Raw genomic sequence first — 132,183 nt, 5'->3', positions numbered from 1 at the left:
TGCAGGGCTGAAAATCAATGTTCCTTCACCGCGAGCCAAGCGGCAGCTCACGCTCGAGCAGAGCAGCAACGTCTGCAGCATGTAAAACGCGCCGGGTGGTGGGGTCCGCGCGTGTTAGCACAGCAGCCGGGCCTCTTCCCTGAGAGAGGAGCTCACATCTGAGACACGCACAGCACATGGGGCCTCCCTGAGCCCAAAACCTCCAGGGGAGCAAGAGAAGTTGTGCCTGACTGAAGGCTGAGCGGAGGAGCAGGTTTGAACTCCTTCATCCCACGCTCCTTCGTAGGCCAGTTCCAAATCCTTTGCAGATTCTGGTGCAAAGCTCCTAGGAAGCTCTTCCTGTCCCCATTTGCAACACAGAAACTTCCCCTATAGGAAGCTCACAGCTCTCTCATGCCCATTTATCTACATGACAGCCTCAATGGGAGGTGTCACATCAGTCTGAAGCTCCTGTACTAACACACGTCCTGAATGAAGTGCAGAAGGGGTTTGAAATCACTGCTCCTCCACGAAGCTCTCTGTGGACGAGTCCACAGTCTATGGTCTTCTCCATTTGAAGGACTTTCCGCCATAGCCATGCTCCTAAGCATGGTGCAGCTTTACAAAGTGCTGGTTGGGACACTTATTTAAGCTTTAAAACACTCAGAGGTTTTGGTTCCAGAGCTTGGCTAGATGGTGGCTATAGCCAGTGCAGAAACCACTTTGGAAACTGGTATTAAACAAGTGACTGAGCTGAATGTAGTTTACACACCTCTTGCTCTTCTGTTACCATTCAAATCCACTAAAAGCCACTGGAACTAAATAATAAGATATATTATGTACAGAACGTCCCTCCGGAGTTAGTAAAGGCTCAGGGCAAAACCGTAGTACAGGAGGAGTACTTTGTGGTGAGTCTGGCCAAACCAAGCAAACACCACTTGCGGTCATGGGGATGATTCCTTCTCACATCCAAACATGAGGCTTTTCCTGCTGGAGAGCAAGAATGAGTTGTCCCAAACCCCATACAGCAGAACCACCAATAGGGATCTAGGGCCAGCTGCAGGTTCAACCCCAAATAAGCCCTCTGGTGAACATTGCATCACTTGAAGATGTAGGACAAATGTTTCCAAAGCCTGGATTTACTGCCTGGATTAGGCAGGAGTGCCTGAGCCAGTATGTCAACTAACACAACTAATTAAGCATTTTAAGGAGATGCAAATGAAGGCACAGATAAACAGCAGGAGGTTTTCCCCTTGCTTCACTGTGCTGGGTGCAGGAGCTCCTTCCCATCTGCACACCCCAAATGTGCTGCGGCCCCTTAGCGGGCTGCACACACCTCTGCTCTGCCCAATGGCCTGTGCTAAGGGGAAATCCAGACTGTGCTGGCCCCTTGGGAATGGGTTCTCTATGGATCTACACAATGTGGGCAGCTTCTGCCTGCAGAGATGTGCCCCCTAAAGCCTCCTCAGTGGCTCTTTAGTGGCTCCATCATGGTGCAGCACCCTGCCGAGTGCTTGCTGGTGGCAGAGGGGCATGGGAGGGCAGCCTGGATACCACATCACCCATGGAGACCTGCGAGCTGTCCCAGTGTGCCGGCACTCCCATCACAGGTATGAGAGCCCTGGAAGGGAGCCTGGGCTCCTCACGGTGCCCTGGTGCACCCAGATTCACTCTTGGTGCTCTGCTATCAACCACCTTGTTGTGATGGGGCAGAAAGTGTGCACACACACACACACACACACACAGAGGTATGGAGAAACCTGACTTATTCAGCCTGATTATACAGTGAAATACACTATTTCACATGTGATTTGCTGCAGCAGCAAAATGGGGTGAACAGTGAATCAAAAAGCAGCACTTCTCCGTGCCAGCAGCGTTGATCAGGCAGCATCCTTACCTGGGGGAGGCAATTACTGGAACAATCTCCTTGCACGTTCCTCCTTTGTTCCTGTTCTTGCAGGGGCTGTAACTGTCTTTTATACCTTCTGGTTTTCCCTGCTGCAGTTTCACTGTGCATGGGATGTTTCGCATACACTGCGCAGATATTCTGACTTCATTTCCCTGTGCCCTGTGTGCTGCTGCTCCTTGTGCACCAGCAGGAAAGTCCCCAGAGGGGGATAATGCCCTTTGGCCAAGGTGCTGCTAAGCAGAGGTGCTGGCACCACTCAGCACGTACAGCCTTTGCCTTGATGTGAGATACCTGCCATGGGTTTGTGGCCACCCGAAGGCCACCTCTCTGGGGAGGACAGAAGATTGCAAATGGTTATGGGGCTGGAGCACCCAACGTGTTGGCATGGAGCCGCCTCACTCTCTGCAGCCCTGTACTAGGATGAGCACACAGGCTAACACCACCTATAAGTGCTTCAGGAGCCATTTGACAAGCAAATTTCAGTCAAGCATAATATCAGAACAGGTAATGAGCAGAAGAAGATGTCTCATTGTCCCTTAATAGGGAAACTGGTGATTCACATCACTGCCTGCATCACTCGTGGATGGTAACGTGAGTGCCCTGCAATGGCGTATCTGCGAGAGAGGAATGCAGATGTTCACCCCTGGGATCTCTGGGGACAAATTCCATCCTGCCAAGGAGTAAGGATCATAGTGTTTGGATATATTGTCAGGGACTGCTGCATGCCAGCCCACTGGGGTGAAGCCATGCTGGGGCTGAGTGGGGTGAGGGTAGCCCTGGGGACCCCTACCCCATGCTCTCTGTGATGGAGACTCAAACTTGCTGCATGCAAACCAGCCCTCTTCATGCCTCAGTTTCCCACTTGTAAATCTCCACAGTGTCTGCGGGTAGAAGGCGCTGCCCCTCAGCTGTGCTGGGTGGCTGCTGAGCGCACCTGAAGCATGAATTCCATGGTGAGGCTTTGCATCAGTCCCTGCAAGCCTGTGCAGATAAACCCCGAGCTGTTTTGGAGCCAGCGAGGTGAGGAGCTGCAAGCAGCGCAGGAGGAGCAGCCCAGCGCTCAGCTGCTTTGTCTGTGATGCTCAGCTGTAGGTCGAGGGCACTGCCCAGAGCCGTGAGGGTGCACAGCAGTAGCACGGCGTGGCGTGACTGTTGATCAAACAGGTCTGTGATGAGGAAGTGCGCCTGAATGCAGATGCCGGTCACACGAACCACCCTGAACCGCAGATCAGAGCGTTCTCAGGTTGGTTGATATCCAGGTACTCTCATAAGTGCTGCAGGGTGAAAAGATCCAGCTGGAACAGGGAAAGGAGCAATACTGGTGTTTGACAGAGAGGTGAGGAGAACTGAAGTGGTCACAAAGCAAGTGTGTGGCAGAGATCATAGAACCACAGACCTGTTTGTGTTGGAAGGGACCTTAAAGCTCACCCAGTTCCAACCCCCCTGCCACGGGCAGGGACCCCTTCCACTAGAGCAGCTTGCTCCAAGCCCCTGTGTCCAACCTGGCCTTGAGCACTGCCGGGGATGGGGCAGCCACAGCTTCTCTGGGCACCCTGTGCCAGCGCCTCAGCACCCTCACACGGAAGAGTTTCACCGTAAAGAATTCCTTCCCCCTGTGCTGCAGCATGGGCACAGAGCAGCGGTGTCCCACCCATGGGGTAGTGATGACCACAGGGCAGTGGTGGTGACATCCGCCATATACAAGTGTCCCACGCATGGGGTACCTCTCGTGGGCTCTGAACCTGATGGTCTCCCCAGGTCCCTTGTCCCCTGGGCCCCGGGTGACCTGGCTCTGGGCTGCCCGACCCTGCGGAGCCCGCACCTGAGTCCCCCCAGCCGGGGCACGGCCGAGCTCACAGACCCGCTCCCGGCGCTCGCACCGGGAAGCCGGCTCCGGCACAAGCCGCCGGCAGCCGCACGCTGCCCTCGGGGCCGGGGGGGAGCTGCCTTTGACTTCTTCTTCCTCTCTATTCACTGCCTCTGTTCTCCCCCAGGACCGGGCCGGGGCCGGGACCGCGCTCCGAGGAGCCGGGAGCATCGCGGGGCCGCCGCCCCGACGGGACCGATGGGCGCATCCTCCCTCCCGCCCCGCACCGCCTCCGGCCCCGCCCGCCCCGCGGGCCGGGCTCCCCGGGAGCCGCCGCTCGGCCGGAGCGGGGCTGGCGGCGGCGGGTGAGTACGGCGGCGGGTCCGCGGGTAGCGGGACACGGGCACGGGCACCCCGCGATGGCCTCGCCCGACGGGAGGGAGGCGGCGGGGGCAGCGCAGCCCCCGGCCCGGGGGTGCCTCCGGGTGATGGGCACGGCCCGAGAGGGGCCGCGGGGGTCACATCGCCGCCGTCGGGGTTGGAGAGGCGGGGGCTGGTCCTGATGGAGCACGGCGGGGATGCATGTGCTTTGTCCTGCCAGGGGTCCCCTCCATCAGAGCCTGCCCTTGGGAGGTGGTGGCACAGTGCGTCCCGGATGCTCCTCTGGAAGCATCGTTATTACTGTGGTCTGGATGGGTACCAATCCCCTAATTGGTATTAGTAATATAGTAGTAGTAGAAGTAATAATAGTAGTAATAATAATAGTAATAGTAACAATAATAACAATAATAATAATAATAATAATACCACCAAATTCAGGTAGAGGCAGGAAGGAATCTCCTTAATGACACCCTCATGCTTCTCTGTGTCCCTCCCTGGTGTTCCTTTCGGCACATTTAATGTCTTCGCCCACACGGCATGCAGCAGGACAGGCTGTCAGCGCCGTGGAGGGACATGGGCTATGGAAGGTGGGTTTTGTCTTGGTGGCACTGGGGGAGATTCAAAACTCTTTTCGTTTCCTCTTGTAGCTGGAGAAGAGTGTTTTTCTGAGTAATGCTTAGTGGACCCTATGAATCACCATCTGCATAACTTTATATGGGGGATGCTATTCTCAGCATCTTAGTAGAACTATGTAAACTATTAACATTGGTAGTTGTTTGTACATGCAACACACAAGTCTATTTCCTTGGAAAGGCTATTCCAAAGCAGGTCAAAGGAGGAGACAGGAGAGAGCAAAACGCTGGAGTGGCTCGGTTGGTAGAGACGGGTGTTTGGGAGCTGTCTTTGGAGGGGCAGCCGCTCCTTGGAAACCTCACTGGGATGCTGAGTGTCCCAGAGTGGAGCCAGGGGCAGGCTCAGGGAGCAGGAACTCAGGTCCTGTCCTGGTCTCACATCTCGCTCCCTGCTCTTTTGCCCTGCTCTCCCAAAGGTTGCTGTGCTAAGGAAAAGGTGGTGGCTCTTGGAAAGAGGCTCGGGAGAGCTGTGCCAGCCCTGGCAAGGGGCAATGTCACCCTGCACGGAGGAGCCACCTCTGCACCCGCGTGGTGGGAACACGAGTAGGCTGCGGGAGCGTTCAGCGCTGCTCCCCGCGGCGCTGGGCTTGTCAAGAGAGAGGAGTTTATTCTCTGGAGCTGTCAATCCGTCACTCCCAGAGCTCCCCGCCTCCCCTCCACATCCGCCTCCCCCTCACTGCCACCGCTCCCAGATGTGCGCAGCGCCGGGGATGCAGAATTCCCTGCGCTCGGGCGGCAGCTCCCAGAGCTCACACGCAGGATCGCAGCGTCCCCCAGAGCTCGCCAGGCTGACCCCAACACATTCCAGCTCTTGGTGCTGCTCCAGTCCTGGCTTTCAGTTCGGATTGACCTGTCGTTTCCGTGCAGCTGCAGCGAGAGATGCGCCGTAGGGGTGTTTGGGATTGTGGCTTACAGGGCCTTGAGCAAGCTGCTCTAGTGGAAGATGTCCCTGCTCATGGCAGGGGTTTGAACTGGGTGGGCTTTAAGGTCCCTTCCAACCCAAACCAGCCTGGGATTCTATGAACATTGGCTGAACACCTGCCAGGAAGATGCGATGCTCTCAAAAGGAGTGGGATTCATGGGTCAGTTGAGCCCTTGCGCTCTCCTGAGCACCTACTGCTGCAAGGCAGTGTAAGCCCAGCTTGTCTGCTGAGTCCTGCCCACATCAGGAGGTGAGTTGAAGGCCGCTGATCCCTGACAGCACCTAGCAGCATCTCCGATAGTCTCTTCTCTATCTCAGCTCAGCCAAGCCCCAGCCATTCAGGAGAGAGCATCTAAACATGCCCCCTCCTCATGGGGGGAAGCTCTGCCTCCTCCCAGCCCAGGAACACCACCTCCTTCCCTGTGGGTCCCTGTGGATGTTGCTGGGGACCACTGGCTGGGCATCAATTTGGGATCATGACCACAGGACGAGAGCATTCCAGAGGACTGGGAGGACACAGGGCTCCCAGTCCTGCAGCCTTCCTGCAGGTTTCCTAAATCCCACTTCTCATGGGATTCCTTCATTACAGGTAGATTAGATCAGCTGGCGTGTCTTTCACTACAAAGTAATTTGTCCTTTCCATTTCGTGGGCCCATCTGATAAATAATGGCTTGAAATAATGTAATTCCACATGCCCTTGATCACAGCGTGTGTGTGCGGGGCTCTGCTCCCTGCCTGCTCCAGCTGGGTGCTTCTAGATCTCAGGGTGCAGTTTAAGTCCCTGCTGCAGGAGGAGAGCCCTGCCTGGAGGAACGGAGACCGAAGCCACCAGGTTATCCTCAGTTCACTGACATACAGGCAAAGTGATGAAGGCAGAGGAGGGGATGGAGCACGGATCCAGCCTTCCACCCACCTTTGTGCTTGAACCTCATCTCCACCCTGGCTGTGCCCTGGTGCGCAGCCTCTCCACTGGCACTGCCATAGCTATGAGACCTCACAGAGGAGTCACTCAGGACTGGATCTCTAAGGGGATGCTGGTGCTTGATTCCCACATCATCCAAAGCTTTTTGTCTATCAAGAGGTGGGAGCTGAACCTGCGCCTTCCCGCTGGGCAGTGAGCAGGGCCAGAGGGGATGTGGTGGGTCCTGTTTTCTGTCTGGTTAGCCGGGAGCTGGGGATCCCCAAGCCCGGATGCTTGATGTTTGCTGGTGAAGGCAAAGGGGAGCGAGAGCCTCACAGAGGTCAGCTCCTCCTCCCCACATCTCCCTGCTCCTCCACTGAGCTGAGCAGTGCCAACCAGCAGGAACATGTGGCACTGCCTCATCCCTTCGCTTGTCAAACCGACTCCAAACCACCCTGATAGGGATAACGGAGGTGGTGATGACACCTATGGGACCGATCGTGCCGGGGAGCTGAGAAGGTGTGTGCTGGAGCTGACCCGCAGGAGCGAGACTTTGTGTACGAAGGCAAATTTGGATGAAGATTGAGCAGCCTTGGCAGCATCAGGGTGTTTATCCCACCTGCAGAATCAGCCTCCCTGCTTCCGGGGTGTCTCAAAGTGGGTTACTAAGAGCCTCGGTGCTCTGCTGCCTCAGCCACCCCAACCAGCACAGCACAAACACCTACTTCGGTGGTCAGTCATACCCTCTCCAAGGGTTTAGCTTGCATCCAGCACATTCCTGACTTCTAACGGAGGTATGGATGGATTCCTGCTCCCATCCTTGCCCTGAGCTTGGCTGTGGCAGGGAGTGCAGCTATAGCAGGCCCCATCAGTGATGGGAATGCTCACCGGGGTCCCTGGCCGCTGGATGTCTCGGGAGCCATCCCTAAGTGAGGTCCCTCTGCCTTGTCAGCACGTGAGGGGGTTTCTCCCTCCTGAGATAGCAGCTCTGGGGCTTTCAGAGATGTGCTTGGCTCTTTTCCCTGAGAAAGCCCCAAGTCCCCTGGGCTGTGGGCTTTGGAGCAGGGATGCCAGACACCTCCTGTCACCGCAGCACTGATTTACCTCCAGTTTCAGAGGAGAAGCCATGTGCGTGGATAATGCAGGAGCGATCACATCTTAAATTCATGTCCCTCTCCTTAACCTCTTCCGTAAGCCTTGCTTTGATCCGAAACCCTGCTGGCGTTCCTCCAAGCTCCGGAGGAAGTCTGGAATAGAACCCAAAGACAAGTGCTACGCAAGTCCCCGGAGCTGCCTCCATAGCTCCCCTGGCTGGGGCTTCCATCCTGCCTCCGTGGAGCATTGCCTTGTTATTGAAAATGAGGGTGTCGGGAAGTTGATGCATCCAGACTGGCCTCTGACTTTGCTCCGCACACGGGCTTCCCATTGAGATGTGGAAATGCCTTTTCTGACGGTCAATAAGTAGCTAAAGCGTCTGCAATGTGTAGAGAGGTCCTAACTCAGCCGTTTTCTCCTCTAGCAGCTCTTCCACGACCTTATCCCGCTCAACCCCTTTCTTGTCTTGCAGGACTTGGGCTCTCTCATGCCTTGCCTCCCTCTTCCCCCCTGCTAAACCCTCCTTCCCAAGGATGGCAGCCGCCTCATTCCGCTATGGCATGACCATCACCGGGGCCGTGCTGCTGGTGACGGGGACGCTGTGCTTTGCCTGGTGGAGCGACGGGGAGGTGGGATCATCAGCCAGCACCGGCGCTCACCTCCTGCCCCCCCGGGAGGCCGAGGCGGTGCCCAGCTCCTCCTCCAATGCCCTGCTCCGCTCCATCAGCTTCTTCTGCTGTGGCATCGGCGGCATCCTGCTCCTCTTCGGGCTCCTCTGGTCCGTGAAAGCCAACGCCAGGGTGGTGTCCCGGCGCTACCAGTACCATTTCCCCAGGGACCTGCAGTACTTCACCGCCGAGCCTCCGGAGAAGTGGAACTGCAGGTGGGTCCCGGCATAGTGGTGGTGGTGGGAAGGAGGTGAGGGTGGGTTTGACCCAGCACTGCCGTGTACCAAAGCCTGCTCATGAGCAGTAACGCCACTGTGCTGCTGGCTGTTGCTCAGACCCCGTTCTGGGCTCTCCTCCCGCTCCATGAGCAGATGCTCTTGGGGTGATGGTTTTAAGCTGAAAGAGGAGAGATTTAGGCTGGATGTTCTTTACAATGAGGGTGATGAAGCATCCGCACTGGTTGCCCGGAGAGGCAGTGGATGCCCCATCCCTGGCAGTGCTCAAGGCCAGGCTGGATGCAGTTCTTCATCCGTTTGAAGACATCCCTGCTCGTTGCAGGGGGCTGGAACAGATGAGCTTTGAAGGTCCCTTCCAACCCCAACTATTCTATGGGTCTATGATCCTCCCCTCCCTGCAGGCACTCTCCATGCCCACACTGGCTGCTCCCGCATCCAGCTCAGCTGCAGATGGCTCTCCTTGCCCTGCAGGGCCATCACCAGCCGAGGCAGCATCTCCTTAGCAGAGCCACCAAGCAGAAAACTACATTGGTTTCCTGGCGGAAGGTCTGGATTTCGGGGTGGTTGGGGGGGGGGGGGCGTTATCCAGACCTCCAGCTTTGAAACCTTCCCCTGCACCACAGTTCTGCAGTGCTCTGTGAGGACGAGGGGGTTTATGGCACCTTTAATGGAAGCAAAGCCTATGTTAAAAGGGGGGTTAAAGGCAAAAGAGCAGGACAATTCTCCTTGGATTGGCATTAAACCGGGAGCACAGGCAAAGAGTCCTTCTACAAAGCCTCTTTTGGGGTGTGGAAAGACCCCTCACTGCTTGTTGTGTCCCCAGACTCTCCCTACGTGAGCCTGAGCTTTATTCCCACTTCTCCATGTAAAAGCTTTCTGATCGGAAGGGTTTCTTTTCCAGAGGCTGCTGTGGAAGCGGAGCCAGCCGGCCCTTCCCAGTGCTGCCCTATGGGGTCACAGCAGAGGTCTTGGCTCCGGCCTGAATCAGGCTCTGGGGAAAAGCAGCACGAAAAGAAGCTCTTAAGGACACGAATCCATAAAAATTCATCGGGAGCGGGGAGCACGTTCCTGGTTCTCCAGGGGTTTCAGTGCCCATCGGAGCAGCCGGGGCTGAGAGCCTGAGCCGGGCTGACAGCCCGGGGAGGTTTCCTCCTCCCATGGTGGGCTTTGCCGTGCCTCCCATGAGGAATGTCCCCTTCCCGGAGCTCCCAGCTCCTGCGCCAGTGGGAAGGCAGCTTCCTGGCACTGCTGGCGCTGTGGCAGCTCCTCCAGCCCCAGCTGTGCTGGCACTCACTCAGCAAAGCATCCTGTGCTGGGAGAAACCCTCCTCTCCGCATTGCCGAGGCAGCATTCCTCTGTGAGCTGAGCCTGTTTGGCAAAGGCCACGGTGCGGATGCTTGGAGCGGTAGGTGTGGGGTATGGGTCTGCCAGTTCGGGATGGAGGCATCCCAGTGGAGCATCACAGCTTTCCCTTTGGACCAGCTGTGCCTCTCCAATACTCGCAGCCTCCCTGAGCACACAGCACTGGGTTTCCATGTGTGAAAGCAAGAGGGTGCTGGGTTGCTTTCAGAGCCTCCCTGTCTTTGGGGCTGCACCCAGGGTGCTGAGCAGGACCTGGCACAGGGCAAAGGTTGGTGGAGGTTTTCCCTGTACACAAGCTGTGTTTGCTCATCAAAGCGCTGTTGAAGTGGCTCCAGGCTGTGCATGGAGGGCTCTGGTGAGTGGGACCACATTGAAGTGGGATGCCGGGTGCCAAAGTGCTCCTTTGGCAGCCTCTGTGCTATGGGGGTGGCTCTGGGGTTAGGCAGGTGATGAGGATGCTCTCCTGCCCAGTGCAGTGCACAATGTGGGGGGGCAGATGTCTCAAAGCCTTCATCTCTGCTGTTTTGTAGCCATCACACCTGCAGCTGTAGCCCTTAATGCCAGAGGAGGCAGCTCTTCAAGGCTGCCTTGCCAGGCTGCCCTTCCTTGTGTTGGGTTGGGGGTTATAAACACAGTGGGAACAGGGTGACACTGCCTTGTCACAAGGTCTGATGGATGGTCCCTTCCTCCTGTGTGGTTCCCTACCCTTCTGCTGCTGGCAAGTGGCTGACATGGGCTTGCCTTGACCCTGGGCATGCAAAACCTGCCCGTGTGCCATCCCCAAAACACATATGCCTATCATGCTCAGGGATGCTCCAGGTGGTGGGGGGATGATGGCTAGGAGGCTCCAGTTGATGGGACACAGGGATGCTCTGATTGATAGTGTTCTGGTATACTCCGGTCAATGAGCACCAGGATGCTCCAGCTGATAGGACATGGGGATGTTCTTGTTGACAGGGCTCTGAATTACTCCAGTTTATGGGTGCTGGGATGCTCCAGCTGATGGGTGCTGGGATGCTCCAGCTGATGGGTGCTAAGGTGCTCCAGCTGATGGGGCACTGGGCTGTCTCTGCTTGATGAGGCACAAGGATGCTCTGCTTGACAAGCCCTGGGATGCTCCAACTGACGTGGGGCACTGCTGTGTTTTGCCTTCCCTTGCAGCTCCTGGGACGCCAGCGCCATCCCCACCTACGAGGAGGCTCTGACCTGCAGACCTGCCCCCGACACCGCAGCCTACATCCACCCGCCGGGGAGGAAGGAGGAGGAGCTCACTCCGCCGCTGTACCGGTACCTGGAGGAGGACGAGGGCTGGCAGTGCGGCCGCCGGCGCAGCTCCTCCGACAGCGCCTTGTTCCGCCCCAGCCCGTCCTGGCTGGAGACCCAGGACCGGGGGGAGCCGCAAGCAACGCCTCCCCCCAGCTACGAAAACATCAGCGTCCGGGGGGTCTGAGCTGGCGGCTTTCAACCCAGCCCCTTCCTTTGCTTGGGGGTCAGGAGGGGAAAGGGTCTGCGGCTTCCCGGGCCGTCGGGATTGCGGGTCCCTTGGGAATGCGTTCGGAGCGGGGAGGTCACGGGCATGTTTGAAAGCCTTGGTGTTTGTAATAAAACCACTGCCGGTTGCACATGCTTCGCACCCCGCGCTCTGAGCCCGGAGCAAGAGCAAGACCTGCAGCAAAACACAAGGAGCCTGGCAGAGAAGATCAGCCCCGTGCTGCCCTGTTTGCTCCTGCGCCTTCGCCATGCCCCTTCCAGCCGCATCCATCCTTTCCACCTCGCCTTCCCTGCACGCTGCCTTCCCACGCATCGCTTCATTTGGTTTGGAGATGTTCAGTGGCTCGCGTGCCTGTTCAGAGCATCCAAGTGCACTTGGTGTTCCAGGCAGCATCCCATGCGCCTGAGCACATGAACACAGGGCACAGCCCCCTCCCTGCTCGCCACGGCCGGGTGTGTGGCATTGCCCGGAGGAAACGTTATTTCTCCTTATTTTGGTGATTAAAATACAAATAACAGGGATAGGACAAGGGGAATGGGCTCAGAGTTAAATGGGAGACTGAGCTGAGCTCTTAGGCAGAAGCTCTTCCCTGTGAGGGTGCTGAGGCGCTGGCACAGGGTGCCCAGAGAAGCTGTGGCTGCCCCATCCCTGGCAGTGCTCAAGGCCAGGTTGGACACAGGGGCTTGGAGCAAGCTGCTCCAGTGGAAGGGGTCCCTGCCCGTGGCAGGAGATTGGAGCTGGGTGAGCTTTAAGGTCCCTTCCAACCCAAACCAGTCTGGGGTTCTGTGAATGGACAACTGCACCGGGGCTGCTGCTGGTTGCTCCATCCCACCAGAGTAATGAGCTGCCACAGCCAACACAAAACATTCTTTAGGATACAATAGATGGCTTTTCACAAGCCAGGTACCTGTGCTCCCATGTGGGCAGCAAGCAAGGGATCAAAATGAAGGGGAATTAAAGCCGCCACCGCCGCTGTCGGCTGTTGGATGTGTGACGTGAAGGGGACACTTTTTAATGCTCCAGCTCCATCTTAGGCAAACGCAGGGCACGTGGACCCTCTGTTCTCACAGAGCAGGTGGACCAACCCCATTCCATCCTTCCCCTGGCCTTAGCCTCCCCTTCACAGCCCCACTGCTGGCTCCCCAGCACCCACCAGCCTCCACAGGGACCCCGGCGCACTCCCTCCTCCCCTGCTGCAGCCCCGCAGCCCTGGAATGCGTGCTGCACCCCTGTATTTGGGGCCCTGCCAGCTCCCATTACCTGCGGCTCTGCCAGCTCTGATTCAGAGCCCAGCTCCAGCCCGCAGAGCTGGGAAAGTCCCATTGGGCCCAGCCGCCCTCCGTGCCCCCCTCTCCCTCGCCATCCCCTCCGAGGCGCGGGGTCCATCCACGTGTGCCCGCAGGGAAGGTTACCCGGACACGTGCCGGGCGGCTCCACTGGAGTGTGAACGGCGGCTCCGTGTTTGCATTCATTACAAACCCGTTACGAACTGGCTGGCTCAGCCCTGGGCAGGACCGGGCTCAGCCCACAGCAGATCCGCAGCCTCCGGAGCAGGAAACCTCTCCTTGCCTTCTTCCCTCCGGAGGTGCGCTCAGCGCCCGCAGCTGAACGGGCTTCCCGGCATCTCCCCTCGCCTGCTTCTGCCACCCGGAGCCCATGGCCGAGGAGAAGACCTTTCGCTACGGGTTCATCATCCTGGGATTCTTCCTGGTGATGACGGGGATGTTCATCATGAGCGTGGAGAAGCCCCAGGTCTACATCACCTTCTGCGCCCTGGGCGTGCTGCTCGTGGCTGTGGGCATCACCTGGAGCATGTGCCAGTGCTACCCGAAGGTAGGCTCCATCCTGTCTCCATGTGCATCGGGGCGGGGGGGGGCTCGGGGGCTCGCCTGGCTTTGGGTTTGTAGCCTTGGGCTGTGCTTTGCTTTTTTCATCCCTTGGCTGGGATAGAGGCAGATCCCAGGGGAAACCTGAGTGATCCAGAAGGGAAAGGGTTGGTGTTGGAGGCTTGTGCCCTGTACCCCTGTACCCCCTGTACCCCTGCACCTCCCCAAGCCTGGGGCTTCACTACCAAGCAGGCAGTGGGGAATAAGCCCAAGGAAATCATCTCGTGTTCACCTCTCCCATGCAACCCCCAAAATGCTGCTCCCCCCATGGGGATCATGGCCTTGGTGGGCTCCCCAAGAAGGGGCTGTGGTGGCCATGGATGCCAGAGGGTCCCGGCCCCCGAGCGCAGCCCTCACCTGTGGGTCTCCTTGGCAGAAGGCCCAGCAGAGCAGCCAGGCATCCCTGCCCTGGGACACGGGGCTGGCAGGAAAGGCCAAAGGAGAGGCTGCGCCACTCACCCGGGAGCTGCCGGGCGGCCCATGGCTGTACCCCACAGTGTGGGGTGGCACAGGGGAGCCCAGGACCAAATGGGACCCCTGAGACCGGCTGGGTCCCCATGGACCAGGGTGAAGCTGACCCCAGCTCCCCCCCAAAGCCAGGCTCAGCCCCAGTGAGGAGGCAGACGTGGCTTTGTCACCGTGCTCAGGGCTCAAGGACAGGGCACCCTTGGTGCTGTCGCCTATGGGCCCCAGGACCCCCCCATGGCTCAGGGACACACATGACCCCGTGCTGAGAGCGGGGCTGTGCTGGGTTCATTCAATCCTCATGGATTTCCTGCAAAAAATCCATTTCCAAGGAAGTGTGTTGGGCAAAGAGCAAATTCCAGCGGAAGGGACACTGTCCGGAAGGGGCATGGTCCCTTTTAGTGCTAACAAGGGCCAAGGGTCCCCATGATGCCCACCGCAGCCCCCTGGGCAATGCGTTTCTTTCCCCCCCAGATAACATTCATCCCTGTGGACCTCGAGGCTGAGCGGTTCCTGGAGCACAAACCCATCGTGCTGCTGGACAAGGACACCCAGTAGGTCCCAGCACCCTGCCCCGGCTTTCCTTCTGGAGGGGGTTTCCATCGGTACACACCGCTATCTGTGCGCCCTCGGGGACAAGGGCAGTGTCCGAGCTCACTGGCGCTGGGGACAACTACACCTATTGCAGCAAAGGACGACAAGCAGGGGCCCGGGGCAGGGGGGAGGCAAGGGATGGATGAACCCCCCCGGGGCTGGAGCGTGAGTGATGCTGAGGGGTTCAAAGCATCCGGATGTGCTCTTGTGGGTACCACCTGCAAGGACTCACTGGCTCTGCTGCTGTGATGTGGCCTCGGTGGCCCCTAAAGCACTTGATGGTGTCCGGTGTTCATGCCCCGGAGCATCTCCATAGGGGTCCATGCCCTGCTCATCACCCCCTGTCCCTCCTTCACCCGCAGCTTGCTCGCACCCTGCGCCAAGCAAGAGCCCAGCAGCGCCTATGAGAAAAGCCTGCCCTCCTATGAGCAGGTCCAGAGGCAGGGGGTGGGCTTGGCCCTGCTCCCCCCTGCCCAGCACGGAGCCCACGCCTGCTCCCAACCGGCCCTGCAGGCCAGAGCAGAGGTGCACCAGGAGCTGGGGGGCACTGGGGACCCCCCCAAAGAGCTGGAAGCAGCATCCAGCAGCTGGTACGTGATGCTCATGGGATCGGGATGTGGGGTGAAACTGGGGGGGTTGGACCTCTGGTATGGAGGGAGGGAGAGCAAGAAGAGGGGTCTTTGCTGCTTGCACAGCGCTGACACCCTTGGAATTCCAGCCCTGCCTGGATGGTGCCTCGGGCCATGGGGAGCCTCAGCACCAGGTTATTTACTGGGAGGAAATCTGGGTTGCTTTCGGTTGTAGATTGCATTTTGCTTTTATTTCAGTTTATAAATCTAAACACAAACAACGGCCCTCGCTGGCCTGAATCCCACGCTCGTGGTCAGGCATGGACAGAAATGGGATGCTCAGTACATGCCCTTCAGATCAGATGCCCCATACGATGCTCATGCATTGGGTTGGGAAGTCCCAGAAGTGCTTTGCAGGCCACGGGGGCCACCATTCAGCATTGGGATCTAAGACCTGGGCACCTCCTCTAACAACGTGCAGCCACAGCTGGGATGGGAGGCTCTGCTTTCTCCCTGGCACAGCACGCGACGGGCGTCACTGCTTCATGCCGTGGGGAGAAGGGGGAACCTGCAGGCAGGCTATCCCCAGAAAGGCAGGCACTGGGGGCTGAGATAGGGCCCCAGCCACCCATTAACGGGACTGGTGATGCTGGGACCATGCTGCTGGTCCAGCAGCCCCCGTCTCCAGCTGTGTTTAATGCAACCCCTCATCCCCCTGCTGCCGCAGCCCGTCCCGGCCAGCGCTGGGGGCCGCGCCGCTGGCATCGCTCCTGGAGGACATGGACACGCCATCGCTGGAGGGCTCCGTGCCCAGCAGCCCCGTGCCACGGGGCCGGACCCCGCCGTCCACCCGCTCCGGCTGCACCCCGGTGGGGGAACAGCATCCCCATAAAGGCACCGCAGAGGAGGATGACCTCTATTACGGGCTCCAGGAGGGGCCGGATGCTCTGCTCAAGGATAACGACTGCCTTTTTGAGCCTGAAAACTGATTTCCTGGAGGGAACGGATGCTTGGCATGGACTCGGCTCATGGAGGGGACGCAAATGTCACAGCCCGCAAGAAAGGGGCTTGCGTTTGCCCCCCAAAAGAGCAGTACCTGCAGTGCGGAGGAGCCCACAGACTCCTGGGCCGTGCTGCACCCCTTGTGCGCACCCAGATGCTTGGGAGGATGCCATCGATCAGAGCCCAAGGGGAGCATGGCCACATCCTTCTGGAACCCACTGGGTGGATAGGCGAACGCTGGGCTGGGCAGGATGTGGGCTGAATAACGCACTTGGGAAGGGGAAAGATCAGCTTTGCTGTTTGAAGCGGGATCGCTGTGCAGGTGGGTAAAGGTGTGCTCGCCCCGGGCAGGCTTTACGAGGCAGAGATGTCCAAAAAGACTTTTTCCTACCCATTAAAGCCTCTTGGAATTAAAATCAGATCCTGAGACCCCTGCAGCAGCAGCCTCCGTGCTGGGAGAGGGTGATGGGGGGGCAGGCTGCTGGCAGCACGCAGTCGGCAGCGGGAGCTGTGCCCTCTGCCTGCCCTTCTGCAGCTGGGGGCCGCGGGGATCTGCCTGGCTGAGCCTCTGCAGGGCGGCTGCGCTCGGATCAAAGCATCAGCGGATCCAACAGTGCGGGGATGCTGAGTCCCTCGCCCTGTTCTGGCAGAGCTGGGGTGGATGCTGCAGCCCCAGGAGGTTTGGGAGCGCGCATCCGCTGGTAGAGCAGCGCTTCAGTGCCTCGGGTCCTGTGTTCGGTTCTGGACCCCTCACTACAAGAGAGACATTGAGCGGGGCCAGAGAAGGGCTGTGGAGCTGGTGCAGGGCCTGGAGCTCAAGTGTGATGGGGAATGGCTGAGGGACCTGGGGAGGGCTTAGTCTGGAGAAGAGAAGGCTCAGGGGGGACCTGATGGCTCCCTACAACTGCCTGACAGGAGGATGGAGCCAGGAGGGGCTGGGCTCTGCTCCCAAGGAACAAGGGATGGGACAAGAGCAAACGGCCTCAAGCTGCACCAGGGCAGGTTTAGATGGAGCTGAGGAACAATTCCTGCCCCAGAGGGTGCCCAGGGCAGGGCTGCAGGCACCGTCCCTGCAGGTGCTCACACACTGTGTAGACGAGGCCCTCAGTGCCATGGGTTAGTGGTGGCTGTGGCCCTGCTGGGGTAATGGTTGGACCGGGTGAGCTTAAAGGCCTTTTCCAACCTCACCAATTCTATGATTCAGCAGCTGTACGCGGGTTGATGAGCCCCAAGGCAGGGACAAAGCTGTCCCCTGGCCCCTGAGGGGAACGGAGGATGGGAGCTGCGCAAACAATGCTCCCTGCAAGACACAGCTCTGCCTGGAGCCTCGCTCCTTCCTGGTGCTCCTGCGGCTCCCCTGCACGTCGTCACCCTACCAAGGGGAAAAGGACAGGCAGCACCCCACGCTCTCAGGTGTTTATGGGCAACAGGAGGGTGGGGAGCGAAGGTGTTTGCTAAACACTGGATTGGGAGCAGCTGCCCCAGAGAAAGCGTTACCCAACTGTTTACTCTTGCTCGACTCCTGCCTGTCCTTCCCGGCATGGGGGGGGAGCATGATGGCTGCAGGGATGCTCATGGAGGTCTGGAGGGTGCCTGGGGCAGGATGGTGCTGTGGCTCGTGTTAAGGGTGGGAGCTGTGTATAGAGCGTCTGCCCATCTCCTGTCCTGGGGCTCTACCACTTATGGCCAAAGGAACTTCATTTTCCAAAGCTTTTAACTGGGGAGGAGCAGGGGAGAGGGCTGGGATGGGGACCGGAGCGTCTCCAGCCCCCTGGAGTTGGGTCCCCGCATCCGCCGTGAAGCATCCCTAAGGGTGGGATGACCCCAGTGCGGAGGTTGCCGGAGCCAAAGTGCTGAGCCCGGATGGAGGTTAAACATTGTGAGAAGCGGGACATTCCTGCATGGCATTAGAGCGCCGAGAAGCGCAGGGCCCCGCCGCCCGCCCGCTGCAGCCCTATGAGGGTCACGGTCACCACACGGGCAGGGGCGGCGGGCCAGGCGACCCCCAGGACTGCTGCTGTCGCGGGGACCTCACTGGGGGCTGGACGGGAACGGGGTTGGGACGGGATGGGGACGGGACGGGAACGGGATGGGGACAGGATGGGGACGGGACGGGGACGGGAAGGGGACGGGACGGGAACGGGATGGGGACGGGACGGGAACGGGACGGGAACGGGATGGGGACGGGATGGGGACGGGATGGGGACGGGACGGGGACGGCATGGGAACGGGATGGGGACTGGACGGGAACGGGACGGGGACGGGACTAGGACAGGGTGGGGACAGGAAAGGAAAGGGGTCCCGCTGCTGCTGCCGCTGCTGCTGATTGCTGCTGCCGCTGTTGGTGCTGGTCTCCCGAGACCAGGACGTCGCCGTCGCAGCGCACCAGTGGTGTAGTGGTATCATGCAAGATTCCCATTCTTGCGACCTGGGTTCGATTCCCGGCTGGTGCAAAGCTACCCGAGTTACCTCTCTGAGCAGCGCCTAAGTGATCAAATTGCACTGAATTGTCCCAAGCGTGGGCAAGCACCGTCCTTTTTGCCTCGAGGGCTGTCCCCATCCCAGCTGGGGATGTGCCCACCCTGTCCTCTGCAAGGAGCCCTCTGATGTTCTCCCCGGTGTTGGAGGGCAGCGGAGAATTTAGGGGCCTTTTTGCCCTTGTTGGGATCTCCTCTGTTGCCTTTTCTGTTCTCTTCTTCCTCCCCCTTCAACAGGACACAGGCACAGCCGGAGGGTACCGCTGCTCTCTGCAGCAGCAGGAATTGCCTCGGGTAGCGGCCCTGTGTGCCAGGATGGCAATCAGTCAGATCTCTTCCCTACAACGGGCAAGTTTGGGGCTACTTCTCTATATATTCATTAAAAACATAGTATTTGTTCAGATATCCCCTCCTTCCAAAGGGCTGCGGGGCTGGACATCCCTCACACCCCCTGCACAGGCATCGGGCTGGGTATTCCTGCCAAGACCTCCCCGGGTTGCTCAGCATGTGAGGGTATGTGCAGGGCTGGGGAGGGCTTTGCCACCTTCACCCCCCTCCTGGGCTCTCTCCATCCATCCCTTGGAAATGACTTGTTCCCTGTGCAAAGTGAGCAACTCCAGAGGGAGCAGGGGACTGCCCCCCTTGAGATGGGCTCCCCAGTGTGCAGCTGCCTGGAAGGTGTCATAGAATCATTGAAGGGTTTGGGTTGGAAGGGACCTTAAAGCTCACCCAGCTCCAACCCCTGCCACGGGCAGGGACCCCTTCCACTGGAGCAGCTTGCTCCAAGCCGCTGTGTCCAACCTGGCCTTGAGCACTGCCAGGGATGGGGCAGCCACAGCTTCTCTGGGCACCCTGTGCCAGCGCCTCAGCACCCTCACAGGGAAGAGCTTCTGCCTAAGGTCTAACCTAAATCTGTCCTCCATGATCAGTTTAAAGCCATACACATCCATACAAAACATATAAATCCATATAAACCACTCACATCGTTGTAAAACATATACACCCATGTAAAGTGTATACATGCATACAAAACATTTACATTTATATACATCCATATAAAACACGTACATCCATACAAAGCACATACATCCATATAAAAGGAGCCTATGAACAGCTAAATCCCCGTTTCCCTCGAAAGCAGGGAAGGGGAAAGGGCTTTGCTGAAGGTCACCAGGGATAGCGGGGCCCCACGGGAGCCGTGCGCTGCGGGAGGGGAGAGGTGGAAGGCGGTGGTGAAGAGCCACGGGAAAGCACCAACCTCACCCCCAGCGCTTGCTCTGCGTGACGGGGGTGTAAAAAATGCCCAAACGGGATTAGAGGCTTCCATGGCAATGTACCTCTGAAGTAACCCAGCGGGAGCCACATCAAAGTCCCTGGGTGCCTGCGCTGAGCTCCCTTCGGGGCACCGCGGCCCGGGGGGAACCCTCACCCCCGGCTAAAGAGCCCCCCCCTTCCCGTTAATGGTTAACCCGCCCGGGTGGGCCGATGGGGCCGGCGGCGGTGGCGTGATCCCCGCCCCGCCGCGCCGAGCCGAGCCGAGCCGAGCCGAGCCGCGCTGGGACCGCGGCGCTCCGCGGCTCTGCGGGCGTCGGGCCGGGCTGCGGGCATGGCCCCGCGGGCGCTGGCGCTGCTGCTGGCGCTGCTGCTGGTGCGGGCGGCGGCGGAGCTGGCGGAGGAGCTGGTGCGGGCGCTGGGGGAGGCCGAGGAGGAGGCAGCGGCCGTCGGGGCCGCCCCGCCGGCACCCGCCGCTTTCCACCGCGCCGCTAAGGTGAAGCGACAGCGGCGGAACGGGGAAGGGGTGGTGGTGGTGGTGGTGTGTGGGGGGGGAAGCGGCTGCGCTGGTGTGTGTGAGCCCAGACCGGAGCGCGGCGTCCCCGCAGGCGGCGTGGCGGCTGCCCGGGCGCTACGTGGTGGTGCTGCGGGCCGGCAGCGGCGGGGCCGAGGTGCGGGGCACGGCGAGGAGGCTGCAGGCGAGGGCGGCTCGGCGAGGGTACCTGAGCGAGCTGCTGCACGTCTTCCACCTCCTGCCCGCCTTCCTGGTGAAGATGAGCAGCGATGTGCTGGACATGGTGCGTGGGGCGGCGGGGCGGGTGGAAGCTCCGGTATAGGGGGGGGTACGGGAGTGTGGTCACCACGCCGGGCGCTGGGTCTCCTCCCGCAGGCGCTGAAGCTGCCGCATGTGGAGTACGTCGAGGAGGATGCGTACGTCTTTGCACAGAGCATCCCCTGGAACCTGGGCAGGATCGTGCCACCGCAGCCCGGCTCCAGTGCCTACAGCCCTCCCAGTAAGCGCCGGGGCATGGGGAGGAGAACCATGGCGATATCCCCCTGCGGGTCTGGAGCTGGGTTTTGGGAGCATCCCAACTGGACCGGGCTGACCGTGGTGGTGGTTTCCTTCCTCTCCCCCCCACCCCGCCCCGGGCTGTGTCCCTGGTAGATAAAGGTGACCTGGTGGAGATTTACCTGCTGGACACCAGTGTGCAGAGCAGCCACCGGGAGATCGAGGGCAGGGTGCTGGTGACTGACTTCGAGAACGTCCCCGAGGAGGACGGCACCCGCTTCCATAGGCAGGTGAGCACCGAGGTGCCACAGCCCGGTTAAGAGCATTCCCCTGCACCCACTAAATCCTGATTGGGCTTATGGGGCTTCCCCGGACGAGAGAGACACTTGGCTTGTGGCAAAATGCGGGGCAGGACGTGCAGGAGCGGGAGCTGTGGTCCTGGGGGATGTTGGGACCTCAGTTTGGAGCTGCGGCTGAGCCTGGGGAAAGCAGTTCTGGGGGGCATGGGTGCACGTCAGGGTGTTTTTGCAAGAAGGATCTGAGTTCCACCCCACACCCAGGGCCAGGGCCTGTGCCCTGCAGTGGATGCTAGTGCTGCGCTGCATGGCTTTATCACTGCTTGCATTAAGGAGCACAGCCCTGGGGAAGGCTCCCTGCATCCCCGTCCATAAGGGTTTATTCTACAGCAGGAGTTAGCTGGTGCAAAGCGCAAGGGGTGGGATGGGGTTGGGGAGGACGCTGCGGGGTTGCAAACCTGCTTTGATGCAATGAGCTGAGGTGTTAAACCCGTGTTGCCTACCCCAGGCCGGCAAGTGTGACAGCCATGGGACACACATGGCCGGGGTGCTGGGCGGGCGCGACGCCGGCGTGGCCACGGGTGCCAACATCCGCAGCCTCCGTGTGCTGAACTGCCAGGGGAAGGGCACGGTCAGCGGGACCCTCACCGGTGAGTCACGGGCGCGCTCCCCCCTCCTCATCCCCGTCCTGTGATGGTCCCTGTCCCTCCTCTCGTCCCTCCCAGGCCTGGAGTTCATCAAGGCAGCGATGGAGGCCCAGCCCTACGCACCGCTGGTGGTGGTGCTGCCCTTCGCCGGTGCCTACAGCCGCGTGCTCAATGCCGGCTGCCGGCGGATGGCGCGGATCGGGGTGGTGCTGATTGCGGCTGCCGGTAACTACAAGGATGATGCCTGCCTGTACTCACCAGCATCCGAGCCAGAGGTACGGGCTGTGGGTGTCCCCGGGCTTGTCCAAGTTGGAGGTTGGAAGGGACCTTAAAGCTTATCCAGCTCCAACCCCCTGCCATAGGCAGGGACACCTTCCACTAGAGCAGCTTGCTCCAAGCCGCATCCTGTCCTCATCTCCCTCTGTCACTGCCCTCGCAGGTCATCACAGTCGGTGCCACCAACAGCGAGGACCAACCCGCCTCCATCGGCACCCTGGGCACCAACTTTGGCCGCTGCGTGGACGTGTTCGCACCGGGGGACGACATCATCGGTGCCTCCAGCGACTGCAGCACGTGCTTCACGGCGCAGAGCGGGACGTCACAGGCGGCTGCGCACGTGGCGGGTGAGCTGGGCTGCAGGGTGGCAGCAGGGCTGGCACTGCAATCGCTGGTCCTGGGCACGTGCCCCTGCCTGTGCTGGGGATGCCTTTGAGTGTTACAGTGCCTTGGGTTTGGCACGATGGGTGCTACAGCCTGCACAGAGCTCCCACAACCCGTGTGCTGGTGATGGGTTGCAGTGATTCCTTCTCCTGTCCCTTTTGAGTTGTGTTGCTCAGGGGTATCGTGACCCCTTGTGCTCACTGTGACCCCCGGGCTCTCTGCAGGCATCGCTGCCATGCTGCTCAGCGCCGAGCCCCAGCTGAGCCTCGCCGAGCTCCGGCAGCGCCTCCTGCACTTTGCCACCAAGAACGTCATGGATGTGGCCTGGTTCCCTGAGGAGCAGCAGCTCCAGACGCCCAACAGCGTGGCCGGGCTGCCCACCCGTCTGGGCGCAGGTAAAGGCCTCACTGCCCGCTGGGTGCTCGGCAGGAAAAGAAGCACCTGGGTGGAAGCAGGGCAATGTGGTTTAATGCAGGGTGTCCCTGCCCATGGCAGGGCGTTGGAACTGGATGACCTTAAGGCCCTTTCCAGCCCAAACCATTCTGTGATTCTATGGCAAGGCACATTCCTCGCTGAGCTGTGCTGGGGATGGCTGAGCCCAAGCGCAGCTCCATGCAGAGGGCAGGGGTAGACCTGGCAGCCCGGCTGGGTGCTGGGTGCACTGCCCCCATGATCCCATTGCAGAGGAGCAGCTGTACTGCCGCTCGGTGTGGTCGGCGCGCTCGGGGCTCACCCGGCACGCCACGGCCGTGGCTCGCTGCACCGGCACCGAGGAGATGCTCAGCTGCTCCAGCTTCTCCCGCAGCGGCAGGAGGCTGGGCGAGCACATGGAGGTGAGCACAGCGTGTGGGGACTCGGCATGGCCCTGGGGTGCCTGCTGGCCTCCAGGCCAGGAGCACCCCGGTGATGCTGTGCTGCCCCTGCCATAGGAGAAGGACGGGCAGAAGCAGTGCGTGGCACACAATGCATTCCGGGGCCAGGGTGTCTACGCCATCGCCCGGTGCTGCACATGGCCTAGGGACAAGTGCCAAATCAACGCCAGCTCCATGGTGGCTGAAGGGGCCGGCTGCTCCCCGAGGGACCACGTGCTGACCGGTAACACAGCGCGCTGCAGACCCTCGAGCCTACAGCCTGATGGGCAAGGGGGCTCTTCCTGAAGAGCTTTGGGACCTGGGTGGGTCTGGGTGCTGGGATGATGGGGAAGGGGGATGCGTGCTGCGTGCATGGAGGTGTGGAAGGCTCAGGGGTCAGTGAGAGCATCCTTCGGTGATGCAGCACTAGGATGCTGGCACGGCCACCCTGTGCTGACAGCCCCTCTCCTCTCACAGGGTGCAGTTTCCACTCGCCCATCGCAGCACTGGGCGACAGTGGCAGACCCGTTGCAGGGCTGGAGAGCGAGCCCAGGCACTGCACCAGCAGGATGGAGGTGATGGCGCATGCCTTGTGCTGCCCTGCTGCCAGCCTTGAGTGCCAGGTGAAGGAGCACACATCGCTGGATGCTGTGGAGAAGGTAGGGATGGAATCATGGAACCTTGGAATGGTTTGGGTTGGAAGGGACCTTAAAGCTCCTCCAGCTCCAACCCCTGCCACAGGCAGGGACACCTTCCACTGGAGCAGCTTGCTCCAAGCCCCTGTGTCCAACCTGGCCTTGAGCACTGCCAGGGATGGGGCAGCCACAGCTTTTCTGGGCACCCTGTGCCAGCGCCTCAGCACCCTCACAGGGAAGAACTTCCTTATATCTAACCTCTATCTCCCCTGTTTAAGGATGGTGGATGCTCCTCTCTAATGGTGTTCCCATCTCTGCTTGTCCTTCTGCTGCCCTAAGGGGGGTTTGGGTTGTCTTTGGCATCTTACTGCGGCCACCCCAATCAGTGTCCCCAGTTGCTGATCTGTACTGGGACAACCCCAGCTGGGATTGCTCCGTGTGACACTGGCTACATCACGCTGAAGACCACGAGGGACGGGCAGACCCTGCCCCTTTGCTGACCATGGAGATGACCTCTTCTCCCCCATTAGGTGACTGTGTCCTGTGATGCCGGCTGGACGCTGACAGGCTGCAATGCCCATTCCCAGAGCCCGGGCACCATGGGAGCCTATGCCGTGGATGATGCCTGCGTGGCAGCCAGTGTCCCTGGCAGCAGCACTGCTGTGGTCGTTGCCATTTGCTGCCGCAGCCGGCAGTAGGATGGGCTGAGCCGGAGACACGTGCCCGGCCGGGTAGGGCTGGACCATCAGCGCCCAGCTCAGAGCCTTCCCAGGGCTGAGCTGCTGCCAACCTCCGTGCTTGGGCTGCTGTGATGGTGGGGTACAAGCTCATCACCCTCTTGCATAGCAGGGCTGAGGCCCGGGGTGGCTTTGTAAGAGGTCTCCGAGCAGCCCCTTTGCAGCCCTGCTGCATCCCAGGAGTGATCCCAGCATCCTTCCCAGGTCTTTCTATGAACACCCCAACTGTATGAGCCATCTCAAAGCTGTTTGCATTATCACCCAGCATGACAAACCCCTCTAGCTTTAAAACAACAATCCCGTGGTGAGGATTGCTCCTGTCTTTCCTCCTTAGTTGCTCATTACATGTCAGTCAACGCCACTTTGCCCCTCGACAATCATAGTTTAGCTATTTTGGGACAGTTTTGTAATTGCTCACCCATCTACCTAGGAGAATGGATTGCTTTTTAGTCAAGTGCAAGGGCTCTAGTTTAACCAGTCTGCTTGTTTGATTAGATTTTAATCTGCATCGCTACAGTCAGCTACTGCTTTGGTAGTGGGGTCTTCTGTTCTTAAGGCAATGATCTGTTGGTGTTCTGCTTTGCTGCAACAGTTTCCCTTTCAGGTCTTCCCGAGCCACCCAGAAGTGGCTGTAATCCCTTTAAAAGACAAGCAAGAACAAAAAGCTCCCATTGTAGCGCGGTTTTTACGTTTGTACCTTCAATATTTATTTGGAATTTTATAAATAAGCATTTTATAAAGGTCTTTTTAAAATAAAATTCACAGACCAGTGCTCAGTAGGCCCAATCCGTTGTGCGGCTTCATGTACACCCCATGGGGAAGCAGTGTGCGAGGGGGGGATGACGCCACCAGGCAGGGATGCTGCTCCCCCAAACGAGCCCTGATCCCTGCCTGGGGTATAAAGTGCCCCTGGGTGAGCAGTGGTCACCTCAGGGGTCAGTGCAGACAGCATGGGCAACCTCCTGACGGCTCTAGGACCGGTGCAGAGCCCAGGGGCTGAGCCGTGTTGCCCCATGCACATGCAAGAAGTTTGCTTTTAAAACAGTGGGAATAGCTTCCAGTTACGGAAACAAAACCACGACCCAGCTTTCGGGAACGTGCCCTTGTGCTTCTTGTTGCTGTTGCTTAACACTGGGCTTCACTCAACAAGCATCAAAACCCCATGAAGAAGATACCGCACAGAAGCTCTGAGAGATGCACAGCAGCAGAGACAGGCTCAGAAGCAGCAGAAACCACCAAAGCTGGGCTCACTCTGTTTGCAGTGATTAGCAGCCTCCTGGTACTGCAATATATAATTAGTGTGGTGTTACCTAAGGAGAGATGTAAAACTAAAGCACCAGGTTAACCTGCCAAACTGTGGCTATTCGGGGGTGGGCATTCTTCCCCCATCAAAAACACCCTTACAGATCATTACTCCAGCTTCAGCTGGCAGGAGGAGACAGAGACCCAGGAGGAAGCACTGCTCTTTGAAAGGTTGCAATGATTTCTAACTTGTTACCTCACGATGCAAGAGCCCGGCCCTAATCTAATCATGTAATTATATAATATGCATATGATTACAGCCCATAATTTCATCAGCTATAACCTGAATTCTGCACAAAGAGGTGGAAAAGAATAAGGGATGTTACAAGAGCTCCTGAGGAGCATTGACGCAGCTGGTAATTTCTCAGCAGACTTACTAGTGCTTAAACCTCTCAAAACACACATCAGGTATTTCACCTCTGCTGACGTCCCTGCCAGAGGGGAGGATGCTGCTGCCTGCTCCCAACACAAGCCGCGAGTACGTTCCACATACAATAAGCCAGGCAGAGCTTTTGCAGCTTAGCTCAAGCATGCATAAGCCTGATGGAAGAAAACACTATTAGATCAGCCCTTATCGTGTATGTGGGTAGGCAGAAAAGCCTCTCCAGTCAGGAGAGGGCAGCCCTAAGCCCAGGGATGCTGCAGATAGTCCTGTCAGCACAGTCTGCAATACCCAGTCCATGCTCCCGTGACTGGAGAGCACAGGCTGGGCTGTGCTTGAAACACAGAAGTCTTTGTCCTTAGGGTGGAAGACAAAGGCAGAGCCTTGATGTCAGCCCTGTCTGAGCTCCTAGTTCTGCTTATGAAGGCAGCATAGGTGAGCAGGACACTGTAGCACTGCTGCGTGTCCAGCGTTCTGCACCTCATAACAAGAGGCAGCATTAACTTGAGCCCAGCTCACCTGCAAATCTTAGTATCTGACACATAAAAGCCAGTCTAATCCATGACAGCAAGTGTGGGTAAATCACTCTGCTAAGAAGGTCAGGAGAAGAAACTGCACACAGATACAAATCTGACAGGGCACCTGAACATGCCATGGCATAAGGATATACAGCTCCGGGGGCCGCTCAGCTGCTTTGATTTACTCTGGACAGGAACCAAAATGGGAATCACAGCAACCTCTCAGAGCTTATCATCTGCAGGACTGGCTTAAGAGGTTTCAAGATAAGAGGATCACCAAGACAACAGCGTAGCAGTGTGTGCGCAGTGTAAAGATTACACTAGTTTTCTGTGAAAGGAATAACTTTATTCCATTGACCAGGAATCCCAAGACTGTTCATCAAGACTGCCTATTTTTTCCAGTGCCAAATGTCTGTATGTATGAATTGGACAGTATCTCCCAATTGCTCACAGGCAGGCTGTGGCTGCTCTTCACTGAACATTGTGTAAGCTGTATAAAAACATTTTCATCCAAAAAGATTGGCAGTAAAAATTACAACATAGAAATGCATCACGATTTACACAAAAACTAGTTTTGTCGAACTCTTATTTTCCAAAAAATAATCTTCAGCAGGTTCAAATGACAGCAGCTGGAAACAAAAATAATGGACCAAGTATCATCTTATTGCAAATTATAACCATTGACTTTGTACAAGCGTGAGCACAACCATGAAAAAGTTTGTATTGGTTTCAAGTATACAGTGGTGATGAGCCATCCCGATGCAATTCTCTTAGCAATGCTTCTCTGGGGCCCGTGGTGAATCGAGGACGTTGTTTCCATAGGAAATAACAGGAACCTGAAGTGACAAGTGGTGCCAACCCTTAGGAACGTGACCAGCTTCTTCCATCACCGCTGTGTACTCACTTCTCATGATGACCCATTAACACAGTATTAGGGGTAGGGAGGGAAGGAAGAAGGGGTTATCTGTTGAGAAAGGAGTTATCCAAAATTAACTGAAAACATCACATTTAAAATGTCCCAGCACATGATCAGAAACATTTATAAAACGCTAACTCTGCCACGTGTCTATGAAGACATGGTTTGGAAAAAGAAAGCGAGAGGCTCACTACAATGCCACCCTTCCTTCTTTTGCACGTGCAATTGATGACAATGGCTCCCTTGACCCGCAATAAGTTATAAAGCTGTACAGCTGGAATCAGATCCAATGGTTACTTCCAACAGTGAAATGACTGGTTAATTTCAATATTAGTGCACAGGAGTGAAAAGCTGTCTGCTGCTGCTGGTTTCAGCAGCAGTATGTAAAAAGGAAAAGAAAAAGGCACTTTTTGGCTGGTTGTGCCTTTAACTTGGCAAATTTCTCTCTTCTGGAGGTACCCAGGCACTCCTTAAGATGTCCCCCATTTCTGTGCATGTTTGTTCCTAGAATTTTTCTTTTAAAGTAAGGCAGAATCCATAAATAAAGGCAAAAAGCAGTGCAGAAAATGCGACAAACGCAAAATGTACAACAGATGAAGAGCTATATGGCACAAAAAGAAGCTTATATCCAGAGCCAGAAATCACTGAACTGCACTTGACATGGAAAACAAAACTGCGCTCAAATCATCCCAACTGGTTTCCAGTTGTTTCTGAGCAAACAAAAAGAGCTGTGGTATTTTAAACGTTGCCTGGTCAAGTGAAAAATATACAAAGAAAGCCAAATCATTCTTTCCCCGTGTTAAAATTGCTATGAAACCTGCACAACAGTGTCTCCAACTCACTCAAGGAATTATTCATCATATACAACCAATACCAACTTTCTCAGTAATTTCAAAGCACAAGCAAGTGATTGCAGATCCATGACCCAGACTGTGTTTTATTCAATATGTCTCCAAAGGGTAAAAATATTTCATGAGTAAAACTGCAACAGAATTCCATCTTAAAGTGCTTTTTTTCTTTTGAAGTACTCATTAACTTTTTTCTTCTTCTTTAAATTGATCTTTAATAATAAAGACTTGTGTACCTACAGCACAAAGCTTTGCTTTTATGGCCCTTCCCAATTGCCTGTGGTTTTGGAAGGGTACCAGAAAACACGACCCATTCCAGAGCTCCTTGACCAAGCCATTCTGTTCGGATCACTCTCTTTACAGAGCCATCTTGCTGAGCCTTCTCATCACGAGCTTTACAAATTAGCAGGGAGACATATTAAATAGAGAAGTCCTTATGTAAACCCATTCTTCAGCTAATATTTTACAATGAAATGTAAGTCATCACACATCTTTACAGAAATTGGAATATTCCTATTCAATATCATCAGAAAGATTAAAAATTTGCCCTCCATACGTAAGGGCAACCTGTTTGTTTTTGTTCTTTTTCTTGTTTTCCTGTATAAAAACCAAAAGAAGGATTTTGTTTTGCAGCATCACAGAAAAGCAACAGTTTTACATTCACTCATTTAATGTTCACATAAAAATTCAACCACTAGCGTTTGTGTATTTGAGAAAATCTTCTTGACAAACTGTTTTCGGTGTCTGGACTGTCATAAAGCTACTGCAGGCGAAGATGCAGTTTTCTAGAGCATTTATTGATCTGAAGCCTTCGTGGCTAAAGAATGCTTTTAGCTTTCAGGGAAACCACCTCCTCCAGCATTGCCTCCGATCCTACAAAGCCACATCTCTTCCAGACTGTTCTAATGGCATAAGCAACGGGACTCCAGTTTCAGTAGGTACCAGGCATTAAATGTTTTGAGTGGAGCTGTTCTTGTGTTCATAGGTATCCTCTATGGGTCAACATCATCAAGGTCACTTTTAGGCTCACCAATCATCATAGGAGACTCTGAGCCCTTTCAATAGACACAAGGGATGGGGAGAGAAAGATATGGCATGTTACTTTTGTAAAGGTTCATGATTACTGTGTCTACATTCAGTGATGGTTCTGACCCAATCCCCCAAGCTGTCTAACAAAGCAATGCAACAGAAGATAAACATGCCCTCATTTGATTGTTACCTGCTGCAGATGCCTCTCCCCGTTCTCATTGGCTGGACTACTTTCTGACCCATTACTGCTTCCAGACTGATCTTTCTCGTTTAGCAAGGCTGTGGCATAGGCCAGGGTGTCCTGCGTTGGAAAAAGTCCAAAAGAATGTAATGAGCCATGGTCACACCTTCATTTCATAATGTATTTTGTTCTTAAAGTTGATTCTGAAACAATATAGCTGCTGTATGAGATGGCTGAGTCACCACAGGTAATTAAGAGGTATTGACTAACATCATTCAGCAGTTAGTTTTTCCAGGAATAAGCCCAGGGTCTGGCCTTCTAAAGGAAGAATGGTCTTAAGTGTGCTCGAATATGCTAAAGTTACCAAAACCAAAGATGCTGACCGAAAAGCAAAAAAGGAAATAAACCAAGTTTAACATCATCTCCTCAGAGTGACACATACCTGTGCTGAAATAGTGCGCTGGAAGGTTTTTGCAGTTGATGTTTCATTGGATACATTACTCTGTGGAGCCCAATAATGTTCAGACATCTGCATAAAAAGGCAAGAAAACCACAAAATTGTTGTATGAGTTCTACATGTATAAAGTCTCATCCACTTGTGATGACAGGAGAACTAAAAAGTCTGGAGCAAGCTTTCTGAATCCATTAGCAATGAGCTGGAGATCTGGGGCAAGAAGAAGCATGCACTTTTAATGCATGCCAGAATGGTCAGAGAGGCTATTGCCCCTCAGCTGAACACTAGCAACCAACTCCTTTATTTGGCGAATGTACATGCGTGCAAGTTACTGGGTGTCAGCTGAGAACTGGTGGATTCAGGGTTTATATGGGTCAGTACGAAGGAAAAATGGGTACAGCAGGACTATCCAGCCACTGTGTTTCAAGAGAGGCAACAGGTTGTGGCAGCTGCACTGCAAGCATCCCACTAATTCTGCTTCCCGTGTTCAGTACAGTAGGTGTTCATATACCCAACATCTGCCTGCTGGCAGCTGTCAGGACAGAAATCAGCCTGGAGCTGGGATGTTATCGTGTTGTACATGCAGTGCTGTGAGACCAAGCATGGCCCTGTTTGACTGCAGACACATCTGAGCTTTATGTTTCCAAAGCGTGCTTGGGTACTTATTAGAGATGTGTTGGCCAAGAACAAAAACTACACGTGTGGGAGGAAAAAGCTCTATGTGTCAACAGCTGTTTTGTGCAAAGCTGCAATGATTCCGTAAGGAATCCACTCATTTACGCATTCTCTTGCATCAACACACAGGCAAAGGAAAACTGCTTTTTGAAGCGAAACCTTCCAGCATGAATACAGTGGCACTGAAAGCTTCCCCACATGGTAAGGACTAATCATTACAACCATTCACGCTTGGTTTTATTCACGATACATGCATTTATGCCTGAAACACGTGGGGGCTTACTGACGTTCTTACATGCCATCAGATTTAATTGCATCCAAACTGTCCTTGTAAATAATGAAGGGGCTTGTACTTTGTCTTTAGAGTCATCTCAGAATCATACAGAGGATGGAGATTTCCTAATTCTCATTGCAAACAAGTGACAGTTTCTCTGTAAAGTTACAGCCAAATTACCTTCTTCTGTAGCCACTGCACAGCCCAACTCCAATGGTGGGAATTCTCCTTGAAGTAATCTTTTGCTGTAGGGCACCTTGGAAATGGAAATGGTATTCATTAGTCATGAACAAGGCATTCTGGCAAACCAAAAAAGAAATGCAAAGACTTCTTTGTCTTTGTGCTGCTGCCCTCTGGATGCACTGATATCACTGCAAATTCTGTCTTGAACTGCACAGCCCTGTTACTAACTGAGTTAGCAACAGCAATAATGCCCAGTAACGTTTACAGTAAGTAGTATGCTACAAAGATTCACATATTTCAGAACTATGCATTACTGGGGCATAAGCCAAGTTCTAAACAGAGAATTTAGGAATCTTGATATTTCAAAGCATGGGACAGTTACCTTACATTTATCCTGGCCTTAATGCTAGGCTCCTACTCTACAGAACGTAGCTGACCTTTGCCTTTATGAACAGCAATTATCACTTGTTATATGAGAAATCCATCTCAGGTATTAAGCAGTACAGATTCCACTTCATACTGACACATGTACTATCAAGACCTTTGAGCACCACTTATATCACAGTAACACAAGATAAAGCTGATAAAAAGCAGAAAGAGTAGCAGCCTAAATAGTCACAGAGGGGGCTAAGGTAGGGATGAGGTTAAATTCCAAAACTCGTATTACTCACTTCTGAGCCAAAGTAACAAGGAACTTGACACACTGGTAACAACGGCTGCTGTCTATGTGGTTGCTGTGGTGCATCAAGGCTGTGGGGGGGGAAGAAACACAAAGATTAGAAACCACAATTCAGATTCCTGTGTACCAGCCAGGCTGAAACCATGACAAAGATGAAGCCAGAATTTTAACTTGGGTGGCAGAAGTTACTTTACAGATGCTAGCATGAGCATCTGTGTTAAACACTGCTGTACTGCTGCCAGTTGTGAGTACTTCCACAACTCTATTGGATTAAAAATAGATCAAAGTGAAAATGCAGTAATTCTTTCAAATGCAGTACCTGAATTTTAAACAGTTCTCTCCTAATGCAGTTCTTCCCCTATAATCCATTCTATATTAGATAATCACTATGGTTACACCTATCTGAGGAAAAAAATACTGTCTGAAACCCACATAAATGGACCAGATCACCAGCTTCCACCTGGATCAGAATTTGCATAGCTAGAAGAATGTTTACAGCTTCCTCACACAAACAAGGATAGCAGCATTCAAAAGCCATGAAACTCTTCTATGGAGACTCTGGCAAAACCACTGGCCATTCCTTCCAGGAAGTTTTCTATACCATGAGTTCCCACATCTTTTAACAGAATTGAGTGAGGAGAAGCACAAAGGTTTCCACACAGTTGTCACAATCAGATTTGCCATGCAAATGCTGCTCTGTCCATAGCACTCAGGCAAGAACACTGTAGTGAAACCTCTAAAGTGGGCAAATAATTGCTAGGGAACTGCCAATTAGTTTTATTACTGCTGAAGCACAGCAGACAGTTAAAATGACAGCAATGGTTTATTGCAAATTATGCACAAATACCCTGTTGAGGACCACAGAAAACTATTATTTGCTGATTTCCTTTCTGGAAGTAAAACTAGCCAATGTGATGGATAGGTTACAGTCCACTGTTGAGTGCAGGGAGACTGGATGCTGTTCACTGCTGTTGCAAGGAAACTGCTAGGTAAAAGTGCAACTTCCACACTCAAAACTCATGTCAGTTCTTGAAGCTTTCAGCATAAAACCCCAACTGAATAATTGCATTTCCTCTGCAGAGGGAAAAATAGTCACACATTGCCCAAGTTACAGAATAGAACTGGTCCAAGTGGGACCAACTTACCCAGAAATAAAACAACCACTCAGCTATTCTCTCACATTGTTACATACTGCCTTCTATCAGTCATACCTGGAAACTACTAAACAGAAGATTATAGGAGTATAAGAAAGAAATAAAGAACAAAGCTAAATATTCCTTCTCAGTGAAACAGAATCCAAAAATCAGGTGAAAGCCACAATCTGAAGCAGCTCCTCATCCAAACAGCTCTGAGAAAGGTGCTCACGCTGCACTACTTCATCAGAGGGGCTCTCTGAGCACCATGTGGCCACCCCACCTTTCTCTTGCACACAAAAGCCTTCTCTCCAGATTCACATGAAGTAAGATCTCATCATTTCTGGGACTTTTCTGTTGCCTTTGAAGGCTTTAGTAACTTCAGTAAAGTTGCAGTATCAAATAGGGAGACAGTACTTTGTATGAACAGCAACAAATGGGAGCCACTTGTTATGAGTCTGTCCTGCATTTAATAGTATTGTCATCCTTCCACGCTGAACTAGTTTCTTTTTATAGTAATGAGGATGCTGACAAAACAAAATAGATTGGTAATTTCTTGAGATATGTAGAAAATAAAAACTATATTTTAAGGGTCAGAGGATTCATAAAGCTACTCTGTTATATCAATTCCAAGGTACTTCCCCCCAGCCGTAATGTATACACCCTGACCTGCTTCTTACTCAGAATAGTTCTGTTGCTAACCTCTTTTAAGTACATAAGTACCACTCCTCGCTGGGTTCACTGACTGCTGTTGCTGGAGAGAATTCATTTTTCCTAGTTAAATTCCTTTCCACTTTGCCATTATTACAATATTCTAATGCTTATTTTGGAATTTTTTTGGAGCAGTGGCGGCTAACTCAAACGTGTCGAGTTGTTTTCTCTGAGAAGTAAAACAGTTCAGAAGGATTAGAAACTAGGAGACGGTATGAACCATCATCACCCCAAGGTCAGTAGGAGACAGGAGGGTTCACCCACTGGCTTACTTGCCTATTAATCCATTTTCAGTTTCAAAGGCAAATTTGATGCGTTCTACTTGTAATGGGTCTTCAATAACCTGTTAGGAAAGAAAAGATCAAAGTAAGTTGTGTGCGATCCCTGTATTTATTCTATGGAATGGTTTTAATAACCTCAGTATGAAAAATCAAGACACACTTGTGAACTTTCACTTATCACTGAATTCTCAAGACATTAATTTAAAAGTACTAAAAACTCCAAGGGGAAGGATTAAGAGATATGTGGATGCTGAAATAACCAAGGCAGTCCTGACTCTTTTCATTATGTACTGATACAATATCTATTCTGTACAAGACTTTCCCCTTCACCTACCAGTATTTCATGGAGTAACTGGAATATGTTTTTCAGTTCATGAGGTGGAGCAGTTTCTAGCTGAGTCTGTATGTAAAATATATAAAGTTACTTGGATTGTAAAGTATGTTGATGACACAAAGAATTACAAGACAGCTTTACAGATTTTAAAGAAATCTGTTGTTTTAAGCAGCAAAAACCTAAAAATCCTCAAATCCACCAACACCCTCCCCTCAGTCCAACAAACTGTACTGATTCCAGTGTCATTATAACCCACAAGACACAGTATGATGAAAGCCTAGAAGAAATACTTGGAATGTGCCAAGCAAAAATGGATAAGCAAAAAGCTTATCTTGATTATTTCCCTACCTTGATGAAGTGTAGCACAGTAAAGGAAAAGTGCTCATTACAGAAGCAGCAATATACCACCATCTCAATGAGAACTGACAGAGATCCAGTTAGCTCTCGTAATGCATACATCACCTAAGGGAAAAGTGCAAACAATTTCAGACACAGCCATATAATCATTTTTAAGTAAGTCTGTAGCAGAATGTTAGTCTTTTCCAGGAAGGATGCAGCTTCTTCTCCTAGTGTCACATGGGGCAGTGAGCTGAAGCTCTGCCCTCAGAACACTCTATTCAGCTCCTGCTGCTCACCTCCAAGGGCTGGGTCAAGCATGATCCAGTAAGTCAGAGCAATTAAGTTAGTTCCTCAGGCTGAGATGGTAACTGAGGGCATGGGCACTTCCAAAATGTGTTCAGCTGCCTTTGCTGTCGTTGTAAACTCTCAAACCAGACCCCTAAGCTTAGGGATATATTAGAATAAGAAGGGGTCAAGAAGAAACCAGAAGTGCCTTCTTGTTTAGGCTCAAAATAATAACTACACACTCTCCAGCTGGCTGCTTTTTAATACTCAGTGTTTTCATGAAAGCATACTTCAAACAAATCACATCAGACCAACTTTTAGGTTCGAGCTCGGCAGAATTTAGAACAGATACCTCCATTAAGTAGGGTTTTCCCTCAGACAGGAATAACAAGGCTTCCACTTCTTCATGGAGAGTCAAAAGCGGACCTGAAGCTGTGATGCTTAGAGATGGACGCTGCTTAAAGAGACCAGGAGCTATAATAGCAAATACAAAAACAATCCACTAATAAATTAGTTTGTTCTGCACACCTTAAAGACATTGCTGCTCATTTGGCATCATTACGGTCTCTAGTAACATTCACCTCAACCACCTTACAGCTCGTACGATACTGTTCCAAGTAATCTCTAACACACCTGAAGTGTCATTTACTTCAGTGACATCAGCAAATGAACTGCAAGAAGGTCAAAGCAAACCGTTCCTATTTACTATCAGTACTTTGAGCTTTAGTTTCACTCCCTATCACTGTTGCACAACCAGATTCAGAGTGTTTTATCATTCTTCTTTTACTTTATGATATTTGACTGCCTCCAACTATAGAAACTTTTAACCCTAGAGAGAAATTAACTTATTCTTTTACAAAGTCAACTTGAAATTCCTCCTTCAGGAAACTGAAGATCTCAACTTATTCCATCATTATCTTTATCCGTGAATTTCTGCCTCTGGAGAAATATCTAGGGGAGTATTTCATGTCTTGCTATTCATCAGCTCAGACTTAGGAAAGAGCTTTTAGGCATACATGGGGAGGGGAGAAGGCACAATAATGTCATTATCAGGATTTCCACAAGCCCCCCTCCCTGAGTGCTTGTAATACTATCTGTTTGCCACAGCCTCTTGGTACATTTACAGCAAAATGAATAGTAATTAAACACATGCTAACCATTACTGCCTTATGTTAAAGGTTATTCTGGTTTCTTCACTAAGTTATTCCCAGTCAAAGGAACTGAAATGCAAAGCCACCAGAAGGCAAAACCATAGTTCTTACCAATATTTCTTTGTGAGGAGACGTCAGAGTGCAAAACAAGAAGTGCTACAGTATTGTGAAGGTATCCAAACTCACGTGCTTGTGCTGAACTCCACCTGCGATTCTGTTTAAGACAAAAGAGATGTTTCATTAACTGTTTATCGGCTGGCTTAGTCATCTTCTGCTAAGCTAAAGCAAAGCAACGTCCTTAACAGACCATCACCATGTTCTAATACTTGGAAGCTGGTGAAAATTTTGTTATTATCAGAAACATGATGCTCACTTCTGCCAAAATGGCTGTTTCCATGCTAACTACACATAGGCAGACTAACACTTGCATGAAGTTTACAGAATAATCTAAGGATTAGTCTATCCTACCACGTGAAAAGCATTTATCCCTAATTCAAGCATCATAAAAACATGGAAATGACAAACCACAACACATGCTACATAAACTTTACCTGATTACTCTGCCGGTTGGGGCCAAGGAGGAAGTTGATCATGTGCCTCAGAGCAGAGTGTCTGAGAAGAAGACTGCTAGCCCTTATACCCTGCTGTATAGACAATAAAAAGAAGTTACATTCCTGTGTAGCTCGAGAATTAGTGCTCTGGGAAACAGGAGTAAATTGCATGAGCTAACCACTGCATTTTCCACTCTAAGAAATGGATCATCATACAGATCAATAAGTCACACCTTTGAAAAGCTGTCTCATTATACAGAGCTCATTGCATAAACTGCACAGAGTATAAATTGCATAAGAATCAGTATATGCAAAATAAATGTTACATTAAAAAGGAAGAAGAACAGGGGAATAGAGAGAAGCCATACTGGGGTAAACAGTCCTGTGTACTCAGTTGTTCTGCCTCCTGTAGGACAAACCCATGAACACTAGATTTCCGTTTCTATTCAGGTTCTGGAAATGGCATCTTGAATTGGTATACTCCGCTGGTATATTTTTGTGTGATTTTATTCTAATCTAGTGTTTAAAGCCATTTCTTTTTCAAAAAAAGGAATAAAAAGAGAATACTCTGCTAAAGTTCTGGAAGAATTTCACTGGTCTGCTTAAGCCTTCTACGAATATGGATGATTAACTGCTTTGCTCTTGTCCTTTAAAATTAAAACAGCATGAAAAAGCAATGGTTTCTTACCTTCTGTACAAAGTTATTGAATAGCAAAAAGTACTGAGCACAGTTTTTACAGTTTTCAGGTACATCTTTATCCAGCAGAGCAAGTAGCACCTCCAGTAACTGATGTAGAGTTTTTAACTGTGGAAAAAAAATGATTAATTCAAATGTAAAGAGTTGTCCAAGCCCTCACTGACAACCTATAGGCACACACCAGAACACAGGTAACACTTGAGCTCTCTTCATACAAATTATTTGGTTCAGGAATCCCAAGGGAAATAGGTAAATCTCTAACATTCTACAAAGGACATCTACAAATGATGGCTTCCCTAGAATATTAAGATCAGCAAAATGGAACAAAACTGCACTTCCCAAACTTACTTGCCAAGATTTTCTAATAGAAAATTAAACCTTTAAAAACAATCCTACTTATGAGATAAATCAGTTTCTGCTGCTATAGGCTTCTAAGCGAGGAAGGAGAACTAGTTAAAAATCAAGCTGATTTCTGGAATCAGAAAGATAATAAATCTTGAGAAAACACCATTTCCAAACTATTAGAATATGTGATACCAGTTTATAAGACAAGCTGAAACCAGGCAGAATTGTTTAAGTAACACTTTGAACTTGAATTCTGAGAATGACAGCAGCATGTTACCACCTAGGACAGGAATAGACAAGGATCAACCTATTCAAGAAATGAAGATCAAGAAAGCATGGTCAAGACAGGAGCCTTTCACCATGCCATTAACAAATCACGCAGCACTGTCTGCAAACACAACAAGAGCCATGAGGTATAGACAACCAGGATCACTGGTGATGAGGCGACACTGACCTTCTCCTGATAAAGCAAGGCACTGTCGAGGGTTTTTTCAAGGATAGTGGCTACAGCAACTCGCACCTCTCTCACACTGCATTCCAGGAGGAAAGTTCTGGAAGATAAAAGGCGAAGCTGCAAAGAGAACTGGAATCAACGTGTACACAGGATTACTATGATTAAATGCCCTGTTTGTCATTTTAAAAAGGGTAACAGCCCACATATGTGTTGTATTGTACTTCTGTGGCTAAACCTTAAGGTATTTTTCTGCCCTCCTGCTTGTCACTAGTGAGGTCTGTAATATTCCTTTATATTTATTCATTCCAGTAACAAAAAGGCTATCACAGGACCCTGTCTTTCAGTGCAACTTCTAAGATAGAATTTTCTTTACAATGGCACACCTCTAAGTATATCAGATCTTCAACAATTTGGTGTTTTCAAGACACCTATTAGCTGATCTTGGGCTTGGCGAGACAAAACTGCTTCTAGTTTATCTGATCTTTGTCAGGTAAGTATTTAACTTACCCCGAACACTTTCACCATGTTCTCCTTTCCTACCGCTTCCAGGAGTGACTAGACATAAACTATACTAGGCATAAACACACTCCAAGACACTCCACTGAATACAACATCTGCATCCTCCTCCACGTAATGCTGCACTATTTTATTAGGTTTTCAGTTACTCAGAAAGCTGCAGAATCAGAGAAAACAGTAGAAATAACCCCCTAAGTAATTATCTAGAGTGATGTTTAAAGAATGCACACAGACGACTCTGTGGGAATATGTCAGTATAGGCCAGATCATGTTATAAGGAAGCTTTATCCATATACGAGACACAAACCACCTAAGACAGAATTAACAGTACTTACTTTACAAGCTCCCGGCCCTCTGGCCCGACGAAATATTCAACTAACCACTGACAAGCATCAATGCTTTTGGAGAGCAGCGCATCTATGGTGGCAATCCATTCTTCTGTATCAGCCCTTGAACAAAAGAGGGATAACTGTCAGAAATGAAAGAGAAAAAAAGCCCTCCAAAACTGAAGCCATGTTTCTTGATTGCCAGATAGAAAGAATCTTTACGTTACTTGAATGCACATTTGATGGCTTAAGACAAAAACACTTAGGAAAGTATTTGGGAACAACTTGCTTTAATGGATTTAAAGGCAGCCTTTCCATGCCCAATCCACTACCACCAAAATAACAGACAGCTGGGAGAGTGAGCAAACTGTCAGGTTATACATGACCCTCTTTCCTCTCTCAGACTTCTTTGCATTGGAATCCCATCACAAAGCAGAAATCACAGAATCATAGAATGGTTTGAAGAGGACCTTAAGCTCATCCAGTTCCAACCCCCTGCCATAGGCAGGGACGCCTCCCACTAGACCAGGCTGCTCAAGGCTCTGTCCAGCCTGACCTTGAACACTGCCATGGATGGAGCTTTCACAACTTCCCTGAGCAAATGTATTGCTACTTCTGTAAATGCCTATGCTACCCTCAGTATTTCAAGATGCTGCAGGTACAACAAGCATGTAAACCTCAATAGTCTGCTTTTATAGTACAAGAGCTTACCTGAGTTTCTTCTTGGTTCGGAGATAGGTTTGGAAGAGGAATTGGACTGCCAGCTGTAAGCTCACCTTTGCCATGCATGGATAATAAGGATGCTTTACCTTAGTCTGAAAGAAATGTCAAGTTGACTTTAGCAGAAGTATGCCTGCAGCACAAACACTGTCTCTTAAACACATCAACGTGTTCTATTCAAGTAATTGACTTCATTTGGAAAAACAAACCAAAGCATTTTCTGTGCTAAAAACAGTCTCCAGTGCTGACTATGCTAGTTAACAAATATGCTAAAACAGGAAAAAACTTGCTGTAAGACCCACTAGATCTGTGGATTCAATGAAGTTAATAAATGCGGGTTTATTTATTACTCCATTTAGAAGAACTTAATTAGCAAATGGTATTTCCTATGTAAGTCTATCAACTTTGAGGTGACCAACACCAACTTTTGGATTTTCCATACAGAGAGGAATTTCTGTCTCTGGGGCTCATTTTGCATCATCAGAAAAGGTGCATGTTATTCCATAAATTTTACTATGGCACAATGTTTCTCCCACTACTAGAACAGGAGGCCAGAGTCTGCTTTGAGACAGATGTTGTTATCAGCATGAAGAATTACTGGAGATAATGAATTGTTCAGCTGAAAAAGCAAAACCACATCAATCTTTCTCTTCCAGTTTTTCTGGTTGTGACCCAGATAGCTGCTGTGGCCCTTTTACCCAACATATTCTGAATACTCTTAAGATGAAAATCTTAAGTACTTACAGCATTCAGTGAAGCTAATGACAGCACAAAACTGAAGTAGTCACTACTGTATACATCTCTATTTTTCATAAATTTCAAGTTTTCATCTCTCACCATCTGTAAAGGAAGACAAAAAAGCCTAAAATGCTGTCAAAGTACATTTCTCTAACTAAAATTGCGTATTTTATGTAAATACATGTGGTGTTTAAAAACCAGTGTCAGACCTATCCTTTTCATGCTGTGAATCACTGCTTTGGTGGAGGGGAAAATACATATAGGAGACTTACAAGATTTGTACATCCAAGGATATTACAAAACACAAGAGAACAGATGAATGCCTTAATAAGCATTTGGCCATTAAGGGAAAAGAAAAAGCAAGAAGTTGCTGATAAGTTCCATTTTTTGCTGGCTTTTAATGAAAGAGCTGAGAACATCCTTCAAACCTGAAAGGCTTGCTTAGCAAATTTACATAGGCAGAGCAAGGAGCCATGGTGTAATTATAAGCTGCATCCACAATAATATATTTAAATGATATTAATATTTGTCATTTTTCAGAAGAGACTGCTGAAAGACTCTCAATAAATCTGAGCCAAGTTCTGTTTACTGTAATAATACAACGCTGGATACAAGAATACCTCAAGTAGTTGTTAATGCCTGATACAGCCCTACTGGAGGGCCATACACAGCCAGCAGTTCATTGTGACTGTGTATGTGATGTAGGCTCTCTTGTATGTGCAGATCAGCAGGATTGTGTGTGGTTCAGAAAGCCAAGTATATGCAAGACTGTCCTCTCTCCTGTATGGACCAGAGCTGCAGGCCCGCTGACTGAGATGCTCCTCTTATGACAGAGGATACTCAGGCTCTACTATTCTCTCACTGCTCTGCCAATGCCATCACACCTCTATTTTCAGTCCTGACTTGCAAAGTTGCCTTCAATATCTGTGTTTTCCCCTTTGAGATCATATTCAGTATTACATAAACTAACACATGAACAGAATTGAAGCTGGTTTTTGTTTCTCTTACTTCTCCTCCACTTTCTACACTCTCGTTAACTCAAGAACTTACGGATGACTGTAATCTGCCATCAACTCCATTACTGCTCAAGTGTACTTCAAATGAAGCATCTTCTCTGCTCTTATCTCTCCCTGCTTGCACGCTGACTGCTGCCATATCTCATGTTTGAATAATTTGCCTGCAGTTTCTTCAAAGCAAAGAATGATGGCTCAGTTTTATAAGAAGGGACTGCAAAACTTAACAATAACGTACCACTGAGCAGCTTATTAACAACTATGTGAAAACCTGAATTCTTTCCTAGCTTTGCTTGCAATGGAATTACTTCAAGGCCACCTTTAAAGTTCCTGTGTTCCTCTTACTATGTACTTAAATTTCCTAGCAGCAGGATTCAGCTGTCACTTGCAAATGATATATCTACCTGATATATCCGCACAGGCATTTTCTCTACAAAAAGCCCTTTTTTCTCTCCTTTTCGAACCAGCTTGGTCAAGATGGAGAGGCGGTCACTGTTGGGCCTATGGGGTCGAGGTGATGACTGGGGTGAGATTTCTGGTGAAGATGGAGCAGATCTGAAATATACACAAGCTCAGAGTGAATAACAAAATCCTATGACAAATCTACAGTTCAAGTTTAAAGTGCCAGTACAGCCAGTGTCATCTTACAGCAAATATAGGTGAGTTTAAAGACTTCTCGAGGCTGTCAGCTTGAATGTCTTAACTGCAATAGCGACAGCAGCATGGAAAAGGAAATTATAAAGGCAAAAAAAGGCTATTCATTAAGCAGCTTAAAGACCAAAACAACAGAAGGGTCAGTATACTCCTTTGTCGAACAGGAACTCTCAATTTCTTAGACTAGATATAAGAGAAACCTTTACAGACACAGGAAGAACTTACAGTGAGAGGTCCTCAGCTTCCTGACGCACGACACTCACTCGACTTTTCTTTGGTAAGACTGGAGAGTTCTGGTCAGACACTCTCTGGTAAAACAGCATATAGGCATTCCAGTAGCGCCGACGCACATCAGGGTATGGGTTAGCTGGGGGGAGAAAAGGCATTCAGTGAAGGCCTTTGAAGGCTTGGTACCTTTTTCATTCCTAAGGGGAAGTGAAAATGGGTGGGCAAGTAGTGTATACTGTGGCACTATAAGGCTGTTTGTCAGATCAAAACATCAGTCTATGTTAGCAAATAACAAAAACCTGAATTAAAAAGTATTTTTGCAAAACGCAGACGTATTTTTAAAAGATAATTGTCAGAATTATGAAACAAATACTGGTGGAGAAATATTTGGAATTAATTCCTTAAAGCGCTGAGAAGTTTAACTATATGATGCCACACCATGTTCTATGCACCATCATGTTCACTAATCTAAAAGAAGGCCTTTTTGGGGTTTTTTAGACTATTTCAACAAGGTGCCATTTTACTTCTGAACCTCCTCTGTTACCAAGTCTACAAAGTGCTGAACAACAGTGAATATGGTTCAACCAATACTAAGCTGTATACAAGCTGTTATGCCCTTCAGTAAAGAGAAGATTTAGGGGAAAAAAACCCTGCTTCATAAAGATTATTAGACCAAGCAGCTCAAAGTTGATACAATGAACTGAGCTCTACCTCTATTGAGAGTCAGTATGAAACATAAAGCTACTGTAAATCAATCTGTAGTACTGCTTACATTGATCATAGACTTTAGGTCTATACTCGCCACCAAAACATTCATACTCCAGGGTTTCATCAGTTAAATCAAATTCTTCAACAACGGTGTCATTAAATTTATACCACTTTCCTTTTCCACAGCCCCTGTGATCCAAACAGAACAGAGACACAGAAACAAAGTCACTTGATTGTCTAGTAAAAAACCAAACCACCTTGGATACCCTAGAAATGACAAACCTGAACCCACGTTTGATTTAACAGTTAATAGAAAGCTTAGTTCAATCAATATCAAAGTTGCATTAAAAAAATTAGTGTGATTAAAAATAAAAGCACATCACCTGCAACTATGCGTCACAGGAAGCCCTCAAACTGCAATACAAGGTAACGTGAGAATTGCTGAGACTTTTATAATATGGTGTCCCATATCATCGTGCTATTAACACTCACAATACTGGGTATTAAGAAAGGGAAGAGTGATTGCCATACAGCTCTGAATGGCTCACTACACCTTCCCAAAACAAGCAGTCTTTGGACCACTTTCAACACCCCCAGGCAAATCTTCTTGTTCATTACCTCCTGTCCTTTATAAAGGAGTAGTAGTGCCCTGCATGTGCCTGGCCACTGTGAACAATCACACCAACAAGCTCATAGTTTTCTGTAGGGGCAACTTTCTTCCTTGGGGAACCTCCACCTCCTTGATCTGCGTTTCTACCATTGTCTCCCACTTCCGAGGATGAGTCCTGGCGAGCCATCCCTGACACAGTGTAAGGTTCCATGTTCAGCATCCAGGGAAACTGTCGAAAGAGATTATTTCAGATTAACTCAGAGATCATATCATGTACATGCTTAGTGTAACCTCATGAGAACTGTATTAACACTTCCCACACTGGGAATGCCAAAGAAAAACACGGTATGTCAACTTTTCATCCTTATGACACAGAAATTAGAGGTGTTTATGGAGGTTTTTGATCTTGCTTTTTGAAAGGACCCCAAGAATGTCGCAGACAAGGAAAGCTCTAAGAAAAACTACTTGTTTTCTGCAGCATGATCATGTTTTAAGTGTACTCAAAATCCCTGTATCAAAATGTGGGCAAAAGAAAGAAGAATGAACAGGAAGAGTGAGAGTCCACTCCACAAAGCAGCAGGGGTGTGCCATAAGAAATGTTTTCTTACCCTTATTTGCTCATCATATTTAATAGACCGTCCACTCTCCCAGTCAAAGCCAAATCTCATCAGGTGAATCACCAACAGGCTAGGTAAGACCTTAATGCATGTGCGCTTCACTGTAGTTCTCTTAAAAAGAAAACAAGATATCACCTCTATCTATATACTTCAAACATTCTGAAGAGATCTTTTACAGATGCACAATTCCAGCCATCTGGAATGAATGTACAACACAGCCATCGGAGGCAGGCTGACTATAGGATGACTGTAATACGTACAGACAAAATACGAGTACAGGTATTACACAGTTCGTGCAGTGGACTGGTATGTTACAGAACATTTACCACCATGCCATCCCCCTCAGTGTTCAGTCCACAGTATAAGTTACAGGGAAGAAAGAACGCTGTCTGCATGCATTTATGCAGTTAATGTTCTGGTTATGTCTTCAATATGAAAGAGTAAGCAGGGCCTAAGCATGGCTTCTGTGCTGAAGAAAATACCATGCTACAGCCGAATCTTCTTTCACATACACAAAGAACTAATACCTTTTCTTTGCACTTTTCACAGTAGTATGCATTGCTTCCTTCCAGAACCTCTCCTCTAACAAACTGATCCAATGATATTTCCAGACTTTGACATGAAGTGACACCTAGGTTGAGAGCCATGAAGGCTTCCTCGCGCTCATACCTAAATCCAAGAAGAAAAACAGTCAAGGCGCTGACAGAGTAGAACTCGAATTAACAAGACTTATGTTTAGGAAAGAATACTGCATTTGCCCCCTAGCTATCAACAGCTGTGATGCTATTTTGGCCTACTTATTTTAACAGTTATAGGAGCACATTACTTTGTAACTAATGCACTGAATTTAACGTTACCTGTGAGGACAGTCCTTGCAGATCTTCTGATCAGAGAAGATCCCTTGAAAAGTATTCTTAAATATTTGGTCTCTTCCTATTTTCTGTTGGAGATGTAAAGTTAGATATCAGTTGGATGTATTGCAGGGAAGGACGAAGAAAGCAATAGGAATTTTACACTTCTGAATACTAGAGCTGAATGGCTCTCTCCCTTCTTTTCTGAAGAACAATGGAGAAAGAGGGGAAAAGTACTAAGGAGATGCATATAAACAAGGAAAGAAATCCCTGAGGATTTTACCTTGAGGTACTCATCCATTTGATCTATAAGACTGGTGAAGAACTCATAAGCATCCTGTTGCTCTCTAACGTATAGTTCCTTATTCCACATCTTGAAAATCTATATAAAGTATAAATATATATATGAAAAGGTGATTCCTCTATATACATATCACTGAAAAAAGTGATTTTTTTTGAAGAAAGTTATTATTAAATGTTTTGACTTTTTGAAGTAGAACTGACCATATACCTAGATATTCTACAACGAGAAAAGGCTGAATAATTAACTCATGTGGAATGCTACATAACCTAAACAAGAAGACATAATACCTTCCAGAAGTTCTCAGGTACATAATACTGTAGCTTGCTTTCCATCAAATGACCAAAAAGAGATTGAACTTGATAGAACACATTGTCATCTGGATTGTCTGTATCATCATCTATGGAAAGGAAAGCCTGAGAGGAAATAAATAATCTTATGAAGTTGGTTCTTGGGAAAACTATTACTTTAAGTTATGACACAGAACAACAACTTGTAATTTATGTATTTATCATGTGTATGTATTTATGCACACATACATACACAGCCTGGGGTTTATTTAAACAATTAACTTATAAATGGTGCTAAATTCAACTTGCAGTTCAGGTGACACCCATTCCAAAACAAGGACTTTAATGGATGTTAAACCAATTACCTCTGGAAGACCTGGCTGCATATATAGCTGCTGGAAGACGGCATTCATGTAACAAGTAGCACCACCGTTCTTCAGGCCCACAAATCCTGAAATGGAACGACTATCCACCGGTGGAAGATACTAGAATGACAGTTTTTGTTCCAGTAAGTTATAAAAAGCATGAGACTCCAACAACATACTATAGCTTTTATAATCACCATCATATAAGCTGTTAAGAGCAGTTTGATGGAAAACCAGGAATATAAATTCTGAAAGACTGCAAGAGCACTATATTTGGTGTTTCAATTATTTAACACTTTGCACAAAACTCTCAAAAATAGCTTAAAACAGACTCACTGGAGCATTTGCTTCAGGGGAAGATCACATGGGTCTGCATTTAATCGAATCTGTGTTTTGTCATTTTAAACTGAAGACCATGGAAATGTCATGAATGCACTAGTTAAGTGGACCATACACAGTACTCCAACCCACGCTAACACACATCAAAAAAAGGCTTCTTGCTTACATCAAACTCCTTGGTAAGTGCAGGGTCACACTGGTGATGCATAGAAAGCAGCTCTTTTGTAATAAGCTGGAGATTGGAAGGTGAGCTATCAGCCAGCATTACTAACACTTCATAAGCAGCTAATCGGCTATCTGCTGTGCTGCACCTAAAAAGAAAACCACATTTGAGATCTATTTTGTAGATGACTCAATTATTTCTAATTCCAGAAAGCCACATTACTCAGAACAAGTGACAATTAATGTTCAAAAGGAACACTTTGAATGATAGAACACTCCTGAAAGACTGCAGAGTGCTATTTTTTCTTTCTTGGGGAAGGGGAATAGGGAAGAACCAAATCACAAGAGCAGCACTAGGAACATTCCTTTAACTAAGCCTCCCTTATTGACATGGAGACACTTGTTAACATTCAGTAGCAAGGAAGAGTAGATGCCCTAAAGACACAGAACTGGTTGTACGCTGAAGGAGACAGATACTCTCTATCACTGTAACACTGATACAGACATAATGACTCATTTACAGGGATATAAGCTTTGAAAGAGACAACTTGCTACAAGAGATGACCTTAGACCTAACCTGAGCTTAGAGCAGTACAAAGCACTTCTACTTAGCTCTTTTCTGTGCATCAAACATTCTAGCCCTTTCTTCTAAGAGCCAAAGAAAAGGCTTCATTTACTCTAAGCAAACAGAGCATGCTTGAGATTAACTGCAATGGAGCAAAGCTGGAGCAAAACACTAAGGTGCAGCAAGTCCCATTCAGTTCAGGGGTTGCTAAATGCTCCACTGGAACCTTCTTTAGGGTATGTGGAAAGGCAGCGTGAATATGCCTGATCTAACTCGAACACCAACTAGTCAGTGTAATGCAAGCAATCCAGCTGCAGCAGCACAAACGGCACATGAGCTAATTTACCCACCCCTTCAGATACTGTATGGCAATAACAGAAGGCAAGTGTGACAGGAAAGAGAAAGCCCACTCTTCTTCCCACCCCCATTTGATTTATTCTGGACTATTATCAGCTATGTCAGGTGCAAGGAGACTTGCTTGGCATTAGCTTTTTGCAGAACACATTTCTTTTGAAGGGAAAAAGAAAACAGTGGAACTTCCGAGATTCTCATTTACAAGGGGCTTGGACAGCTAATTTCCTGCTCATGCTTCAATTTAGCCAACTTCCCAAGTGAGGATGAGCTAAAGGAGTACTCTTTGGAGTTACTGCTCAGTTGTGCTTGCAGTTCATCACTGATGCCTTAACAGTACACAGACTCTGGTAGTACAGAAAAGCAAAGATTTTGGGTCACACAAAACTTATTAAAATGCTATTTGGACACTTATGTAGGAAATGTAGAGAACTAGAGAAACACTCCAAGAATGGTATTAAATCCTAGGATCTGCAGCCCCAGTGCAACATTTGTATTTGTGAGGACAAAACTAAACATAAAGAAAAACCAAACAGTTTATACTTTGGATGGAAGTCTTGCTGGCTGATTGCAGCACTGCCTGCTGGAGAATGGCTATTCAGAATGATCCTGGATGCTCGGAAGAGGAAATCATCCAACAATGGCTTAATCAAAGATGAACCTGTAACACAGTAACCCACACATACTCTTAAATACTTGTATTATCACTGCAAATGTCAAAAGGTGTTCTGTAACAGCAAAATCACTTAATAGCACCGTATCAACAACAAAAAGATCCAAATATTTAATCAGATGTCAAAGGTACAACAAAGGTACTGCCAAAACTACTTAAAGCTCTGCATCACTTCTACTGATGTGTTACATCTTCACACACACTGTCTACTACAGTCACCAGTTAGTGCTGATGCAGAATTCACACTAGTCACTTTGGATTAAAAAAGAATACTTACCAACCATTTCCTTTTCTGCCCCACAGAGTGAAAGAAGAGTCTTGATGAGCCTCAAGTGTCCTGCCAACAGGATGTTATCAGCTTCACTGGTCTCACACTCAGCTGTGCGGTTGGGTTCAAAGTTGTCTAGCCAGGTGATCTCATCTTCTAACATGGCAGCTGGGCTTATCTTTAGCTGTTCCATTTCTGATGCTGCAAGAGGAAGAGAAAAGAAAAATCAACAGCTCTTTAAATGCAGAATACAAAGAATTTGAAGCAGTTTGGTAATGGTTTAATTTGCCCCACAATGCGTACAGAGAGTAACTTCCACAAAGGAACTCATCTCACTTTCCAAAAGGACTGAGCTAGCTGCTTTGCTGTAACTCAATGCAAGAACAGTCCATGACAGGCATTAACACAGGACAGCCAGCACACTGGCAGGACACACTGAGTTCGGGGTGTAGTTATCCCTCTGGAAAGGCAATTCTACATCTTGTCTCCAGAAAGAAGACATGTTTGGAAGCTGCCATTAGAATGACACGTGTGCCTGTACATACTTACATGTGAGGTCATCCAGTAACTGACATCTCAGGTCAAAATATTCTGTACACTGGGACAAAAGTCTGAAACGGGTACAAACAGAAGAAAGGCTTAATTTAAAAGCAGAAACTTCTTTCTAAGCAGTTGCCTTTAAGGCCTGTGTGCTCCATCCATCTAATCCAGAATCGCACAGCTATCTAGGTATGCTTCTGCATACGCTTTATGCTGCAGCTTTAAAACAAATTCCTCCCCAACAGCTACTTCTGAATGTTAAGAATAACATTTAATACTGATTTCTTCCTTTACCTCTTAACAATTTTAGTTAATTATCATAGGATGATAAAACAAGTTTTAACTTCTCAGTTACTCCTCCATTCAGATTCCTTCAGAAACTGCTGTTTAAAATTAGTGTTAAGTTCCACAACCTTCGGCTGGTCAGGGACAAGTTAACAGGACGGATACCTACAGGCTTTAAAGGTGCAATGGGTAACATAAAGAAGAAGAAGATGGGTGAAGTCATGAGTCCAGACACCACTGAAAAGACCAGATCCTTTAGGACTGGTTTCTGATCTGGACCTATGCAATACTATCAAATAAATTCAATGTTACTGTCATACGTCCCATAACCACTATGCCTCAGGAAGGATTTAAGGGTGCTAGGGAGGGACTCTATTAGGGGACTGTAGTGATAGGACAAGGGGTAATGGGTTAAAACTTAAACAGGGAAAGTTAAGACTGGATAAAAGGAAGAAGTTCTTTACTGCGAGGGTGGTGAGGCACTGAAATGGGTTGCCCAGGGAAGCTGTGAATGCTCCATCCCTGGCAGTGTTCAAGGCCAGGTTGGACAGAGCCTCAGGTGAGATGGTTTAGTGTGAGGTGTTCCTGCCCATGGCAGAGGGATTGGAACTGGATGATCTTAAGGTCCCTTCCAACCCAAACCATTCTATGATGCTGATTCTATTCCAGCCAGGTTCTGACTGCCATGACCACACCTGAGAAAGAGCAGGCCAGTTTAATTTGGTAAGTCAAATAAGCTGAACTGTAAGAGTTCATCGAGGAAGAGTTGTACCTTGAGAATTCAGCTTCATTTCCCTTCAATTTACATTCTTCCAAAACCATGTGGGGTGTGAAGGGATGTCTACTTCAGCAGACTTGCAAAACCTTAATCCCTTGTGCCTCACAGCTCCCAAAGCATTCTTTACTTGAAAAGGTGACAGATTTGCTTCCTCAATAAACAAGCATTTGACTTACCTCTGGTTGATTCCTCTCATGATGCTGGTTGGTGACCAAAGAGGCAGCTGGGCACCAAGAACAACACTCAGGAGAAACTGGTTTGGCTTTTGTACATCTGGGTGAGCTGATGTATCCGTCTGACTAAGGGTGTACAACTGGTCACAGGCAACACGACGAATCTGAAGCAGTGTAAAACATTAGCAGTTGCTCAAAGGTTGCAAAAAATACACTTATGTTTTGGTAGGGACATTGAAAAGCTTGTGTAAACCAGACTATGAGCTTTGCAGCCAGGGCTTCTCTATAGGGATTTAGGAATCCGCTTTCATCCCTGAGCTAAAAGCTGTGATGCTTTATTAAACAGAGATTATAAATTCGGATAAGGACAAAAAGATGCAAAGACTTCATGTAAAATATATGAGATGCAATGAAATAAAGTAAGCATGACTTGAAATCTCTAGATTTTAAAATATTCAGAATAATCTTAAATCAGAAAGAATGGATTTTAGGAGGGATCCAGCATTTGGAAGAACTTCTCAGAAGTTTAGAGAAGTCCATTAAAACTTACCCAAATCTTTTTGGGATGAAAAGTTACTTGGAACTTTTCCTAAAGTTTTACAGAATTTGCCTTACTAAATTGAGAGTATTTTTAAGACAGCAAAGTCCTGGGTACCCGATGGATTAAACAAGCCTAAGGAATGCAAATGGGTGGGATGGTTTAGTGTGAGGTGTCCCTGACCATGGCAGGGGGGGTTGGAACTAGATGATCTTGAGGTCCTTTCCAACCCTAACTATTCTATGATTCTGTGATTTTCTACCAACACATCACTAGATCCTGGAATTACTAACAGTTATACAAAGCTTATTCATTCAAATACAAAAATCCTCAGCAGTGCCTGTTATGAACAATTTCATCTTCAGGCCATAATGAATGATCAAAGTTTAGACATTTCATAAGTATAACAAGAAGCTTTTCAGAACCTCACCTCAGCACTTGGTGATCCCAGCAGTATGTCAATGATGAAATCAGCAACACAAGGCAAATTGTAAAAAGATCCTGGAACAGGAATAATTTAAATAACTTAAAATATTTAAATAATTAAAAATAAGCCAGTTACAGTCTTACATCAATACACTACAGCACCCAAAGGACATCACCCCATCAACACTGAAAAGCAGTAATGGCTATTTGGGTATTTCCCCACCTCTTCCCTCTGGCACCATAACAGAACAGCATTTTTCTTCACCTTTCACCACCACCAGTATCTACAATTCCTGTACACAAAGGCTGAAGTACTAAGCACTAGCTATGCAAACAGCAGCAATTACATACTTCAAAGCCAGTGCAAATATTTGCATACTGGCAGTAAGTCAGCTTTCCCAAAACATGCCTTGCTCCATGCCACCTATTCTTAAGTCCTGTAAAGAAATCCCTGTATTTTTTAATGAGGTTTTGCGTTTTTAACCTGAGCTGTCTCAGCTTACAAAGCCAGAAGTTTCTCATGATTTTTTTGTACTAGTCTGTCTTCAAAAGCCTCCCCCCTTTACTTATATTCCAGATAGTGAGTAATCCAAGTCTATTTCATACCTAGCTGCTGACTGCGTAGCTGAAGGCAGGTTACTAAGAGGGACAAGGCTTCTCCAGCAATCAGAGCATCTTTGGTGGATACAGACTGCTGTCGCACACAGATACCAGCGTGCAGTGCAGTCGGCTCTCCTTCGCTTCCTGAACTGCAATTACTTCCTGCATTAAGAGATGAACAAGTGCTGTATTCTATTACATTCTTCAGATGTTTTCAGCTTCTGGTCAGTTCTCTGCAATTTCAAAAACTTCTCCAAATGCCATATGAATGTACAGCATTTTGTTCAGATTTGTGTCATTCAATCATATGATACACCAAACTAGAAGGGACCCAAGAGGATCACTGAGTCCAACTCCAACAAATTCAGCTTCAATTAAACATAAGCCAAATGCTCTCTTTAGGTTGGTTTAGAGACACGGTTAACTTACCTGAGCTGCTAAGTCTATTTCGAATCCCAGCAGGAAATAAACTGTTGCTCTCTTTTATTGGCTGACTACTTCCCACAAGATCCAGTCGTCCTGCAGCAGCAGCCCAAGAGAGCCTCATGAAGCAAGCCACTGTGGAAGTGAAATCATTCACCTCCATAGTCTGAAGGAACAAGAAACAGCAGTTATGTCTACAGTCAATATTCAATAGCCTTTATTAATCACAAGGATAAGAGGAATGTATCTCCTGAATCATGTCAAATTGACATTTGGATTTGTTTTCCCCTCTCTTTTTCTAAGCAGGCTCAAGGATACAAGAGTCTTTTTGTTTGCAAGGAGAGATACGTATTGCTGCCTTAATAGGAAGTGGTTAAAGTTCTTCACTAGGGTAGGTATCCTTTTCACCTATCTGGAGTTAGGCATGCTGATTCCAATCACATAGATCCATCTGGGAACAATCACATAGATTCATCTGGGAAGCGCTGCCTAAGAACCTAACATAGCATGCTCTTTACATGAACTATGAAGTTTCTATACATGCCTATAAAGGGCAAAATAGCATTTTCCTAAGGTATTGAAAACAAGAATTTCATTTCTCCCCCGGGGTACCATCAAGCTCATTAAAAATTAACTTTGTCATCTGAAACAAAAAATTTGCCTGAAATTCGGAATTCAAAGAAACATGGACTATAAACCACAAGTTCAAACAGGAACCTTCTTCCTATTCATAGAAAATTACTAAGATCTTAGAGTTAAGCATAACTAAAAATAAATTACAGTAAGATTTACGTATAGATCCCTTTCTGGGGTATTGCTTCCCTCTGTACTGCCAAAATGATTCCTGAGGCTATGTTAAAATCTGGATCCAAGACTGGGGTAAGAGACTGATGGGTCAGGATTTTCAGAGGCTTTTAAATGGAGCCTGGGAAAGAACCTGTGTAAAAGGTGGAGTTTTGATTAAAAATCCAAGAGTTAGAGAGCTGTCACTGGAGATGACACTGCTACATGACCATAAATCATCAAACACTTCCTTACTTGTATGGCAACTCTTGCTGCTGGTATGATTTCTTCTACCCTAATGGAGGATCTATCAGACACAGAGAGCTGTCGGTAGGATGACTTCTCAGGTGTTCCACAAATGGACATCTGCCTACTTGCTTGTCGGCTGACATTACGGAAGGGGCGTGAGGACAATGCTTCTACCCCATCTTTAATGAAATCCTCATCCAGTAAGGTAGGCATTGTCTGGCCAACAAGCAAGAACCTACATTCACAGAGCAAAAACGTCAGGCTTGTTTTGGAATGTCCACAGCAAGTGAATGAAACAGAATTCAAAGCACCAATTCATCTTTAATATTACAAGGTGCACTCTAAAATCCAAGCAAGCAGCACTTTTGTTAATGAAAGGCAATGACATACCTGGCAAGCTGCAGGCAGATGGAATAGACTCCCTGTCTTGTTTCATAGTCTACTTCTGATGGGATGGAATCTCTCTGCATCACATTCACCACCAAACTTAAAAACAAATCAATAAAACAGACCCCATTTAGAAGTGTTTTACGTTAGGAGAAAGCTGCGATTAATTTCTCTCTGTCCTCCCCTCCCCCTACTCAGTCAGCTGAGTGCCAGTTAAAACTTCCAATCCGGCATCTTTGGAGGCTAACATCCCCATTTTACCCTCTTATATAGAATCACAGAATAGTTAAGGCTGGAAAGGCCCTTAAGATCATCCAACCCCCCTGCCATGGGCAGGGACACCTCACACTAAACCATCCCACCCAAGGCTCTGTTCAATCTGGCCTTGAACACTGCAAGGGATGGAGCATTCACAACTTCTCTGTTGTGAATTCCAGTGCCTCACCACCCTTACAGGAAAGAACTTCTTCCTTACATCCAATCTAAACTTCCCCTGTTTAAGTTTTAACCCGTTACCCCTTGTCCTATCACTACAGTCTCTAAGGAACAGTCCATCCCCAGCATCCCTATAGGCCCCCTTCAGACACTGGAAGGCTGCTATGAGGTCTCCACGCAGCCTTCTCTTCTCCAGGCTGAACAGCCCCAGCTTCCTCAGCCTGTCTTCATACGGGAGGTGCTCCAGTCCCCTGATCATCCTCGTGGCCTCCTCTGGACTTGTTCCAGCAGTTCCATGTCCTTTTTATGTTGAGGACACCAGAACTGCACACAATGCTCCAGGTGAGGTCTCACAAGAGCAGAGTAGAGGGGCAGGATCACCTCCTTCGACCTGCTGGTCACGCTCCTTTTGATGCAGCCCAGGATACGGTTGGCTTTCTGGGCTGCAAGCTTCTATCTACAGAAAGAAGCTTTCTGTTCCTTCTGGAAAATGCTTCAGCATCTATGGGACGCCAGGAAGGGGGGACAGATAGAATTACTAAGAGCAACAAACACCTGATAAATCTGACACAAGCAGAAGCAGTGTTGTAGGTATTCCAAACCACTCATCACAGTGTGTCTCAACTGTTATCTGAAGGGTCTCAATTTTGAAGACTGTAAAATTTAATCTGGTTCCTACTGCAATGTCTATGCTTTGACCACTTAAAATGTCCACTAGGAGCTCTGCAGGTCATAGTATGATGTACACACTGGCAAAGTTGAACCGAAGCACTTAAATGCTAACTGTCCAAACATCAACTACCTTATTAAAAGCTACACTTCACAAGCTTATCTGTGAAGCCTAACTTCATTCTGGGGTTTAACAACATGTACTATGGCAGTAGCTTTACAGACACTGGATAATGAAAAATAACAGCTTTGGGTGGATTTCTTTTTCTCTGAAGAAGAAGCCTACAGGTGTATTTGTGTGCTACAGTGTGGAAAGCAGAAACCACATGGAACTGGTAACTAAATGAAGTGTCAGAAATTGAGTCAAGATTTTGCCATCTAACCTCAACCCTCCTGCTCTGAGGAAGTTTTCACAGAAAGACTTGGCACAGTTTCTTGCCATTTCATCATCTGCAGTTGGCATCAGCTTGGAGCTCAGTACCTAGAATAAATGAACAAATAAGCATATATACACTCTCCCCCTTTAGTATTCTTAATCTGCTGAAGGTTAAAAGTGTAACAGGAAAAAATTCACTACAAATGAAGCAACTAACAATGCACTTATGTGAAGCTGCAGTCAGTAAAGAGAAATCACATTAAAATATTCAGGAGAACTATGACTATTACAGATATTTAGTCTGTACCAAATGGCATTTTTTTCTCATTGCAGTTTACTCATTAAGGGAAAGCATGAAGTGCATATTCTAGTACATGAAATACCTTCGGTCTCAGTCAGGCCTGAAGCTCCTTAAGAGCCCAAATGCTTCCTAGGCTTTCACTTGACAGTAACCCATAGAACACCTGACAGATGGCTTACTCGTTGCTCTGAAAACTGCTTTTACTGTTTGTGTTTTCTTTGGTAAAACATGGTCCAGGTAATTCTATGGACCTTATCACCACTGTATCATCCCTCCTGGTTTAAGTTAGCACTAAACTTCACACAATGCAATTAACACGCAGAAACATGGCCATAAGGAAGTCTGTGGTCTCCATGGGCCAGACTTCATATACAATTATTATCAATTTCACTTCATTTTACATCAAAACCCCTCAAAACACTACCCAGTCCCTCCCAAACCCCCAGAACTTATTTACTTTCTCGAGAGCTTTTTGGCATGTACAGCCAACAGTGCTGTATGTAGGAAAACAAAACACGTCTTTTCCAGGTTCACAGGTCAGAAGAATGGCTTACAGAGCTCCACACACGAAATCTTATCACAGCACTGCATGATGCAACCCTGAACATCTGCACCATTTAATTTTCATCTCTTTCATGTACTCTGCAAATTTCCTGTGCACATTTTGTCAGAGAGCAGCTCAAACTGGTTCCCATATTTTCCATAGGTCACCAGTGGAGGGCATAAGAAAAGCACATCCTCCTTTTCCTCACAGAAATCATCTTCCAATTGGCTTAAATGGACTTGATGAATAAGTCCACTCCTGTGGATCTACACACCTAATCCAATTTTCTACTTCTCATCCTTTGCCAGAAAAGCAATTTATTACTTGCTTTTATTATCTGCTCTGGCATAGCAGCAGCAGATAACTGCCTCGTCACACTATAATATAACCTGCCAGTTCGACAAGATACCCTTGCTGTGACATGCTAAACCATTTGCTTTCAGTTGCAGGACTTGTCAACATATTTCAAAGGCATCATCAAGTATCTTTCTTTCCAGCTGTACAGCACAAGGGGAATCCTAATGCTGCAGTGTGATGACAGAGTAGGAAGATGAAGAGCTAACATTAGGTTGTAGAGAACCAAAGGAAAGCAACTACAAGAGAATTCCTACAACAATCTTGGCACACATTGGGAATGAAAGAGAATAACTTTGTCCATTGTTTTTGAAGCTGCTGGCAGCTGGCCCGCCAACTTCAAGTTGTTCAACCATATTTGTTATGGGTCCTTATGAACAGTGGGACCTTCAAGCAGAACTACAAACTGTTCAGCTTCCTAGAGTGTGCAGATTAAAGCGCTATAACAGCACCAGCTGAACTCCTATGCACTTTAAAAACCATGCACCGAACAGCTGGAAAGAGCCTTCTAACAGGGTCCAATCCAGTGTTTTGGCTGCAGAACTTACTCAGGAGAATACTTAGTGTTAAAAAATAGCATGTATTCCACTCACTTTACATGCACAGCTAGAACAGGCCAGAAGCTTCTGGGTAAAAGCCCTGCACATTTGGATATTGAAAATTCTTCAGAGTTAAATGCTTCTCAAAAATATTCCTCCTGAGTCTCTATGGATTACGATAGACTTGTATAGAAAGCAAGTTAGCGTGCTTTTTCTTTCAAATTAAATCAAGTAAAACCAATAAAGCTAAACAGCTCCCATTAATTTTTAAAACACTCAACTTATTTTTTTAATATATACTAAAAACCCCATATTCTGAGCTTCTGGAGATTCAAGCAGGGATTCTACCTAAACAGTAAAGACTTAGATGCTTTTTTGCTCCTCTTTGTTTACTTCAGAACACTCCTTCCACAAAAAGAGGGGCCTGGCTTCACAGTAAACTCTCTAAAGGGAAACTCTTAACCTCTTTCTTTTGTGCAGAGCTTGTCATATACATAGAAGCAGACTACGACCTGACATTTGCATTCTGCACAATGACCTTGGTTGGTGGACTCCTGCCCAAGAAACTCAGAACTGCTTCAATTTTAGTGCTCAGAAACACAAGTAGAAAGAAATAGATTTGTTTTCTTACCTCTAAATTATAGAGCACTCTGAAGGTGGACATGCCTGGAGCAAAAGATCTGAAAAGACTTTCTAGTATTGAACTAGCACTGGGCTGATGTTGGTGTTTTGAAGACAAGGATGGTGATTTTGACGACTGAGAACTTGATTCTGATAGGAGTGTTTTCTAGGAAGAAAGAGCCACAGAAGAGGTATTTTGAGATACTACATTTTGTTGTAACTGGCGATACATTTCCTATGATCTCTGTAATAACACTGTTGCCTCCAGCTGCTTGGAAATAAGTCAATAATCCTTAACATGAGCATTATTTTACAGCAGAGTTTCAAACCCTTCACAGATCATAATCTGACAAGGAATTTAAGAGACCTGGTAGCAAATTTTTCAGTCACCAAGATCAATTATTGTTTAATCCATACCTTCCTTCCCAGGGAATCAAGCTGATCAAGAGCCTCCTGAATAGCTGGGTCAGTGGGAATCAAGAGCAGGAGTTTCCTCACACGTAATGTTATCCTGAAAAGTTATCAGAAGTTACTTGTGCAAAACAGAGCTCAGCCATGCTGTGGCCTGCTGGATGCCTACACACTGCAAAGTAAGAAGCTATTACAACTTTGCAGCGTGAGCGTTGCTTCAATATTTAATAAGCATTTAGTTTGCTTACCTTGGCTCCTCTAGATTGGCAAGCTGGTAAAGCATATCAAACACATTACACACGAGAGCCATGACTACTCCAGGGAGGGATTTCTCCTGAGAATTAAGAAGAAATACAAAGGCTTTTTTCTCTCCACTCTCTTGTGAGTAATTTTAAGAGAGCTCTTCACTCAAGCAATTAACCCAGAGGCCAACCCGGCCTTTAGAAATCCCAGCTGCTTTCTAGACATACTAGCTGATCCTTCCTGGTTTATTTTCATACGGCAGCTTTAGTAATAGTGGAAATCTCTCCCCTAGACAAATACACAATCTCAAAGTTCAATCATATGGGTCTTGATTGTTTAAAAGACCCTGCAGAAATGAGTAACACCAAACAAGCTACAAAAGGTGACAGAATACGTTACAAAATCCAATCTGCATGCATAAGGCAAATGTGTATTTAAAGGCTTTGTTTCAATTGCAGTTTGAAAGCAGAACAAGACTACTGAAGATTGGATACTGAAGCTGATATGAACAGCTAAGTCTCTAAGTCTTCCACCCCAGCTGTGTCTTCCCCAACTACCCTCCCTCCAGGAAAAATCTAAGGGAAGGTTTCGGGCTATTACACTGTACCTGTTCCATTGCATAGGATGAGCTAAACACACTGCTGGTGTTGCTGGAACTGGCTGAGGAATCTGCAGAGCTCCCTGATGGAGTCCCGCTTCCTGACGTTTTTACTGTAAGGACTTGCTCATCAGAGAAACCCAGTTGGTGTAGTAGTTTTTGATCTTTGTTTACAGTTAGCTGCAAGAAAACATTTATTTTTTAGTTCTGGAAGAGAAACTCGATTTCATAAAGAAGGAGAATTGTTTGTAGTTCACATACCAGGCTGTCATTGGCAAATATCTGTATATTATCCACAGGTGAATTCAGCATCTTTGCTATCTTCCACCTGACGCTCCCTACAGTTTCATTGCTATGTGCCTGGAAAATGAAATAGCACTAGTTCAGGAAATCTGCTCAAGCACTAAATTCCAAGAGAAAAAAATCTTCCATTAAAGCCTTCCTGATCCTCTGCACAGGGTGGTAAAGGTACTGTCCACAAGAGAGGCTGACAGGGTAGGACAGCAGTAGAAATGCCCATCACTGACAGCAAGCAAACAAATTCTTTTTCCCAACCCAGCATGCTGATCAAAATACATTCAGTCTACAGACACTTCTGTTACAGTAGCATTATACAGACTCTTAACATTTTCAAAGAGTTTTCAAGTTCACCAAGTCCCTCAAGCCAGCTTTGTCTGTTCAATCCAAGCACCCAAAACCCAAAGAGTAGCTACATGATCCACACTGCACACATAACACACGTAACCTGTGCACACATACCTCTATGGTGAAGGTATCTTTGGTAGATTCATACGTAACATTAAGTGTTAAAAGATGTCCATGGAAAGAAGCACCATGAGGTAGAATAGTTCGGGGAACAGAGTAAAGGTCCTACAGGAAGAAAAGGTTGACAATAAATATCACCCTTGAAAACAAAGACATTTCTATGATGGTATGTAGCAAAGTTACCAGAGATGCATAGGTTTAAGTAACTTTTATTGGTTTTAATACTAGAAATTATGTTTTTAGCCTTGCCTAGTAAGAAACACTGTATCTTACCTCTATTGTTATCACGTAACGCTCTGCCAACAGCAGCAGCCTCTCAATTATTACAAGTTTAGTTGACCTAGAGACAAACATTGAAAACAAGCATAACCTGTCTCAGAAATTCATTTTCAGCACCCACAGATAACTACCATGAACTAGCTCTTTCCAAATGTAACTCCTTAAAATTGGAGTTAATTCAGTTGAAACTAACTAGGAAAACAGGCCGAGAAGCTTGTGTTATACTGCTTGAAAAGTAGCCAGCTTCAGAAGAAGCTTCATATTTCTTAAGGTCCCACCCTGTGCTCATCTACTTAAGCTACACACATTTAGGTATTCATTAGAGCTAGAGGAGTAAAAACCATCCTTTTCTTTCCCAGTTAGAACAACCCAAACAAAACCAAACCCTTCTGCCCCAGAAATATTGTATGACTAATAGGCTGGCTGGTAATAGTTTATGAGGGGTTTTGTGGTTTGGGTTTTGGCAGATTGAAGGGGGAAGTGTTGGCTTTTTTTTTATTATTTCTGTTAAAAACCGGTTTTTCAAAGTCTCTTTGGAACTTAAACTGCACTATAATTGGAATATTCAGCTGAGAAACCACCAGAATATACAACCACCAATACTGAGACTTTTAATTAGCCCTCAAAATCATGTGGGAAGCAGCTGGAAGCAAATGTCTACTGCTGTATTTATTCTTTTAAAGGCACACTTACCTGTAAGGAGACTGAACTGATGTTGCTACCGTAGGCATAGCAGTTGCTGTAAGCATTTTTGTAGCTCTTGTAACAGCATGTGTTAATGTTGGACCTCCAAGTGCAGAGCTGGCTGCCTAGAATACAAAGCAGAGTGTAAATGCTGGTTTACATGGATGATAAGCATGTCCTGCAGAGCTAAGAGAACAAGAAGTATCTACAGAAATAATGTTTTTGTTTAAGTAGGTTTATCATAGTCAATTATTCTAAGATACAAAACTGAAAAAGGATGCAGGTACAAGAGCAATTAAAATGTGTCCTTTACCTCTAATCGTGTGTAGCAATCAGCAATGAATTTCTTGTGCAGTGATACTGAATCCTAAAGATAAAACATACAAATGAATTAGAAGTTAAACCAAGATGATGGGAATTACTTAAACAGAAAGAATCCAACAAATCACACATTTTAGCATGCAGAGTATCAAGACTCTATGAACACCAAAGCACTTCACGTACAAATACATGCCTACCTTTTTCAATCTAGGAGTTAGATTGATATAGCTGTAATTTATTATCAATTGAATAGCTTCATTGGCAATTTCTTCATCAGGTGACTCCATTGCAATTTTCCAAATGAAATCCATTCCTATTAATTCCAGTTTTTCCACACTCTATGCAAGGAAGAACAACAACAAAACACAAGTGGATTTCTCAAACAATGGTGAGTTGAACCCCAGGAACAAAACAAGTCTTCCATCTGTCAGAAAAGCACCTTTTGACTGAATCTTTATAATCTTCTTTTCCAACATGCTGCCAAGCTTTGGCACAGTGTGAAGGGAAATCAATAGCTGCGTATTTGTACACTTACACTAGAAAAAAATCGTTTGATTGCAGGTGGATAAACAAGTTCCAAACAGTACTCTGTCAAGCCAACTAAAAAATAAAAGACCTCAAACACATGGAAAAATTTAATTGGGAATGGAATTTGTTTCACAAAGGTCAACACGGTAACTAACCACATAATAAACCATCACGAAACCTACTATGATACTTGGCAAAAAATTACGCATTTCAAATTAGGTTTCTGTGATAAAGATCTAAAATGCCTATGGAAAACTACTTAACATACAGCCATTAATTTAATGGTAACATTTAAAGATCGTAGAGTTAAAAATTAGTGTAGGTTGGAACTTGAATATGATACATAGTTGGATATAACGAAGAAGTTCTTTACTGTTGAGGGTGGTCAGGCACTGGAATGGGTTGTCCAGAGAAGTGGTGTATGTTCCATCCCTGGCAGTGTTCAAGGCCAGGTTGGACAAAGCCTTGGGCAACATGGCCTAGGGTGAGATGTCCCTGCCCATGGCAGGGGGTTGGAACTAGATAAAGTCCTTTCCAATCCAAACCATTCTGTGATTCTAAGCCTAAATCTCTTGTAAAGAAGAAAAATAATAATTAAAAAGACTAAATAAAGGAGAGAAAGGAATATTTCCCTGCGAGGGACAAGTAAAAAATGTGTGATAGAATTCCTGATTGTTAATATATAAAGGTATTAATATCCACCTATTCCTCCTGCAAAGTTTTAGAAGATACATGTCAGCTTCCAGCTATCAATTGCTGAATTTTAATTGTCAAAATTGTGGAGTTTAAAGCTTCAGAATTTCACAGTGTCAATACTAGAATGATGACCTTGATATTAATACAAACATGATCATGTCAAACGGCTGCTAAAGAATCCTTGTCTCACTTCCTCCCATCCCCAAGATGCCACAGGTAGTATACAAGAACGAACTTGCCAGAACACTCACCAACTGAGTTCCTTGCCTCTTCAGTCGATGGTCACACAGGTTCACATTTTCAAAGAAAGTCTTAAATAAACTAAAACCTGAAAGTGGAAAAAGGTGCAAGGTTTTTATTCAGGTCAGGCTAAGTTCCTATGCTTTTCTGACAAAAAACCGAAGATACCAAGTACAGGAGATGACCTTTTCACCTGCAGCTATTAGAACTCAAAATGATGGAAATAGGCCCCTTTCTTACCCTGAATTATAGAACTGGTTATGTATTTAACTTAAAGGCTCAGAAAGCAAATACCTGGTATATATTTCAAAACCAAATCTGTTGACAGAAGCCATTTTCTTACCATTCATAGTAATTTCATATGACTCCAGTTTAAGAATTTTCTCTTTGAAGAGCTGTTGCTGTACATCACTCTCTAGATCATGCTGTCCTTTTGTAAACCACTCAAAGCACATCTGTGAAAGAAAGGCGGATGTATTTTTACCCCATTGTCATGGCAAGTACTTTAGTTCTGTACAGCATTGGCAAACTGTATCAGCTATTACAGTAACTTAACTTACAGAAATTTTATCCACAGCAAGAAGTTCCAAATCTAATCTCCCAGTAACCTCACGTTATACAGGCTGTACTGCAGTGTTAGGGTACTTCACAGAATCATAGAATGGTCTGGGTTGGAAAGGGCCTTAAGATCATCCAGTTCCAACCCCCCTGCCATGGGCAGGGACACCTCACACTAAACCATCTCACCCTAGGCTCTGTCCAACACTGGCAGGGATGGAGCATTCACAGCTTCCCTGGGCAACCCATTCCAGTGCCTCACCACCCTCGCAGTAAAGAGCTTCTTCCCTATATCTAACCTGAACTGCCCCTGTTAAAGTTTGAACATATTACCTCTTATCCTGTCACTACAATCATACTCATCTTTCACCCAAACAATGCTAAATGTCTCTTATGACTGCAGAATTACACATACCCCTTTTCAAACCAGTATCCATAAACCTACAACTAGTCTCCTGGCCAACATTCCTCCCTCAGTCACATTTAATGTTAAAAAAGCATCCTAATCATAAGTGAACGTGTAACAGTGGTTCCATTAGCTTTCATGAAGAATATAAAATGCATTATTAGTGCTTACTACTTGTGTCTGACATGTCTCAACAAACACACGTGTTATTCCTGACCCATTAAGATCCACTCTGCAACCACAGATACCAACTTCTCAAGTATTTCTTACCTCTCGATCTAACTCACAAACATCCTGGCCAGTTACAAGGCACTCCCAGATCTCCCTGGCACGATTCCAGCCCAAGTAAAGGGTGGCTTCTTGCAGAAAAAATGCCAAAAATTTTAGATGTGCTTCCAAATACTGAGAAAGGAAAAACAAAAACTCAAGCTTAAGACTTTTCCCTGAAACAAGAACTCTGAGCATTCTTTTTAGCAAGCTTAGCTGTCAAACAACAGTACACTTTGCAAAGCCTGGAAAACAGAAATTGCTACTGCAGTTTTATTTCTATTTTATACAATTTTAAGTGTTACTTCTTTTTTATTACCTTTCTAAAAAGGAGCATAAATCCCCTTGGATTTGCTATTAATTTCCTGATATTGACATTATTTGATACTAGTTACTAAATCACAGCTAGCAATAAGCTAGTACCATGTGACTTCCGTTTCCTAACTAGCAAATCTGTTTCAAGAGCTTCACACCAAATTCAAGGGTATAGTCTCTAGAAGGGTAGTTGAACTAGAAGGTGGAAGCTGCACAAGCTTGGAGACAGAAAGCCCTGGGGTGAGGAGATTCAGCTCTTGACCAGTTAAAGACTTTGCTAAGAAATTTGGATTGTGATGTTTGCCCACCCTTGTTCTATAATATAAGAAGGCTACATCAAGCCCCAATAGTAAGTATCAGAACTGTAACTAAAAACCAGTGTTAATTACTCAGAGATAACATACATACCAGTGAATTCCAAAATGAAACATCACCTAATCTTATACAACTTAGCCAGTGACAGACTATATCATGGCTTCAAAACATAAGGTAGTAAGAAATCCAGGGTTCAGTACCTCCCGGTACGTGTATCGGCCATCCACTAATGTTGCTCCAACAAGCCCTCCTGGACCTGCCACAGATGCAGCCAAACGGTGGCATGATATTAAGCTTCCTGTCACCAGCTTCACTATTTCAAAGTTTTTCTTTAAATCTTGAATAATGCTCTTGGCAAAAAAAAAAAAACCAACCAAAAAAACCACAAATCAAAACATAACATTGAGAGGTTTTAAAGAAAACAGGTAAACAGGCACATGTGTTATTGGAAGGAATAATGTTCCCCCCCTCGCCAGTCAGCTGTATCCCACCCAAGCATCCAAAGCCCCCCTACATTCGTGTTTTCAGGATGTGCTGAAACACACGTGCTGCAGATGGCAAAGCCCCACCCCTCTGCTCAGCCACTGTGCAGCACATGTGACTTGCTGGTACTTTAGTCCCTTTTCTAATAGTCAATGTCAATTCAATTACAAAGCAGCTGGTCTAAACATTAGCCACTGTTCATTTCTTAACAGCATGTTAATTATTCTACAGGAAGCTGAGAATACAATGAATTAGTCCTGACGCAGCAAACAGATTTATACATATGTATACATGCACAAACAAATGGATGGCACACCATACGGCATCTCTACTTGAACAGTTTATGCTACATCACTAAACTCTACTTATCAAAGTATGGTTTAGTCTGTTGATTCCCCCCCCTTAACTAGTTTCTAAATTCTGCTTCCACATTCTACAGAAGCAAAGCCACACAGACATAACAAGGGCTTCAAAAATCATCTCAGCATCATATTCTTACCTTGTCTTGCTTTTGGTAAGTTTGCTTAATAAATGAACGTGTGATTTCATGGAGCTGACGTAATGCTGGCACCACCCATACAAACTGAGGATTATTGTGCTGGGATGACTAGTAGTAGGAAAGGTAAAAACAATTACACATGTGTACACGCTCAGCAACAGTTTAACTTTCCTCTTAAGACTCCTAGAAGCCTAATGATGTCTATTGATACTACTGTTTCAAAACAACATCTACTAGCTCTGAAGGCTTCAGTTACTTGTTCCTGGTCCCTTTCTGAACACACTCAAGGTGCCCTTCTTCACTTACTACAAGAAATCCTTTGACACATATATGCCATTTTGCTGTCCTTATTATTAAGCCCAAAGTACCACCTCCTTGCTAGGGAACATGCAAATTAAGCAGACAAAAGGTTGCACCACGGAGAGATAACCACCACCTTCCTTAATTACAGGAGATGAAGCAGGCCTGTTAGGGCATAGAAGGGTAAATCCAGTCAAATGATGTTACTTATTGCTGAAACAACAGAAGAAACAACGTGAAATACTACTGAGGGTTGAGAGACAAGAAGAAACTTCTGATTGGTGCTGCAAGAAGCCTGATAGGAAGCAAGGGATACTTTAGCTGCATTTTAAAAGAGATCCTGCGAAGAATTACCCTCCTACCTCATTGTTAGAACTGCTCATCACTTTTCTGGGAGGCTTCATTTTCTGTAAAGTTTGACCACACAAACCAGTACTGAGGTTGCTTATTCAGAGAAGTGATGTCTGGTTTAAACACTGACAACAACCACTACCACCTGCACACTCAGAGAGATTAAAGTAACCTGGTCTCTACTGAAGACTCCCTCATGTATTTGAGAATGCTGACTTAATATTACATTCCCTCCCAGTTTATGCCTTCATTTCCCCTAATAAAAGGCAATAAAAAAAAGGATGTATTTTTAAAAGTCTGCTGTATGGTTACCCCAATCCCTTCTAGCTTACAATTACAGCTTTCCCTTAGTGTTTCCCACCTCAGCACCTCTACAAAGGCCCTTGCCAGAATGTAATTAAAAAGAATGCAAGAACAGGAAAGCACAAGAGAAGATCCAAAACAAAAAACTGCAAGTTTCACAGACATTGAGAACCCAAAGTTTGAAATCCATATTCATAAACACAAACACACAAAAAACTGTGATCAATATCAAGAAGCAACAAACTTTGCTTCCGGAACAACCAAAATCCTCTACATATGCTGCAACACAGACAAAACCTGATTTATCATGGAAAAAAAAAAAAAGGATGAAAAAAGAACAAGCCTTTTTCTTTATTTACAGTATTCTTCAGACTGAAAAAAAGACAGGAGCATTCCTGCAGACCTCAAGAAAAACTGCCTGCAGTGCAGGAGAGAATATATGCAGTCTTTTAAGCCATGCACATCTCTGCTGCTGCTGCCAGGAAACATCTTAGCACAGGCAGCTGCGGGAGTGGCTTCTTTATGTTAGCTGAAAAGAGTTTAAGTATTTTATTAAAATATTTATTAAAATACAAAACTCTTAGGATTTAAGTATCAATTTGTATTTTGAGACTTAATGGTCATGCCAGAACACATGCTCAAAGAGAACTAATCTAGGTTTTCACATGAAAGGGACATTTAAAATACTGACATACCTTTATAGTGGTTCCATTTGCAAATTCTAACCTTGGGCCCATCCTGGTAGTTCCCCATAAACTGATCACTCCTTGTGCTGAAAATTTGCTTAAAACAAAGGCAAGAGACTTACTTTGAGTCTCATGGTCAACAAACGGGCTCACACAAAGCCTACCCCTCTTGTGGACTCCCCAAGGTAAGAACTTACAGATGGGACACGCAATTTGAGCATCTTGAAAGGAAGGGCAACATCAAGGCTAGATAACTTTTCAGTTTGGAAAAGATAAATAATAAACCAACCCTCTTAATATCCTCTATGCATTTGATGATGTAGCTTCTTTTGATTGCCTCTTTCACTGCATAGGCATCACTGAGGATTGTCAGATGTTCCTCCAAAGCTTGCTGAATAAGACTACATGGTAATGTTGGAAGATGAGCCAGCTCCCAAAGCACCTCCAGCACCTAGAGGAAGAAGTGCAAGACTAGTCATCAGGACCTAGGAAGCAGAGTCCAGCAACCTGACATTTAATAAAGAAAGACCCCAAAGAACATTCACATGCCTTTCCAGTGGTCGTCTCCACCCGTGCTTCTCGACCGATGCGTCCTATCAAGCTCAACAGCTTCTGCCGCACTCTATCACTCTCTGTTTCCCAGCTCTGTATAGCAAAGAAATAATATTCACTGTTAAAGCAGCAAGCACTGTTTGTCTGCTGCCCCACAAAAAGATAATCTACAATTGTTTTACTGCAGGAAAATCAAAATGCAACCAAGAATGTCTCCACCAGGCATATTTCCTTAGCTTTGTTACTGGGAGCTACAGTATTTATTTATTTGCCCTACGATTTTTTTTTTTCAAATCTAAACTATATGAGATTAAATATAATAATAAAACCTCACTTTAAGTACCTTAGCACTGTCTATATAAAGTGTCCTGGTTTTGGCTGGGATAGAGTTAATTTTCTTCCTAGTAGCTGTGTTTTGGCTTCAGTTTGAGAACAAAGCTGATAACAAACCAATGTTTTAGCTGTTGCTCAGTAATTCTTACTCTAAGTCAAGACCTTTTCAGGCTCTCATGTTCTGCCAGCAAGGAGGAGGACAAGAGGCCAGGAGGGAGCACAGCCAGCACAGCTGACCTGAATAAGCCAAAGGGATATTCTATCCCATAGAACATTATGCTCAATATATAAACCAGGGGGAGTTGGCCGGGAGGAGCTGATTGCTGCTCAGGGACTGGCTGGGCATTGGTCAGTGGGAGGTTAGTAAATTGTGTTGTACATCACTTGTCTGTCTTGGGTTTTATTTCTCTCTCTGTTGTCTCTCTTTTCATTACTATTATTAAACAGTTATATTTTACCTTTTAAACTGTTCTTATCTCAACCTATGGGTTTTACCTTTTTCCAGTTCTCCTCCCCATCCCTCCACAGGGTGGTGAGCAAGCAGCTGCATGGTACTTAGTTGCCAGCTGGGATTAAACTCTAACAACAACATACTTAAAATCTAAGTCAATCAGCAATACAGTAGCAGATCAGACTTCAGGTTAACACACAAAAACCTCAGTATTAAAAGTGTTATTTTTTATAGCCAATTTTATATTTATATAGAAAATGTAAATGTATTGAAGGCATTTGCCTCTTGGTAGGCTGGATGCAAAAGTACATCTTATCAATTCCTTTCCTATGGGAATTGAATTCCCTAAGGAGGGAATTGAAAAAATTCATGTGAAAACTTACCTTTTGGATTAGAACAAATAAATGGTTGAGCTGATCAGAGCTAAACTTCACAGCAGCTGCAGCAATAATGGTATGTATGTTTTCTATCACAGTGGAGGATTGTCCTGACTGAAAAAAGGAAAGAAAACACAAGAAAGGAGGTCTTTATTTCAAATGAGATCAAGAAAAATCTTCATGTAAGCATTACCCTGCTATTCACACTAATGACAAAGACAGGTTATGACATGTTAGAAACACAAGGTAAGAGTAACCGTCTCTGCTCCCCATTTCACTGACAAGAGACATCTTTGGAAGTAATTCTAAAGCAGAAAGACCACGTTAATCAGCCATTATTACAGCAGATTGAAGATGCTGCAGTGGCACACACCACTGCAAGATGTGGTGCCAGGAACACAGATATGACCATTTTTATTTCTTGGTTAAGTTCATGTGTGGGGTGCTCCATCTCCGACACTCTTTAAAGCTTTACTCAAAAGCAAGCAATACAAAATCTCCTCCCACACTGATGGGAGCACCATGGTAACAACAGCCAGAAGAACAAAAGTGAGCTAGAATTATACTTCAGCTCTACCAAGCTTGCAAAACTTGCTACCATGCCTGCATATACCACAGATCTGACAGAGTCAAGTGAGTTTAGTCTAAAACTTCAACATTTGCACAGAGAAGAAAACCATTTCCTGCAGCACATTATGGCTCTGGTCAAAAATTTCCATGTGGTGTTTGCATTAAGTAGTCAAACCACCTTTCCTACACAGCAGTAAGTTGAATACACATAAAGTGAATACGAAAAGATGACTTGTCAGTCAATTCTATGTATGTACAGGGAGTTAAACAGGAATTCGTGAGCCTACTCTTTAAAGTCACACTGTGAGTTGCATTCAAATGCATACCTCCAGTCATAAAAATTAACATCCTTAGGCATGGTCTTTGGTCTAGACAAACACTCTATCACCTGTTTCAGGCTGGAAGCATCTTATTTCAATCAAATATTTCCACAGCCCTTTAACACTTGTTGCAAAGAACTGAACTTCATTGTAAGATTTAACAGCTGTATTACAAGAAATTGTCAGAACACTTGATTTTAAATGGTAAAGGAAGAAGAAGAAAGCCTTTCCATTAATTATACTGTTAACATCTCAACACCTCCACTTTGCAGTAGATGCATATATTACCAGCTAAAAAAATCCCACTATTAGAATGTTTGCTTTTGTAAGACAGCCTAAAAACACCTGTCTAGTCTTGGTTGCTCACCTGAATTCTCCAGATTTTAGTGAGCTCATCTAGAGATAATTTACTGCCCAGCAGTTCAATAATTCCCTTTATACGATCACAGTATTGTGCTTGGTCTATATTACCTATGAAACAAAGAAAGGTAACTAAGTTAATAGATTTAAAACAGTATTAGAGTCATTAAAAGCCTAAAAATAAACAAGTTATTTTAAAAGGGAGAAGAACAAAGCTCTACCTCCACTGGAAAATTCTCTCCCCACTGTTACAAAGAAATTTATCCGTCCAAAGAAAAAGAACAAGGCTCCGTCTATTTTTATTTTGTCTCACTTCATACATCCATAGCAGTTCACACCTACAGGACATTAGTACTTGGAAAAAAAAGCCCTCTATTTCCTAGAGCCTAACAATATACAAAGATAAACTGAGAACAAAACCCCCAGGTACAGCAGAAGACATCTGCAGATGTCAAATAGAGGACTAGATGATAGTAGCAGAATTTGCAGGGTTTTCCTTACTCCAACCTGAAGACGACAAAACCCTTCAACTCCTTTGTTAATTAAGATGCACTGAAAGGGACAGATGAAATTGTTAAATACACTCAAAGCTCATGCCGAAAGTCTCTGTGAAAGTGCTTACCTTCTAGAGCAATGGACAGGACAGAGTTTTCTACCAGCCAGTTTAGTAACCGGTCTGTATCTATCGCATTCTTCACTGACTTGGATACAGTGCTGTCTTCTATTAATTTTGTTACCTAGAAATTGCAAAATGGGAGATTCTAACAATGATTCCCACAGGTGTTCCATATGCACACAAGGATACCTATTCAAAAGGCTCACTGTGAAGCTTAAGTGTGAATCCTGCCATATTTTGAGCACAGAAGGTGTTTGAGCTTTTCTGGTTGGTTGGTGTCTTATTGCGTGTTTTGGGTTTTTTACCTTGTGTGTGTGTGTGTGTGTGTTTGGATTTGTTTTCTAATAAGCTGTTTAAACACAAACTCCTACCCAGAAACACCTCCTTGTCATCAGCCTCTGATGCAGCAGATTCTTATTCACATTCTGACACAGAAAAGGTGTATGTCTGCAAGGTATAGTTCTACAGATACACCAGAAGTAGGTTATTTCAGGCTTCTGCTTCTTACTCAAATCAGTGTCCTATTTTTTTATCCAATACAGGCTCCTCACTCCAGGGAGAAAGAGTGCATTTCTGCTAAAGCCTTCAAAAGCTGCACTTTTAGAACTTCACCAAGGATACACAGCATTTATGACTAAGAATCAAACAGCAATGAGGTTTAACATCTCAGTTTTCCCATAAATAAAAGCACAAAAGAGGGACTCTAAAATGCCTTACAATGGCTGCACACTAAACCAATGCATTTTTTTGTGGGGACAATGCAATTATACAAATTCTTGAAGGAAGAGATGAATGAGCAACACTATACTTAAACCACAACTACCATCAAAAAGAAACTGTTTTCTTCTACTTTGATATAAGATTTTAGCACAAAGAGCTCTGGTCCGTAAACCCCAGCTCCTAGGTGCTCCTACAGTGTTCATGTACCATTTCATTTTTTAGGGTTGCGGTTTCAATGGCTTCTTAACAACCCACCCCACCTCACACATGCACAGACACACCCCCCCCAAAAAAGCAAACCTACTTCTTTGAGGGAATTCATTTTTGCACTGAAGTGAGGAGATTTTAGCATGCGCAACAGAATGTCCAGCCGTAAGTCATCTACCGCCGTTACCAAATCGGGTTGGAAGCGCATACACAGCAGTTTGATACCAGACAAGAGCTCAGGGATACTGACTAGTCTCTATTTAAAACAAAACACAAAAAGGACAAATAGAGGCACTGCTATTTTTGCTATTCTGTTTCAGACTTCTACGATTGACAAAGAGGAGGTTTAATGACTCCATGCAGACTGTTTAATTCTATGAAATGCAGTACCATGTACATCTGAAAGTATAACTCGTACACTAGAAACCTTAAGACAACAAAAGCTTTGGTTAAATTGGACTTTCTTGCTGCAGATTTGGTACACTAAATTGCTCCTATGTAGTTACACCACTATACATACTTTACAATTTACAATTAACAATTAAAGTCTAAGTAAAAAGTCAGAACTTAAAAACTTAACAGACCTGAATGCCAAATTCAGAATAATACAGGAAGTGGTCACAAGTTACATGGACATAAAATACCAGCAGTTATTGAATTCTCAGAAGCAAACAGCTAATGTAACAGTCAAAGTCTTTTAGCTTGTGTGCATAAGACAGACTGCAAGATAGTAAGCATCTTCAAATCTGTTAGAGAAGTGAGCATTCAGCTTGCTGCAGAAGTGGACCAACAAAACATCTTGGTAGTAACAGAGGTAAAATACTTTAAGGGTCATAACATGAGGTATTTACTGAAAAGGGGACTGAACGGAATTGGACAGATGTATTTTGTTCTGTGTCATTCAGAACAGGCTGCATTTTTGCTTACGAAAATAAAGCTATTGTTCAAGTCTACATTGCCAAGACACACAGTAAGCTCTTCTTAAATATTTAATGTATAAAATATTACCTTGTCTTTCAAGTCCTTCTCTTCTACATTCTGCACATACTTAATCATTTTATGAATGACTGGATCCAACATGGGCTAAAGAATGTGAGAAAACATATGACAATCATTTTGTGTTTCCTGCAATCAATCACAATACCCACAAGATCTGGCTTCAGCAAAATGAAATACTTAGCTGAAAGGTGACAATTATCTTAGACAGAAAGCAACACCTACAACATACATAAAACAATCCTGCTGGCTATGTCCAGAAAAAGAAGCAATTAGAGTAAGAAGCCATTTCAGACCACTGTAATATGGGTTTGCAAAAAAAGGTGGACAGATCAAGCTTTCTAAACGTACCAGTTATTAGAGGCACATGCCTCTCTGACTCCCAGTGGCTTCTAAACTACCTCCCCTTCAAATAAAGCCTTTCAGTCACTTTTTAAATCACTACTTTTTGTTAGTGAGCACAGGTGTGAAGCCTGGAGAACATTTACATGTTCAAATATATCATGGTGACTTTTTCCCCCTGTATTATCAGTTTCCCAGTGTAGACTCTCATATCCATGTGCTTGATCAGAAAATTAAAACTAAACCCAAAATTCACCCATCAGGCTAAATTCTTTTCCCACATGCTTTACATTGATAGTTTACCAATGGCAGAGGCAAAGCTTCTCACTGTTGCAGATATAGATACATGACTACAGATCACTGTGCTTAGAAAATAAATCTGAACGCTACAGGCGTTCCCTATCCATGACCCTCAGGATGCTCAAAATGGTTCTTGCACTTCATGCAATGTGAGTTGAAGGCTTTTTGAATTAGTCATCAGTTTCACACCAGAACAGTTGTAAACTGATTTTCAGTCCTCTGATAACTCATAACAAAGACATTTTACCTGTACTACAGAAGAGTTGAGATATTCTGCACAAACTCCAAATGGCTGAACTAATGCAGAGATTGCCTGAAAAAACAATTACAGCAAGTATTTAGGTGCACATATAGGAGACCTTTTCAGAGCTAGTGATCTATAACAAAAGGCAAATTAAGGTCAATAAGTATCATTTATCTCAGACAACAGTTTCTAGTCATTTGCTACAAACTCATTTTGGTGGGCAAGTCCTTTACAACAACACATGGCTCAGGAAACAGATTTACTCTATGGCATGCAGTATGCATTATATATCTTTGCCTGAAATAAAAAATGCCTTCCCAGTTTTCACTAATCTTGGTCCTCTCATCATTCTGTTCAGTCTTCTCTGTCTGATCCTGTTTCAGTCACAGAAATAGACAGATTGAAAAGGACACATCACATTTTGGTTGCTCTCTACAGCAATAATAAGTGTGAATCCAAGCCTTAAGGTTAAAGCCATACAGCAGATTTCTTTCCCAAAGCATTAAGTGGGAGAAAGCTTTTGTAAATGTGTCAGATACATGTCAAAATCTTTTCCATGCATGATTTTCAAGTGATATTTATCATCAAGAAATGAAACATATAAAGGCATTTGTTTGCCAATAAATAACATCAAAATTTGCTTCTTTTCACACTGGATCAAGAGCTGTGAAACTGAGTGTGCACCACTGCAATCAAAGGCCTGAATTGAGTGATGCTGACCCAAGACTTCCTCCCTAAGCAAGCAGTTATTAATGGGTCAACAAAGTCAAAGTTCCTATTGCAGGATCAGGACTTAAATAGAGTTGCCTTATTCTGCTGTCAGGCTCACATATAAGCCTATCTCTTTATAAAGCAGCAAATATCAATACCCCAAGAAAAGAAGTTGAATTCTCACCAAATGGTACTTGACTGAAAGCAGACTGATTTTATACTGTGGGACAAAATTCTAAATGACATCTTTTCCCTTAACTTCCTTGCTCTTCAAAGCTTGAAAGATTTTGAAGTCTCCTGAATATAGGTTAGAAAGCTAAAAAATGAACCAGTTAGGCTTTGTCACCGAAAATAGTTTAGCTCTGCTGAACCAGTCAGTTTTTAGACACAGCTCTTGAACAGTTGCTCAGGATTAGGCAGTGTCTGTCTTCCTAAGGATTTTCTTCCCTTTAACAATGATTTCTATAATAAATGATAGAAGTCAATTCACTTCAAGCTAAATGCAGCTACAGCCGAATTAAACAGAAAACCAGGGACAAGCTGGTGAACGTACAATGAAACTAGACTGATTGATGTCTAACTGGAAGGCTGACTGTTAGCCAGAGGTACACTAACCCCTCCTCTTTTCTGCGGTATCTCAAAAGCTCTTGTGTCAGGATTCTTACGCACAACCTCATTTAACTTCCAGTCTGACAGCAGTTCTCCAGGGCTCTGTGGGAGTGTTGCTCTGGTACCAAATCAAAGGTAAGAGCACTGCCAAAAGGGACCTTTCTAATTCTACAGGAATGTGTAATGGAAAAGCAGAAGTCTTCTGACAGAAGATTAACTTACCCCAAGTTCAATATCTTCTGAATTCAGTTTGGACTGAATTGCTGAAAATCCACCCAACTCTGCAAACTGAAATAAAATCATCAGTATTATGTTAGTGAACTCCAGTACCTTAACTTTAAAATCAGCTATTATAGGAAATACGGGATTGACAGTTCCTGGGATGCCAGCAAGTACTCTTTACTGTGAAGCATCACATTCAACACAAGCTTTATGTTCCCATGGGAATTAGAAGCACACTAGGGAATGCAATGCAGTTATACCCAGTACCAGTTCAAACAACAAGCTAGAAACTCTGTTTTGATTAAAAATGGATATAGAGAAGAAAGCCAGACCACATACAGCAAGTGGCCTGGCATGTTTGACTGGGAAACAGCACTGCAACCTAAGCTGAGCTCTCAGCTTCCTCTAGTCACAGCTATTGTGTTAGGTGAGGTGCTCAAGGGAGAAGGCAGCAACCCAACAAGATGTATTTAGCAAGGCTCCTTCTCTATAAGTAGGAAGGATAAAAAAAACTGTTTTTTTTTTTTTTTGTGGTTGCCAGAAAAGTGAAGAGTGAAAAAACAAGCTGGGGGGAGAAGAAATTATCTCTGAGAGAGCACTGAATTCAAGTAACAAATGACAGGTCTCAGTTTACATTTACCTACCCTGTTTACCAGATCCACCAGCCAGCCATGAGGTTCCTTGAACAATTAAAACATTAACAAATTAGTAGCTGAAACATCAATGCTCTACATTTGTCTTCTGAAACAGAGATTTGGACAGATGTATTCAGCCCACTAACACCTCAAATACATGCACCATGATTTCAAAGAAACCAGCAATGTGTTTGTAACAGCTCTTCCATCAAGCGTGTAGCTGCAGCTCTGGCTAGTTCTCATTAGCATCATCCATTTTTGGACTCTGCTTGACATCACTGACCACGTGCTGTGGCAACAGTACACACTGTGGCTGCTGACTCGCATCAACTATATTTATAGCACGTTAGCAGTGTGGAGCATTACTAAAGGACCTTTCCCAGAGCAGCAGAGGTAGAATTTTCTTTCTATGGCCACAAACTTGTTTCCTGAAGGAGAGATCAACTCCACTGATGCTTTTTTAGCACCCACCCATCTGGAACTGCTGCGACAAGACAGTGCAAACCTCAAGAACTGCCTCCTCGATAGTGTGTCTGACTTGAAGATATCCTATCCTTGCCTGTCAGAAAAGCACAAATTCTCTGCTAGAACTGTACACTTTGAGTTATCCTGGTCATTTCACACTCAACAGCCAAACAGATGTCAGTCTTTTGATGCAACAGATCTACCCATCTGGTTGTTGTGCTACTTTAGACATGAAAGTACACCAATTTCTAAATTCAGCCTCTAAGAGAGAACTGGGACAATTTAAGAGGACAAATACATTGCTACAGACCAACATTGAACAGCTACTTGCTACAGTTCTTGGTGACACATTTAAGCTTTCTTATGTTATAAATACCAACTAATCAAACAACCTTTCCTGAAACAAACACATCTAACTTAAAACCAGGTCATGGCCATACTCACCTTCTGAAAAGTGGATATGGGCGAGACAGCATGCATGTTTCCCTCCCCGAAGACTTCCGCCCAGTTTCTCTGGCACACCTTCATTCGGTTCTTGAAATGATATTCATTGTCGGGGTTAAATGCCTTGAAAGAAAAGCCCATGGCAATTAACAGCATGGCTTATGCCAGTCTCAAAGCATATCTTGATACTATCTGACTTCTGCAGTTGAGTACTCTCCTGGCTGACAGTTAAGGATCTAGCAAAACAAGTTTAACAGAAGACCCCTGATCCTGCCTCTTGGTTCTGACTGTATAAAGCATCCTGAAGCTTCCACTCTATAGAAAATCAATACACATGAGCCAGAGATCTGTAAAAGGGGGAGATGAACTCAAAGTACCAGTTTTAAAAACAAACAGTGAAGTGACAGAGTGACAGCACTTCCAGTATCTGAAGGGGGCCTACAAGGATGCTGGGGAGTCCCTCTTCATCAGGGACTGTAGTGACAGACAAGTGGGAATGGGTTTAAACTTAAAACAGGGGAAGTTGAGATTGGATATAAGGAAGAAGTTCTTTACTGTAAGGGTGGTGAGGCACCGGAATGGGTTGCCCAAAGAAGCTGTAAACGCCCCATCCCTGGCGGTGTTCAAGGCCAGGTTGGCCAGAGCCTTGGGTGACATGGTCTAGCGTGAGGTGCTCCTGCCCATGGCAGGGAGGGTTGGAACTAGACGATCTTAAGGTCCTTTCCAACCCAAACCATTCTATGATAGCAGATGTTATTCTTCTTTTTAAGAGCGTTGGTTTAAGGAGTTTTGAACAGCACTCACCCCTTTATGAATTGCATACTGGCTGTTAAAAATCTGCAGCAAGCAATGGCTGCAGGTTGTAAGACAATACACTAAAAGTTAAATAGTTAGAAAAAGCATCAGCAGCATAAATATGAAATGATAAATATCCAAATAGTAGAAATGGCATCAGAGAGTCAAATACCATTGTAAGTACACTGAGCAGGCCCACAGGAATAGGATCTTGTTTTACTCTTTCTGCAACCAGGTCCACTAGCAGCATAAGCATGTTGTATATTCCTTCATGGATTTCTGTTCCCCATTTGTGAACAGCACTGGATGTCAACAACTAAGAAGAAAATAAAAAAAGAAGTAGTTTTTTGAAGTTTGAGCACAATCATAAAACAGAATAAATTTATCCGCCCCCCACCCCAGAGACTGTTTACAGAGCAAACGTTTCCTTAGCGTGTACTACTCACAGTCTGGTGTGGTTTTCAGATGCTCTAATGGCTTAGAGTTAATAAAATTTGTAATTTCTTTGAAGAACGCCTTAAATCACAGTTTATGACAGAAAATAAAATGTGTCAAACTGTTTTCCATTTCCACACACTAGTAAAGACTGTAACCTTTGCAAAGAACAACTAATATGGAAGCAATTTGTTTGCAGATTGAACATGCAACTATTAAATCTTCAAGGAGACGTGCCACGAAGCTGCACTGATTCAGCTGTAATAACCATTTACCAAGTCACACTTTCTGAGCAGTTTCTATTGGAAAACAAAGAACATGTACCATGAAGAGAGAGGTATGTAATGCTGTCTTCACGCTTACTGCAACATGCTCTTTATGTCTGGTCTAATGCGGTTGTTTATAAAGGACATTAAGCTTCCAGCTGCAAAGTTAATTTAATTCCTGCTAGCTGTGTCAGAATATAAGCAGTTAAAAAGCTTAATACTTCAAATACAATTACTCTTTGTACCATTAGTAGAGTTTCTTGCAAATATCTCAGCAAACTGTAATTCAGCACATTCTGAACTTGGATTTCTACAGATAATCCTTCTGGAGGAACAATCTATACTTCAGTTTTAGTTTTGTTAACATGCAAAAAAGTGAGTTAAAAGCATTGTATGTAAGCTTATTGCTTCAACAGCCAAATAGGAAAACAACTTTTCCCTTAAATTCCTATCTTCCTTAAATATAGTCTCAGCATTTTAAGATGATGACTAAGTTTCTAAAGGTGTACATATGTTTTTATATATATGGTCTAAAAACTGGGCAAGAAATTATGGCAGTATCCAAAGCAAATGGAATAGTGGGAAGTAAATTAGTTTGGGGAGCTCTGCAGACAAAATTCACAGCAAGGCAGAGAAGAAAAGCCACAGGGGCACATCAGGCATTAAGCACTGAGGGGAAAGACAAATTCTAAACAGAAGGTGAAAAGAGGCAAGAAAGAATCTGGCAACCCTCCAAAGAAGGAGCAGAAAGAATAAAGTTAATCTGATTCTGACTTGCCTCTAATGTATCCAAGGGTCTTTAAACCTGTCTTTAGGCTCTGCAAATTACTGTAAAGATCTTAATTTTAAAAAGGACAAAACAAACAAAAACCCAACACAAGCTATGTGCAGAACTGGCCAGAACTGCAGAACTGGAACTCTCTGTGATTGCTATCTAGGAAAGTAACTTGAGCATGATTTTTAATCTAGGAACATACTCACTACTTACCATAGTTTCTGATGTCTTGATTACAAGCCACTATTTCAGCCATGAACAATGCAAAGAAACACTGAATTGGTCTACTGTATCTACTTACCTTTTTAAATGCTTCAGGCATGCACCTGTCCATAAATCTCTTGCAATTCTCATCAGAATCAGAAAGACCTTTACAGAAAGGAGAATGCTTTTTAAAAGTATAATATATATACATACACACACACATATATTAAGGATTACCTTAAGGAATGCATTGCAAGTTTTTAGGAACACCAACCAAACCCAGCAGTAATAAATATGCTATTGTTCATTCATAACTGGCTTTATCAGCCACAAAAAAGGGTGACTTAAAAGAACTTGCCTTTTAGAAACAAGTTTTGCAATGTTACACCTTTTACAATGTCTTCAAGCATTAGCACCAGATGTACTTCTCCCAAGTTTACAATTTGTACTAATTTCAGATCATTGCTCATGCTTCACAGTCTCCAGCCAAACCCAAATCTAAGCACAGCCTTTTGACACATACAAGAACCAAAGAAGCAAACCAGAACTACCTAACAACTTCCATTCTTCCAACAGATTATAACATCCCTTTAGTCTGCTACCAGGCATGATGGAAAAACTATCTTGCAGTCATTATATATCAGTTGTTGGGCATGATGCCTCCGTAACACTCGTAACTCCAGCCAAAGTACTGAATACAGAAAAGCCACATTCAGGTCTACTGCAGTATAAGCATTTCACTAGGGAAAAACAACCAGTTACACAAGCACGGTACAGCAGGGATTTAGATGACAGCTTGTTTTTACAACTGGAAAATAACCAGCACAAAGGGAAAAAGAGACAGTAATTCAGCTCTGAAAAACAGTAATTCCTACAATCATTAGAACATAAAGAAACATGTGCTCCACTTCTTTCAAAGGCCTAAGCAAACAAATCACTTTAGAGAAAAAGAAACCAATGTTCATTGGGTAGAACAGTTCACTGTTAACCACAGAGATGTGATCATTCTGCAGGGTGCCAAGTAAACAACTGTGAGATTAATACAAAAGACATAACTGTCCCCCATACTGTCTGTGAAATCCTTTGAACAGATAGTCTATACGTGTAGGAAGAGGACTTACCTAGCCTTGCCAGGTAGGTGGATGCAATCAGGCACTTGCCTAGAGACTCCTCCCGCTTATAGGGTATGGACCAGTGATCTGTTAGAACTCTGCTCTCCAGTTCATACAAGTTTGTTGTTGGAAACTCAATACCTTCACCAGAGCAATTCCCATTTTCATCATTTTTCTGTGAATAAAAAGGAAGTTCAAGTGAAACAATTTAATCTCTCTCTCTATCCTAGATGCCTTAAAGGATTTAGTTGCTTCAGCAAAAGCAACTGTGCTTTTAACAAGCATGTCAAATTCGCAACAGCCCTGAGGCTCCTTGTGTTTTTCAAAGTAGAACTTAAGATTTCAGTGTTAATTAAAGGGATTTCATACCTTTGTGTATTTAATGTAGGTGATAACTACTGTGTTTACATAACTAATTGCTAACCAATTTCTATTCAGGTGGCAAATCTTCCTCAGCATATCAGATCCTAGAGCCCAGTGATAAGTACTTCCAGTCCCCCTGAGACTCTACAGAGTACTCTACAGAGTACAAGCCTTGATCTTCAGAGATCTGCATATTAATCCTCTGTTCAACAACTGCTGTAGAATATGGAATAGTTTGTTCTAAAGGAAGACAATTTCATCACCCTCTCACCCCATCGCATTAAGAAACACAAGTCAGAATCCAGTACAACAAGATTCTTTTTATTACCTGATTATTGAAAGAATAATTTACATCTCAAATACAGTTTTCCAACAAGGAAACTCCAACTGTCCTCCTAAGTCAAACTACCTTATTGGAAAATGTTTTGGAAGGCAGAGGGGAAGAAGCAAGCAGATGCCTGCAGCTAAGCTTTACTGGTTTCTTTGCTAGCGCCACTGAACAGCAGCTATTTCTGCGTACAGGCAGAACCCAGAATTAGCCCCATGTTCTTTGCTCAGTGCCACATGAGGTAACTGCCTCAGCTGAAAAGAGCAGACAAGTTATCCATTTATTTCCTTTTGTTTATTTTTTAACCTCACGCAGACGCTTGCTACCCAAGGTGTCAAACAGTTCATATGGCCTCGTTTTGCCTGCCTTCACAAGAGCTGACAACTCAAACAGGAGGAAGGACAGAACGGCTGGATCAGGCCTGGCAGCAACCCGGAGCAACTGTCAGAGACACAGTTAAAAAACAGAAGCACAGTGATGGTAACAAGATCGCCCTGAGAGAGAAGCCAGGGACATGCTGGAGCAAGGCCAGGGGAGGCCACGAGGGTGATCTGGGGCTGGAGCACCTCCCATATGAGGATAGGCTGAGAAAGTTGGGGCTGGAAAAGAGAAGGCTGCGTGGAGACCTCATAGCAGCCTTCCAGTACCTGAAGGGGGCCTATAGGGATGCTGGGGAGGGACTCTTCATTAGGGACTGTAGTGACAGGACAAGGGGTAACGGGTTAAAACTTAAACAGGGGAAGTTTAGATTGGATATAAAGAGGAAGCTCTTTACTGTAAGGGTGGTGAGGCACTGGAATGGGCTGCCCAGAGAAGTGGTAAATGCTCCATCTCTGGTAGTGCTCAAGGCCAGGTTGGACAGAGCCTTGGGTGGCATGGTGTAGTGTGAGGTGACCCTGCCCATGGCAGGGGAGTGGAACTGGATGTTCTTATGGTCCTTTCTAACCCAAACCATTCTTTGATTCTATGCAGGGAGGAAGGACAAGCAGGAAATACGTTCAAGACCGAAAAAAGCCCCAAACAGGCAGTGTCAAGAAAGTGAACAAATAGAAAGGAGTAAAGCAAAAGAAAGGACTGAACTCATGAGAACATGATATACAAAGAATGAAATAGGTGTATGCAGACAAGCATGCTTCCAGATCTCTCGCTGCACTTGCTCTTCGTAGGATTAGACCTGTTTATTGAAAAGTAAATTTATCACATTCGCTTTCGTAATGGTTCAAAAATGTTAAACCAAGGAAGCAGCAATTGCATAGAGCTTACCCTTTAAAGTTCAGTGGTGCAGGTGAGGATAGCACACAGTGGCTGGAATTACTAACAGGTTTTCGAGAGCAGCAGTAAAATTTATAGCAATGGAACACAAAATAGTGCTCAGGAAAATAAACAACGTGTCAGTGCTTGGGAAGAACGTGCCACCTTTCCCAATCCTCTGCTAAACATTTAGTCCTAAGGCTGTCATTATGGGAAGTTGTACTTTAACAGACCTGAGTATCAACTTCTGAAACTGCAGTCACCTGATCCAGTACTGTGCATAGAAGCCTGATGTCATTCACGCTTAGCAAATCATGCCCTGTTTAAATACTTTGAAGTTCTGGAGAAGAAATATTTGATGGTTTACATGAAAAAGCACTGAAAGTGCTTAAAAGCAAAAGTTTTCTAGGAACTATCCTGTTGTTTTGATTAACTAAACAATAGTTCTTTTTACAGCTTTTAAAAAGAACACCCATCCGGAACACAAAACCATTTCCTGCAGAAATTAGATGTGCAGTTATAAAGAAAGCCCTTACAGTGACAGTGTAGGATACAATGATTAGACTAATGAAGGTAGACTGAGTATAATACAAACCCCAATTATAACATGTTCAGCAATTTTGGTTCTGCTTAGACGTGCAGTAAAGGACAGCAACATTTCAACAAAACTGAGCTTAGTTTGCTCCATTCCTGGAGGAAAGCGTCCCCATTAAGTAATAATATTACTAACCAGTAATAGCAATGGATAGTTGGATAGGTGCAGTCTAATATCAGCGCAGACCTTCAACTGTTGCTGAAAAACTTAACCTGTTGCTCTGCTTCCCCAGCTGCATCTAAGCACTGTTGCTCTTTATCTCTCTCCACACAAGTGACTGCCAGTGGCTGTAATACGGAAACTCATCAGGAAAGAGTGAAATGAGGCATGTTCTTCACTGTATATTCAGGTTCCAGAAATAGAGGCATCATCATGAACTGTGCTAAGGACACATCTGGCCTACCGCTGGATTAAGTCTATGAACAATGTAGTGAAAAGATGTTTTATTACACAAGAAATAACGTGAGATACCCGAATACTGCTCTAACAACAATAGGAGCTATTTGCATTGAAGGAGCACATCTTTGGCACATTTCACTACTTAGAGGCAACAAGTCTTCTTGCTTGTCTGTGTTCAGCTACTAAAACCCCTACCCAGCAACCATCAAGTTTAATTATTTCTTAATTTTAGAAGGTATCACATACAAGTACCTTCACAGCTACTATGAAGCCTAAAGCAGTCTCAAATATATAGCCGAACAGTTTAAAACTCAACTTCCCCTGCAAACAATTAATATATTTAATACCCTGATTTTCTTAAAGACTACTGCAATGTTCAGATTACATTACTGCAGACTGAGTTTTGTTTCTTACAATATGTCTAGTATGAGCCTCTTTGAAGAGCTGCTCTTTCATCCTTCTGTATAAGATAAACCCCAAACTGTTCACCATCCAACTCTGAAATCGATCTGCGTAGTGCTCTTTCAAGCACTTGCTGCAGCAAGGTGCAATGTCAGCTCAGCTCTTGCATAATTTCATGTTGGTTCACTAACCAACGCAGGCTGATGATCCTGCTTGCTCTGTTGACATTCACAAATGCAACACAGCTCTGAATAGATAGCCACAATTCACACTTTGCAACTGAGGAGCCAGGAATTGTCACTACAGACTCTACTGACACAGGTGAAATAAAAGCTTTTAATGAAGAGTATGCTGTGCATGAAAACAAATCCCAACAGCCTCCCAAAAAGTGGTTTTCTGTGTCTCTTATTTGGGGAATTATGTTTGGTTTGGCTGTTTTTTAGTATATATATTTAGAAATTACCTCCCTCTCCTCAAATAGATGACCTCAGAATGGTGTCTGCCAGTGGATGATGACCTAAATCATTGACTATGCAATTCTGGCTGAACAGACTCAACACTGGACTGACATGTTAAGGATTTGTAGGGATTCTTTTCAACAAGAGAACAGTGAAAAGCAAAAAAACCCCAACCTATTCCTGGCAGCCAATGGGTCATCCAAAGATTAACTGCCTAGAAGTCTGTAAGAATCCACTGTGTTCTGAAACAGGGAATCATGGTGCACATCAAGCATCCTGTGACTATTCTCCCTTCAGCAGCTGAAGTCTTGAGATCAAAAAACATTTGCTGGCAAACCTTTAACATCATTTCCCGTGCCTTCTGATGTATTTCTTATTATACAAAAGCCCTGAAGATCCTGCCACTCTTGCAGTCTTGACTTTTTTGACTTATTTTCAAGGTGTGAAAACACTGTTATGTCTAAACACACACACAGGCACCCACGAGTCCTGTCCTTCCATGAAGTCTCAAGCACTGAGTCAAGATTCTTACACTGGGGACCTGGCACCTCCCATAGTTTTCTGCAAGGCTGAATAAACAAAAATGGTTAGATATCTGACCAATAAAGCATTGCTTAAATCTGTAGTACAAAACCTTCCACGGAGGACTAACACAGAACAAAGATTAGCCCTCACACAGAAAGAGAAATATAAATTAACTTTAATTGCCAAAAAGGTCACAATTCAAAGCTTCCAAATGTATTCCTGCAGTATTCACTAACGAACCTGTCAGACACTGTTTAACTAAAGCCACTGACTTTTACCATAGCAGGCACTTGACATTAAATAACAAGCAGTTCAAGAGAGTGTTTTGATGCTAACTGGCAGTCTTAGTAATGAAATTACAGTGAAACTGGCATTTAAATTTGTGAATTTGATTTTGATAGAAGGCTACCAGCAGGCTTTATTATCACCAGAGCTAAGTCCCATTGTTTGCTCTTGAATGCAGTATAACTTACGAAACAGAAACCCCAATGTTGTGTTTCCTTCAACAAGCAATGGAATCAGACTTTCTAAGAGACAGACCAAGCAGTTTCCTTCTCCCTCATGCCTCTCATAAGTGATTTTCACAAACTGACTACCATTTTTTAGGCAAGAAAACAGATTTTTGATGCTTCACTGTATTGTTAGGAAAAAAAAAACCCAACTGTATTTTGTTACTCCGTACCTGTATCAGGACCAAATTTAAGTGCTCTGAAAAGCAGTAATAAAAAAAATGCTTAAAGACAGAAATAGAAGCCAAAAATTCTAGGGGCACCTTTCAGGTTTTAGCCCAGACATACTGAGCAATAAGGAGAAAATGAACTTAATGCTTCAGCTTCCCCAGCTGTGAAGTGTCAGTAGAGATGCTTCCCTCTGCCACAGCATGCTGATGAACCATTCACTGGTGTCTGCAAAGGACCGCAAGATGCTCAGGTGGAGGCAAGGTAAGAGAAATACATCAAATACCCATAAAAACCGGCAGAGCATTTCTCTGCTCTCTGATCTATTATGTCCATCAATCTGTGGGAGAATCCTGAAGTCATGACTTGACAGCCCCTCCATCTGCAGACTGCTGATTAAAGCAGCTTCTACTTTCACGCCTTGCTACCAAGTCTTTTAACTCCTAGAAGGATACTCTCCTACCTACAACTAAATCACAGGGTAAGAATTAAAAGGCTTTCAAATAAATCAAAGCTACCACCCTGCACTTATACTTCAAGACACTAAGAACGGTGAGGGAAATCTGGTACATTTTCATATCTGTAACCTATGTGCTTTTCTTAAACTGGTCCTCCAGGAGCTTAAAGAACTTATCTAAACTCATGTTAAGTGGCAGGTGTGGGAACAAAACTGAAGAGTATTTCCCAGTTGGCTGTTCTTGCCATCAGATCAAACTCACTCAACCCATATTGCAAAGAGCAAGCTTGGTACTCCGTTATGAGCATGACAGCATCAGTAAAGCCTCAGAAAATGGTGTCATATATGGAATTTCTATGTTATGTTTCTTATTTGGCAATCAGAAACCCACTGTGATTTCCTAAACATTTTACAGTGAAAGAGACATTTATTTGTAAAGTACAGTAACAGTTTAAGTGTTTTAAGTGCTAAACAGATACAGCATCTTGCCCTTGCATTTTCACCTACAGGAAAAGATCTGTATGCAACATTTCCAAGTACAGTGATAGACAGGGATGTTTTTTGTTATTTCTGGTCTGCTAAGGAAAAGTAAGCTTGTTGGGGAAATATATGGATGGTTTATTCTTTTTGCACAGAAATTAAACTATTTAGTTCAAAGTTTTACTATGCATTACTTCACACAAGCAAATGCAGTCTTGTCATAAGAAAAATACTAGTATTTCATCATGTTAATATAAAGAAATGGTACCAGTCTATCACTAAAGGAAAATAAATCCGATGGTACAGATTCCAACTAACTGAAGCTGATTTTGACACTCACCTGACCATAAAGATGTCCTAAGAAAATTGATTTATTCAGCAAATATTCTCAACAGAGAGTTTTGGACACTGACCTTAACTGAGAGTAGCGCAAGTGCACTATGGAGAATGCATGGCTAGACTAAACCCTTCTCAGTGGCTTTGAGGGATTATATTATAAACCACAAAAACCCCATGGCTCCCCTTTCCTGCCCTCCTTCCCTCATCTCTCACAACTGAGAACTGTGTAAGACTGGGAATAAGAACACAGTATGAATTTGAGAATCAATAACTAACTCAGCAAAGCTAGAAATTAACTAGGGATTTTCTAAAGCCATCGTGTGCACCGGTGTCCCAGGCTTCCAGAGTGATGGTGTGATGTTACTAAGCAATATTCCCCTACGCACTTGCCTAGTTGCTCTGAGACAAATACAGTACTAAGCATTAGAGCAGCACAAAGTAACTGAGGCTCTGTAAAAATCAGATTTGAATTAAAAGATCCATTTAACTTAAGAAAGGAATATCTTCGCCTGTTCACAGTACTATTACCACTGCACCCAGTAAAATCTGAGACAGATTTGTTACAACCACATTTGGCAACATATTTTAAAGGTTGATAATGAGCTGTAGCTGAGGGAGAGGTCACGGAAAGCACTGTTAAGAATGCCATTCATAAGGAATCAACAAAAACATACTTATCTCCATGTGTTTTCAGTATTGTCTGTGGATATATTTAAAAAACCTAATCCATCAGCATTAACTACAAACAGCCAGACTCTGATACTACAACTCCTTCCAACCCTTGAGTTTTTCTAAGCACAAATCCCTGTGCTTATTTCCAAGTAACTCAAAATAATCTTGTGTGGTATCAGATAAACATTGTGCTTTAATACAATAAAACAATGAATCACAAATGCTTAGCATTTAGTACTTCAAATTAAGTCAACACTTCCAGCTCCCTCTGCCAAAGTACAGGCATTAATAGAGAAGTGCTGCAGAAACAATAAAGTAGTTATTATAACATGTTAGTGACCAAAGGTCAGGCTCTGGAAGCGATGATTAATTCAACACTGCTGAGCACTCATCTATACTTCTGTTCTATGGATACTGATTGACAGAGAGACAGAAACCAGAACTGACAAAGCAGCTGACAATGAGTTCGAAATCAACTTCTACAACGTGTAATTACAAAATTGTGATTAACTAAGATGAAAAACCTTTACATGCCTCTCCAGACTGCTCTGCTGGGCATCAGAACAAGAGAAGCCAGAGCTGCTGTAAAGCGGTAAGCAGGAAGATCAAGTGGCAAGAAACATTGAGCACATTGGCTTTATTTTAATTAATATTAAATTGGCCCATGAAGCATAACTGAAACATACACACCAAAGAGCATTCCTATGGCTGAATAAATACATGTTTTTTTCCAAATAAGAGCTTACAAAAGAATCAGGCACTTCCTTTGCATCTTTGCCCTCCTCATACAAAGAGCTCCTGTTCCTTAATCCAAAAGCAATCCAAATGATTTGCTGGAATTAACTTCTAACACTGGCTAATTTGTTTTTATTCTCATTCTTCCTCAGTATTTCACTTCCTTATTAAACAGCTGCCACAGAATAGCACTGTAAACTGGGAAGATGACCAGAAAATTCCTCCAGAGAACATTGTACCAAAGACACTTCCTGCCCAGCTGAATGCTGGCTATACAGTTGTCTCCTACCTCCACTGACCCCAAAGGCATCACCTTCACTGATGAGCCTGTAATTACAGAGTAAAGACAGAGTACTTGTCTCAACCTGAAGAAAACTCTTATCACATTATCTGATAACAAGTTATTTGAAACAAGGCTTACAGTTAAACTTAACCCACTGCACCTCTCAGTATTACCCCTATTTTCCCTAACTTCCCGTAGCGTCTTTATTAGCCTGTGTTACACCAATAGTGAAACCCAGGGTATTTTCTTTCAAAATCCAAGAAAGCATTAACATAACCAGACTCTAAAAAGAGGTTCCACACCAGGACCACTGATTTTTGAAAACAGTGATGCTTAAAAACCAGCAGTGTTAAAATACTCATTCCACTTGACATTCTGATGGCATCCAGCCAGGGATTCAATGCCAGAATCCACCACAGAGCTTTATTTGATTGCTTAATTGTTTCACAAGCCCAATTCCTAGACAAGCCACACTATAAAACTTCCACATGAGAATGCCAGGAATATTCACTTTTGCAAAGCTCAACACTACTTACAAAACAGGAGGCTGGCTTTCAATTGATAACATTGTAGTGTGAAATCCATCTCATTTGCTTTAAGGCTAAATATCATTTTTGCCTTTAAACAAATCCTGCTCCTTTCATTCAAGGATCAAAGAACTTCACAAGACCGTGGTATTTGTAATAAGGCCCACACCATTATCCGTGTTTTACACACTAAAAGGTAAACCAGAGGTTGTTGCACACCCACCATGATGCAGCACATCTGTGGCAGAACCACTTCCAGTACTGAGCTCTAATAATGAGGAGAGGAAGGGTTTTGAGCACAGTAGTTCTGCAGCATGACTAGTGAGAATGTTCTTGGCACCGTTTACTTACTATAGTTGCTGGACTGTTTCTTTCACAAAACCCCCTTCTCTTTAAATCAAAACAGCACCTCAAAAGCAATCTTGGACAAGTTTTATTATAAGCTTTATCCTGTAAAATCTGGTGTATAAGAGCCTTTTGAGCCAGTTTATCTTAAAAAACCAAACCAAAACAGCATATGCTAAAGGAGACAGGAATAGCTGGAAGGTAATACAATCCATACATCACAATTTACCCAAAAGGTCACAGTAATGACTCTCAGAAGCTGTTTAAAAACCAATCAAGATTATTTCAGTAAAGGGTATATAAACCATTGTTATATGTTCAATATTTTAGCATAAGTGGGTTCCTACCCCTTACTCCAATTCTAGGTTCTCTGGTCACAATCCCCACATTCATTTAGCCTGCTCTTCTCCATCCCATTCCTCCCTCCGCTGGTGAAAGCCAGCACTTGTGGCACTCATGGCAACTCTTGGACACACTGACAGACACTGTCATCAAATTCATTTATAGTCTTAAATTATAAGGAATTAGCCGCAGTTCATAAACCAGCTTATCTGTCAGTCACAGGAAAAGATGAGCACACACCGCCCTTCCACAGCCCCCACTCGTCAAAGAATCACACCGTAAAAGTCTCTATGTTGCCCAAGGAAAACACAAAAATCCCAGATTCTTGCCAAAATGCACGTACCGGATTCATCTCAGCTGACAGACATAAACATGGAAGTTATGTCAACCAAGCAAAGATGCCTCTTGTCAGAGAAGGTGATCTCAGCCTGTCAAAGCGGTTCGGCACTATGGAGGGTAAAACTTTAAACCTACTGTAAACCTAAAGCTGAACTTGCTGGTATTTCACACAAATGTGAAGCCCCTTTTGTGTTTCCAAGTTTGCCTGGCCATTTTCTTTGAGTGAGTTAAGTATGGTCATGCCAGCATCAGCACCAGAGGCACACCACAGCTATTAACTTATAACTGCATCAATTACACGCTCTTTTGAAGACATCAGATTGCTGAAACTGAAGTTTTAACCCTCATGAAAATCAATTTCTGTATGTGCTCATCTCAAGACTCACAGAGAAAGCACAGAGCATGTGTCGGGCCAGCTCACAGAAGCTCTCTTGCTTCTGGGCCAGTTACTCCAAATTCAGGCTTCTGTATCACTCCCAGACACCCTTGAAGCCCAGTAGTCTGGATCACTGAAAAGAGAATTCACACTGATCTTACTGCACTAAAGAAAACATGGTTTTACTAGTATGATATGCATCTAGTTGCTGTGCTGTTCTCAAAGGAGACCAACAGACAAGCCTTTCTTTGATCAACACGCTTACTGAACAGAACAGATCCTAACATTATATAATAGGAACTAAATAAACATAAGCAGACATAATGGATTCATTACTGATTAGAGAAAATGTAAAGTGTTTAATCATTCATCGATCTATTCTTATATGCATGGTAAACTGTACTCAGCCAAAAAAAGAATGTAAATAAAAAGTTCAGACCTGTTACACGTGTCTTGAGAACAACTAAAGCTTTCTTGTTATTTTTAACTTAAATGTGATCCTAACTTCGGTTCATGAAGAAAATTAATAGACTGGAAAAATTATTTAGGGGAAATTTCCAATAATTGCATTATTTTGATTAGTATCACAGAATCCCAGACTGGTTTGGGTTGGAAGGGACCTTACAGCTCATCTAGTTCCAACCCCCTGCCATGGGCAGGGCTCACGTTCATGTGGATTGCTCATATATAAAATCCAAACCCCAGATCAAAAATCTAACACATCTCCCCACAGACTAAAAGTTAAAACTGGTACTATGTTGAGAAGGAGGAATACACACTCTAAGAGCTGTTAGAAAAAAAAACAGAGAGATGATACTGAGAGGGAGAAAACCAGAAATAACATCTGAATTCTCACAGGCTAGTACGGGGTACAATATGTTTCAACATAATGTGTGTGACTACAATGAATAATACAGCTATTTGTGCTTTCTGTACCACTTCATCTGCCATAAGCTTCTGTGGAATGGAAAACTACTTACTGTTTAACCACCTCAATAATAGCTGTAGTTTATTAAATTAGTTCTAGATTTATTTGCAGAATAAACCCCCCAAGAACACATAATTTTTCTCCCTTTTAGACATCAAAAGCTGCTGTCCTGTACTGCAATATTAAGCAAAAAAAAAAAGCCCAGGAAGCAACCCCAGGTCTTAAGATTTTTACAGGTATAACTCTTAACAAGAATGCTGTTCTGCATACACGTGCAGGAGTTGACAGATGCTCATATGCAATGAATCCAATCACTAAATTGAGGCCTGAATTTATACAGCTTCATGCGCAACACAGAATCATAGAATCCTGGAACAGTTTGCGTTGGAAGGGACCTTAAAGCTCATCCAGTTCCAACCTCCTGCCGTGGGCAGGGACACCTTCCACTATAGCAGGCTGCTTAAAGCCCCATCCAACCTGGCTTTCAACACTCAATCCTTCTGAAATGCCAACTTTGTGCAGCCATTTGCCTCTACTGAGATGTTTTGGTTTCCCTCCCATGGGTTAACAGGAACATGAGTCAAAGCAGAAAAGAACATGAGTGGCAAAGGAAACTATAAAGCCTAAGTTTGATCAGACATACAAGCTGAAATAATAGGGGGAGAAAAAATCCTCTTAGTCAGAGTTGTCAAAGTGTCATTTGCAATAGGAAGAAGGGAGAAGAAAGCGCTTCTCTGAAGTTTACACTGACAGCTTCTCTTGAAATATCACACTGACAACCCAGATTGTCCCAATCGTAACTTGATCTGATAGGAAAATCCACCCTCTTGGTGGGTACAGAGATCTGAACGCAAACAAGCAGAACTCTCACTCACTCCCAACCCTTCCCTGGAAAGGTGAAAAACCAGCTCTCCGTTGCTTCTATCACTGAAGTTAAACAGCGATTCCTCTTCTGCACAGCACACATGCCATCCCACAGATCACCTTACTCCACAAGCACACATCATCAGCTTCTATGAGCTAAGAGACTAACCCAGTTAATTCAGTAAACAGGATCATGGATCTTTATTCTGCAAGACCGGATTTCAATACAATGAGGCTACGGATGATCTGTGCACGTGTAGCTATGAAGAAGATACGTGCATGTATTCTTCATATCCATGCTTGCAGATACATACACAGATGTACACAGAAAGATGACATTTCTAGCACAGGAAATCATCAGGATACTGTTCACTGAAGCCTGGAAGGGTACATGAGTCTCCCTGGTTATAAGACACGTGCTCAGGCATCCGCTATTACCGACCGCTTCTTGAGACTAAGCCTATGCAAGGTGGCCCTTTGGTACAGCACAGCAGGGCCACTCCTGTGTTCTCACCCCCATGAGCTCTATAGACTGCACACTATTAATTAGCTCTTTCCATATGAGCACTCTGGGAAGTTTTGGAAAAGGCCTGGAGGAGGAAAAGGCTTTACAGCTAAGCACTCCACTACTGTTCCAGGCAGCAGGGAAAGCACTGAGAGTCTATCTGCTGGCTGCGCAGGTCAGACTTCTGCAAGAGGATGGAAGAGAGAACAGAGAAAGGCAGACAAGGAGGAAGGAGAAAAACTAGGAAATGCTGGTGTTCCGCAGCATTTCTACTTCACATCTTTCTTCTGCGCTTAGAACAGAGCTACAGTTTACGAGTTAAAGCCTGCATTTTGGCAGTATCTGAACTGGCTGCACCCGTATTGCAGAATTTATACCCAGCTTACCCAAATAAAACGGTACATAAAGTAACACCCAGGCTGTGCAAACAGTCCCAAAAAATTAGACAGTCATTAGTCACTCGGATTATGCAAGACGGCACAAGACGGGGGTGGGGGGGGGAACCGTGATCCTGACGGTAGCCACACATTCCTGGGATGCCAAGGAAAAGCCCGGGGACTCTTCACCTTGCAGCGGTCGCAAGGAGCGGGCGCAGCCCCGAGGAGGGAGAGCGCTCGGAGGGGACACCCCAGGGACCCACACGTGTCCGCAGCCCCCCCCAAGAGAGGCAGGCTCCGGGGGGGGGGGGCTCCCACAGGGCTGACAGGAGGCCTGCCCCGGGGCAGGCCGCAGCTCACCTCGGTCTCCACCACTTCGTGGTAAGCGGGCGGCGGGTCGAAGCCGCCTCCTCCACCGCCGCCGCCGCTGTCCCCGTCGCCGCCGCGGGGACCCTGCCCGCCGGCGGGGGAGCCGTGCCCGCCCGGCGGGCCCTGCCCGCTCTCCATGGGCTCATAGCCGCCGTAGTGGAGGCCGGGCCGCTCGTTGGTGAGCAGAGCCACGGCCTCGTTGATGTCGTTCTTGGCCAAGCGCAGGGCCTTGCGGATGGCGGCCGCGTCCGAGAAGCCCATGCAGAGCAGCGTGGTCATGTGCTGCTCCTCCTCGCTCTCCATGGCCGCGCCGGCGGAGCGGGCCGGGGCTGCCAAGCGAGGGTGGCCGGGCTCAGGCGCTGCCCGCCCCGCGCGCCGCCATGTTGACGGGAGCGCCGCGCCTCTCCCCTCAGCCGCCGCCGCCGCCGCGGCCGGCCCCCCCCCCCGCGAGCGCGCCCCCTCCGCCCCGCCCTCAGCCCCGGAAGCGGCGGCGAAGCCCGACTGGGGGAGCGCACGCCGGGCCCGCGTCACGTGACAGAGGCGGGGCGGGCGGCGCAGCGAGGGCATGAATGGACCGGCAAGGGGGGTGTGGGGGTGTGGATGCGGGGGGCGGTAGCGGCCGTCGCCGTAGCAACGAGGGTCACGTGGAGCGGGGCGGTGTTGCCAGGGGAACAGGACCCTAGCTGTGGGCTGTGCTGGCGCCGCCTCGGTGGCCGGCCCGGGCCTGTGCGGCGGAGCCCGCCCAGAGGGAACGGCGAGGGGACGGCCCCGGCGGCCTCCTGCCCGCTGCCGGTAGTTCCTCCTTTAATTGCGGTCTTTAGCAGGGAATAATCCCCGCAGGGGCACGGCCGGCGGGGCGGTGACTGGTTTTCAGGGCGAATCACGACAGGCCCTGCAAGGGCGGGAGGAGGGGCTGGTGAGGGGAGGCCGGGCAAGGAGGGAAAGCGGGAAGAAGGCAGGGGCTGGCGCAGGCGGTGGGCAGGTGTCTGAGGTGATGAGGATGGGTTTTAATGAGAAACCAAGGGCTGGCTGCTGCTTAGGGCTCCTACTGCCCGCGCTGGGGATGGAGGAGGTCAGTGGTAGCCTATGGGGCTGGCCCGAGTGGAGAATGGGGCTCACAGAGGTGCAAAGAGAAGCTGGGGTCTGGTTGCAGTCTGAGTATTGCTGTCACTGCCTGCTTTCAGGTGTTTCTGTGTATAAATGTGACTTTTAAATGTGCAATACAGTCGAGACGCAGATATCCAGAGGAGGCCGTGCTGCGAGGGCTGGAGCAGCTCTGCTCTGGAGCCAGGCTGAGAGAGCGGGGCTGGGGCAGCCTGGACAAGAGAAGGCTCCTGAAGGGGAGACCTGAGAGCAGCTCCAGTGCCTAAAGGGGCTGCAGGAAACCTGGAGAGGGGCTTGGGACAAGGGCCTGTAGGGACAGGCCAAGGGGAATGGCTTTAACCTGCCAGAGAGGAGACTGAGATGAGCTCTTAGGCAGAAGCTCTTCCCTGTGAGGGTGCTGAGGCCCTGGCACAGGGTGCCCAGAGAAGCTGTGGCTGCCCAGAGAAGCTGTGGCTGCCCTGTCCCTGGCAGTGGTCAAGGCCAGGTTGGACACAGGGGCCTGGAGCCCGCTGCTCTAGTGGAAGGTGTCCCTGCGCGTTGCAGGGGGTTGGAACTGGATGAGCTTTGAGGTCCCTTCCAACCCAAACCAGTCTGGAATTATCTGATTGTAAATCCATACAAAATGGACTGCAACCAGATCTTATAAAAATTAAAAAAAATATTGGTAGTGCCCAATGCAGAACATAAGTTGTGTATTTCTTAAATACACTTAGTGACCTCTGGTACTGCATGAAAGTTGGTAGATCTGGATCTCTGTCAAACTCCCTGGCAAAATTTAGCACCTCATTTTAACAATGTGTTTTCTATGTCCAGAGAAGAGGAGGAAGGAGGAGACATGTCAGATTTGTCAAGGTCAGGGCTGGTATTTGCATGGATGCATTTGTCTTCAGAGCTTCACGTTTTCTGGTAAATTATTTTGTGTTAACAGTGGCTGACAACACTAAAAGCACTGGGGTTAGGAGTCTAGAAAGAACTGTCTGAAGTCTTTGATACAAATCACATTCAGCATAAAGGAAACACTCAAGCGTAGGCGACCCCAATTGTATTTAGGTGTCTAACCTACATTAACTGTCAGAGCTCAGTGTCTCTCTATCTCTGCTCCTGAATTTTTCTGTGGAAAGAGAGAAAACTGATGGATCGCCTTGGACTGGCAGGGTTTTGGGTTAACTTTCAGATTGTAGTATACCACCGGTGGTCTCATATTCCTTATATAATGACCCCCAAATAATCACAGTTCCTTCATCTTGCTCATTCATCTCTCTTTTTCTGTGTTGTTTTTTGGTAGGCTGGCATTCAGTGGAATGGACGTAATGCACATCTGACTCTGAACTTCAGCTTCTGGATCTACGGAAGGCCTTTCATTCACGGTGATCTCCAGTTATAAAAGAAACAAGAACCTGTTATGGCTCAAGCTTGGCAGGCTTCAGCAAAATTCCAGCCCTTCAAATGCATTCAGTTAACGTGCTGAATATTGACTCACTGCTTACCCACGTGACCCACATTTAAATCACACTTTCTCATTTTTGTAGCATATCATAAATAATGGTTTAATCCTCATAGCCTGATGAAGTCAGTTGGCATCGTTTTTCCTTTCTAATGGGAGAAAAGTTTGTAGGAAAAAGTAGGATATTTTATTAAATGTCATTATTGCTTTCAGCTTTATTTCAGGGAAGTGCTCCTGTAAATTTGAGCTGAGCTAACTAATGAAAACATACCAAAAGTAATGGAGGAACTGATTGTAATCCCAGGTGGCTAAGAAAGAAGAGAGTGCTCTAACATCGAGTTACCTGTGCTTTATAGTCCAGCTGTTCTGAAGGAAGTTTGAAGGGAATTTGATTTTGCCAATATTTAAGGGTAACACTTGGACACAACAGCTCAGCATAACTGACAGTGAGGGGTACTGGTCCTAAAATTAGTCTGTGCTGACTTCACTGACAGCATCTCTCTTAAGACTGCTTAAAGGACAAGATTGTATGTTCCAGCTTAGTGGAGGAATGGAGGTGCACCTTTTCCACAAGTTATTCAGCCTGGAAGTCCCAGTTTGCAAATGTTTTTCCTGCATTGTCACTTCAAGAAAAGTTGCAGGGAGGAGCACAGCAAACTTGTCTAACAGAGAAAAGCAGTGAGTGAGTCTTTCCTTATGGGGCACCAAGAGGCATAAGGGAAGGACAGAAAGTGGAGAACAAAGATCTTCAAGATCTGCTGTTGGAGTTTGTGCTGTGTGGTTGCCAGTTTGATATGACACATAGTCCTGGGTTCACTAGTTACTTGATGGTGTCACTTCATGGAAAGTAGTGACTTTGTACAGAATGCATCATATGTGTATCCTGACACGTGTCTGGACACGAGAAACCCCCGTGTTACAGAAGAGAGACATTTTGGAACAGAAACAACTGTTTTGGTAAGTGGTCATGCTGGGACATCAAACCTGGCTCTTTGGGTTGACCGTGGTGTAGTCAGTTACCCTAAAGATAGGGTTTGATGGGGGATTGCAGTGATGTTTTTGCAGGGATGTTACAGTAGGACTGTTCAGTTAATTTGTCTTTTTAGCTGAAAATGCTTTCATGTTTCTCTCCTAAGCCTGTTTTAAAGCCAGACCTGTGTTTACAGTGCTCTCACTATTTAAACAGCAAATAACAGCATTTTATCTCAAAGAGAAACAGCTGTATTATTCTAGTGGAACATACAGATGTAGCCAAACTAAGAGGTGACTCTGTGGCTTGTTGAACTTGGAGGCTTCCCTTGTTGTTTACATCTATTGGGGAATTCCAACCATAACCTCAGATGTAATTGGAAAACATCCTTTGCCACCCTGATTTTCTTTCCTCCTTGGCTGTAACTTTGCAGCCATAATTGTTACATATATACCCTGAAACTTTGATAGAAGAGAATGTAAGGTTTAGTATGTTGCCACCAAATCTTTAATTTATATATTTTACTCAAGGAGTATCTTTATCATATCTTTCCCTTTTTTGTTAGAAGTGCCGTAGGTATATATTATCAAGGAAGGGTTAGTAGGAGCTAAAAGTTACTGTTCATAGATCTTTGATAAATAATAACTAAATAAGGAAAATGAGGACAAAACTTAATGACAGGGCTCCACCACTATATGGTACATAAACACAGAAGGAGTTGTGTGAAAACTGATGTTGCAGTAGCTAGAATAAACTCCTTCGCAGTTGCTGAATGAAAGAGGAGTGGGTGTGAGCCTGTGTGAAACTCTGCTCCTTCATTTGGAAACAAGAGCACTCTCACTGATGTCAATGGTTTGGGATTAGGCACCTGATATAGTTGTATCTCAGGTCCCTGCCCACCTAAACATGCCAAGCACAGAGGAACAAGTTCATGAAAGTTTCCCTAATCTTATGGTTTGGATGGGCAAGGCACTTCTTTTGGTATAGCAGGCTGCTGGGGCAAAGGAATTCTTTACTACCTGAAGAAAGAGTATCTGAGATGTCACAGAATCCAGCTTTGGACAGTATCGGGAAGAATTAATTTAGGTTTTCTGGAATGACTTTATCTTTCCTTCCTTCCTTCCTTCCTTTTATTCCTTGTCCCACCCAGTCTCTTCCAGTTTCCTGCTTCTGATTTATTTATAGCTAAATGTAATAGGTGGGTTTTAAGAAAGTGCATATCCCCCTGAATTACTGAAGATCATGTTTCTTACCTGTGCATATTGATGGATGGTGTCTGGTTGCCTTTAGCAGAGGGGTTGAAAGTATTTGTGTGTAAATAACTATGTAACCCACCTGAAAAGCACAGCTGCAATGGACTGATAACTAAGATGCACTGATGCATTCAGCTCCTCAGGTAGCTGTGCAGCTTCACACCAAACAAAGATTTTAGCAGGCACAAGAAGTGTGTGAGTCTGTTCACAAGCACCAGCTAAACAGATTTATGCAATAGACCTTTAGACTTCATCTATGCTAGGAGTTTTTTGCTGCCTTCACAGCTTTTGGCTTGCTAGAAAGGAGATTTGTGCTGGGGTAACCGCCAAGGCAAAGCCTGCTGTCAGCAGTGATTTGCAAAGAGGCAGTTTACCTTAGTTTCAAGCTGGGATTCATGTACACTAGCAATCATAATTATAATATTTAGCTCTAATTCAGTGCTTATGAGATGAATATCTAACAAGCCTTCTAGGAGGATGGAGGAGTATCATTAGCTCCTCAACATTGATTTTTACAACTGCTTCAAACTGTAGTGGGACTGAAAGGGAAAGAAGAAAGGTGAACAGATCTCGTGGTGTTGATGTGCCTCCTCCAGAAAGTCTGTCCCTGTTGTTATTCTTGTGCCCAAAGGGAACAGGAGCTGAACCATAACCGTTTTTTCTGTGGCAGGAGCTGAGTACCCGCTAGTCTCCTGAATACAAAAATGAAGTTTCATGCTGTTTCCCTTGAATGGAACAGCATGATGTGAGTGTGAAAAGAGTGGAACAGTATGTTAAAGGAAACAGGACTGAAAGGAGAGAGCAGCTGACTCCAGGGGCTGAGCAGATCTGCCCCCTCTGCTTCACTGTATGGGTTTGTTTTCAGCTCTTCAACTCAGGCTGTTTCATGGGTCTCACAACACATCTCCTCAGCTCTGGCCTGGGAAATGAAACAATTATAAGGAGGTTGGTCATTCTTCCTGAAACAAGCTGTGGAAAATGAAAGCTAGGGCTGAACTTCAGAACAAGCTGAAAGCACCAAGATGCAGAAATGCAGAGTGAAGCCATTCAATTGAATCAGTTTTGGAACAGAGCCCTGAAAAAACCTGCAGTTATGACTAATCCATTTTAAATGTGTGTGGTTGTAGGTAAAATCATTTCTTTTAAAGATCATTTCTCTTCCTATGTTGATTACAGTTCTTTACTGTCATTTTGGATGAATGATGTGTTGACATGTGAGTTCACTATCAGATGAACTGCACTGACAGAATTATTTCTGGTGCTGGAGTGGCTGAGCTGCTGGTGAAGGGGAGAAACAATGCAAACAGGATATTCAGCACCCTGAGATCCACCCAGGGGCAAGCACGTAAATGCTTCCTTCAGCCAAGTTAGCTTAGGAAAGTTGACTGCAAAGCTCAGTTTGTGCAGGGACATGCTCTTGCAGTGACATTTTTAGAAGTGAAACAGTCTGAAATGGAAACTTCTGGTGTTCTTGTTGCGCTTAACTAGTCTGTCAGGCACCACACAGTTTTACAGGGTAGTCTTTGGATGCTTTTATTTTGTCCTGAAACTGTCCCAGCCTCGCTTGCTGATCCCTTCTCAGGGAACCCTCTGATGCTGTGATACAGAGCCACTGATGTTAACACACTGCAGTAAGGAGAGATGTTGTGTGACACGGTGTTTGAGTGTCACAGCTGTGGGGATACCAATCCAACATTTATAGACTGCAGTCTTATCAGTAGAGCTGTCAATAGGTATATGAATTCAGTGCGAACAAGCAAGAGACCATGGAGGGGGGAACAGCATGGAGGCTGTTTTGGCAGGTGGGAAACAGTACAGTGAATCCAGTGCTCTTAGGATATGCCAAATTTACAGACTACACCAGTCTAACTAAGGGCAGTACAGTGTGGTGACAGTGCTTTTAGTAACATGCAGTACTCTGAGGGTGAAGGCAGTTTTGTAGAGTGTGTGTGTGTGTATCTGACATCCAGGAACAAAAGCAGTTGGCGTTTCCCTGGTGTGGGATGAAATGTGGTGCAGTGTGATAGAGCAACAGGGAACTCCTGGCTGGCTTTTTGCACTGCACAGATTCCTTTTGAATTAGGTTTTGACCTCTAAAGCAAGACCTGCTTCTTCAGTTTCTCATTGTCTAAATTTATGTGTTAAAGCTTGAGAAACAAGTCAGCGAAGCTGGAGGAATTTTAAGCTCTAATTAGAGGGAAAAAAAAAAGCACAGATAGGAAAAAGACTGCTGGGGGAACAACCAAATGGAAAGCATTTTACAGATCTGGTGCCTTTTATTTCACTGTTCCACAGCAATGCAGTGGAAGCCCAGCCTGTGTGGTGCTGGGCTGAGATCAGTACAAAAACCTGGTTTCTATTAAAGACTAGTCTGTAACTGTCCTGGTCTTAAGAGGCACCTCTACCTCCTGATCAAAGCACCATCTTGTTTGCCCTCTGTGGTGTGGAAACCCAAGGTCGTGTTCTTGCTGCCAGGGTTTTGTACTAGGTTGAGCACAGTAGCTGGTTTGCCCCAGCAGCCCCATACAGAAGTTTGGAGGTGGGAGAGGTGAAAACCACTATCCTGACTAAAAAAGTGGTTTTTTTTGTTTGTTTGTTTTGTTTTTTTTTAACTACTGCTATTGCTTCAGGTGTATTTGCACAGGATTTCTTGATTTCTCAGTCAGGTAGATTCTGTTGTTTCATGCAGATTCTGAAGTGCAGACTGAAACTGAAAGCCAGTGCTGGATGGGAGGGAGACAGCAGCTTTGGTGCGCCTGAGGAAGGTTTTAGTACTGTGCCTAGGGATCTGCAGGTGGGACTACAGGAGAGGAGGAAGCACGGGATTATATTTGGTTCACACACAAGGCTCAAATATCCAGAAATACCAAGAGGTCCTTCAAGGCTGTGAAAGCCTAAAGCCTCACATTTCTCCTGTCTCATCTGCCTGCTGGCACACACAGCCCTGTTGTCCCTTTTACAGTGCATTTGATCTGTCAGTGACTCATTTGAAGGCGATCTTCACCAGCAAGGTGCTTCAGGGCTGAGTCCTGCTACACCCATGTAGCAGCTCTGTTACGCTGTTATCAGCTACTCCTTTCACTCCTTGGGTGCTCCCAGCCTTTGATCTGTTACCATACTGCAGCAACAACTTCCCTTGTTTCTTAATGCTGCATTACATTGTGCAAGGCCATCACCACTCCACAAATGCGGCAGTCTCTGCTGCCTCTGCACTGCTCTCACAAGTGCATCCATGCTTTTTCTAGAAAGCATGAAATAAACTCTTGTTCCCCTCAATCCTCAAATAATCATAGTGGAAATTAGTATGAGATGGCAATTTTCATCAGACACTACCTGGAGGTATAATGATATAGTTAATTTTTCTCTTCCTTCTCCCTTTTGCATTTGTCTGGCTGCTGCAGGGGCTATACTCCCATCCATACAGCACCTGGTGCTGTGAGCTCTGACTGGTCTGTAAATCCTAATGCTACTGAGCAGTGATGAATCTTGACCTCCAGCAGGAAGTCCCCTATTGCTGGCCAGGCTGGATTTTGTTTAATTTCGGGTTGATTCTGTCAAAGCCAGAAAAAGCGCAGTGGAAAGAAAGGTGCTCTGTGTGTAGCAGGAATGAAAACCGTGTGTTTTACAGGTTTTTTTTTTTTACAGTGACGTGGTCAAAAGCAGAGACAAAACAGTAATTTAAAACCTATTTGCTTAAAATCAGCTAAATAGCAGTCTAAGTGACAGTCTTCCAATATCTAAAGGGGACCTTATCTGAAGAGGGACTTTTTGCGAGGGCATGTAGTGGTGGGACAAGGGGGAATGGTTTCAAACTGAAAGAGGGTAGATTGAAATGAGATTTTAGGAAGTTCTTCCCTGTGAGGTGGTGAGGCGCTGGCACAGGGTGCCCAGAGAAGCTGTGGCTGCCCCATCCCTGGCAGTGTTCAAGGCCAGGTTGGGCACAGGGGCTTGAAGCAAGATGCTCCAGTGGGAGGTGTCCCTGCCTGTGGCAGGGGGCTGGAACTGGGCGAGCTTTAAGGTCCCTTCCAACCCAAAACATTCTAGGATTCTGTGATAAATTCCTAGTAGTGTTGGAGGCAAGACCAGTATCAGTATCTGAGCAGGTTCTGCTGGAAATGGTGTTTACCAGATGACCCAGCAAAACCTTCCTGACTTGTAGGATTGGGACAGAAACGCCAGTGTAACAAACACATACCATCTTGCAGCCTGCAGAGCAGTCAGCTCCTGCTGTGGTGCTGTAGGTCAGTGATCCAGCTTGTTTCCTCTGTAGACTCCAGGGTGGGCCTTGGCTGGTGTGGAGGGGTGGAGGACATGTTTGCTGCACTAGGTCATGCAGTACAGGGAAGGCTGTGCCTACTTGGGTGTTGGTCTCCTAATGGTGTCCAGCCCATATCTCCCTAACACCAGGAGTCTTTAACACCAGGAGTCTTCTTTGACCACAGGATGCTGAGCCTAACGTGATTTAATAGTGAGGAATCACATTCCTTCCAGTGGCCAGGTTGGGCTTGTTTTATTTATGCCTTAAAACCTCTCTCACACTGTGATCTGTGTGAAACTGGTGGTTAAAAGCTCAGGCTGCTGTGTGGGCAGGAGTAGGCCACAGCCTGGTGTGGAAAACCTTTGAGATGTGGTCCAGGCTTGTGGGAAGAATGAGGAACCAGAGGTGCCAGTTGTGTGCTCAGTTCTTGCGACTTGCTCAGCCTGTTTCACAGACTTGTAACTACTGAGCCTTGGTTCTATTTCAGGCCTGGCCTATGGTCACTAATTGTCAGTGTGCTGGGTCTTCTTCCATGTTTTAATTATCCCTATTAGTATGATGAATGCTGGAAATAAAGACACACTGGAGAAAATTGTAGTATTGAGGCTGCTGCCATTGTCATGGCAGGAGCTGCCATTAAAGCTGCTTTCTGGCATTTGCCATCCTGTGAAATGTGTTGATGAGCTGTTCTTGGCTCAGGAGCTGAGAAACATCAGTTTCCCCATTAGCTGTGTCTCTTATAGTGTGATCTCCCATCATCAGGATGCAGAGAGACACTTTTCCTGCTGCACAGCCTCCTCTCCTGTCTTTACCTCCTGGTATACAGCACATGCGCTGGATTGCATTCAGCCTCAGTGTTCACTTACTTCTACTCTTCCTGTCTGGAGTGGATTCGGCCTGATGTGCAGGGAAGGAATGGCCCTTTTCCAGGAGCAGTTCAGTCCCAGGCACAGAGGAGTTAGTCTCTGTGCTTCGCAAATATTTTTCTAATGTAGCTACAGCAACTTGCTTTCATTATTCCTCTCCTGTAAGGTGCAAATTACCTCACTTTTTAAAGCATGCAGTTTCTTGAACAGCAAGATTAATACAGCTGGATTTCTAGCGTATCTGATTGTCTTTTACCTTTCCACATGTGGATTTGCTGATGAACAGGCAACCTTCTTAGTCTGTCCTCAGTGGGAACATGATTCTTCTGCCAGACTCTCAGTTTTTGTGAAGCTCAGAGAAATTATTTGCCCTTGAGGCCTGTACCTCAGTTTCCAGCTTGGTTAAGGCTGATCAAAGGACTCAAGTAACTGCTGTAAGTAGTGAAGCTACTGCAGTGTAGTTGCAATTAGACGTGCTTCTTTCCCTCTGCTCCTGGAGTGCTGGCTGTTATCTGCGGGACACACTGCCCTCTGATGGTCCTGCAAGTGGATTCTGCATCTGGGCTGAGGAGTCTGCCCTTCCTGGGGGTCTGGGTGGCCGAGGGGCGATTGCTGGTGCCTTGAGAGAGAATCTGATGTGTGCTGTGGATCTCATGAGAGGGTTTAGGTGGGGCTTCAGCACTGCATGAAATCAACTGTGGGGAAAAAGAACTTCTGAGTGATTTCATCATTGCATGCAAGAAAAGTGATGTGCAAACTGCAGAAATCTGCTTGAGTGATTCTTGAACACACGGTGGAATACGTTAATCTGCTTTTTCTTATAAATGAGAGTTTTATGTAAATGCTGGAAAATCATAATTATGACAGAAACATTTTAGAGAATTTATACTTTCAGATATAACAGAGTTGTGGGAACAGTCTGGAAACAGACTTGTTTGAAAGAGACATCTGACTTGATCCCAGCAGTATCAGAGCCTGTCCCTGGCTGCTGCTGGAGTGATTTAGTGTGGAGCTGAGTACTGGAGTGCTCAACACAGGAATTTTAACAAGTGGAATATAATTGTTTCACATAGGCACATTTCTACTACATGTTGTGCTTGTCCCCTGGCCCTTGTGTAGGCTATTTTGTTCTGGCAGTGTCTGACATTGTGTTCAACCTTTTATATGGCCTGGAGAATCTCATTAATTTGCTCTATTTCATTTTCGGATTAATGAAATTTTGTGTTACAGGAAGATGCAGGAGGAGGGGAGTTAGGAAAAGTTAACTGATTTTCAGAATGATTTTCATAGGATTATAGAATCATAGAATAGTTAGGGTTGGAAAGGACCTCAAGATCATCCAGTTCCAACCCCCCTGCCATGGGCAGGGACGGCTTCCACTAAACCATCTCGCCCAAGGCTCTGGCCAACCTGGCCTTAAACACTGCCAGGGATGGAGCACTCACAACTTCCTTGGGCAACCCATTCCAGTGTCTCACCACCCTTACAGTAAAGAATTTCTTCCTTGTATCCAATCTAAACTTCCCCTGTTTAAGTTTTAACCCGTTACCCCTTGTCCTGTCACTACAGTCCCTGATGAAGAGTCCCTCCCCAGCATCCCTATAGGCCCCCTTCAGGTACTGGAAGGCTGCTATGAGGTCCCCACGCAGTCTTCTCTTTTCCAGGCTGAACAGCCCCAACTTCCTCAGCCTATCTTCATATGGGAGGTGCTCCAGTCCCCTGATCATCCTCATGGCCTCCTCTGGACTTGTTCCAACAGTTCCATGTCCTTTTTATGTTGAGGACACCAGAGCTGCACACAATGCTCCAAGTGATTTTGTTCTTTTGTTTTGTCTTTCATCAAGATGCTTCTTGTCAGCAAGAAAACTTGATGTGACTTGGAAGTGTATGTACTCACTGCACCTAGTCTTGAAGGAGCAGCACATGGAAATAGGCAGCACTTGTGTCCAAGCGCCCCAGGACACTGAGTGTACCAGGGCTGCACGATTTGATGGGTATCTCCCTTTTCATCTAATTGTACATGGAGCCACAGAGCTAGTTCTAAAAAAACACCAACAAACTAAAAGATACTGTGGTCCCAAATGTCTCACCTCTCCTACCTATGGAGACAGGCTGAGAGCTGGGCTTCTTCAGCCTGGAGAAAGGGAAGGCTCTGGGACACCTTACAGCAGCTGCCAGTGCCTTAAGAGGCTGGCAAGAAATCTGGAGAGGGACTTGGGACAAGGGCCTGCAGGGACAGGACAAGGGATAATGGCTTTAAACTGAAAGAGGGGAGATTTATATTGCTTATAAGGAAGAAGTTCTTCCCTGTGGGGGTGCTGAGGTGCTGGCACAGGGTGCCCAGAGAAGCTGTGGCTACCCCATCACTGGCTGGCAGTGTTCAAGGCCAGGCTGGACAGGGCTTGGTGCAAGCTGCTCTAGTGGAAGGTGTCCCTGCCCATGGTAGGGGGCTGGAACTGCATGGGCTTTAAGGTCCCTCCCAACCCAAATCAGTTTGGGATTCTATGATTCTTACTCGAGGAGTCACCTCCTCTCACTGTGCACCTTCTGTGTGGGTTGCAAATTGCCCTATGTGCCTATAGCTTTGGTCCTACACGAGGACTGTCTGCTCTGCACAGTCACTCTCTGGCTCCCCACAGCTGGGAAGACCCTGGAGGCTGTGCCCACATTGTGAGTCAAGCCCAAGGCAAAGTCAAAGTTTAAACACCTACACAGGGAGTGGGAGAGTTTGGTTTCTGCATCACAGGAGAGTTGGTACACACCTCCCAGAGACTGCCTGAAACCACAAGCTGCCAGGGAAGGCCTGGGCAGGCTGATGGAGGGCTTGGTGCACTCTCACTGGGAAGCAGGTGGGGAGAGTGGGGTAGAGTTACAGGAGAAAGCCTCCAGCTCTGGGCTCTGCTCTCAGGTTGCTTTTGCTAAGATCCTGTGGAGAAATTTCTGTTTAGAAACCCACTGCCCTGGAGCACAGCGTACCTGCTCTTTTAAAAGGGAAACCTGTGCTTTTAAAAGGGAAAAAGTCCCTTCTGATCCATAGTACCCCACAGAGGGGGGTGCTTGCCCTTGAAGAGTGTTCATAGCTCCAGATGTAAAGCCTGACAGCACTTAGTGTTCAGAGGAAGTGGCATCGAAATGATGTCTCTGCTCTCTTGCCTTTGCCAGTTTCCACACCAAGTAATGTATCGTTTTACTCCCAGTGCTTACCAGGCAGGGCTGAGGTGCCTGAATTGGGTTTCTGAATCCTGGGGGGCAGTAAGTGCAGAAGACATTGGGTTGACATGGAGCTGCTTACCTCACCAGCTTTTCTTCTCCTGTGATAGCTAAACCACAGCACTAGGTGGAAAGCATGTGTTGGCTTTCTAAGCTTGGCTGACATTTGCCCCCATAATGCTGGGAAGATGATCAGGCACATCCCAAAGAGGGTTTCTCTATGCTGCTCAGACTGACGACACATCTGACGTGGGTTTGGTGAGTAGGAGAGAAACCCCATGCGCTTTCTTGAGCTTGCCTTTTCCTTTGGCAGCCCATGGCTTTCCTCAAGCCTGTGGACCACCAGAAGTCAGATGATGGTGAGAGGAGCTGGGGTGCCAGGAAGGGGAACCTTGCCATGAAATAAATTCAGCATGCATTTGCCCTCATGGGAAGAGATGGCTTCTCTCTCACTACATCTTCCCTGCCTCTGCTCCTGCATCCCTGCTTTCAGGGAGGTGTATGTGACGCTTCTGTGACTTCTGAGTTTTGTGACATCTTCTTTTGAGAGTCTGCCCTGCAGTGAATGCTCACGTGTAGTAGTGGTCTTGCTGGCTGTGTTGTGATTTCCTTACTCCTGGTGAGAAACCAGCCATCTGAAAGTAGAAAGTTCCTGCCTCGGTTCCCAGTCCCCCGTCTTCTTTCTGTGGCCTTGCAAGCTCACTGCTCCTGGAACCTGCTCAGCGATGGTACTGTCTGGCTGGGCTAGCTCAGGGAAAGGCATTCTCCAACCCCGAATTCACTCCAAATCTCCACTTGGTGTTTTTATAGTGATTTACGCCTTTCTGAGGTCGGGCCTTTGAATCAGAATTTCCTTTCAAACCAAAACGAAAAGGGAAAGCTGGAAAAACAGCCAAAGGATTTTTTCCAATGCAGGAAGCCAGGTTTTGAAGACAGCCCCGGATTCCTACTGGCCAGCTGCACATGTGGCAGCCTTCTTGCTCAGTGATCAGCGTGTGCAGGTCGAAGTGTTGGTGACCAGCCTGGGCAGGCCCTTAGGTAGCCACGGGCAAGTCCAGAGCTGGAGCGTGTGCCTTCATGTACACAATTTGTTCTGCAGTTCTCACGCTTCAGCTTGACCAAAACCATACCCTGACCGTATAGCTACAGGCACGATCAAAATGATTTAGCAACTGTTATTTATCCACTTACATTAGTCATGTAATTAGAGGATAGACGTGGCTGTTAATCTCCTGGCGGGCCTTTAGCTGCTGCCACCAGGGGACACTGTTGGATAGCCTATAGACCCGCTCCCGGCCTGGTGTGTCTGGGCTTGACCATTCCGCATTCCCAGGCTCAGCCTCCCTCTGCTGAGCTCGTTGTCCTTGGCACTCCTTGCTCTGTCACTGATTTTCTTTAGAGCTGCTCCCTACAATCCTGGCTCCTCATTTTCCTCGGGCAATTTTATCACCCAAGGTCACCATGTTGCAGAATCTTGGGTTTTGTGCTGTGTCTCCTCCCCAGAGGCAGGTAGCCAATACATCAGTTTGCTGGGAGCGTGTCAAGGACCTCCATGTTGCTGCAGAGCTTGGCATACTCGTGACCAAGAGACATAAGCCAGACACAACCTGCCCTGAAGTTTGAAAGCACTTGGAATAGAGATTTGGGTTTGGGCCTGTTCAGAAGATGAAGTTCAGTCTGAGTTCAGACCACTCCAGTTCCCTGTGTTAAAAAAGGTCCTATAATTTGATTCCTTGTAATAAGCATGAAGTGTAAGGTTCATTGCTTTTGAAGCTGGTGCCTTGATGGTTTGTGCAATAAGAAAGACATGTCATTACTTGCTTGAAATAAATAAAGAGAAGTTGTCAGATTGCTTTTTCAGATGGAAAGAGGCATTACGTAAGGAGCCTGAGCAGGTGGGCATGTGAGTGATGTGGGTTCCTGCAGGTTTGCTCCTGAGGACAGCGAGCTGAATAACCTGTGTGTGAAAAGGGCCTCTCCTCAGGGCTGATCACAGTGCCTGGGCTCGAGGTGAGGCAGAGCCACAGTGCCCATCGCTGTGGGGAGAAGTTCCTTTTGGCACCTCACCCCAGGGAGAGCAGCTTGGCTGTGCTGGCTCTCATATAGACAGCCATGGGATGGGGGAATAGAGGGGCAACTCTGAGCTTTGTCTGGAACTGTTCACTCATGGTTTCAGGAATGAATTTTCCTCGCTGGGATTTAAACTTTCCTGCAGAGCCCCAGATTTCATGTGCATGTGGCAGCCCGGGAATTAATAGAAAGAAAAGGAAGGTGCTGAAACCTAAGAGAAAAATCCCTGCTCCCCTCCATCCCACATTGCTTCCTGAAGTGTCTGAGGAGTTTGCCAGGGCCTCCTTGTTCTCATAGAGACACTGAAGGGTCTTTATGTCACCGAGGTTTAGGCGATGTGTTGGAAAGGTAGTTTCCTCAAGTAGCTGAAGAAGAAGGAGATACCCTGACATGAAGATGGGAGTTGACATTTCATTGCCATGTCATACCCAAGAACAAATGGGATTTGTGGCAGAAGTGGATGTGCTTGCACTTGTGATGAGTTATCCAGAGCAGATGAGATGGCTTTATCCGCTGACTTAAGGGAGACAGCAAAGTCCTGATCTAACATAGAGCCTGCAGCAGCAAAAGGTAAACAAGTGAATTTGTGTTGGGTCATCACTTTTGCATCACATATAGCTCTGACTTTTTTGGCCCAGTATTAGGAATTCTCGAGTTGGGTTTAATGTTTCAGGGTACAATGGCTTGGACTGCTCCAATTTTTAGGAAGATTCTTGTTTCCTATTGGCAATTTGGCTGCATTACTGAGTATGAATATTGGGGGTCAGAATTGGTCTGAATATACTCTCCCTACTCTGCCCCTGCAACCTGTGTGGTATAGCACGGTAAACCAGGAGCAAGGGTGGGCTTTTGCTAGTGGAAGGCTGTGATCTGATTCTAGTTTTCAAATCCACTGATTTTGGTGAATTTCCTTATGGATTGAAGCACTCCTTTATGCTGGTTGAATCATAGCTGCTAATAGGTCTGGTCTGATGATAAACTTCTCTGGAGGCTCTGCTTGGAGTCAGCAGCTATGCTGTGGAGGACAGGCAGCCCTCACCCCTTTTATAGGTAATGCTTTTTGTCTGAATTTACATCTTGCAAATCTCTTTGTTAACATGCACTATATATTTGCATGTGCGGAAGGAGAGACTAGGGCCTCACAGCTAGGATCTGGTGCAGAGGCGCAGGAGGACACCAGTGACCTGCTTTCATGGAGCAAGCACATGGCAGTCATTGGCTCTTGCGCCTCAGTTTCTCCCTTTAAAAACAAGGGGACTCAGTGACAACTGCTTTGCGAGATGACTCCCACAGTGTGGCATTGGTGCCTCTCTGTAACATGGGGAAAAAGAGCTCTTGCAGTATATGACTTAAATTATTTAGGGTGTTGTCATGTGATCACAACTGATTGAGTTCCTGTGGCTTAACAAGTTGCCATCTGTTATCATCCCCGTTATGAATTATGTATTAGCTTAAATCAAGGCTTAAACTAAAGGAGTTCAAGCAAAGTCCTCACCCCGATGATACCGTAAAACTGTCTTGAGGGCTGTTAGTAATGGATCCAAAATCCCGCAGCCATACTAGAGAGCATGCTGGTCCAGTACAAGCTCTCTCTGCTGATTCAAACCGTGCTGGCAGCTTTCCTTGGTAGTGGCAGGCTTTGTGCTTGTCCATGCCCTCCTGATGTAGGCTCACAAAACCAGAGAAAACTGTGTCCTGGCTGAGTGGACAGAAATGAGGCCATGGTCCCACAGCAGAGTCCCAAAGGTCTCAGGATGGTGTGGTCAGGGAGCTGCTGCTGCAGGAGGCACAGTGACCACATGCTGAATTGCTGGCTGTCTTCACGTGAGGCTTTGTGAATCTGTCAGCTCTGGAAGTGCCATGAGCCCTGCTGTAAAACCTGACCACATACATATATGTGGTGGTCACTGACAGTAAACTACTTCAAGCTCAACTGAGACATTCATCTGAGTCCTCTGGCCAGAAAGCAGACTCTGCCAGAACATTCCAATTTCTCAAGTTGATTTATGCAGTATGTCAGCTTGTCCTTCACTTTCCCTGTGAAGAAGTGCCTTGAGCAGCTCCAGCTATGTGTACAGGCTACTTCCCTCTTAGGCCACAAAGAGCTGTTGCTCCTTCATAGCTCAGGAACATCCCACTGTGAAGTGTCTCCCGTTTGATTGTGTAGCTTATATTGGATCTGCAGTGAAAGCACTTAGGGCCTGCTGTCCTTCGAAGGGTGCAATTACATGATCATCATCACATTGACAGGCCAGGCTTTCTCTGCCTGTGATACACCAGCCCAAGGCAGCTAGCTTGGCAGCCTGGGGTGACCGGGGCAGGCTTTTCTTTTACTGCAGTTCTGGAGTTGGCTGAGTTTATACATGTTTGCTGGGCAGCAGATTGGTCAGTGCCCATGTTCTGACGCAGTTTATTACCACCCATTTGAGATCAGAGTCTATAAAATAAACAGTTCTGTCTGTGGGAATGGGCAGCAGAGATTACTGTAGCTAAATCAAGACTTACTTGGCCAGTGTGTCTAGTAGGGAGCGCAGAAAATTCAGGGCATCCACAGAAGCCAAGTGCTTTCACATAGATGTGTGGCTGTCCTGAGGATGGCCGTTGGGATCTGGAAGCCAAATGGGATAGATAGGCAGGGAATGAATGTCTCTGGCATCAGCAGTGGTTGCAGTGGTAATTCATGGTTGACTTTCGGGTCATATTTGTGGCTGCAAGGGCACTTCCAGTGGCTCCAGCTTTATTCCAGTGTTCAGAGCTATTTTCTTACAGCTGGAGGGTGCTTGTTCCATCAGCTGACATAAAGGCTCCCAGTTTCTGCCCTTGCTTATCTGAGGGCAAAATCCTTTGGCTTCGGGAGTTACTCACACAATGTCCCTGCTAGAAATAGAACTATGTCCCTCCTCTTTAAAGCAGGGCCAGATTCTTTGTCTTCAGCTTGAGGTGCAAAGCCTTTCCCCTGGGAGAAAGCCAGCCTGATTTTTCTCCCAAACTCACAAGTGTCCATACCCCTTGCAGTTTCCCAGAGGGCTGAGCAGTCTTTTCAACTGAGAGGGGAATTCAGAGTCTTTCTTGACCTCCTTTGGGAAGAGAGAGGTAGGTAGGAAAGGAGTAGTGTCACCATTAAGATTTATGTAAACAGAGTTGGTCATACTGGAGATCTTCTTTCACATTTTGGCTTTGCAGTTTGAAGGTGAACCAAAAGAATGGTGAAAACTTTGGATGCAGCATGCCAGGAAGGAAGGAATAAGAAAGCAAAGGAGAAAGAGTTGGAATTTAGTGCGGACCACCAAGATGGGAGAAAAGTGAGACAAATTCTTGAGCTAAGTTTTAAATTGCTCCAGACCACAGGGTATTGTGCTTGAGGGAAAGGCAGGGAGGGAAGAGTTGGGCAATTTCATCCTCAATCATGCAAAGGCAAATTATTGGACAAAGGGATTGTGTTAGATATATTGCAGTTGGAGCCTAGTAGAGCATTTGATACAGGGTCTCACAAGATCCTGCCCTCCCTCCAAAGTTGTTTGGCTTGTTTTGGATAGGAACTCAGTCATGTGGATCGGTAGAAATGACAAATGAGCCGTGGCTCTGACCATGCAGATTTTCAGCTGATGGGACTGATGGATTCATCCTTTTTACAGAGGGCTCCTCCTATGCATCAGCAGAGCAGTAAAGAACGTTTTCATGATAGTTTTAGGTGTGATGTTTTGCAGATATTACTGAATACTTTCTCCATGAAGCAGAAACCAGGAATTTTGTTAATTTTGGTGAGATAAAAGTAATGAAAGCAATGAAACTTAAGAGGAGGAAAAGAAGTTTTTCTATCTGAGAAAAACATCTGGAGCAAAATTCTTTAGGAAGGAGGAACCCTGAAAGCTTTTATGTGAGAGACAGCAAAGTGAGCAACATGCTTGTGGGATAGACCAACAAGAAGGTAACTGAAGTCAGGTTACTGGGCCAGACTGCAAGCTGGGGAGAGCAGCATAGCTCCATGGTAAGGGGGATAAGTTAAAAGAATTTACTCCCCCCAACATATTAAAGAAGAGAGTCGGCTTACCCAGGGTCAGAGGAGAAGGAGAAAGGTTGTACAGGAGCCTGCCAAGATTACAGAGGTGTGGGAGTGTTACTAAGCAGTATGGGAGGACCTGACACACTGGAAAGGAAATGGAATATGGCACTAGAGCCTGTTCTGTGGGAGCAAGGCTGCTGGCTGGGAGGCAGCTTTGAGGACCAAATCAGTTCCTACCTCTGTATAGTTGGACTCTGGTTATGGCTGAGATTTCACTACAGGCAGGTCATGAGATTTCACCCAACAGTCCCACAGAAAGAATTACTCTGCTGTGGAGCAGAGGTGAATACTGTCTAAGGCAATCAGCTGTGGCTCAGTATGAGATTTTCTTTCAGAAACTGCCCACTTGCAATCCAGGGAGTCCAGTTCTGCTGCCTTCACCATTAATGCATAGTCCATACTCACATCCTATCCTTGGAGAGATGTGTGCATGCAGGTAATTTATGTACTGTGGCCAGTTCAGGAAGGAACCTGTGTGCCTTAACAGTGTATTTCTTCATCCAACTTACAAGCTCTAACCACTTGGTTGGAGAATAGGAGTACTTGATTGTTCTTCTTGCATTGTCTGCAGCACTGTCGAACCCAGTGAGCGTTGTGAGAATGGAAGGGCTAAACCTGAAACAATCCTGCATCAGTGTGCTTGGCTGTTTCTGGGACTGGAGAAGGATGCAGGGTTTCCTGATCTGATTGCCACAGTTTGTATCAAATGCTGCCTGGGCCCTTACAACACCCACCAGTGAGGAAATTACAACTTACTGCTACTCTTCAGTACGTTTTGCTTGAGGTATGGCTTTTTATATTGCTTTCTGTGACATTTGGGCAGTTTAGTCTTTTGAAGCATCTGCTGATAGCAGCGTGAAACAGTGACTTGGGCATTGCAGCTTTTAAAATGATGGCTAATCAAAGGTTGTACAAAGCTGGTCAAGCTATAACCTTTGCATATAGTAATGCTAATATGAAATGCTCTCAGTGTGAAAGCCGTTCAGCTGAAATCTTCTGATCCAAGCAATTGGTAGTTCATAGCATGATCTTGTAGTGCAGCTTCAAACTTCTGTACTGCTGGCATTGAATTTTAGCTACAGCCAGTTGTCTTCTGGCCTATCCTGTGTTAACTGCAGGGGCTGAGTTCACATGGTGGAAAGCAGAGTTCTGTTCTTCCTCTCTTCAGTCTTTCTGCAGCTCCGTTACTTGTGGTGGCATTATTCCTGGGTTATGCCAAGTCTGTGCTTGCTGTCTTTTGATCTGGTAAATCAGGGTGAAGAAGAGCGGCTAATGACTCCCCCATCCACTTTGGGAGAGAGCTGAGTGGTCAAAAGCTTCCTTTAAGACAAATTGCTTAGTTTCATATCTCCATTTCCTCCTGTCTTTGTTATTTCATTTCTTAAAAATGGCTCTGGGATTGTTAAAGGTTGTTCTTTTTAGACAGGGGCATACAGCAGAAAGGGCAGCATGTGGTAAGCACGGGGTAAGCAGTGAGTAAACACTCACTGAGCTTGGTCCTTCAGGCAATTCTTGAAGAGTTTTGCACCAGCAGAAAAGGAGAGAAAAAGGAGAAGGTGGAAGGGAGTGTTTATACTGAAATCTTTATTTAGTTCTAAAAGCCTAGAGCGAAGCATCAAACCCCAGAGTGCCTCATCCAAGCCAAGACAGGGAATAGAGTTTCCATTCTGTTCCAGATGAGAAGTAGGTCTCATTAGAAAGGCTTTGGGTGACAAAGCTAAATGTACTTTAAATTTCTCTTCCAATCCATCTCTAATTATTCATGTGTAGATTCTTTTGTAGGGTTAACAAGGAATTTGCCAGAAGCCAGCCCACATAGGCTTGAGCTGCAGTTTGCCAGCAGACATCCTGACCCCCCCCTGTCACAGGCAATCATCCTCCTTGGGGAGGTGGCCTCTTAGCAGCGTGTTCACTAATTGGGATCATTCTGCAGTGGGTAATTGTTTGTGACACCCACACTGATTGGACCCACTGGATCTTCCCATCCTGCAAATGGTCCATGACACTTCTGATGAATTTGAAGTTTGGAATCTGAATAAATCTACAGAAAGACAAAACCCCCCCACTTCCATTGGAAATTATATGCAGAAGAGCAGAGCTGTGCCCTGGGTCAGCCTCCAAGAATGGAGCCACATGGGCATGCAGAAAGAGAGACCACACTGTGGGGCTTGTCAGACTTCCTAGTTTTAACTCTTCTGTTTAATTAGGAGACCAGCCATGCCAAATTGAAAATGGGAGAGTTGGTTCAGCTTGCACAGGGTGGCGATGGCCTAACCAAGGACTTGGGCTCACTGTGAAACTGCAGATGTGCTGAAACATCCCTGGAATGAGTTCAGATGCAGGTCAGGCCTTTTTGCTGGCAGACAACGGCCAACGTGATACAGAGGTCTCCATCAAACTGTGCTTGGGAGCAGTATGTGAGGGTTGCAAGCATCATTTTGCAGAGGAGCTGGAGAGATTTTTTGGCTTCTGGGGGCTGAACCAAACTGTATTTTGCAGTTTTATACATTGATGCGTGCTTTATGGACAGAGTGAGGATCACACATCTCTAAGAGCATTTTTGTTGAGTTCCTTGCCCAAAGCTTGTCCTTCAGGACCAAGCATAAATTGTGTAGTAGGATAAGCACCATGTTTAACCCACTTGACAGAAATTGTCATGCTTTGTCTGGTTTGCATCTGTACTGCCCCTGGGTGAGCTGGAGATACAGCAGGTTTAGGCATTGTGGTTAAGAGATTGGAGCTTCAGTTGGATTCTGTAAGCTCCATGCAAGCGCTTAGCATCTGCCAGATTTCAGGCTGAGGAGGAAGCTGCAGGGCTGATCTTAGGCCATGGATCAATGAGATGATAATCTGGGCTTCCCTGCTCCTAAAAGGTCCTGAGTGGTTGTATATTTCAGGAAGACTCCAGCAAAATTAGTACTGGACATATATGTCAAGTCTAAGAGTCACTGCTACAATTCCCATATCCACTGTCTGGACCTTTTGATTGCAAGTACAGATTTAAAGAAGCATTACTCTATAGTAAGCTTGGCGAGACAGGGAAGTTATTAGTGCTTTTAGGATAAACCTGTATTCATATCCTTATTCATAGGGCTAGTAATGACTAAAGCATAGGAGACAAGGATTCAAAGGTGTCCAAAGACAACAGAGTTCATCTTCCTGTCCGGAACAAAGGTCAGTCATCCTTCTGAGCCAGAAACTATTTCTGGAGACAGAGCTCTCTTTCTGTGATAGCCATGCTTCATTCTACAAGCAAATGAAGTTCCAGATGCAAATTAACATGGAAAATTATGAGCAGTCGTCTAGATACGAGCTTTGGAAAAGGGGAGCTCTTTATATCATCTCTCATTTCTTCCAGTTCGTGCCTGCCCAGCCACGACAGGCCAGCTCAGTGCACTTTCAATAGTGGTCCTTGTGGAATTCACTGTAGCAAGCTGAGTGCTGGTATATGATATAAATGCTGATCTTTCCTCTCAGTGGACTTATGAAAATGCGAACTGCTCTCTGCAGGTCTGGCTGGATATTGAAGGATATTCTCAATAAACTCATCACCCTGGGGCCTGTGATTACACTGCATGTATTCAGTGCTAACTGACTGAGTTAGATACTGGGAGGGAAATCAGCATCTTGTCTTGGAGGCAAAGCTGAAGGTGCTTCTCAGGAGATCAATATTGTAACATAGAGTTCAGTGTCAGGGCACTGAGCTGTGTAGTTTCATAATTTATGCAGACATGTTCAATTTATACGGAATCACTAATGGAATGAGAACTCCACCTTGCACAGCAGAAGGCTGATGAATGAGTGAAAAAGCCCGTGACTTGCAGGAGGAGATCCATTGCTACAGAAAAGCAGGTAGTGCGTACCAGATACCAGCCATTCCATAGAATCATAGAACCATAGAATGGCTTGGGTTGGAAGGGACCTTAAAGCTCACCCAGTTCCAACCCCTGCCATGGGCAGGGACACCTTCCACTAGAGCAGCTTGTTCCAAGCCTCTGTGTCCAACCTGGCCTTGAACACTGCCAGGGATGGGGCAGCCACAGCTTCTCTGGGCACCCTGTGCCAGCACCTCAGCACCCCAGCACCCCAGCACCCTCACAGGGAAGAACTTCTTCGTTATATACCTGTGTTATATAATATATATATTTTACACTCTAAGATTTCTCCAGGGAAACCCTCTCATTAACCCCCGCTATATTCCCTAAAATAAATTTCTCAAGTATTTCTTGTCACCTTTGCTAGTCTTGTGTTATGTTGAGGTAAAGTCAGAAGATGTGCCCAAAGCCATACAGAGAATGAAGAAGTCCTGACTGGAGGTGTGCAGGTGCACTTTACATTTGCCTCTTGTGTGTAATGAATGGGGTTAATTAACTGTTGAAGGTTTCTTCAGTAGTAAAAGCCAGGATACTCGTCTGGTCATGCAGAATTCGCTGAAGCCAGCAGGATCCTACAGGAGTGGTGTGGTCCAGCTTTCTGGCTCCTATCAGATGATTAGGACTTAAATGGGATCAAGGACTCAGTCTTTTGAGTCAGAGCGCTGGTTACAAGAGATGATAATTTTTATGACTCTTACCAGGAGCAACCCGTCTCCTCAAACCCAGCGTCCTGCACATTAGCTTAACTCTGATAATCTTCTGGAGCTTTAGCAGATTCACAGGAAAGGGTGGATCTGGAAGGATTCCTGGAGGCTGTCAAATAAGTATCCAGCATTTCAATGGCAATGAGCTCCAGTGCATCTTCCCTAAATCTGTTTCAAGTTGGTCTTTTCAGGGTCAGTGGAATACAGTATAAATCCCGGCTTGCTCAAGTCCTTCAGGCAGAGAATTTGGGGAATACATATGGAAATGCTTTTGCCTGGTGTTCTCTACTCTGCACCCCTCCCAAACAGAACATACATTTGTGTTGCTGTATAAAAGGGGAAAACCCTCCAAGCCTGGAGTAATGTATACAGTTCAATAATACATGAAATTCAAAGCCGCACATTAATCACACTCATGTTTAACTTTCAGATTTAAACCCCTGCAGGTTGGCTGCCCTTTGTTCTGTTAAGTGGAAGGGGGCATTCCAGCCTCTCAGGAAGAGTTCAAATGCTGCCTCAGGTAACAAGTGCAATTGACTTTGTAGGCCTCATTGTATTCTCCCTTCCGGGCAGAGTGAGAAGCTACTGCACAGATTGGCCCCTTATCAGGCTGTTCAAAGGAAGAAAAGTTTGGATAACAAAGGTTTGGCAGGTCATTGCAAGGGGCTGCTGGCAGGTTCAGGAGGCCAAGACTGGAAAGTGATGATGCTGCGAGTCAGAATCCAGCTGCATCGGCAGGTCTGGGCAGGAAGAACAAGATATACAACCTCTCCTTCCCTTCCGCCACCATCAGGTTTCAAACCCCTTGTTTTCATTAGTCAGCTCGTTTGCATATTTTTGTGAGCAGCATTTCATGTTGGAATGCTTGTCTCTGATGTGTGTTGGAGTATTAGCAACTGTTCTGGGTGGTTACTTTTGTCCAGGATTCATTCACTCATCTGAGTGCTGCAGCTTCCTTGCCTCTGGCTGTTCAGGCCCCCATTCCCCCCTTCTCTTTCAAAATGCCATGACAGTATGCCTTTATCCTAGCTTTTCCCAGCCAGCCTGGCTTTCCAGGGCTCCACACAGGCAAATTAAGCCACAGGGAGCAAAGACTATTCTGCTGCCCTTCATCAGCCGGCTGCCATAGGAACCTGCCTACTTGCTAATATCTACAGTGGCCTTAGTTATAAATACCAGTGGGGTGCTGTGGCTAACCAGAGAATGAATTTTATTTGCAGTAGCTGATTTGCATCAGGGTTATAGTCTTGGGAAATCCAATCATAGCAAGATGTGGCAGCAGTGATGGTTGTGCTGTGGCTGCAGATAGATTGGCAGTGACTTCAGGTGGACCAACTTGGTTACTCTGTTATGCGTTATATGTAGAAAGAGGTAAGTTTCCAGTTGCGGTATGGTGGAGGTTAAGAAGGTAGCAAAATCCTTACCAGAACCGGGTAAATGGCAATTAGTCTGCAATATTTTGGGTATCAGGTAGTTTAAAGTGCATCTGCAGATCTGTTATGATGTGGCTTCCAGCTCCCAAATCCCAGTCTGTCACCCCAGGTAAGACTTCAACTTAAGATGTTTTGTCTTAGTCGTGGAGATGCAATGAGCATCCCGAGAGTGTTTATAAACATCCCATAAAACAGGATATGGAGCATACTTTCTATAAGAAAACACATGAGTGACTCAGTGAGACTGGCATCACCGGCAAGTGAGCCTGAACTTTGAAGTTAGACGGTCAGTTCCAGAGAGTCCAAAGGTTTGTACACAATGGAGCGAAATGCCAAATTCTACGTAGCAGAGCTATAGTGTTGGGTTAAGAGCTGTATATATAGTGATGAGCTCTTCCTGGTGGGTCAGCCAAGGACATTTTGTGTGTTAAACTCAGCTTCTGATGGTGCAAATCATGAACAGCCATCAAAGTGATGGAAGAATTTGATCAGGTCAGGCTGGAGAGAGCCTTGGGTGACATGGCATTTCTGCCCATGGCAGGGGGGTTGGAACTGGATGACCTTGAGGTTCTTTCCAACCCAAACCATTCTATGATGCTATGATCCTGTGAGGTGCTCTCCAAAATCTAAGCAGGAGAATAAAGAGGTCTTTTTAAGAAGGGGTGGAATTCAAATGCCTGTTGAGATCAAGTGGTAAATTCATCACTTCTACTTGCTGACAAACAGCCCACCACCCAGCCAGAAAGGCAGCATGGCCTGAAGGACTTCCATATAGACTACAAATAGAGAGATGCAGCAGAGGGCATGATTTGCCTGTGCTGACAGTTGGAGAGAGAATCTTGTATGCAACAACACTGAACTTAACTTGCAGTTATAAAGTGTATTCTGTTCTTGTAAGGCCACACTGGGGTTTTACTGAAACAAATGGCAAAGCTCCCACTGACAGGGTTTGGCTTTCAGCAACTTCAGCTCCGGAAGTTGTTCTGTTATGTATTATGTGTAGAAAGAGGAAAGTTTCCAACCTATTCAGCTTTGATGCAAACAACTTTTCCTATTTATAGCAAAAGTATAAAGTGTGTCCTGTAGGCAGCATGCAGACATTTCCAAAAGGCTGGATTATTGAATAGTGCCTTGGAATCTTCATGAGAGATCACACAAGTGACTTTCCAAACTTACTCCCTATGCTTCTGCACTATCCAAATATATGGCAAAGTGTGGAACAGGCTTCTCAAAGGCCCATGTTGAAATCAGTATAAAGCCAGGAGTCTAACTTAGGCAAGTGCTGGTGTTTCATAGTTAAAGGTTGCCATAAGGAGCAGTGTTAGTTGGGACATAGTGAAAGATCTCAGAGAAGTTCTGTTGACTTAAAAAGGAGCAGGCCTCAGCTCAGCTTCTGATCTAAAGGATTTGACACACAAGCAGGCATCTGTCAGCTGCCCAGTAATAACTTGCTGTTGGTATATGCTGACCCTGTCACAATCCACAATAAATAAATTAGATTTAGTGTTATGATTTGTGAGAAAGCTTCCCCATATTAGATAAAAGAAAAAGCCCCAGGGACCCGAGTGTGCATGTGGACTGAGAGAAGCTGGTGTGTGGTAGTTTGTTATGTTGCAGTCACACATTTCTGTGTCAGAGCTTTGTGGTAAAGCAATTTCCATTTTTTTCTAATATCTCTTTGCTGCTGCTTTTCAATTGCCATTTTCCCTAATAGAGACAAGAGATTCCTGTCATGGCATTCATAGGCCAATACTGAATTCCTAAGTTTGATGCCCATATACCATTTCTTCTTTCTATTTTCCTGACTGATGGAGGTAAGCTGTATCCCATTGTCCTAAGGGAAAAAAACTCATGGTCGTTTGCTGCTCGTTCTCTCAGCTTAGGGTAACCAAATGCAAGCTTCAGCTTTTCTTTATGTCTGTAAGGGTTAGGTGGATGCTTACTCAACCACTGGTGGCTCCGGTCCTTTAAGGTGGGTTGTAGTTGGAAGATGTCTTTATGATCAGCCAAACTGGTCCAACTTCTGAAAACCTGGCAGGCACTCTCTGGTTCAGCCTGTGGAAAACATTCATACATGAATGATGGAAACATCCATTTCTTTCCTAGAATCACAGAATGGTTTGTATTGGAATGGACCTTAAAGCTCATCTAGTTCCAACCCCGCTTTGACCAGACCAGGTTGCTCCAAGCCCTATCCAAGCTGGTCTTTCGTATCTGTTTGTATCATTTATTCATATAAGGAAGGTACTAAGTCTAAAGTGACACCTGAGCAAATAAAATCACATTTATGATGTTGCAGAAGCTGTGGTGGCTTCTGAGCAAGCCCAAGTGTTTCCAGAAGCCTGAGATCAGAGGTGTCTGGAATTCCTATGCAGAGAAAGAACTAGGTGTCTCTGCCTCCAGTGCTGGACATTGGAGTGCCTACTAAATCTTCCAGTAGGTGGAATGGGACCTGCACTTGTCTTTATCTCACACAAAGCCTAGTTAGGTGAGATCCTGGTAAGATCCATGGCAAGCCCACCCAGCAGAGTGTCCTGAATGGAGGTATATTCAGGGTAGCTGAAGGCACTGGCCCCTGTGAGCATTAGCTCTCTGTGCTGGCAGGAACTAGCTCTGGGATGAAAAGGCAGCAGGGGCTGGCAGATTCAGTTCAAAGTTATAAGTAGTGGGCTATGAAGAGGTGCACAGTTCCCATCACACAAGTGGAAAACTCAGAAAAGAACATTTTATCAGTCCAAGGTGTGGGATAAAGAAACGCCTATGCATTCTAGAGAGGAGAAACCAGTGGCTCTTTGCTTTACAGCATGACAGAGGTGATTAAACCTTCTAGAAGACTGTGTAGGCCTTGCTTGGGCTGGGCTCAGCTCCCTGAGCTTAATGACGGTGCTCTGGCAGAGTAGATTAGTTCCACTATCCCAAATTGTTAAAAATGTAGTTAGGAATACTTTTTGGGAGAGCCTGAAGTTAATGTGAGGTACCAGGTCATATCTAAAAGGACTGTTTCTTAGAAAGCAGTGTCTGATGAAAGACTTACAGTCTCTCTTCAGTTCACATGGTGGTAAAAGAATACTTTAGCCACACTGCAGGCAGCCAGATAGTTCATAAATAGAGTCAGTAACTGAACGTGATCTTACGTGTATAGAACTTGCTGTTCTTTGACCCAGCTAACTCGTTCCAGGAGGGCTTGAAAAGGAGAGAAATAAAAGTGTTTCTAATTAAAACTGAAAAAAGGTTTCAAGAACATCAGTTGTAGAATTACTTAATTCACAGAGTTTCCTAATTCTCCCCATGATTTGACATGAAAGGTGGGTCTGTGGCCAGCTTCTCAAGTGGAATCATTTGGCTACTGGCCCGCACACATGGATTGCAAGCCAATATCTGCCCTACCTCCTCACCGTGCCGCTGATGTGCTGCAGCGTGGCAGGAGGAGGCAGATGGACGTGAGCAGGAACACTGCAAAAGTGGCAGAGTCAGCACTTGATTTGGATGCCATTTTTACAGCTGTTGGATGTTTGAATTTGGGAAAAGAAAGCTAACTCCTGATTTTAAGACTAGAATAATTCCAGTCCTTTAGTGCCTCAATGAGGGGAGTAACCGGGAGTGACAAAGTCTTTAAGATTTTGGCAACTTCTGCACACGCTTCTCCTTATCAGCTTCTTAAGGTGACAGATTAGAAAGGCGTTGTTGTTGTTGTTGCTAAATCTTTGGGGGGGAAAGCATGTATGAGATTTCTTAAGTTGGTTTAGGTCTGGGCAAAACTTATTTGATCTCGAGTTTCACTGCAATTTCGATCATTCTCTCTGGCATCTGGTGCCTATTTATAAGGTATAAAATAAGGAATCACTTAAAAGCATGCTCAAACAAATGTGAAATTTGTGCTAAAACAATGCACTAGGGGATTTTAATACAATAATTGACCCCTTCCTTGTTTGTCTGTCTAATGCTCACTTTGTTCTCTCTCGATCTCACAAGATATTGAATTCACTGGCTAGAGAGGGGCTGCAGACTAGAGAAAACAGAAAAATTTGCTGAGAAAGCAGAAGAGGTTAGTGGAAAAATCTTATTTTCTCTGGGCAAACAGTACTTATTCTCCTTGTGATCAACACCAGATACTCTCTAGCAATGGTTTCTTGTTGTTCACTCCACCCTGAAAGAGTTTTTCTAACCAGAGCTGTTGTGTGTTACTGGTTTTATGGATTTGATAAAAAACCTCAGAGCACCATCCAATCCATTTCAGATAACAGCAGCTCAGGGCTGAAAACCTTCCACCTCACAAATTCCCAGCTCCCAGAGAGGTTTATACAGACAGTGGTGACAGCCCTAAGCTCTCTTGCTCTTGTTCTGCATGTTTGTCATGGAAGAGAAAGCTGAGGAGTGTTTGTGGCTGGCAGGCAGGTAGGGAGAAGCCATGTGCATCTGAGTGAATCATGCTCGGTACAAAGCCAGTGGTCAGCACTGCACACCCCACTGTGCTTCTGTGTGACATGGATACTGTGAACCTGCATATGGTCACCATGGTTTGAAGTGCTTGTTCTGCAGCCCAGAACATGCAACTTTTTTCTGGTAACTAAGAATTTAGAGTGCTGCCTGTCTGCTCCCATGCCTCAGTGCTGGGAGAGAACTGCTGGTGGACTGTTCTGCACGTGGAAATAGGGACAAGAGCCGCGGTTTTAGTGGTATCTCCTCATCTGCATCCTTTGCTTGTGTCCAGTCATGCCAAGCTCTTCTCTTCTAGCCATATCTCTGTTCTTGGTGAGACTACTTCAGTCAACGAGTGCAATGATTTCAGTATTTCCTGTTCTTAACTCTTGGACTAATGCTTAGGTCTCTAGCCTCTGACTTAGTTTCTTGCTTCTCAGATGCCAAGCAGCTATTTGGATCCTTTAACCAGGCTTTTCTTATGCTGGCAGAACAAGTTACCAGCATGGCCCCATTCCTATCAGTAGGCATGCTTCATGAAGCCTTGTTGTTTCTCAGCCTGTTAGTGCTACCTGTCCCCAGGAGGGAGTGTTCAGCAGGGGAAGGATTACACAGCCAGGCCCTGATGCAGGACATCCATTTGTCTTGCTTGGAAATCTTGAGGTTTGAGGTCTGATAATTAAGTGTTTCATTAAGCCTGATGCTGCGGTGGAGCCTGGAAAAGTGTGTGCTGTGTGTTAGAGCACAGGCCTCTCTGCTAGAAAAGGCCACTGGGGGAGAGCTGAGGCTGCTGTGTTGGATAAATCCTTGTCTGAAAGGATCCAGTGGGTCTTTGAGCCAGGCAGAGGTGCAGCTGACAGCAGCATGTCCTACTGACAGGCTGAGCCACGCACCACCACCAGTGGCCTCCACCAGGAACCTCTCGGCGGAAGCAGGATGGGATGAGTGTCCTTGGAGGAGGAGGAGACAGAGGAAGATCCTGACAAGGGCCAGAAAGTCCCAGGGAGCTGGAAGACTGTCAGAAGGGAAAGACATGACTGGAAGCATCCCAAAGACATTAAATGTGGGGAGGAGATTTAGATGAACTGGAGATACTTGAGCATGGCTGGTTCCCTGGTCACCTCCTTATCACCACGTTCAGGAACCTCTCCAGGGCCTATTGGGAAAAAGAGGTTTCTTGATGAATTATTTGCACTGAGTAGTTGTGCTGCAGACACGTAGATGCAAGGTATCCTTTGGTCCTGTGCTTAGATGCAGCTACATCACATCTCCGCTCAAAATCTTCTTTGTCCTGAGGCACTGCTCATCATGATCAGAACAGTCTTAGTTTTGAAAGCACAAAATGAGAATTAAATGGCAAATAGTTCCAGGAAAGGGAGTTAAATCCCAGAAAATACTTATGCTCCCAGAGTATCTCACTGCTGTCAGGTTGTGCTGTATCTCAGTCATGTCAGCATTGCATTGACCAGGCTGATTTTCCCAAGTGCCAGCTGAGTTATACCTGGGCAAGAAAGAAAAAACCTTGTATGGTGCTGAGAACTCCCTGTTTAGATGCCTGTGCACGGACAGATGATGTATGCAGTTACAGTCAGCTAAAGGGTATTCTGTGGTTGGAAGAAAACACTGTATAGCATTTCTTCTCCACCAGTGGGAATGACCCATGGTCTCTGCTTTTCTCTTCAGCCCGCTGTTTAGTGCTCCCAAACAATGGAAAGAGCTCACATTTAAAGCGCTTGCTCATCTTAAACCGAAGACCCAATCAAAAAGGAACTCTTTGAAAGAAGTTTTCAGCAATAATTTACTTCACTCTAATACGAACAAGCTTGAACTGAAACTTTTGTGACCTCTGACTTGTCGGATTTTTCTTCCCAGACCTTCCCCTTTAGCACATTTTTCAGGATAATACAAACCAATCTGTTTATTATTTCCAATTTTAAAAAGTAAGGAAAAAAAAGATCGCATCCTTGTGAAAATTGTTCATTGTTGGGCTGTTTGAGTGGTCAGTGTAATATATCATTGTTTGATCTGGCAGAACCATCTATTTATAAGCTAGTATGTGTCAAACTCTCTTTTTGGCAAAAGGGGGAAGACACCTGGTTTAGTTTAGATTCCTCGCTATGTAATTCCAAACATCGCTCCGTCCTCTTGGATTGAAAACGCAGGCTGGGATCCAGGCTTAAGAGTGCTGCTGTCATTCACAGGATGCTCAAGGGCCTCTGCTCTCAAGGTTCATGAGATCATAAATTCTTTGTTAATTTTCCTTTTTTCGCGGTTCAAGTCTAGGCACAAGCCCAAAGTAGGGTACATATTATATGGAAGTGAGGTGCAGTCCGTTCCTGTTCAGACAGAGTTGCCTGTATTGGCCAACAGAGGCAGCAGCAATGAATGTTTGCTGATGAGATCAAGAGGAGTGGATCACCTCCGCAGAGCTGTCATAAAACTGGGCCATATTTGGGCATAGGAATTAGGACCATTGTGTTTCTGCATTTAAATAAGTGGAAGGGAACAGATGATGGACTTGCTGTTGAAAGGCACTATTCAATAGCAGAGCAAAAATGCCTGTATGGAGGTGTATTTGTAGTTTACTAGTTCCCTCTTTTTAGGGTTTACATGCAACATACTGTAGCAGCAGTCCTTTAATACAGTTTGCCTTCTGAGTCAGCTATTAGATAAGATTCAGGGTGTGCATGTCACTGTTGCTTGGTTGTAAAGTTCAAGAGCTTATATTGATGGATTCATATTGATTTCAACTATAATGGTTTACTGATCTCATAAAGGGCACTGGGATTATCACTGCCAAGTGGTTGGTATGGTGGGAGTTGTAGTAGGCAACGCTGTGTGCATGTTCAGCACTTCATAGAATCCCGGAATAGTTTGTGCTGGAAGGGGTCTTAAAGCTCATCTGGTTCCAACCCCCTGCCACGGGCAGGGGCACCTTCCACTAGAGCAGCTTGCTCCAAGCCCCTGTGCCCAACCTGGCCTTGAGCACTGCCAGGGATGGGGCAGCCACAGCTTCTCTGGGCGCCCTGTGCCAGCGCCTCAGCACCCTCACAGGGAAGAAATTACATAAATTAGACTTAGATAAATGTAGTAATGATGCAAAAGAAGGCAAGGTGAGAGAAAAAGAGGATGAGATAGGAAAATGACTGGTGTCGATCCTGACCACACGCTGCGTCCCTGCTTAAACCAGTGAACCCAGTCCTTTGTGTCCGTAACATCATAGCATTGCATCATTGCCACGTTCAGCCTTCAGCAGGATTTGTTTTGTCTCTGTGGTGGATCTTCTCTCTTCTAACTGAGAAGGAGCCCTTTGCAAGGAGCTGGCCAGTTGTCTAAATAGGCTCAAGACCCCATGATTATTTTCTCTTCATCCTCCTGGTGAGGGAGATAGGTGGTCTGGAAAACAGAGTCTAAGTGAAATGGTTCATGCCCGGAGCAGCACAGCTATGCTTTGAGGCTAACTTACTTTTCATAATTTATCTTGTAATGTAAGCCAATGCAGTAGTTCAAGACAAATTTATTTTAAGCCTTAAAGGGCAAAGGACTTGTATATTTAACCACAGGTTAAGTTTGACTTAAGTACACTGAAGTCAGCAATGGCTGTTACCTCAGTGAGCTCCTATCTCCTACTAGGCAAAGTCCTTCTGTTCCTGCAGCCCATGTTTAGACACTGTAGTAATACAGCTGTGACAGTGCTCTGGGAAGTAGAAATGGAGCTCGGTTGTGAGTGGATGAGTGGTTATTGGTGGCAACTGAACACTTACCAATGTAGTGAACAACACTGTCACTGTTTCTGAGGTGTGTCAGGTCCTGAGCTGTGCAGTGAATGGAGTTAGGCACCCAAAGCCAGCACTGCCGTCAGATATGTTGCTGAGGGGGCTGTGAGGGGCTGCAAGGGAAGTATGTTTGTGTTTCCATCCATCCAGGTGTGGTCACAGCAGTGACAGCCTTCTTGATAACAGACCTTGAGTTACAACACTTGGTAAAGTGGAAAAGCTAAGGAACACTTTAGAGCTTATTTAGCCCAGAGGGCTTCCAACCCACCTCCTTCCATTTCATAATGGAAGATAACTTGTAGTGAGAGAAGGGGATTCTGCAGCATTTCCACTGAAGTGCTGGAGCCAGAGGACAGATACTAGAGGACATACTCTAGCCACAGAATATGTTTTCTTGTTTTCCAGTGGTTCCAGTTCTTAAATCTCTGCACATATTTCACTGGGTGGCACTTTAATGCAAAATTCAGAAGCTGTCTACTTACACATGGGGTTTGTGTCTTCTTCGATTCTGAAATCTGAAATCCCTCCAGCTTGCACTGGAGGTACCTAAGGGGTTTGCTGGATCTGGCCCTAAGTATTTCTTCTACTCAAAATATGAAGTGTCATCTTCCTATTAATTGAGCATCTTCTCTGATAAGGCCATTCATTTCCTTAGCTGTATGTTACCAATTGCAGGCTACTTAAATGAGTGGAAGTTACATGGATATGCATGACAAATACCTTCATTTAGCTTGGTCTCTGATGGCTTCTGGGTCTGAGAAGGTAGGTAAGCTAAGAACCAGGAGAAGGTAAAAGAAGGCATTGTTAGGAGTCAGTTAAGGGGCCACCATTCTCTGCTTTTGCATTCAGAGGTTCTTTCCTGTAACTCCTGCAGAAGCAGTGGGACAGACTACCCCCCACTATATCATTTCTTTGAGCATATATTGGGTTTGGGTTGTTATCCAGTGACAGAAAGACAGGATGTTGTGGATTGGAAGCATTTCATACTGACTCTGTGTGGACTGAGGATTTAGACCTGGCCATAGTGAGACATTCCATGTTTTTCCTGTGCTAGTAGATCACAGCAGAAGCAGCACTTGCCAGCTTCTTAAATGTAACAAAAAATGTGAACGTGAAAAAAGGATAAACATGTCCTTCAGTTTCCTGTGAGGGATGTAACTTTATTTCTTGTTTTGCCAGTGTTCAGGCTCTTTTATTATCTGAACCTTGGGGTTGTGAAACAGTGTGTCACCTTTACACTGTTGGGCTTTGTTGAGAACAGTGCTGCTTGGACACAATGTGACAGCAACAAACAGAGAGCAGAGGAATGTGATGGCACCGGAGAGCAGTGGTAGTAATAGGAATATGACTCAAAGAACTTGCCTCAGGCTTAAGAAAATCTTTTTACCCTGCAGTCAATTATACATCTTTGTTCTGCTCCCTTCATACTTCAGAGTTCTCTGCTTTCTGCGGTACCTGTATTACATCTAATGGGCTCAGTCCTTTACAATCATAAACTCATAGAATCGTTTGGGTTGGAAGGGACTTAAAAGCTCATCCAGTTCCAACTCCCTGCCATGGGTAGTGACACCTTCTGCTAGAGCAGCTTGCTCCAACCCCTGTCCAGCCTGTCCATTCGCTGCCAGGAATGGGATTGTCCTTAAATCATAAGGGGGAAGAGCATGCAGGGCATTAGAACAACTGTATTATGCAGTATGGAGTCCAAATACAGGATCCTTGCTGCTCTTGGATGCTGAGCCCTGACAATGAACACTACTTCCAGTTCTGTCCATATCATAGCAAAAAGTATGGCCTGTTCCAGTGGTGGAGGCACAGATTTGTTTTACGAGTGTGTTACCCCAAACACCACAAGCTAGTAGATTCTGAATTTTATTTGGTGGTAATCTTGATCAATAGCAGCTAAATCATTTACAGAACCAAAGTAAATGGGAAGAAAATTTCTCATTTATATTCCAGCTGTGCAAAGGGATCTTGAGTTTTCCCCATCCTCTCCTCCCCAAGCTTGTCAGCAGTAGGAATTCCTAGTAATAGAAGCCAGACAGTGCAGGTGTTTCTAGAGTGATTGTGATCTTTCTGATGAACTGCATTTGCAAGAGATCTCATCATCACAAGCAAAGCAGGAGTTATGAAGGAAGGTGCCCCTCAAGCAGTGCACTGGCAATTAAAATAGTATTAGAGGCTCTGAGACATGGAATTGCATTGGAAATTTGGAAATACAGTAAAGATAGATCTGAAGATGTCATTATACCACCAAAGTCTTGGAAGCATAATGGACTGGCAAAGGAGCCCAGTGTGATTAGATAGTGCTGAAATCCAGCTTTTGGAGCGTTAGCTGTATTCCTAAAATCAGGGGCCCTTATCAGACTCAGTCCCAACAGGCTGTCCTAAGTCATCTGCCCTAAGTCATCACGGAAACGGCTGCAGAAAAGTGCTGATCTTGGGAAAATAGCATTTTGCTGCTGTGAAAGGCCTTAGGATGACAGCCTTGGAGCCCGGGGTCTGGTTTCCTCACGCAGAGCAGCAACATAAGGTTTGGTGCATTACAAACTGAGTGGTCTCACACTGTATTTGGAACAAGAAGATTTAATTGAGAGGGAAATTGATTAACAGTGGCTAATCAAGGCCACATTTTCTTCTAGCCTCTCAGCTGGGGCATGTGAAACATTTGCAAACGGTTGTCATTCCAAGCTGGAGCTTTAGTGAGAGCAGGATACATTTACACATGGAAAATGCATATGCTGTAACCTGCCGAGAGCGTTTCATAGTGCTTGTGGCCACAGTCTGGTTTCCACTGGGAAAAGCAGAGTGGACCTCAGCTTCCTGATGGCGGCTCTGTTCCCTTCTGCTCACCCCTGCTGCTGCTGCTGGAAGATCTTATTTCTTATTATGCTTGGTTGCCTGGGATTGAGGTTTCTTTCCCCTAATACTCATCCCTACTCTGAGCACTACAGTCCTAACAGGATATAGTATTGAGGTGAGAAGTTACTTCCATACAATCAGATGCAGAAATAGGCGATTATCCAGGACATGTGTCAGGATTTTAACCCTTGAGTGCCAGTCCAAAACCCTGTTCTTGAGATAATCCATCCTGATTTGTGGGGTAAAACCAGCTGACACATGGATGTGTGACACAAACAGTTAAACTGCCCCTTCTCAAACTAGAGGCATGGCAGTCCTTTGGTATTGCCATCATTACTTGGAAAGAGACAAATGAAAGGCTCTCTTCAGTGTCATACAGCCATGACCTAAAGTCAAAAGGATGTCTAAGTTGTTACTGGAGGAGATCCAGTTGTAGAGAGAAAAATTCATGCCAAATCAGCTAGAGAAAGTTGACTGAAATATGTTTAAACAGACAGATTGTTCAGCCATCTACACAGCTGGCTCAATAGAGGAAACAGCTATTCCTGGTAATTGGAAGCAACTATGTGTACATATACATAAAAAAACATTGGACAATCTTTCTAGTTGTCACTGTTTCTCTCAGTGAGAAGTCTGAAACCCCATGGTAGCAGGGGGAGAACTCAAACCAAGACATTCAGCGTCAGTACCCTCCCACCACACGGCCCCCAGTATCTGTTTTGTTATAGGAGTATATGTCTCTGAGTATTGCTGAGCACTTGTGTGCAGCAGGAGATGCTGTTTCGCATCCACTAACCAGCTGTCCCCATTCATTCCTGCCTTCACAAACCATACCAGATTTCCTTTGCTTCATCATATGTACTGAAACAGGGAAGGCCATTTGGTTTAGTTGCTAAATCCAAAAATAGGGCTTTGTAATATCAATGCAGAACCGTGGCATAGACTTGTTAGCAAAACATTTAAAATGCCCCAGTCTGCATTAATTTGCATTCTGGGACTTGGCAGCAGCACCAAAATGTGTATTTGTTTTGGGATACCACTAGAGGAAAATCTGTTGCCTTCAAAGCATGCGGCTGCCCCATCCCTGGCAGTGCTCAAGGCCAGGTTGGACACAGGGGCTTGGAGCAACCTGCTCTAGTGGAAGGTGTCCCTGCCTGTGGCAGGTGATTGGAACTGGATGAGCTTCAAGGTCCCTTCCAACCCAAACCAGTCTGGGATTCTATGATTCATTTACCCTTCCTTGCCAACCTGTCTCTGTTGGGCTAACAGCAGGACACGGCTGCTCAGGACCTGGCCTTTCTAGTGGTAACTGAAGGGTTAAACTGAGCCCCAAGCACTTGTTCTTCCAACATTCCCTGCACTGCTCACTGTCTCCAGGATTTATGGTCACCTAGTCACATGTTAAAAAGATTATTGGAAAAATATGTAAATGAAAGTCAGTAAGTGTAGCAGAGTGGTGTAAAAGCAGACTTATTAGCAACAGGATGCAAGGTTCTGCACATGCTACATTGCTGTTGCTGGAAACATCATCAAAGAGCTTTCCAAGGCTGCAAGGCCCGGATGGATTTTCCATCTTTATGCACCAGCCCTGAGCCAAAGCTGAATTCACAGGTGAAGTTGACACCCCAGGACATGGGGAGGTGCCTGGGCTGGGTATCTCTCCCCCACACAGGCTGCTTTGGTCTTCAGGCTGAAAATACACATCACAGCTATTCCCTTTCCAGGCCCACTGGAGCTTTTCCCCCTCTAGAGACTACACATCCATTTGCCAGCAGCCCATAGGGCAGTGCTTTAACCCTGTGCTTTTCTCCCATTGCTGACATTGAGGTTTTAGACTTAAACAGCAAAACACCAGTGCCACAAAACACACCTGCTTTCAGCACCCCCATGGCTTCTGGCTAGGATTTCTGTGGCAGCTTGTGGCAACCGGGCTGGGAAGCAGGACACTGAGTAGAAAGAGCAGAACCCCATTTTCCCCAGGGTATCTGCCTTCCCTGATGCAGGCTCTGGTTTTCAGAGTGGCAAATTCTCCTACTGTGTAACTGATGGAGAGATTTCACACAGCCAGTACCCCAAGGGGAGAACCAGATCCAGGTGTGTGGTATCCTCAGGTTGTCAGGAAAAGGTCTAGATTGCAAAACTTGGGAATTAATATTATTTAAGTATCAAACAGGTATACTTGAACTATACTCTGCAGAGCCCCTCTTGAATTCCATACCAGGCTGGATCCCATTCTGTAGCTGGAATTCCCAGTAAACTCCGTGTCTGAAGTGGTGTTTACTTTCTGATTGCCCAAACACCACAGATCCCTTTTGCATCAGGAGCAGAGCATTTGTGGCTACAGCAGCAGTCAGCTCTGCACTGCTCCGGGTGCTGGAAAGGTAATGCAGCTGCCAGGAGGCCCCATGCCCGGACCCATGCTCTGCATGAGCAGACCAGGGCTTCTGCTGTGCACATTCATCCACTAGATCAGGAACCAGATGGGTGTATTCAAGTCACCTTCAATCTAGTCTTTGGAAACCTCAAACTGAGACAAAAATATAAGCCCTCAAACAATAACAACAAAACCAGCATGTGACTAAAAGCTGGAATGAGGCACTGCCAGGATTTCTCTTGGCAACCCATCATCCTTAGAATCTGCTTCTTGCCACACTTGTGCAAGGCACATTATTGAACATTTCCTGACTATTTGCCCAGGATGCTATAAATGCTGTCCAAATAGCAGGGTCTCGCCTGCCTCTTTGATACATCTGGCTAAATTGCATTAAGCAGCACGCCAGAGGCTGATGGAGTCCCCACAGGACGTGCTCCGGCTGTCAGGCTCTCCAAAGAGCCCGGGTGATGAATGACAGTGCTAACATTAAACAGCCTGCCTGTGATGTTGTTCAAGTGTCCCTCCCCAACAGCTCGCCTGCTGCCCCGTCTTCTAGGAGATAACCCGGCACAACAGAACATTACCTCATTAAGAAAGCTAGCTCTAATTAAAACCAGACGGGGCATCACCTCCCTTACATTAGCTTGAAGGGTCCACCCTGCCATTTAAATTCCATTTGGGAAGATTAATATCCATACACACATTGTGAAGAGTGACGTTCTTAGGAGTAGACAGTTT

At 45.7% G+C, this 132,183-nt stretch overlaps 4 protein-coding genes, 1 long non-coding RNA gene and 1 other non-coding gene across 7 annotated transcripts; 5 read left to right on the top strand and 1 right to left on the bottom strand.

The window, feature by feature from the left end:
• The first annotated feature begins 3,912 nt into the window (after positions 1–3,912).
• TMEM61 (transmembrane protein 61) lies at positions 3,913–11,514 on the top strand. 2 transcript variants are annotated; one of them, XM_065672545.1, is made up of 3 exons: positions 3,913–4,060; positions 8,099–8,509; positions 11,054–11,514. In XM_065672545.1, exons 1-3 carry the CDS (start codon positions 3,954–3,956, stop codon positions 11,340–11,342), a joined length of 807 nt encoding a protein of 268 aa, XP_065528617.1. In that variant the 5' UTR covers positions 3,913–3,953; the 3' UTR covers positions 11,343–11,514. The 2 variants fall into 2 exon arrangements, with proteins under 2 accessions (XP_065528617.1, XP_065528618.1); XM_065672546.1 differs by lacking the exon at positions 3,913–4,060 and adding an exon at positions 6,786–7,984.
• A 706-nt stretch (positions 11,515–12,220) lies between these two features.
• BSND (barttin CLCNK type accessory subunit beta) lies at positions 12,221–16,334 on the top strand. The gene is made up of 4 exons (XM_065672543.1): positions 12,221–13,217; positions 14,210–14,289; positions 14,692–14,919; positions 15,626–16,334. The coding sequence occupies exons 1-4, from the start codon at positions 13,041–13,043 to the stop codon at positions 15,885–15,887; spliced, it is 747 nt and encodes a 248-aa protein (XP_065528615.1). The 5' UTR covers positions 12,221–13,040; the 3' UTR covers positions 15,888–16,334.
• Positions 16,335–18,282: 1,948 nt separating this feature from the next.
• On the top strand, positions 18,283–18,353 carry TRNAG-CCC (transfer RNA glycine (anticodon CCC)). The gene has a single exon. It is a non-coding gene; the product is annotated as a tRNA-Gly (tRNA).
• A 1,564-nt stretch (positions 18,354–19,917) lies between these two features.
• PCSK9 (proprotein convertase subtilisin/kexin type 9) lies at positions 19,918–25,270 on the top strand. Its single transcript, XM_065673269.1, has 12 exons — positions 19,918–20,145; positions 20,258–20,446; positions 20,539–20,662; positions 20,815–20,948; positions 21,463–21,604; positions 21,680–21,876; positions 22,041–22,224; positions 22,486–22,656; positions 22,946–23,094; positions 23,191–23,356; positions 23,590–23,771; positions 24,278–25,270. Exons 1-12 carry the CDS (start codon positions 19,984–19,986, stop codon positions 24,443–24,445), a joined length of 1,968 nt encoding a protein of 655 aa, XP_065529341.1. The 5' UTR covers positions 19,918–19,983; the 3' UTR covers positions 24,446–25,270.
• Positions 25,271–27,010: 1,740 nt separating this feature from the next.
• USP24 (ubiquitin specific peptidase 24) lies at positions 27,011–93,160 on the bottom strand. Its single transcript, XM_065673268.1, has 67 exons — positions 92,759–93,160; positions 79,841–80,006; positions 78,817–78,884; positions 77,212–77,355; positions 76,245–76,367; positions 75,345–75,380; positions 74,701–74,766; positions 73,162–73,227; positions 72,285–72,359; positions 71,374–71,532; positions 70,356–70,470; positions 69,741–69,844; positions 68,490–68,597; positions 67,320–67,415; positions 67,060–67,221; positions 65,131–65,238; positions 64,349–64,498; positions 63,522–63,653; positions 62,631–62,742; positions 62,299–62,375; positions 61,021–61,161; positions 60,816–60,869; positions 60,512–60,627; positions 59,813–59,879; positions 59,534–59,644; positions 59,036–59,134; positions 58,784–58,954; positions 58,182–58,267; positions 57,940–58,033; positions 57,533–57,688; positions 55,171–55,268; positions 53,687–53,782; positions 53,303–53,531; positions 52,271–52,430; positions 51,848–52,003; positions 51,246–51,316; positions 50,281–50,441; positions 49,051–49,112; positions 48,511–48,702; positions 48,104–48,221; positions 46,649–46,793; positions 46,144–46,263; positions 45,779–45,904; positions 45,471–45,569; positions 45,194–45,276; positions 44,864–45,005; positions 44,328–44,447; positions 43,728–43,948; positions 43,174–43,298; positions 42,399–42,540; positions 41,924–42,074; positions 40,513–40,608; positions 39,760–39,863; positions 39,058–39,171; positions 38,207–38,303; positions 37,399–37,515; positions 36,711–36,803; positions 36,271–36,373; positions 35,361–35,482; positions 34,733–34,846; positions 34,385–34,450; positions 34,046–34,112; positions 31,918–31,996; positions 31,244–31,319; positions 30,103–30,189; positions 29,670–29,780; positions 27,011–29,505 (listed from the first exon to the last, which is right to left on the bottom strand). Exons 1-67 carry the CDS (start codon positions 93,068–93,070, stop codon positions 29,443–29,445), a joined length of 7,800 nt encoding a protein of 2,599 aa, XP_065529340.1. The 5' UTR covers positions 93,071–93,160; the 3' UTR covers positions 27,011–29,442.
• Positions 93,161–93,376: 216 nt separating this feature from the next.
• Positions 93,377–98,620, top strand: LOC136011450 (uncharacterized). The gene is made up of 3 exons (XR_010611384.1): positions 93,377–93,559; positions 95,157–96,272; positions 98,209–98,620. It is a non-coding gene; the product is annotated as an uncharacterized LOC136011450 (long non-coding RNA).
• The last annotated feature ends 33,563 nt before the right edge of the window (positions 98,621–132,183 follow it).

This window comes from Lathamus discolor, chromosome 3 (genome assembly GCF_037157495.1).
Source record: "Lathamus discolor isolate bLatDis1 chromosome 3, bLatDis1.hap1, whole genome shotgun sequence".
Taxonomy (NCBI): domain Eukaryota; kingdom Metazoa; phylum Chordata; class Aves; order Psittaciformes; family Psittacidae; genus Lathamus; species Lathamus discolor.
This window is presented reverse-complemented; position numbering and strand designations above follow the sequence as displayed.

Coding starts and splice junctions, on each gene's coding strand:
- USP24 (XM_065673268.1), bottom strand. CDS start 93,070: ATGGAGAGCGAGGAGGAGCAGCACATGACCACGCTGCTCTGCATGGGC. Junction 70,471..71,373: donor AAATGAATTCCCTCAAAGAA/GTAGGTTTGCTT, acceptor TGCAATTTCTAG/GTAACAAAATTAATAGAAGA. Junction 55,269..57,532: donor GAGTGCTCTATAATTTAGAG/GTAAGAAAACAA, acceptor CATTTATTCTAG/GTACTGAGCTCCAAGCTGAT.
- BSND (XM_065672543.1), top strand. CDS start 13,041: ATGGCCGAGGAGAAGACCTTTCGCTACGGGTTCATCATCCTGGGATTC. Junction 13,218..14,209: donor TGTGCCAGTGCTACCCGAAG/GTAGGCTCCATC, acceptor TTTCCCCCCCAG/ATAACATTCATCCCTGTGGA. Junction 14,920..15,625: donor GAAGCAGCATCCAGCAGCTG/GTACGTGATGCT, acceptor CTGCTGCCGCAG/CCCGTCCCGGCCAGCGCTGG.
- PCSK9 (XM_065673269.1), top strand. CDS start 19,984: ATGGCCCCGCGGGCGCTGGCGCTGCTGCTGGCGCTGCTGCTGGTGCGG. Junction 22,657..22,945: donor GCCCACCCGTCTGGGCGCAG/GTAAAGGCCTCA, acceptor ATCCCATTGCAG/AGGAGCAGCTGTACTGCCGC. Junction 23,772..24,277: donor CGCTGGATGCTGTGGAGAAG/GTAGGGATGGAA, acceptor CTCCCCCATTAG/GTGACTGTGTCCTGTGATGC.
- TMEM61 (XM_065672545.1), top strand. CDS start 3,954: ATGGGCGCATCCTCCCTCCCGCCCCGCACCGCCTCCGGCCCCGCCCGC. Junction 4,061..8,098: donor AGCGGGGCTGGCGGCGGCGG/GTGAGTACGGCG, acceptor CTTGTCTTGCAG/GACTTGGGCTCTCTCATGCC. Junction 8,510..11,053: donor CCGGAGAAGTGGAACTGCAG/GTGGGTCCCGGC, acceptor CTTCCCTTGCAG/CTCCTGGGACGCCAGCGCCA.